The following is a 144,179-nucleotide window of genomic DNA, read 5'->3' on the forward strand; positions in this document are numbered from 1 at the left end:
TATACTCAACCGGTTGCATGACGGGCACCAGGGCATCACCAAGTGCAGGGAACGGGCACGCATGAGTGTGTGGTGGCCCGGGCTGGAGAGAGAGGTCCAGGAACTGGTGACAAAATGTCCCGAGTGCATGCAGGTCAGACCTACACAGAGGAAGGAGCCTCTGATTACAACGCCACTACCACAGAGGCCCTGGCAGGCGATCGGGGCGGACATCTGTGAGTACGAGAAAGAAAACTACTTGGTAGTTGTTGACTATTATTCTCGCTACATAGAAATAGCTCATCTACCAAACATGAAGAGTGAGACCACAATTGCTCGTCTGAAAAATATCTTCGCCAGGTGGGGTTGTCCAGATGAGCTTCACACTGATAATGCTAAACAGTTCACGAGCAAGATGTTTGAGAGTTTCACTGTGACATATGACTTTAAACTCATCACCTCTAGTCCTCACTATCCTCAGGCCAACGGTGGGGCTGAGAGAGCAGTGCAGACTGCGAAGAGGATCCTACGGCAGGATGACCCGTTTCTGGCTCTCATGAGTTACAGAGCTACACCAATACAAGCCACGGGTGCCAGTCCTGCACAACTGATGATGGGCCGCCAGATCAAGACGACGGTGCCTACACCGTCTTCGCAATTATGCATCGAATTTTTTACATTGAATTTTATTATGCATTCGAATTTTTTAATTAACACTGCATTTTTATTTCGCATAGGTAAATTCGGAGCAAAAAAATTCAGATACATGATTTTCAAAGTAATTATTTGCAATGCTACTGTATAAATTCGGTGTCGGAAAAAATTCAGATACCATGTTTTCAAAGTATTTATTTTCAATGCTATAAATTCGGTGTCTGATCAAATTAAAATACTTCTGGCACTCATTTGCTTCCATATCCCCGACTGTCATTTGCTTCCATATCCCTGACTGTCAACTATTAGTCGACTATGAAAAAAAAAGTAGGAAAAAAAAGTATAATATATATATTTTGTATCATTCCATTTGGGCTGTGGGGGTGCTTAACACTTTCAGAGCCGGCCGTGTTTTCCTTTTTACCCCCTTGAATGCCCATCATCCACTTCAATGTTAGCGTTAATATCGCCTAATCTATGTTTTAAATTATGTGTCTAATCGGCAGGTCGCTTATCAATGACTCATTTTCCAGTCAACATTGTCGAAACGGATTGTTTTTTTATCGGTTCATTTCCGTTTTATAGCATCTCGAAAAGCCCTCGTTTTCAAGGAAAATAAAAATATTCCATAATAAACAGGATATTCTAGAATACACAAACATTTTCAAATTTTTCGGCCTATTTATGAATAGTTTTCAAATAAACGCTAGATTATCGATAGTATATGTGTACGTATGCACGCTATATAGGCGATCTGATATCTGATCTGATATATTTCCTGATCGCTCGCACAGCCAAATCACACATAGGGGGAAAGCTTATATCTCCGTGAAAACAGGTCTGATTATCCTAAGACTGGTAAAATAGATTCCTTACCTGAGATCAGATGGTATCCAAAAATTAGGAGGGGGTGGGTGGGTGGGAGAGAAATATACATAAGGTGGGGAGGAGACTGTCTATTAGGAGGGGGTGGGAGGGTTTGGACATTTACGGTGACCAGTTTCAAATTGCAGCCTCCCGTAGGTGCTCTTTAACACTATGGCGTCCGGAACCCCACGGCGATTTAGGCCTCAAGAGGACAGAGGATTGTAAACAAACCGATGTACTTTCTAAGAGCTTTATATATCATTTATAGTATTGCTATCTGTCCATTCTCATTGTCACTTGAGTGCATAAACCGTGCCTTCATAATGGCTTAAAGAAAATAAAAATCCATCGGTTGGTTGTCATTTTATAGCGTCGTGAAAATATAAGCTTTATCGCAGTTTTCGTCTCGTCTTTTTTCTGGGAAGCTAGATATGAGGCTAAAGGCTAGTCACGTTATATCAAACGCCATTTCTGCTGTATATATACGAATGAAATAAAACAAACTGCGTAGCATCCGGACTATTACAGAGCATCTATGGATGAAATGGGGGCGGCGGGGAACGCCGATTACTATTATTGATTAGCAATACAGTGTGCGTTCAATATACCATTTTCACTGATCGATCACGTTACGTTTTAAAACAATGTCCAATCCGGCTGTAATTTGGGGGAATAGTATCCTACCGTCAGGCCATGTGATCGCCGGCAGCATTTCGTCATTAGTCATCGGAATCTGGTAGATCGATATGTCCATTGGCTAATCATAAATCCCATTATTCCAAGCTGAAATATGCGTTCGGTAACGGGATCAAAGATGGAGGGTGTTCGTTTGGAACCGAGGCTCATATGAAACGCCCACAGACAGTGAAAAGAATAATTTTTTCAATCGCCCTCAATGATACTGCAGTGGAGCGATGGCGCCCCTAAGCGGATCTGGCCGGTATTGCATGTTTCGAAAATCAAATATGTGGGTAGGTCATGCAAGTCGATCGCGGACGTTAATAGCGTTATTAATATGGAATAAAACAATAACAACTCGCCAGGAAGTTAACTCGTGGCTCTGGTCCTCAACGGGTGGAATCGAAACACGTACTTATACGTGGACGGTCCACATAGTGTTAACAAACTAGATGCTTCACATGGATTTTGGCAGCTGAAGCTGGACCCAGAAAGCAGCAAGTACACCACCTTCAATACACCATTTGGGCGTTAGTGTTTCTTAAGGCTCCTGTTTGGCATCAAATCGGCCCCTGAGATCTTCCATAGGGCGATGGAGTCAATAATAGAGGGTCTGGAAGGCACCAGAGTATACATCGACGATTTGGTGGTCTGGGGAAGTACGCGCCGACAACATGATGAAAGACTCGAGAATCTCTTACAAAGAGTAAGAAAGAATGGACTCAAATTAAATAGAGAGAAATGCCTTTTTGGTGTTACAGAGATGACCTTCTTGGGAGACAAACTCTCAGGAGAGGGGGTGTGGCCTGACCAGTCAAAAGTGCAGGCCATACTGGACATGCCACCTCCCACGGACAAAAAAGGTGTCTTGCGAGCCATGGGAATGATCAACTTTTTGGGTAAATTCATTCCTAATCTTACCTCCAAGACAGCATGCCTCAGAGAGTTGTTGCAGCACAACACTGTTTGAGTGGACTGCTCGGCATGACAAAGAATGGAAAAAGATGAAGGAGACTATGACTACTGAGCCAGTCCTCACATTCTTTGATCCTGCAAAACCAACAAAACTCTCCACCGATGCCTCAAAAGACGGCTTGGGAGCTGTGCTGTTGCAATTGAATGGAGGCAAATGGCAACCTGTAGCATATGTGTCAAGGTAAATGACAGAGACGGAGCAACGCTATGCACAAATTGAAAAAGAGACTTTAGGCTTAGTGTTTGGGTGTGGGAAGTTTCACACTTATGTGTATGGATTGCCAACCTTTACAGTAGAGACTGACCACAAACCACTCATATCGATTAGAAAAAAGAACCTCAATGATATGTCCCCCAGAATTCAGCGCATGATGTTGGCGTTACAGCGCTATGATTTTGATCTTATTTACACACCAGGGAAATACATTGTGCTAGCGGATGCGTTGTCAAGGGCACCGGCTCCAAGTGGTGATACACCAGTCAGCGCTATAACCGCTGAGGTTGAAATGCACGTCAACATGGTGACTGCATTGCTCCCCGCCTCGGATGTCATGTTACAGCACATTGAGGAGGAGACTGCAACGGACCCGCTGCTGCAGAAAGTGGTCCACCTCATCCAAAATGGTTGGTCAAAGGGAGTCTGTCCACAGTTCTATCCAGTGCATACAGATCTGTGTGTAGCTGATGGACTGGTACTGAGACTAAATAGAATCGTCATTCCTCAGTCCATGCGCCAGGACATGCTTCGTCGTATTCATGAGGGACATCTAGGCATGGAGAAATGCAGAAGGAGAGCAAGAGAAGCAGTGTATTGGCCAGGCATCAATAGGGACATTGAGGAAAGGTTACAGAAGTGTGGAACATGTCTCAAACATCACTACAAACAAACCAAAGAGCCAATGCTGGTAGCAGATCTTCCCACTGTACCGTGGCAAAAGGTGGGCACTGATTTGTTTCATCTACAAGGCAAGGACTTTATTCTGGTGATTGATTATTTTTCGAATTACCCAGAAGTAGTCAGCACAGTCTGTTATCACACACATGAAAGGGTTTTTCGCCAGGCATGGAATCCCACAATGTGTAGTCAGCGACAATGGTCCTGGACAAAGGCGAGCTGCTGGCGCAACAGACCAAGAACAGCGACTGCACATCGCTAGTGTCTGTGCTGCTGGAAGGTCCTCCTCACAGTGGGAAGACGGCCCTGGCAGCTAAAATCTCTAAAGACTCTGAGATCCCCTTCATCAAAATATGCTCTCCGGACAAGATGATCGGACACTCTGAGATCTCCAAGTGCCAGGCCATCAAGGTGTTTGACGACGCCTACAAGCCTGAGTTGAGCTGCGTGGTGGTGGACGACATCGAGCATCTCCTGGACTATGTTCCCATCGGGCCTCGCTTCTCCAACCTGGTGCTCCAGGCTCTGCTGGTGCTGCTGAAGAAGCCCCCTCCCAAGGGCCACAAGCTGCTGATCATCGGCACCACCAGTTGCAAGGACGTCCTGCAGGAGATGAAGATGTTAGACGCCTTCAGCACCACCATCCACGTCCCCAACATCTCCACCGGGGAGCAGCTGGTCGACGCCCTGGAGCTGCTGGGGAGCTTCACGGAGAAGGAGCGAGCCAGCGTCGCACACCAGCTGAAAGGCAAGAGAGTCTGGATCGGCATCAAGAAGCTCCTGATACTCATTGAGATGTCCCTCCAGATGGACGCGGAGTATAGAGTGTCCAAGTTCCTGTCTCTGCTGAGAGACGAGGGGGCTGACCGTGGCAACTTATACGAATAGGACGGAGGGGGACGCTGTCGGGCCGGTGCGCGACAAAAACAGGACGAAGGAAGGCATTATGTGGCTCATTTCTGTCAAAGCATGTTCTACTATAACATCATCACACACGTGCCAGAATGAAAATGCCTAGGGGTCATTTGAAAATCACACTCTTGGAGCAGCAGAAACACTGTGATGTGTACCCCTTGGCTGCGTACAGTGTTGGAGGAAAACGCTTTGTTACACTGAAACGTCACATTTGCTGTGCATTTTAGGTAATTGGAATACATTATGTTAACACTTTTTTTGTGCAATTTCATGACTATCATAATGATAACATCTATAAAATACTTATGATGCTATTGTACTTTTGTCTATTTACATTATTAACAGGCTGGGAAAGATGGAGGCGAAGCTCCGAGTAGTGATGGATGATCGGATCGAGAAGTTGGTCCTTCCATTGGGAATCAGTGCATTGCACATCACCTCAGGTGCATTGCACATCACCTCAGGAACACCAAAGCCTCTGAGCTTGGTGCGATAATTTGCCATCTTGTATTTGATGCTTTGTTGCCAGCCATAGTAACCTGAGAAGGGGTTCTCCTTGAGACAAGGATATTTCGTGACAAGCGATTCAGCAACATCACTTATCTGTGCACTTGATGGATAGGCTGTATATGTATATATGGTCCAGATCCTGACAATCCACACCAACAAGATGAAAGGCTCCGGCCGGTTGGCTGGCAACGTCGACATCCTAGAGCTGGCAACCGAGACCAAAAACTTCAGTGGTGCCGAGCTGGAAGGGCTGGTCCGAGCGGCCCAGTCCACCGCCATGAACCGCCACATCAAGGCTACATCGACATGGAGAGAGCCGAGAAGCTACAGGTCACCAGAGCCGACTTCTTTGGATCGCTGAACAATGACATCAAACCGGCGTTTGGCATCAACCAGGAGGACTACGCCAGTTATATCATGAAAGGCATCATCAAGTGGGGCGACCCAGTGACCCATGTCCTGGACAAAGGCGAGCTGCTGGCGCAACAGACCAAGAACAGCGACTGCACGTCGCTAGTGTCTGTGCTGCTGGAAGGTCCTCCTCACAGTGGGAAGACGGCCCTGGCAGCTAAAATCTCTAAAGACTCTGAGTTCCCCTTCATCAAAATCTGCTCTCCGGACAAGATGATCGGACACTCTGAGATCTCCAAGTGCCAGGCCATCAAGGTGTTTGACGACGCCTACAAGTCTGAGTTGAGCTGCGTGGTGGTGGATCGGCATCAAGAAGCTCCTGATACTCATTGAGACGTCCCTCCAGATGGACGCGGAGTATAGAGTGTCCAAGTTCCTGTCTCTGCTGAGAGACGAGGGGGCTGACCGTGGCAACTTATACGAATAGGACGGAGGGGGACGCTGTCGGGCCGGTGCGCGACAAAAACAGGACGAAGGAAGGCATTATGTGGCTCATTTCTGTCAAAGCATGTTCTACTATAACATCATCACACACGTGCCAGAATGAAAATGCCTAGGGGTCATTTGAAAATCACACTCTTGGAGCAGCAGAAACACTGTGATGTGTACCCCTTGGCTGCGTACAGTGTTGGAGGAAAACTCTTTGTTACACTGAAACGTCACATTTGCTGTGCATTTTAGGTAATTGGAATACATTATGTTAGCACTTTTTTTTTGCAATTTCACGACTATCATAATGATAACATCTATAAAATACTTATGATGCTATTGTACTTTTGTCTATTTACATTATTAACAGGCTGGGAAAGATGGAGGCGAAGCTCCGAGTAGTGATGGATGATCGGATCGAGAAGTTGGTCCTTCCATTGGGAATCAGTGCATTGCACATCACCTCAGGAACACCAAAGCCTCTGAGCTTGGTGCGATAATTTGCCATCTTGTATTTGATGCTTTGTTGCCAGCCATAGTAACCTGAGAAGGGGTTCTCCTTGAGACAAGGATATTTCGTGACAAGCGCTTCAGCAACATCACTTATCTGTGCACTTGATGGATAGGCTGTATATGTATATATGGTCCAGATCCTGACAATCCACACCAACAAGATGAAAGGCTCCGGCCGGTTGGCTGGCGACGTCGACATCCCAGAGCTGGCAACCGAGACCAAGAACTTCAGTGGTGCCGAGCTGGAAGGGCTGGTCCGAGCGGCCCAGTCCACCGCCATGAACCGCCACATCAAGGCTACATCGACATGGAGAGAGCCGAGAAGCTACAGGTCACCAGAGCCGACTTCTTTGGATCGCTGAACAATGACATCAAACCGGCGTTTGGCATCAACCAGGAGGACTACGCCAGTTATATCATGAAAGGCATCATCAAGTGGGGCGACCCAGTGAACCATGTCCTGGACAAAGACGAGCTGCTGGCGCAACAGACCAGGAACAGCGACTGCACGTCGCTAGTGTCTGTGCTGCTGGAAGGTCCTCCTCACAGTGGGAAGACGGCCCTGGCAGCTAAAATCTCTAAAGACTCTGAGTTCCCCTTCATCAAATTCTGCTCTCCGGACAAGTTGATCGGACACTCTGAGATCTCCAAGTGCCAGGCCATCAAGGTGTTTGACGACGCCTACAAGTCTGAGTTGAGCTGCGTGGTGGTGGATCGGCATCAAGAAGCTCCTGATACTCATTGAGATGTCCCTCCAGATGGACGCGGAGTATAGAGTGTCCAAGTTCCTGTCTCTGCTGAGAGACGAGGGGGCTGACCGTGGCAACTTATACGAATAGGACGGAGGGGGACGCTGTCGGGCCGGTGCGCGACAAAAACAGGACGAAGGAAGGCATTATGTGGCTCATTTCTGTCAAAGCATGTTCTACTATAACATCATCACACACGTGCCAGAATGAAAATGCCTAGGGGTCATTTGAAAATCACACTCTTGGAGCAGCAGAAACACTGTGATGTGTACCCCTTGGCTGCGTACAGTGTTGGAGGAAAACGCTTTGTTACACTGAAACGTCACATTTGCTGTGCATTTTAGGTAATTGGAATACATTATGTTAACACTTTTTTTTTGCAATTTCATGACTATCATAATGATAACATCTATACAATACTTATGATGCTATTGTACTTTTGTCTATTTACATTATTAACAGGCTGGGAAAGATGGAGGCGAAGCTCCGAGTAGTGATGGATGATCGGATCGAGAAGTTGGTCCTTCCATTGGGAATCAGTGCATTGCACATCACCTCAGGAACACCAAAGCCTCTGAGCTTGGTGCGATAATTTGCCATCTTGTATTTGATGCTTTGTTGCCAGCCATAGTAACCTGAGAAGGGGTTCTCCTTGAGACAAGGATATTTCGTGACAAGCGATTCAGCAACATCACTTATCTGTGCACTTGATGGATAGGCTGTATATGTATATATGGTCCAGATCCTGACAATCCACACCAACAAGATGAAAGGCTCCGGCCGGTTGGCTGGCAACGTCGACATCCTAGAGCTGGCAACCGAGACCAAAAACTTCAGTGGTGCCGAGCTGGAAGGGCTGGTCCGAGCGGCCCAGTCCACCGCCATGAACCGCCACATCAAGGCTACATCGACATGGAGAGAGCCGAGAAGCTACAGGTCACCAGAGCCGACTTCTTTGGATCGCTGAACAATGACATCAAACCGGCGTTTGGCATCAACCAGGAGGACTACGCCAGTTATATCATGAAAGGCATCATCAAGTGGGGCGACCCAGTGACCCATGTCCTGGACAAAGGCGAGCTGCTGGCGCAACAGACCAAGAACAGCGACTGCACGTCGCTAGTGTCTGTGCTGCTGGAAGGTCCTCCTCACAGTGGGAAGACGGCCCTGGCAGCTAAAATCTCTAAAGACTCTGAGTTCCCCTTCATCAAAATCTGCTCTCCGGACAAGATGATCGGACACTCTGAGATCTCCAAGTGCCAGGCCATCAAGGTGTTTGACGACGCCTACAAGTCTGAGTTGAGCTGCGTGGTGGTGGACGACATCGAGCATCTCCTGGACTATGTTCCCATCGGGCCTCGCTTCTCCAACCTGGTGCTCCAGGCTCTGCTGGTGCTGCTGAAGAAGCCCCCTCCCAAGGGCCACAAGCTGCTGATCATCGGCACCACCAGTTGCAAGGACGTCCTGCAGGAGATGAAGATGTTAGACGCCTTCAGCACCACCATGAACGTCCCCAACATCTCCACCGGGGAGCAGCTGGTCGACGCCCTGGAGCTGCTGGGGAGCTTCACGGAGAAGGAGCGAGCCAGCGTCGCACACCAGCTGAAAGGCAAGAGAGTCTGGGGAGCTTCACGGAGAAGGAGCGAGCGAGCCAGCGTCGCACACCAGCTGAAAGGCAAGAGAGTCTGGATCGGCATCAATAAGCTCCTGATACTCATTGAGATGTCCCTCCAGATGGACGCGGAGTATAGAGTGTCCAAGTTCCTGTCTCTGCTGAGAGACGAGGGGGCTGACCGTGGCAACTTATACGAATAGGATGGAGGGGGACGCTGTCGGGCCGGTGCACGATGAAAACAGGACGAAGGAAGGCATTATGTGGCTCATTTCTGTCAAAGCATGTTCTACTATAACATCATCACACACGTGCCAGAATGAAAATGCCTAGGGGTCATTTGAAAATCACACTCTTGGAGCAGCAGAAACTCTGTGATGTGTACCCCTTGGCTGCGTACAGTGTTGGAGGAAAACGCTATGTTACACTGAAACGTCACATTTGCTGTGCATTTTAGGTAATTGGAATACATTATGTTAACACTTCTTTTTTTGCAATTTCATGACTATCATAATGATAACATCTATAAAATACTTATGATGCTATTGTACTTTTGTCTATTTACATTCTTAACAGGCTGGGAAAGATGGAGGCGAAGCTCCGAGTAGTGATGGATGATCAGATCGAGAAGTTGGTCCTTCCATTGGGAATCAGTGCATTGCACATCACCTCAGGAACACCAAATCCTCTGAGCTTGGTGCGATAATTTGCCATCTTGTATTTGCTGCTTCGTTGCCAGCCATAGTAACCCGAGAAGGGGTTCCTTGAGACAAGGATATTTCGTGACAAGCGAACATCAGCAACATCAGCAACATCACTTATCTGTGCACTTGATGGATAGGCTGTATGTATATATGGTTTCAGTACGTCTGCCTTGACCTTTGAGGGAGTTAGAAGCGTTCCATTCATTTTGTAGTCTTCAGTGGCTTTTTCAAGACACATCCGAGTTTCGAATGCAAACTGTGGAATGGAGAACTGCTTTGGCCATGGCTGACTTTGTTCTGTGGTACTTCGCTTAGGCAGAATAATAGTGTTGTGGGAGGTATACGATCCAGCAGACTCTGCATTTGCTGCAGTACAGTCTGAACAACATGCAGACTCAAGAGTCACAGTCAGTTGAATGTTGACCAGAGGAACTGGGATCAATATTTCATTTTTTCGCCATGGCATTCATAATTCATCCAGCCAACCTCCGGACTCCAGCGGGACCCTGTATGAGATTGCAACGCCTCAATACCGCCGCCTGGTGGATGGTCGGGCGAGTAACCGATTAAAAAACAATCCGTTTCGACAATGTTGACTGCAAACAAGTCATTGATAAGCGACAGCCAGATTAGACACATAGGCCATAATTTAAGATGTAGTTTATGCGTTCGCAAATATGAGAGCTCTATCATTGAAGTGGATGGTGGCACGCAACAAGGTTTTGAGACGGGGAGGCGTGGCATCCAAAGTGTTAAGAACGAAAATAGAACACTTTATACGCATTGTTGATAAATGAGGGCCCAGGACTTTACATGCTGTTCACATTCATTCATTCAGAAATCCCATTTGTATGGTACATTTGATACAGAGTGACTTTGTTGACTTGCTCAGTTCAAAACTCAAGCCTCCCTGCACTTTACATGCCAAATGCATCCATTCACTCGTTTCCAATCTCCCTGCCGGGCATTTCCTATTACTATGCCAACCCTCCCTCGTGACCCACACCGTTGAACCCCCCCAATGCATTACCATATTTACTGTATTAACTTTTATTTGTCTCCAGATCGTCTGCGATGCGCCCACTCGCTCCAGAACGTATGTCCTGTCAGCACGAGGGGTAATCAAGTTTCAACGTTATGATTTCAAGCCACAAACTAAAGCTGATTTATTAGCTGCGGCGAAAGGAGCTTCACTTCACTTTCTTCTTTTTGCTTAGTCACACTTTCCCAACATCCATCACTCGCTAACTCGCCCGTCACGCAGTTATGATGTTGCCGTGACGACCACATTTCTGGGGAAACATCCTGTGGCTGTTCTTATAGAGCATTTCTGTTTTATTAACTCCTGCTTTAACACCATTCAGGGGTAGTCTAATTAGAATTTCTAAGAAGTGAACTTTGTAACGATGATTTCACAATAGTCACTGAGCTACTGACTTCTAGAATTCCAAGACAGAGCTATGAGGAAACGTAAAGGAAATGTGTGTTGTGTGTCACACTGTTGTGTTGTGTTACAACTGAAAGGGTTAAGTTCAACTAATCCATCAATTCAATTATGATGGAACAATATGCAGCAATTATACGTTATAATTGTTAACACAAATTTCAAAACCATATGACATTGTATAGTAGGCTACTTACAGAGAACCCGTTTTCTATAGTCTTATAAGTGGGACTCATCATTGTTGCCATAACTACAAAGGATTGTAATGCTGTTGGCTAACTGTATTGTATTACCATACGTAATGTATTAGCGTTTATTGATTTTCAGCCTCTCAGCAGTAATCTCAAATGACCAGAGTGTACAGATGTGTGAGAGGTAATCGGATGTAGTCGTGGTTTCATGAGCAGTAATCAAGTTTAGACGTTACACTTCAGGGCCTACTGAAACCAATTTATTTATTGCAGGGATGGAAAGTACCTTTTTCTTTTTGCTTCTCACACTTTCCCATCATGCATCACTTGCTGACTGTCATGTTGTCCGTCCTGGTGGGACAGCCGATACCAGGTTTCAGACGGAACCTTCTGCACTTCTATTGGAACAACTTATTCCGTTGACTTTCTGATGAAATTTGTTGTATTTGTTGTATTTGTAAGTTGTATATGTGTTTTATTACATGTATATATATACTGTGGCAGATATCATCCCTCGTCACATGGTTACGTGGAGGAAGGGAGATACTATTGCCACGGGCAGAGATACTATTTCCACGGGCAGAGGAGAGAATTGAGGAGTTGATTGGGACTGATGGAATACACCTGTGCACCACGTGATCAAAGTTGGTTTTTCCTCGCAAACCGTGACGTCAACAGTGGGCGTGTCATATTCTAGGCTGTGTTAAGACGAGTGAACGGGGGAAAGTAGCGAGTCGGCATTGCACTCAACCGATTCATTCAACAGGAAGCGATTTGCAAGTACAATACACCATCCAACCAGAGTGGATAAAGAAATGCTCCAGAAATTAATATGCGTAGGGAAAGGCTTAACGAGTCAGCGCGAGAGCGCACACACAAAAGCACACATGCTGTATACGTTTGAAATGAATCGTTCCAGCAAAGTATGCTTCTATTATTCGAATAACTTGTTTTAATGGGTATCATAAGTCCTACTGTAGAACATGACATAATAGCATGATATCTGATCTATTAATGCCAATAATACACGACGACCGCAATTGACACTTGAAAAGTGTAAATTATGGATTAGTAAGTAGCAATAAAATAAAGCAGAAAGCAGAAAATAATGAACTGATTTTGAGTGGTTTTTAACGTGTATCTGCTCTGTCCCTTGTTGATTGTTTGTGGGATAGGGGACTAACTTACTGATTCAGTTTATGAGTAACAAGTTAGGGACATCCATATAGAGATAACTAGGATAATATGCAGAAGTTTTACACATTGTTCTCTCTCTCTCTCTCTCTCTCTCTCTGTATATAAAAAAAACATCTGAAGCATAGACAGACAGTGACAGAAATAAGTCCAGAGACAGTCAGGGACAGCACAGCAGACAAGGTAGGTTTGTATGTGCTTGTTTGTTTGTTTCTCTACAGGTGAATGGAAGTGTGTGTGTGTGTGTGTGTGTGGAAGTGTGTGTGTGTGTGTGTGTGTGTGTGTGTGTGTGTGTGTGTGAGGCTGCCATGCTGAACTGGGTGAAGGTAAGGTCGTGTGTGTGTTTGCATGTCTGGTAATATTTCGGCATAATCATTTTGGTTTCATGCTCATTCATATTCAAGTTCATTAACAATAGGCAAGATCTTCTTGATACCTTCCATAGTTTCTTCATCTTTTCATCAGAATTTCACTCATATCCAACAAACCATAGCAATAAACTCCTTACCTTTCTGTCGGACAACTAGCCATCAATTCAACATTAGCTTTAGGGGTCCTAAACTCTGGAACACTCTAAATTCATCATTGAGGTCAACAACCTCCGTATCCATATTAAAAAAAACAATTCAAATCTAATTTAATTTCATCATAAATCACTCACATAAGTTCCCTCCTAGCACTGTTTTTTTTAAATAATGTGCTAAATAAATAAAATAAAATAAACTAAGTCGTCAGTCGTACAATAATAATAAAGTTCATATTATTTTACTTTCTTGTTTAAAATATTTGTGTGTGTTTGCAGAGCATGCCTAATATCCGCCAAATGCGGAAGAGGAAGAGGAAGGTGCGTCTATGGGCCCAGGAGGCCATGGATCAGGCCATCGCAGAGGTCAGAGCAGGCAGGTGTAGTGCGAGGCGGGCAGCCACGGTGTTCGGGGTCCCTAAGTTCAGCCTGATCGACCGACTCAGCGGAAAGGTGTCTCTGGCCTGCAACATCGGCCGGGGCACCTATCTTACCCCTGAAGATTAGAGTTCCCTGGTGGAGTACTGCTTCTACTCTGCCAGTTATGGGTCTCCGCTGACGAGGTCGCAGGTCCTGGCCATCTATAACCTCCGCCACCCAGGGAACCTAAAAACACCCCTTGGCCAGGGGTGGTGGATCAATTTCAGGGAGAGGCAACACCATCGTCTCATGATCCGGATCCCGGACACCATTGACCGTGGGAGGGCAGCCTGCGCCAAGAGGTGGGCCATAGAAGAATACTTTAAGCTCCTCACCAGCACCATGGAGGAGCACGGGCTGAGGGAGAAACCCTGTCATATATATAAATGTGACGAGACAGGGTTTCAGATGGACTCCAACCGGAGGAAGGTCGTCGTGCCCCGTGCCCCGTCCGGGCTGAAACATCACGGACTCCCACAACCTCCTCCCGTACCCTGCGTGGCGGCTCTCTCCCCAGCCGCAGAAGAGGAGTGTCCCCCGGGGCCGCTCCCACCACCAGCTCTGGTCTTGCCATCACCAGTCCCTCAGCCTCAGCCACCATGCCCCCCTCTTCTGCCTCCCACAGTCTGCTGCCCGCCTGTAGCCTCCACACCAGCACTCGCCTGCCTGCTTTGAGAGGGGAAGATCATCACCCCTCCACCTCTTCCTCTGCAACAGCCATAATGGATGGTATTTTTTTTGTTGTTTTCTTTTAACAGTTATTTGGGAGACAACATTCTCAGTTAGCAAAAAAGTATACATTTTCATATGAATAAATAATCATGTTTTATTGTTTCTTAACCATTTTCTCAGAGCCGGCAGTCCCACCACAGTGCAACGACCGAGTGTCCCAGCCATCGACTTCCTCCTCCTCCCACGCCAGACCCACGACACCCATCGGTACGTTACTTATGTTTTTGAGTTAAATTTCTTTTTGTCAAAAATGTGCTGATTTTATCCGAATTGCTGTGGGGCACTTTGAACTGTGGTCCATGTGTGAAAAGTACTATATAGATAGTTATTCATATTTATTATTGGTATATTGTATTCAAGCAGTGTCATAATAATACTTTTCTTTTTAACTGCAAGGTCACACCACCAAGAGGCAGAAGCTGGGGACATATTTATTATTGGTATATTGTATTCAAGCAGTGTCATAATAATACTTTTCTTTTTAACTGCAAGGTCACACCACCAAGAGGCAGAAGCTGGGGATCTGGCGGTGTGGCCGGTGTAAAAAGGCGGACCCCCCTGTGGACTCTGAGGGTTTGGTGGCGTGGGTCCAGTGTGACAACTGTCACAAATGCAAATGGTTCCACACCATTTGTGTACAGTGGGAGGAGGACGACGAATATGGGTCAATATCGCTGTAGGGTGCCTTTTGGTGTCCTGTACATAAATAATAAATTTGTCATGGGCTATGTCTTTATATTAATAAAAAAGCATTACCTGGCTCTTTAAATACATTTTCCAGATTTTTTTTCAGTTTTGTATAAGAGGATGCATGCTGTTTTGCTATGTCCCATGCACTGCTCATCAATTTCAATGTGCGTAAAATATAGTCAAATCCAAAAAGAAAATGTATTTTGTTTTCATAATATTATTTAGTTAAATAAGATATTACTCAACTTAAGTGTATTATCTTATTTAACAAAATAAATATTTGTATACTAAAAAAAGAAGAGTTTGTGTGTGTCCATGATTTTCCACCCTGTCATATCGGTGAATCCGCCCCTTTAAGAAAAGGCCATCCACTCTAGTGACATCACAACGACAGTTTTTTCCTCTCTTCAGTGGCGGGAAATTCAATGGCTGAGGTGAATGAGTAGCTGACTTTCCTATTGACACATTTTCTTTCTATAAGTTTGCTTACTTGCTCTGACCAAGCTTAACATGTCCACCCTGTCAGCATAAAATATGCTGGAAGTGATTAGAATACAATATTTTCAAAATATGTAAGTTTAACTATACCAAATTATCTTCAACAACCAGACTATCACAGTTTGTTGTAAGCTAATATGCTAACTGAAGCTAAAAATGTCCACCCTGTCGGCCACTTAGACCCGACAGGGTGGACATACACATGACAGGGTGGACATATAGTTCATTTGTAATTTGTAGATGGATGTTAATTTATCATCCCTTTGATAATGGACTCAACCACACACACACACACACACTAGGTCATATTAGTCTATATTATTGCTTATTCCTTGTTGGGTCAAGTTGTATATTAAGTGTAGCATCATTATGCATTAATAAAGCCTTAATAAACATGAAATAACTATTTTCCTCTTCCCTGTCTCTCTAACGCTCTAACTAATGTTATTAAGCATACTGTCATATACAGAAGTATATAAGATATGCGTGGGTAGTTCTAAGGCCTGCGCATTGATCTGGAGTTATATTGTTACACTGAACGTGAAGGAGTCAGTGGGTTATTGCATACGGAAGTTGTCAATAAATGAGCAGAGCTCGCACCAAGTCAAAGCCTCCAGACGATTAATCTACATGGTGTCAGAAGTAAAGTAGACAGAAATGGCAAAATTTCACCCGCCGGCGAGTTTTCCTTTCGACAAACCAGGAGAATGGCCCGATTGGAAGCAACGTTTAGTGAGATTCAGAACGGCTACCAAGTTGGATAAGGAAGATGGTGCCGTGCAGGTTAGCAGTCTGATATATGCTATGGGAAGCGAGTCGGAGAATATATTCCATTTGTTTGTATTTGAAGAAGTAGCACATGGTGTGCTGTAAATAGTTGATATCGTATAGTTGATATTGTTTTAAGTTATATGTTTATTATATTGTTATGTGATTAGTATTTGTTTGTTAGACAAATAAAATGACAGTACTGTTGTTGTTGTAGTACATAATTCCGTGTTAGCAGTGATGAAGCTAAAACCATATACATTTGGGTTTTGAACAGAAAATTACCTGTGGGGGCCTATCTACAAATCAACTCAACGTTACAATACCTTCCTGTTGACAGTAGATGGCAGCATTGATTTGAAGGCTGAAAACAGGTTAAAACAAAAGGACTCCAAATTCCAAGACCTTTTTTCGCAGTTCACAGGTCAGTAAAGGTGATGAAAACGTGATCTGAACCCGGGAGCGTTAAACTATTAATGCGACCTCAGTACAGTGACCGCAAATGGTAAACTAATTATCTTAATAAAAGTGCATCATTAGCATTGTTTGTTGTCTAAAGGGAAACAAAATGGTACAATTTAAGATTTTAAATGTTATCCGCATATATAGGACAAATAAAACATTGTTAATTTGTAAGAAACCTCAATGAAAACGGTGCAGGGTAAGTAATATTCGCTATTGTTATGAAAATGTGATAGAATCCTATAAAAATGTGGACGCATTTGGTCACCGTGACGTTACATCACGCGACGGAGTGTTATAGGAATTAGATCACGCCTAGGATTGTTAGGCCAGACGCGCAGCGGAGGGTTGTTAGCCCCCCCTAGGTGTGATCTAATTCCTATAACACATGACTTCAAGTGATGTAATGTCTTTTATACAATGACCCAATTCACCCAACCTTATTATTATTATTATAAACACACAGTAATTGAAGCATAATGGAGATTAATTCAAAAACAGAAAAAGTAGATCCCAAAACAAAAAACGTAGATCCAATGGAAGTCATGCTTGATTTATTGATTGATTGAACATTTTATTAACAATGACATACAGATAGACAGTACTGCTACATCTATACATTTATGACATACCAAATTTACAAATACAGTACTGTTTTTGTAGGGTGATTATGGTTTATTTACATTGATGGTAACATTCCCGGTTATAGTGCAGTTTGTCGTTATTTTGCCTCTTAGCTGGAACAGAATTCTCAGAACCTTCTGCACCTTTATTTACATTGAGGTTCTGGGGTCACGTGGAGTGTGTTATACGAAATAACAACCGGTAACTTCACTGTGCAATGATTGGTGTAAATGGTGTCGGTGCCCGCGACTTCACATATTCCGGGTAACATCATACATGTACATAGATCAAAATGTACAATGATAAGTTATTTTTCGTCAATGTCAGCATGTCTTTTTTCATTCTCCGGCTTCTCGTGCTGTATAAGTTTACAGACTTATATTATTCAATAAGACTGCCAGCCAACTTTTGCGCGACGGAGAAATACAATTTCAATTGTGACGAGAGAAGATCATCTCCCGATTCAGATACAATTTAACACACACGGTTCCAAAGATATGAATGTTTTGCGGCAAATGTTCACCCTGCAATGGATTTAGGTGTGTCTTGTTTCATTAACTCATTCAGCGCCAATCACGAGTATAGTCGGGTTAACTTGCCATCGCTTGAGCGCCAATCACGAGTATAGTCGGGTTTTGGTCGTTATTTCTTTTATTAGCGATATCCATTCATTTTCATCCATCCAGCCTGATGTTATCGTTGGGAATTGGTCTGAGCTTGCAAAAGGGCAAATATCGCCCCCCCTACGCCTTCCGGCTGGTATTGCACTCCACTGGGAGTGGTATAGTTTTTTTTCTGGGACGATCCAAGCCGTGCGGGCGTGGTTTAAATAATCAGGTATACATCTGCGACGCAATGCTGTTGAACGTGGCACGGACCTCCGCGCCCAGTACTTCAAATGGCGATCAGATAATTGGATTATTTTAGTGGTTACGTTTTTCGTGTTCCACCCTCTGTTCCAACGCAATGTATTTCCCCATTGCCCATTTCTAAATCGTCTCGTTTAAAACAAATAAAGCATTAACATTGGCATGGTGTACCGTTCTGTGCTTATTCATCCACAATCTATAGCTCAACATGAAAATATTTGCAATTAATAATAAAAAATCGGCAAATTTTATTTCAACCAAAAATGCTTAAACAATTATGTTAGTGATAGAAGGGAACTCATTTTGTGCAAAAATGGAAAAGCTTCCATGCGGCAGAATTGTTACAATAGCCGATAATCCATTTTCCCAATGATACATCCCTATACGGGTGGAACAACCAGTGACGTCAGACTACACCTCCCTATAGATAAAAAAAAATTACTAATTAATCTCACAATTTTCTGTAATTAATCTAGATTAAAAATCGCATTTTTCTACTTAAGACCGAAGTTTGTAACAGATATTTACTTGAGTAAAATCATGGAATTAATGTAAAATCAACACAAAGAAAGTATATTTAGATTCAAATACTATTTTAATAGCTTTCTTTGACTACAAATGTTCAACAAAACCATCAACATTATAATAATAATAACTTTATTTGTATAGCACTTTTCATACAGAGGTTGCAGTTCAAAGTGCTTCACAACAGTAAAAAATACAGGCATAAGCGGGCATAAAAAAGATAGACAGGTAGCAAGGTATGGCAAATCACAGTGTTTCACATTAGGATCTAGTATCCCAATAGGCTCTCCGCTTACAGTTTTCAGTAACACAAATAATAAAAATTGTTTAAAATGATTCAGTTTAAAAATAGTCTAAAGATTATAAAATAGAACAGACATAAAAAATACAGGCATGAGCGAGCATAGCAAGGTATGGTAAATCACAGTGTTTCACATTAGGATCTAGCATCCTAATAGGCTCTCTATTCAGTAATACAAATAATCACAGTGTTTCACATTTGGATCTAGCAAATAATAAAAATAGTTTAAAATGATTGTTTAAAAATAGTCATCAGTAAGAAGTAAAAAGTGCAATAACCGACACATGAATTTGATAGGCAGTGTATAAGAGTAGGCAGGGTAAGAATAGTGCAGGTAAATACAAGTTGTGTCAGGATATCCCTGATGTTTCCTCTTGCCACTAGGTGGTAGCAGATATCTATCAGTGAAATGCCTGAGCAAAGAGATAGGTTTTAAGCTGTCTTTTAACACTTCCGTTCGGCGCCGTCTAATATGGTGCTAGAGGACCAAGGTTTGTCAACAAACCTATGTACTTTCAAAGAGCTTTATATATCATTTATAGTATTGCTATATGTCCATTCTCATTGTCACTTGAGTGCATAAACCGTGCCTTCATAATGGCTTAAAGAAAATAAAAATCCATCGGTTGGTTGTCATTTTATAGCGTCGTGAATATAAGGTATAACACACTTTTCGTCTAGGCTTTTTTCCCGGGAGCTAGATAATAGGCTAAACGTTGGTGCCGTTATATCAAACGCCATTTCTGCTGTATATATACTAATGAAATAAACCAAACTGCGTAGCATCCGGACTATTACAGAGCATCTATGGATGAAATGGGGGCGGCGGGGAACGCCGATTACTATTATTGATCTGCAATACAGTGCGTTCAATATAGCATTTTCATTGACCAATCACGTTACGTTATAAAACAATGTCCAATCCAGCTGTAATTTGGGGTAATATTATCCTACCGTCAGGCCATGTGATCGCCGGCAGCATTTCCTCACCACTCATCGGATTCTGGTAGATCGATATGCACATTGGCTAATCATAAATCCCATTATTCCACGCTGAAAAAAACGCTCGCCTGGGATCAGGGAACTATGATCCGCCCACAGAATTGTACTTTTAAAAAAAATATTAAATTCACAATGATACTGCAGTGGAGCGATGGCGCCCCTAAGCGGGTTTGGCCGGTACTGCATGTTTCGAAAATATCTGAAAAGATGCTGGTAGTGGATCGGGTACCTAAGAAGCGCTATAAATATGGAATAAAACAATAACAACTCGTCACGTATACTCGTGGCTCTGGTCCACATCGCACTTTTTCAAAACATGTATATACTCGTGGACGGTCGCCATAGTGTTAAAGATGTCTAGTGAGTTGGCTTCCCTGATGTTTTGGGGTAGTTTGTTCCATAGTTTTGGGGCATAGTTGATAAAGGCTGCATTACCGATCATCTTTTGACTGCTTCTGGGAGCCTCTAGTAGTCCAGCAGCTGATGATCGCAGTGTTCTTGCTGGTGTGTAATTTATTAGTGTTGGCGATGTAGCTAGGTCCCTGTCCATTTAGAGCTTTGTATGTAAGGAGAAGGACCTTAACACTTTAATCGCCGGAAACGCCGAAACTCGTCATTGCCCGCCATGCTCATTCTGCCGAAGACGCCGTAACACGTCTTTGATATCAATATTTCAAAAATCTGTGATCGAAATCATATTTCTCCTCCGGGGACCTGAGATATGACCTGAGCTCCACTCAACTGTCTAACGGTTCAAGAGCGCCATCTGGTGGCCAATTGGTAGATCGCCCAACAGGAAGTGACGCGCCAAACAGGAAGTGCTCACCCATATTTCGTCCGGGCACTCGCGATCGTTAGCCGGACTCCATCTCGACACACTGGATAATCAATCGCTCGCCCTAACTCAATAAACAACGTTATTTGGACGTATATAGTATTATACAACCTGGAAATGGTTCATCTAGATCAACATCCCATAATAGAAAACTCTACTCCAAGCGTGTTCTTTACTAACTGCTCTGATGACCATATCACCCACACTACATGAATCATCTAATGTTGGCCACGGAATTATAAACGACCCCCCGCCCATCCGGTCAACATCAGATGATACGTAGTAACTTCTAGAAGTACCTCCAGTTGAAATTTTTTATCTGGCACCGATCGCTATCAAACTGTATTTCATCATCAATATAATGCATTTGGGGCTATAAATCAAGTTCTGGAGAAAGCTGCAGAAAACGATAAAAACATACTTATACTTTAGACCGTATTTTAGTATGAATATGTGAATGAAAAAGTATAACGTTGCTACACCCTGAACAATAGATATAGGACATTGAATGGGCCATAATAATGTCAATTTAGCAATACAATTTAAAAAGTTATAGCCCTGCAAAGAAGGGGAACTTCTCCATAGACAAATAGAGATGGCGAGGGATGGTACATTATGAATTTAACCATGGCGATCAAAGTGTTAAAGTCAATTCTAAATGTTACAGGAAGCCAGTGTAAAGCAGCTAAGACTGGACTAATGTGCTCTCTCCTTTTGGTTCTAGTTAGCAGTCGGGCTGCAGAGTTTTGGATTAGCTGAAGCCTCTCTGTGGTTTTCTTAGGGAGACCTGTGAAAAGTGCATTACAGTAGTCTAACCGGCTAGATATGAATGCATGAATTAGCTTCTCAGCATCGTTCTGATTAATAAATGATCGTACTTTTGCTATATTTCTGAGATGGAAGAACGATGTTTTCGTCACTTTGCTAATATGAGAATTGAAGTTCAGTTCTGAATCTATGATAACCCCAAGACTAGTGACCTCAGATTTGATCCAAGGGGTTAGTCCCCCCAGGTTCTTTATTAATGTTTCTTTTTTAGTTTGAGCCGATTATTCGAATTTCAGTTTTGTTCTCGTTTAGTTTCAGGAAGTTCTTACTCATCCATTTATTCATTGCCAGTAAGCAGTCTGTAATGGAGCTAATCGCTGTATCATTTGGTTCAGCAGATATGTACAGTTGTGTATCATCCGCATAGCTATGGAAATCTACATTATGTTCTCTGATGATATCACCCAGCGGTAACATGTAAAGGGAGAAGAGTAAAGGACCTAAGCAACTCCCTTGTGCAACTCCATAGTTGTTGTCGTATATATCAGACATGTGATCTCCTAGTTTAACATAGAATTTCCTCCCTCTGATGTATGTTTTAAACCAGCCCAGCACATGTTCTGAGAAACCGACATGGTTTTCAAGACGATCGATTAGAATATCGTGATCGATTGTATTAAATGCTGCACTGAGATCTAACAGGATAAGGATGGAGATCTTATTATCATCAGAGTTTAGTCTGAGGTCACTGATTATTTTGGTGAGGGCAGTTTCAGTGCTATGATATTTTCTGAATCCTGACTGAAATTCTTCTAAGATGTTGTTTTCTTCAAGAAAGGAATTTATTTGAACTGAAACTATCTTTTCAAGTACTTTACTAATGAATGGTAGGTTGGATATTGGACGATAATTTGCCATTTCATTACTATCCAAGTTAGTTTTTTTTTAGTAATGGCTTTACAACTGCTGTTTTAAAGGCATCTGGGAAAATACCAGTCCTAAGGGAAGTGTTTATGATATCTAGCACAGGGCTTGAAACACTATTAAACACACGTTTGAAGAAAGCTGTAGGTATAGGGTCAATGTCTGAGGTGGAGGAGTTACATTCTGAGACAGTTTTGCAGAGTACATCTAATGTGATGCATGTGAAACTTCTCATGGTTACATTAAACGGTTTGCCGCAATCAGCTTTATTTACACCATGAGTAATGCTGGCCCTGATCAAGGTTATTTTGTTGTTAAAGAATAGTGCAAGTTCTTCACACTTAGCCGTTGATGACTGAGGAGGTGTAGGGGCAGTGTTGAGTAGTACATTAATAGTGGAAAAAAGGATTCTGGAGTTTCCAGCATTTTCTGTAATGATTTTAGAGAAGTAATCTTTCCTTGCTAAGCGGATGGTTTTATTATAAGCAGTTAAAGCATCTTTGTATATATATATCACAGCATATGGTGGTTTTTGTTTTTCTCCATTTTCGCTCCGCTGCACGACATTTCCTTTTTTCTTCGTTGACCGTATTATAGTTTAACCAGGGCGAGGCTCTAGTTTTCTTCTTTTTCGTTTTTAATGGGGCGACAGAATTTAATATAGATGACATTGCATCATTGAGATTTTCTACCATTTAATTTAGAGAGCTGTCATGATTGTGTGGTTCATGTAGTCTGATAAGATCAATGAACTTTGATTCAGCCTTGTCGTTTAGGAGCCTCTTTTTAACTATGATTTATTTTTTTTGTTTTAGTAAGGGTTATTTGAGTATCAAAAAATATACAGTGATGGTCGGAGAGAGGTAATTCAGTTGAGATATTTGTTATGCTTAGCCCAGTTGTTGTTATAACTAAGTCTAGTGTATTCCCAAGCCTGTGAGTTGCATTTGTTATATGCTGTATTAGGTCAAAGCTATCCAGTAGATTTTTTAGTTGACCTTGATGGCCCTGAGGTTAATAGCAGGTAAACGCATTGATGGCGTATATTTTTCACCATGCCATTGGCTGGTTATGATTACCGGTATGTTTTGAGAGATGGCATGGCAATTGTGCTATACTGCACCGTACTGACTGTACTGTGCTTTCGGGGACATTTGATCAGACGAGATGGCCTTGTGTGATATGGGGGGGGGGGACACGCCTTGTGCTGCTGCTGCACCTCGTGGTGAGATTGTGTCCTTCGTGATTATGTCTCGTGCTGGTATGAGTTTGATATTCTTGGAGGCCATTAAGGCATGACGCATGTTTGCTGCTAGAAGCCTTGAACCTAAGCGATTTGGGAAGAAGCCATTTCTTTGAAAACGTTCTGGGTTATTCCAGAAAACATTGAAGTTGTCAATGAATTTCAGGCCGTGTACAAGACATGCAGACCCTAACCATGAATTAAAATTTAGGAGTCGACTGAAGGCTTCTTGTCCTCTGCGAAAGCATGCAATTGGTCCACTGATGGATACATCAGTGTCTATGTACACAGACTGATGTTTGTCTAGTGTGTTCATTAACACTTTCCGTGCCACTCACGAGATTTCTCTGGTTTTTTTATAGGTGGTTGCGTGCCACTCACGAGATTTCTCTGATTTTTTTTTTTTGTGCGATCTGAAAAATTATTGCATCACCCGAGCCTACCCGAGTATAGCCGAGCTGCGCCGGTGATCACTGTGGAAAAAAGCGCCCCCTGTCGTCTCCCAGATGACATAAGTGATTTTGGAATGGACTCAATGAAAATGAATGGGGAAAAAAATCCGGTACTCCACATTTTCCAGTTCACTGATCCAGCCGGGGTTACCACAGTTCATTCTGGAGCCTCAGATCCCCGCGGATCATGGAGATCTACAGTCTCGCGTTGGATCCATACACTTATCGATTTTTTCGAATGGTGATCAGGAATTGGAATATACCAGTTGGATACCATCTGATGTCAGGTAAGGACTCTATGTTATCAGTGGTAGGATAATCAGAGTAAGTTTGATGAAGTTATAAGCTGTTTTGTGAAATGTCTTCTTTCGGTTTCACTGTAAAAGTCTGTGAGGAAATCAACGGAGCGATTATCAGTGCGCGGCCGTAATGTGCTTGCGTGCACGTATAATATTGATCATCTAGCGTTTATTTGAAAACGATTCATAAAAAGGCCGACGAATATCAACGTTGTGGAATATTCCACTAAAAGATGATTTTCATAGAATGCTCCAGAATGAGCTGTTTTTTATATCAAAACGGGGGCTTTTCTAACTGCTCTGAAATGGAAACGACGCGATAAAAAAACAATCTGCCTTCACAGCACTGACTGGAAAATAGTCTGATAATGCGATGGGCAGATTAGACACATAGCCATAATTTAAAACATAGATTAGGCGATATTAACGTTAACATTGGCGCCGATGGTGGCATTCAAGCGGTAAAACGGAAAACCAGGCGTGGCGCTCAAAGGGTTCGTGTGAAATCGTCTTTCAAAGTCTCTGTGCCAGTCTTCTTTCGCATGATGTCAAACGATCCAGAGTGAATGACAATTTTTGTTATGCCCGGTCTGATCAGTGTTGGAAGTATTTCGGCCAGCTCTTTCACAGATGTATTGTCTAGACAGATATTTTCTGTGTTTGCCATCTCCACATACCTTGTTGTGGAATCTCCAATCAGTATGCGGTCTGTTTTCTGTGTGAGGTTAGCATTTTTCTTTCCAACAGTTTTGGGGCCGTTTGTTTTTGGGCTAGGCCTAGTCTGCCGGTTCTTACCACAGTCCTGTGGCCTTGGTGAAGCCTCGTAAGCCTTCTCAATAGCCGGCATGTTAACGCTGGTCCCGTACCTTTGGCGTTGGCTACCGTGACGTTCTCCTCTGCGCATGGTAGTCTCTTCGCTGTTAGCCGTTAGCTCGGTCTGGGTCGTGTTTGCTAGCCGTGTCGCTCGTGGCTCTGTTTTCCTCGTCGTCTCGTCGTTAGCGTGTTCCGATGTGCCGGCTGTTAGCTTCGCTAGCATTAGCGTGAGCTCCGGCATGCAAGCTATTTGCTTCGCTAGTGTTAGCGTGAGCTCCGGTATTCCTGCTATTAGCGTCGTTAGCGTGAGCTCCGTTCCGCTCGCTGTTTGCTTCGCTAGCGTCGTTAGCCACGCTTCTATGTCTCTTTGCTTTTGGTGTTGATATGTGTGTTTCCGAGAGTAGGTTGAAACTATTTCCTGGCGGTACCGGGGGCGAGGTAATAGTCGTGTTCCTGGTTCATTTATTTCTCCTTTTATCCTTGACGGTGGTCCACTGCTTTGGTCTAGCTCCTTGCTTGTGCCAGGGACCATCCTTTGGGTGGTGCTGTACTGTAGCTAGTCTAGGCCAGGTCTCAATCATGGTATCGTTGGCTATATTTGTAGTAGCTTCAAAAATAGAGTCAATGAGTCGCTCATCCTGTTGGATTTGGTGCAGGATAGTAACTCGAGGCTCCAGCTCTATAATCCTCTTACTCATCCTCATGCAGCTAGTACATTCTGTGGGTGGGAGAGCCGAGTCCCGGCATCTTCCCTTATTAATTGTCTTTTTAGGTTAAGCTAAACTGAAGCTAAGCTAGGTACTTAGCTGGTGATGGTGGGTCTTGTTTTCTTTCAGCCGGGGTCTTTATGAAGTATTCTCGCCTTTCATAAATATCCTCGCCTTCAGCAGTGCCCGATATAGTCCTTTGTGTGTAGCTGATAAGACGGAGATTTCTTCATCTCACTGGTCCTCCCACGGAGAGATCTCGTTACTCTCCTTTCGGTACTGCAGTCATAAATCTAAATGAATAAATTCACAGTTCTGGAGAAGTACCATAGGAACTGGGAGTTAACATACAGAGTATTTAGAGTTGAAAGGGCTATAATAAATCATTAAGGTAGCGATAGGTAGAAAAACACGGAGCGACAGTGAAAAGCAGCTTGCATAGCAGAAGCATGCAATTGACTCAGCTAGATCGCTTTCTTATATTAAAATGTTTCACTCCATAGATTAAAAAAAATTACGCTTTAAATAATTTAAATTAAACTCCAGAGTTAAAGCATACATTTTGGGGGGAGCTCCCGTAGCTCACCGCGTATCTCGGCGCTATTTCGGCGTCGGGGACAACCGTGCTCGTCACGGATCTGGGGTACACGAGTTCGACTCCCGGACTTGCCGTATTTTCTCAGAGTGTCTTCCCCTGATCTATATCCCATTCAACCTGTTTCTGTCGGTCATGCTTGACCAGAAAAAAGCGATAAACGCTAAAAAAAGAAAGAAAAAAAAAGCATACATTTTGACAGCCCTAATATAAATTTGATCGTTGATCTGATATGTATTTCTACCCGATCAACACTGTATCTGTGTGTATGTGTGGCTGTTTTCCGTTGGGTGCAGGAGTTAGAAATAACCAAAACTATACTCGTATTCAAAACGGTATAAAACGGAAATGTACCGATGAAAAAACAATCCGTTTTGTACATGTTGACTGCAAGCAACTCACTGATAATCGACGAGTGTATTAGACCCATAGCCATAATTTAAGATATATTTTAAGCACTCGCAAATCTCCCACTCCTCCCATTGATTAAAGCGGTGACGCTCTAGCACCCTCTGGCGCACTTAAGCGTGGCAGTCAATGAGTTAATGGAGGAGTCGTTGGTCAGTGTAATTGACTATTCATGTTAACAGCAAGCAGCGCAACGGTACAGTGGTTAACATCAACGTAACATCCACATAGTACATACATTAATGAACGTAAGTTGACTTCCGTATGTTTGTCATGTCCCTACTCCCTTTATTATTTTAATATTTGTAATGGAATATCAATCAATCATAGGCTATATATCGGGTCTTATATGATTTATTATTTTTTCTATAGGTGCACCCACAGTTGTGTCCCGCCTCGTCGAGTGCAGCGGCCTCGCAGTTATCTCAGAAGAAACTGGATTTTAGGCCACCACTCTCAGAGAAAAGAAGAAGCGAAATTACAAACTAAATTGCAAATTTCGTAGCTCTTGACATGAGACCTATTAACACTTTGAGTGCCAAGGACGAGAAATCTCGTTATTTAATCGTTATTGCTTTTATCAGCGATATCTAGGGCTGTCCCCGACTAAGGATTTGGGTGGTCGACTATGATAGGACGAAAAATTTGCCATTAGTCGACAATTAAAATAACAAAATAAGTAGGCCTAGAACAGCTTAGTCTCTTTTTCTTTTCTTTTTTACTGATATTGTGTCCGCTTGTTGAGTCTTTTCAAGGTGTGTGCGAGAAAAATCAACTTGTCAGCGTTTCCCGGGAGAAGTTTTGCTGATAATAAAACCTGCCTTAGAGAAGATCCTCTCTGACGGCGCTTGACAGCTTCGGGTATCTGTCCTCGTTCTTTTGCCACCATTCCAGTGGTCCTGTATTGCTTTTTGTGTAGTCCTTTATGTAATAAGCCATCCTCGTACTGTTATCTTCGGCTGGCTGTTCCTCCTCCTCTTCATCATCATTGTCCATCAGCATTGACACCACCAGGTCCTTCTCTTTCTGTTTTGGGGGGGCTGTGGTGGTGGGCTCACGCTGCTCCTGCAGCTCATCGAGGTCACTGTCATGGCTTTCCTCTCGGACAGGCCTGCCTGCTAGACTCTCCGCTAGATTTTCCACTGCTGAATAAGCCTCTTCCTTTTGCTCATCAGTGAAAAAAGAAAGCTTCTTAAAACGGGGATCAAGAACGGCAGCTTGGATATAAATGCTGCTCGTCAGGAGTGGCTCTTTGAGATCCCATCATCTGTCAATCTCCTGGGTCAGTGTTGTCTTAAAGGTTTTAATGACCCTGCTGTCATCATCGCGCACGACCAGGTGCCGTTTCTGAATGTTTATGAGCATCGGAACAGTGGCGGACAGTGATGCGTTCTTATCCTGCGACAAAAGCTCTGTCAGGGTGATCATTGGCTTGAGAACATTGACTATGTCCTCTGCTGTTCTCCACTGGGCTGTTGTGAGGTCAAGTTCACCATCTGACTTTTTGCTGACACTTAAATCTGACAGCACAGCAGCAACGGGCACTCTCTGCTCTATCAGGCGCTCCAGCATCATATAGGCACAATTCCAGCAAGTCGCAACGTCTTGCTGCTGCAGTCCCAGTATTGTCTTTCTGTTTTTCTGCAAGTGCTGTGGTCGCCTTTGCACTTTTTTTGAAGTGAGAAACAAGTCGTCTTGCAACAGCTATAGTGCGAGTCACAGTGTCTTGTTGCTTGAGCGCAGTGTTGATGCACAGCTGCAATGTGTGACCAGCGCAACGCACTCCCCCCCAGCACAGGTCTTCATTCAACTGATCAGTGCATTTAACAATATTTGTTGCATTGTCATGGACGATAGAAACAACCTTATTGCGTGGAATGGCCCAATCAGAAAGTATCGCTGCCAGTGTTTCTCCAATAGGTATGCTGTGTGACTTTCTTCCATTTTCTTCATTTCTAACACAAAGCATTCCAATCGCCAATCCTCCGTAATGAAGTGCACGGTCACTGTCATATATGCATCCTCCGTAATGAAGTGCACAGTCACTGTCATATATGCCTCCATTATATATGCCTCCATTGTCAGTGAAGTCCAAATATCTGTGGTCAAGCTGACTGCTTCACATGCGTTTATCAATTCGGAAATATTTTCCCTTGTGGAAGTGTATTTCGCATTCACTGCATGCATGACTGTCTCTCTTTTGGGACACGTGTATCCTGGCTCCAGTGTGCGAATTAAGTCTCTGAAACCTTCTCCTTCAACAACGTTAACACTTTCAGTGCCAGCAGGGGGAGCACGATTTAGTGCTTGAATGCCCACCATCCACTTCAATGTTAGCGTTAATAACGCCTAATCTATGTCTAATCTGCCCGTCGCTTATCAATGACTCGTTTTCCAGTCAACATTGTCGAAGCGGATTGTTTTTTTATCGGTTCATTTCCGTTTTATAGCATCTTGAAAAGCCCTCGTTTTCAAGGAAAATAAAGATTCCATAATAAACGCCCTGTACTGGAATATTATAGAATACACAAAAACGTTGTAATTTTTCTGCCTATTTATGAATCGTTTTCAAATAAACGCTAGATTATCGATAGTATATGTGTACGTATGCACGCTATATAGGCGATCTGAAAAATCAATTCTCTGATTTCCTCAAAGCCATTGCCCACACACACACACAGGGCGAATGCTGAGAGCTCAGCAAATACAACTCTGATTATCCCAAGACTTGTAAAATAGATTCCTTACCTCAGATCAGAAAAAAGATCATTCCAATTCCTGATCGCCATTCCAAAAATCGATAGATTTTATTGATCCAACGCTGGGTACTGTAAACACATATTGGACCTTATGGTGTTCTTGTTCTGTTCTTGACTTATTGTTGTTTTCTTCTTGACTTGTTTAAATAAGACTTGTACGGCCCATGGGGACATTAACGTGTGTTGTCGGGCCTTATAAATAAATTTGATTTGATATTCCACGCTGTTCTGAGGGACCAGAATGACTGCAATCGGCTCGGGTTACATGCCTGAGAAGTAAAATGTGGATTCCGGATTTTTCTTTTCTCATCCATTTTCATTGAGTCCATTCCAAAAGGGTGCATTGCCATCTGGGAGACGATAGGGGGCGCTTTTTTCCACATCTGAGCTCCTGATGGGGCTGGTTTCCCAATGAGAGACTCGGTTGATGAAATATGAATTCAGATCGCTAATAAAAAAATAACACGCTAATTGTCGTGGTGGGCATTCAGGGGGCGGACTGATAACACGTGTTATGTCGTGGTGGGCACTGAAAGTGTTAAGTGGTATGCCATGTTACTTGTTGACGTGTGGTATGACAATGTGTGTTCGCAGATCTTGCATCTTACTTTTGTTTTATCCTCTAATTGTTTGTCAAAGTATTTCCACACTTGTGAAGTCTTTTTCAGAGGCATTGTGAGCGACTGTGAGACATTTATTTATGTATGTAGCTAAATTTGTTTGTCAAAGTATTTCCACACTTGTGAAGTCTTTTTCAGAGGCATTGTGAGCGACTGTGAGACATTTATTTATGTATGTAGCTAAATAGATTCACGACACGACACAAGCCATTAGACTCTTGCGCCCAGTGAGGATCTGCTCCACGCGGATATTTGGAGTCTACCACTGGCAGCTACCACCATGGTGATTTATTCACTGACGGCACGGGCACACACGTGCATATTGGAGACTGATTGAAAGCAGTCAGGAAGCATGTTCAAATGTGAATAACTAGTAGTTTGCCAAAAATAGAATATATATAATTTATTGGGAGAAACCAAGCAAGTATGTTAAATCAGACATTAAGCACCCCACAGCCAAAATGGAATGATCGACTCCGACTAATCGACTAATAGAGGTCAGCCCTAGCTTCTCTAGCGTGCATAAGTACACATATACTATCGATAATCTAGCGTTTATTTGAAAATGATTCATAAATCAGCCAGAAAATGACAAACGTGTTGTGTGTATTCCAGTAAATGGCTATTTCCACGGAATCTTTTTATTTTTCTAGACATTTCCAAAAACTTCAGTTTTTCAAAACGGTATAAAACGGAAATGTACTGATGAAAAAACAATCCGTTTCGTACATGTTGACTGCAAGCAAGTCATTGATAAGCGATGGGCGTATTAGACACATAGCCATAATATAGAATATAGAAATAGCTCCGCGAAAATCATGAAATATCGGAAAATCAGTCCCAAAAGGCTGGCATTCAAGCGATAAATTGTGCGCCCCCTGCTGGCACTCAATGTGTTAAGCTTGCTGTCAACATGAATAGTCAATTACACCCGACCAACGTCTCCTCCATTAATGAAACATCCACATAGTACATACATAGGCTACCACTAAGTGGCAGTGAGATCCTGTAACATGTCTCATCTCTCATGTTGTGCTTCTCTCCTCTCCGGCACCCCGAGACAGAGAGCACTGTCAGCCAGTGGCCACTTCCCTCAGAACCCCCCACCCCGCGATTTATATTTTGTTTTACAATGGGTCATGACAAACCAATTACATAATCCAACATTGTGTAAACAACTAACATATTCCAGGTGATTGTATCTTTTTTGAATGAGTTGTTATGACGAAATCAATACATCCATTCATAAAGATTATTGTCCGCCATCTTGGTTTCATTCACAAAAGAATGAACGGCGGATTCATTAGAAAAAAAAGTTATTCGGTTGTGGGCGGGTTCTGAGGTCCTGTGGAGTTTGTTATACGAAATAACAACGCCTGTCAGAATCAAGACATTTGCATGCCATTGTTTAATCAAGCTTGTTCACTCTCAACAAACTGTTTAGAGTTGTTGGATGTGTGTGAGATTATGTGCAAAATAAATCTGCATTGTTTTAGGTAAAGTGCCCCTTTAACCCCTTAACTATTTGGGCGCCAAAAACGAGTATGCTCGTGTTTCGTCGCCAACGCTTGAGCGCCAAAAAGGGGTATACTCGTTTTTGGATCCTTTGATCTTTTTCCTTTGATCCCCGTTCTAAACACTTGCTCGGAGCTGCCTGGGTCTCCCTGGCACAGCTGCCTATGTTGGAATTGCAATGGCGATCGAATTACGCCAGGTGGCAGTATCGCCTACCTTTTGAACTGGGGATATCAGTTGTCTTCCAGTACTGGGTTACCTCCAGCTGCTTCCGCCTCGGAGTGGATCAGGACATAGCAATCGGCCAGAGATTTGGTGCCTCGGACCTATTCTGTCCCGTATGGTAGCCATGCCCAATATACATGAGTAATCACGATCGCCATGGGATGACTGGGATTTATTCATTTTGGAGTACCTTCTGACTGAGGTAAGGTCTATCTTAGGTAACCTGCTGGTATTTTTTTAACCTAAAACATGCTTCTGTACCGATCAGTGTCGTATTTTACCGGACCTAAAACATGCTTTTGGTAACGATCGCAGTTTCAAGTTAAAACGACCCCCCCCCCCCCCCCCCCCCTTGGTGATTTTGTGAAGACACGTATATGGTATATACCTTTTACTTGGAAGTTTCAGGCAAGCAACCCGAACGATTTGGGCATAATGCATATAACGCGTCATATCTCGCGATATATGAAAAAAGACTGGATTATTTTGGAAAGGGGTGATGTTTAGCATGAAATAGTGCACAAACTACAGTATGAAGAAATGAACTGGTTAGTCAATGCTGGACTATTGTAAGGGGATTCATTAATATTCCACAAGGAGATTCATTAATATTCCACTGAAGGATTAGATCCTTCCTTCGTCTCCCCCACTTTGGCATGTGGCTGTGGGGTCCGGTGACCAATCCAGGCACCCAGGCCATGCACCCAGAAATACTTTGACCTGATGACCTGTGGGACCTGATGACCAGTGCATGCATGGCTGTATCGGGCCTCCGGCAACAGGCCAGTGAGAGGAGCAAACCAGATTCATCGACTACCTTATATGCCAAGCCTGTCGGATCATCCATTATTAACCAGTGGCTCCCTAAATTTGGAACTCCCACATAGTATAAAAGCCAAGGTTGTGTCATCATTATGTAGCCTCTCAGCCCTGTGGAGGGCTGGTCGTCTCCAGGACTGTTCCTCGTTCTCCGTGTGTTCCTGTCAATAAATACCATCTATTGAATCCACCTTTGTCTCATGAATCTCTGTCCAGCTGGCTCATACATATCAATCCAACAAATTCAGTTTTTGATACTTCAACTATGAACAATGCCTGTCAAATGAGCCATACTATTGTCTCCATAGCTATAATACAGAACACAGAATGGGTCCGCAAACATCGCTAAAATGGTCAATAATGCTGGCGCCATTGAGTAGAGATGGGAAAACAGCATAGCGGTCAATGAGTTAAGCTTACTCCACATTTAGTATAAAAAGCCTGACGATTGCATACCCAAAGTAATTAGTGATTTATTATACTTTATAGCACATGCATGAGTCTGGTCTCTTTTGAAAGGTAACATTCTGAAGGTTCTTACACAATAAAGATAAATCACTTTGAATGCTAATGTATTAGAGAAACAGGTTTGAACACGGTTCCATAGCCTTAATTCTTATGTAGTACAGGTCCAAAGTTTATAAAAAACCCACTGAAGATTTGTGTTTAACAGGTTTTTGTGGGCGGCTAGGTGGTGTAGTGGGCAAGGCGCTCGCCATAAATTCTGGAGACGCTGGGTTCGAATCCAGCTCTCGGCGTTGCTGTCGTTCATACTAACACAATTGGCAGTGTTAGGGGTGGGAAAGCTGATGGGTGGGTCCTGGGCGTTGTGGACAGCGACCCCTACAGTTCGGTCGGGGCGCCTGCACAGCGAGGGTAGGATCTGGAGGGAGGTAGTGTGACCTTCCACACGTTACACTCTCCCGGTGACAATCTGCGCTGCCAGGCTGGCTGCCGGCTGGCTGCACATGCGTCGGAGGAAAGCATGTGACAGTCTCCGGCCTCCCGGACCAACAGTAGGGGGGGGGGGGGGGGGGGGGGGGGGGCGCAACAACCAGGAAGGGGGTTGGGAATTGGCATAACGACTAAACAGTGGGATGGGAGAAAAATCGTAAAAAGGAGGGGGGGAAAGATCATTAAAAAAATAAAGGTTTTTGTAATGAGTGTACCGCAATAATTCAGCGTGATTAGCCAAAATGGCCATCCACTTCCATTCATTCAGACGTGCGAGTCAAAACAAAGAACTTGTTCGTCTTCTTCTGCCCCCTTCTCGTTGCAATCAGCACTCGTCTTTCGGAGCAGACGCTCCTTGGCTACATGGTCGTCAATCATTTTCGCCATCAACGGTGACTGGTCAGTTCAGGACCATTTACAAGCCGATGTGGTCACTCGTCGGAACGGCTTGTCAAATGACGCTTTGGAGCGGTAACCGGAGACCCGCAGCACGCAATAGAGTGGTGACGATCGAAAGGCGTCAAATTCAACTTTAAAACAATGTATTGGTTGATCGGCGAAAAATGCAGCCGGCAGACGAGCACAAAGTGCCGCGATGTATACGGTACACCGAACGTTAACTCATTGAATGCCAAAAACGAGTATTCTCGTTTTTCAAAGCCAACTGTTGGCCGCCAAAAACGTAAATACTCGGCAATCGCGATCGCCTAAATGAGCGAACTATTGGAGATTATTATGAAGAGGACAAACGGTGATGATCCATCCATAGCATAAGGTGTGTTTTCACCAGACTATGTTGGATTCTAGTATTTTCAAACAGGCTGTTTGGATGTAACGATAACGTTATCAGTTGGGCTCTGCCAGGGCCAACTAATGTTATTTATTGTTCTGACCCAAGACACTTCGGAGCAAGAGTGGACTGGGTTTTGGTGGACCTGCTGACAAAGGTAACGTCTATTTTACCGAACCCCATCATAAAACATGCCTTTGTAATGATCCCAGAAAACGATTATTTTGAAACAGGGCGATTTTTAGCATGGGATAACGCAGGAAAGAAGGTATGTAGAACTAAACGTTTTTTTCCCTGTTTGAGTATCCATATTTCCTTTCAAATGAGCCATACTATTGTCTCCATAGCTATAATATAGAATATACGATGGGTCTGCAAACATCGTGAAATGGTCAAAAAAACACTGCCGCCAGGGAGTAAAGATGGAAAAACAGCTTCACTATATTCTCTCCAAAAGTTTACTACTCTGTATACTTTTTTTCCTTACCTCTGTGTTTATGAGTGGGCCTGGCGTACCGTATGCCAGGAAAATGTAGCCCTCAGCTTTGAACAAAGCAGCCAGAACCCTCGCTGGAACATTCAGTTCCACTCCTCTTCAGTTTGTCTTGTTTTCTTTCAGGGGCTTCCATCATCTTGGCAGTTACCTGTACCTTCTGTTCTGTAAACAAGAGTCATAACTATCAACTTTATTGCTTCGATTCATCAACATCTGTATGACTGATTAACACATGAATTGCGTTGAGTGCCAACTCGTTGTTATGATCGTTATTTCTTTTATTCACTATTGGCATTTATAATTCATCCAGGAAGCCTCCGGGAGCCAGCTGGACCCTGTCTGATATTACAACGCCTCAATACCGCCGCCTGGTGGATTTCGGGCGAGTTACACTCCACTCTAAACCGGAAGTGACGCTCGGTGCATCGGGGAAAAGGCTCCGCCAGAGATATCTTGTAGCGTGGATCAATATACACATCTCGAGTGCATTGGATCACTTTCGAGACGCAAGAATCAATATGCTTTCGGTGTTTATTGCGTCATACAAACGGAAAATGGATCTAGCAGATCTACGTCAAATAATTGGAATCTTTTTCCTCCAGTCTCATCGGGCACCGGTAAGAGAAACCTAACGTTATTTCCAGCTCGATTGTCCATGTATTTCATTGTAATCTGTCCGATCAACGTATGGTGTCTTACTAAAGAAAGCCGTTACTGACAATCAAGGAATCATAAACGACCCCCCCCCCCCTTTCCTTCACGCATGATGGAGCATAATGTATAGCGATCATATGCATTTGAAATTTTTATATAGCGTGTATAGGGACGAAACGCCAATCGATAATGTATAATACGCATCGGGGCCTATAGCACGCGTTCTAGGAATGACTGCTATACAGTCTAAAAACATACTTATATTCTCGACGGTACTAACACGACAATGTATGAATGGACAAATATAAAGTTCCCACATCCTGAACGATAGATACCCGATGTTGAATGGGCCATAGTAATGTCGATATAGCTATAATATTAAAAAAGTTATAGCCCTGCAAAGAAGGTGAGCCACTCCATAGGGTTACAGCGCTGGCAGAGATGGGCATAATGCATGGCACCCAATGTGTTAATATTGAAATCGAATTGCTTCTCAATAACAAATTGTCAGACGTAAAATACTTTTACGTCCATCAGGCACAGGGAACCTGGGCCCTCATTTATCAACAATTCTTAGAAAGTGTTCTATTTTCGTACTTAACACTTTCAGTGCCCAGCAGGGGGCGCACGATTTAGTGCTTGAATGCCCAGCATCCACTTCAATGTTAGCGTTAATATCGCCTAATCTATGTTTTAAATGATGTGTCTAATCTGCCCGTCGCTTGTCAATGACTCATTTTCCAGTGAACATTGTCGAAGCGGATTGTTTTTTTATCGGTTCATTTCCGTTTTATAGCATCTTGAAAAGCCCTCGTTTTCAAGGAAAATAAAAATATTCCATAATAAACAGAACACACACAAACACTCAGATGTAGAAATCAACACTGAGAGAACCTTTTTTTTATCCACTTTTTCTCCCATTTTCTATATTTTCTCCCATCCCAATTTCGTATCATCCAATTCAACCCTCCCGTCACGAACGCTGTTTCTTGCCTCCCACAAGCCACCTGCAATGTGGACTAAGTCATACATAGCACAAGTCCCCTCCGATACTCGAGGTAACAGCAGTCGCATCTTTTCACCTGCGCAGCTCGATCTCTCAGTGGCGAGGAGTAACGCGTGGGAGGCTCACGCTGCCCCCGACACTTCCTGATTCTACTGCGCAGGCGCACCAACCAACCTGTAGGAGTCGCTGTCCACAACGCCCGATCCCCACCCATCAGTTTCCCACCCCCTAATACGGCCAATGTGTATTAGTATGAACGACCAGCTAAACTGAAAGCAAATGTGGAGCGCTGGGCTCGAACAGGCAAGCCCAGCGTCTCCAGATTTCATGGTGAGCGCCTTGCCCACTACGCCACGTAGCCGCCCCAAAATAACATTTATTTTAACATTTTAATTGTTTTTAACATTTGAACATAGAATAACAATAAAATAACATTTAAATTGTTTAACATTTGAACACAGGATAACAATAAATAACATTTAAATAGTTTTGAACATTTATTAACAAGTCAATGTGTTATGGTTTGTAACCGACCCCAATCGCACAACACAAGACAGGTATGATGGTTTGCCAAGAAACAGATATTTATTTAGAACAGGGAAAAAGGGCACTGTCCCTTTAAGGGAGAAAACACAGAACACTGGAATAACACAAGAGGGGAAGGTAAAGTGCCTTTAAGAGGCGGGCAGGAAAGGGAACACTAAGGGAAGGTAAGGGAACGCCTAAGGGAAGGTTAAGGGAACGCCTTGGGAACAGAGGAACTAGAGACTAGGTAAACTAGGGACAAGGAGAGCTAGGGATAGAGGACTAGGGACAGAGGGGACTGAGGCCCGCGGAGGCGGGCTGGGGAACAGGGAGGAACTGGGGACAGAGAGGACTGAGGCCCGCGGAGGCGGGCTGGGGAACAGGGAGGAACTGGGGACAGAGAGGACTGAGGCCCGCGGAGGCGGGCTGGGGAACAGGGAGGAACTGGGGACAGAGAACCGCGGAGGCGGGCTGGGGACAGGGAGGAACTGGGGACTGGTGGGAAAACATCTGGGCCGCTCTGCAGAACAGAGGAGAGGGTTAATATTCAAAGGGAACAAAACAGAGCAGATGCAGAACAGTCCAAATAACAAAGTAACAAAGTAAATACTATCTTCGTGTGAACAAACACACAGTGGGAGATGAAATGTCCAAAATAATATCCACGAGAGAACAAAACAGAGTGGGAGATGAAATGTCCAAACAAATAACTAAGTGAGAACTAAAGGAGGCAATACGCTGGGAGAGTGACATCACAATCTAAACTCACCCAGGCGTATGCGTAATGGTACAGGAAACGCAGCGGGAAGGGGGCAAGGGGCATTACGCTGAGTGAGTGACATCACAATCAAAACTCACCCAGGCGTATGCGTAAAGGTACAGGGACAGCAGCGGGAACGGGGGCAAGGGCACTACGCTGAGTGAGTGACATCACAATCAAAACTCACCCAGGCGTATGCGTAAAGGTACAGGGACAGCAGCGGGAACGGGGGCAAGGGCACTACGCTGAGTGAGTGACATCACAATCAAAACTCACCCAGGCGTATGCGTAATGGTACGGGGACAGCAGCGGGGCGAGGGCATCGCCACCGGGTGGCTGGCTGTCGGAGCCGAGGAACAGAGTGCTGGAACAGCGGCGGTGGCGAGGATGTCGTCCACCGGGTAGCCGCTGTCGGAGCCGAGGAACAGGGTGCTGGAACAGCGGCGGTGACGAGGATGTCGTCCACCGGGTAGCCGCTGTCGGAGCCGAGGAACAGGGTGCGCGCCACACCTTGGTGTGCGCGTCGGAACAGTGGCGGTGGCGAGGATGTCGTCCACCGGGTAGCCGCTGTCGGAGCCGAGGAACAGAGTGCGCGCCACACCTTGGTGTGCGCGTCGGAACAGTGGCGGTGGCGAGGATGTCGTCCACCGGGTAGCCGCTGTCGGAGCCGAGGAACAGAGTGCGCGCCACACCTTGGTGTGCGCGTCGGAACAGTGGCGGTGGCGAGGATGTCGTCCACCGGGTAGCCGCTGTCGGAGCCGAGGAACAGAGTGCGCGCCACACCTTGGTGTGCGCGTCGGAACAGAGAGACGCCTCGGGGTGCGTCTGCGAGGAGGAGTGTGCCAAGCACGAAGGTCTGGAAGATGCGCGTCGGCGCGCTGAGGTCTGGAGAGCGTGCCAAGCTCGAAGGTCTGGAAGATGCGCGTCTGTGCGCTGGTACGGAGGAGCGTGCCAAGCTCGAAGGTCTGGAAGATGCGCGTCAGTGCGCTGGTACGGAGGAGCGTGCCAAGCTCGAAGGTCTGGAAGATGCGCGTCTGTGCGCTGGTACGGAGGAGCGTGCCAAGCTCGAAGGTCTGAAGTGGAACACTGGAATACCTCCCGTAGAGGATTAGAGAGCGCAGTACAGTGTCTCCCTCCAGGCAAACGGCGGCAGGTGGCGAAGGCTTGAGCGCATCTGGCGCGCTGGTCTGGAGTGGAACACTGGAATACCTCCCGTAGAGAATTAGAGAGCGCAGTACAATGTCTCCCTCCAGGCAAACGGCGACAGGTGGCCAAGGCCCTTGAAGATGCGCGTTGCGCGCTGGTGACTGGAGAGCGTGCCAAGCTCGAGGGTCCGGGAGATGCGCGTTGGTCTAGATGTGCGTCAGGACGAACAGCTGCGCTGGGGTCTGCAGTGGAGCGCTGGGGTGCCTCCCGTGGAAGTTACAGGGAGCGCAGAACAGTCTCCTCCACAGGCTACGGCGACAGCAGACGAAGGCTGGAGCAAACATCTCAAGGCTGGAGAGATCCATCTTACAGCATTGGTAGACCAGAGGATCTCCCGAAAGAGTCTAGATGTTAGAGAATATGACTCAGCATGAATACAACACGACCCCACGCCGAAACGAGGGGAAGAGCCCTCGTATTTAAAGCCCACAGGGGAACTAATTAGCCTGCCACCACAGGTGCGAGAGGTAATTGATAATAGTCCAGGTGTGGCCACTGAGAGTAAACGAGAGTAAAGAACGAGAGGGTGGGGGCTAGAGAGAGTGAGTGAGAAGGGAATTTCTAACAGTAGGCTTAAAGAAAACAGAGAGAAGGTGGTGAGCAGCGGGCAAAACCTCACACAATGGGTCCTGTTGTTCAGCCTCATAACAAAATAAACACTGGGCTGGAGTGAACTGGGCTGGACTGGGCTGAGAGCAGGCTGTCAAGGCTAGCACTCACTCATTTTCTCTCTCTACCCATGTCTGTCTCACACACACTCTCTCTCTTTCCCTCCACACATGAAAATATAACAATTTACAATAGTCTACCACACAATAACAGTATCGCTGCTGGCGGGACAAAACCTCATAACTCCAAAAACCCAACTTTTCAGCAGATGATTTTTTTTTAAAAACAATTAAAATGTTAAAATAAACATTTACAGATTTTTCTTTTACATGGCTAAAAGTGATTTTATAATTTTGCAACCGTGGGTCTCACAGGGTACTTTGAACCCTGTGAGGCCCAAATAAAAAATACATTAGCAACTTCAGAGGCCAGAGGGTGGGGCCTATAAATGCATGAAGGGTGTCGTGACAAAAAAAAAGTTGAGAAACGCTGGTATATATATGGTGTGGTTCTTTGTGGTACCACAGTCATTTTTTGTGGCTCTTAGTCTCTGACTGGTTCAGGCGATCGATTTTTTTAGCGAGCCGACAGACAGAATTGTATCGCCTTCATTGTTATGAATGAGAGAACACACACGGCAGGAGATTTTGAAGCGACGGTCGCGCAGCTATTTCTGTCGCCTCGCTAAATATCGCCTCGATCCTATTTTTGGAGGCGACGGCACACGGACAATGAGGAAATAACATGACGTCTACAGTAGAAGTGCAGAAGTTCTACTGGTGTATCATTTGTACACCTTTAATGTATCAATACATTCATTGATCAATCTACGTATTATTACCATGCTACTTATGTTCATTATTATTAACGGGAACAATTTAAATAAATAACGTTAGTTTGAGAAGCTATAGTCATTGTCATTAACTAATAAATGAACAATGTGCCACGATGCACCTACTAAATAAGTTGTGGGTGTTGACAGAGTTTAATGTCCAGGCTGCGTGAATATTTTAGGCAACCAACTTGCGTCTAGCCACGCCCCCGCGGCGACGTGGCATAGCTCCGCTCTGCCGCGGAGCCCTGCTGCGGCAGCATTATGCAGCCGTAATTCCCCCTGTTTTAACATCGACGACTAGCTCAACTGGTTCGCCGCCTTGCTGTGGATCCTGCGGTGCGTTGGTAACAAGTTCGAATCCCTTAATTTTTTTTTAACATGCATTCTTTCGCCGGTTAAGTTTAGGCATTGTTTCGGAGTTGGTTAAGGTTAGGCGCTGTTTCGGAGTTGGTTAAGGTTAGAGTTTGTCTTAGAGCATGGCAATATTCTTTCAGAGTGGGTTAAGGTTATGGTTAAGTTTAGGCATTGTTTCGGAGTTGGTTAGGGTTAAGGTTAGGCATTGTTTCGGAGTTGGTTAAGGTTAGAAGGGTTAAGTTTAGGCGCTGTTTCGGAGTTGGTTAAGGTTAGAGTTTGTCGCAGAGAATGGCAATAGAATGCAGCCTATTTCCGCACTGCAGCTCTCTCGCGCTGCCGCGGTCACATGGGCGTAGTGGCCAATCAGAGAAATGCTGAACACAAGTTGGTTGCCTAAAATATTCACGCGTCCAGGCTGCAGCTGATGTAGTTTATACGGTTTATTGTCCAAAGAAAATGATGGTTGAGAACAGAAGTTTGCGTCAGTGAACAAACATTCTCTCTCAGCAGGTGCATACTACTTGAAACAATAACCACACCCACCCCCAGCTAGACAGAGCGAAAGTTGGGGCACGTGCCCGTGCCCCCCTTGAGGAAGATGACGATGGGGAAGAGGAGGATGCAGCAGCTGTCCCGGCCACCCCTGCAAAGGTTCGGACACCAGCCCCTCTGACTGGCTGGGGCAAGAGGAAGAAGGCCGGGGAGAATTTGGACAACGCCCTGATGAGCTTCATCACAGCTCCATCGACGCCTGCAGCTGCCCCAACACAGAAGACGGCGATGGAGCTCTTTCTCCTCAGCCAAGTGCCTGTGATGGATGCTCTAACCCCTCCATTGCAGGCAAAGGCACAAATGGCCATAATCAAAATTCTGGAGGAACTTCGTGCTCTCCAGGAGCAGGGCAATGTAGCTTCAGCTGGCCCATCAGCCATGAGAGCAGTAGTGGGAGCACGGGCAGAGGTACCTTACACCTTTTAATTACTGGGAGCAAAATAGATACATTGCACCTAACCCCTCCATGTACTGTCAGGATCCCGCCACCGATCTAGAGGTTTAATGTCTCAGCCAGTCTCTCTCTCCTCTGGTCCTCTGCCCTCTGGTCCGTCACCCATGTTGGCCCAGGTCTTCACCCATGTTGGCCCATGCAAAATATACAATGTTTTTTAAAGTGTAATTATTTAACCACATACTATGCCCTGGGTATAGGGGAGAAGAAAGGCCATGATCTCTTTTTTTGCTCTTTTTCTAACATACGTTGTTCTCAGATTACATTGCATTCATCAACTGCAAACTAAAATGTTATGATAATGATTGGTTAAATGTATGTTAAATGTCTTGTTCTTTTTAAATAAATGTGTTCCAAAGTCTGAAAATCATTTACTATGTGAAAATGTTCATTTCTAGTTTATATACACAAACATTTATTTATTTGTATTACTTTTCAAGATTACTAGATCCTGAATATCAGTGCTTTAATCCAACCAATCCAAAAAAAACGAATACAAGGAAGACAATGGACCACAATGCAGTGACATTTTGTGTAATTACTTAAAGGACAAACATAAATACTCCCACTAGGGTAACAACAAAGAAACATTCATTCAAAGGCAGCTTGATCATAAAAAAATAAAAAAAACTATACAAAATACACACTAATATACAAAACTATAGTAAATGGTCACTTCCTGCTGCAGCGAGGTCATCTACCTGTGTGCACGCAGTGGACAATGAGATGCAGACTTCTTCCTCAGTCAGCTGATAACCAAGGTAAGGTGTTGGTATCGTGACAACACTACAACATACACAAGTAGCTTGACAACCGATATCCTTTGTGTCTAGTAGGCATGGGCCAATGTGTGATTTTGGTGGTAAGTCCTATTTGCACAGATGTTAGTCCCTTAGTATGCACAATATAATATGCATATAATAAATAGTTTGTTAATAAACTCTTACTTGAAAAATGTTCACTGTGCTCCTAAATTTATTTAATTTAGGAGCACATGTACTCCCTGGGAAAAAGGTTAGCGTATAGCCCTGTATATAGTAATAATAACACATAACGATATACTAAAAAGCTATTTAAAAATGTTTGGCTGCAGTGGTGGCCTGGATGGTAAAGGATATGGAAACCGGTTGGGTCTCTATTGAGCAAAACTCCATACCAGGAATATCAATATCCACCCTCCCATTTATGAGTAAAAAATCGCAGGGAAAAATTAGAATAACTAATATATGGATCAAACATACACTGAAAATCTGGAACACAGTTCAAAAACACATAAAAGGTACCGTAGCTTTGTCAAGGGCTATGCTGCCCATAGTAACACATACAAAAGGTGGGCTGATAAGGAATTAATTATAATTGGCCGACTATTTGATGGGAATACATTTAAATCTCTCACAACTACAAAACAGATTTTCTCTACCATCAAGTGACTTATACAGATATTTACAAATGAGAAATGATGTCACTAAACACACACAGATTGGGATACTATTAAGAAAGAAATACAATAGTGGAGGATGAGGACTGGAGATGGTCGGCCTACACCATTCTTTCTTGCCATGCCACACTACCCTCTGGTGAGCAGAAATACTCCTGGTACTTCTCTCGCACAGTGTAGGCTTCCCGGGAGCACCTATTTCCACCGATGTTCCTGACTGAGACCATGTTGTCCTCACCGGCTCTTCTCTCATCCAGCCAAACCTGGCTTTCACTGGGCCTCTGCAAGTAGTTGTGCAGGATACAGAGGGTCAACACCAGGGTGCTCACCTTACCGGGAAGCAGATGTATCCTGCTGTAGAGAACCCTCCAGCGGGAGGCAAGAATGCCGAAGGCATTTTCAACCACATTTCTTGCCCTTGAGAGACGGTAGTTGAAAATCCGCTTCTCGTGGGTGAGGTTTTTCCCGGGGTAAGGCCTCATGAGGTAGGTCTTCAGTGGAAATGATGCATCTCCCACCATCGTAAACGGCACCTTGTCGAGGTGTGCAGCATTTGGGAGTATGTCATCCTCTGGCACGTGGAGGGATTTTTCCTCCATCCAAGTGCTGAGGTGGCATAAACTCCTCCATCGCTGACCCTTCCAAACTCTCCCACGTGGACAACTCGGAAGCGATAGTCGGCATCTACAAGAGCAAGCAGGACGAGGGAGAAGGTCTTCTTGTAGTTAAAATACAGACTCCCAGACTTCGGGGGTGCCTGAATGACGATGTGTTTGCCGTCTATCGCGCCGAGGCAGTTGGGGAGTTCCACCTCTGCCCAAACCTTAGAGCAATGGCTCTCCAATCCTCCCCAGTCGGAGGAGGCATCTGGCTCCCCATTAGCCGCCTGTTGATGGCCTCACAGGTGTCCTCCACACAGGCTGCCACAGTCGACTGTCCCATGCGGTAGCAAAATGCCAGACTCACAAAAGAGTCACCTGTTCCAAGGAACCTGTACAATAAAATGTGTCAGCAGGGAATGTGTTCTTTTTCATATATGATGTGATTCTTGTGTTCTTTTTTATATATGATGTGATTCTGTTCCTTTTTATATTTTGTGCACAATAAAATATGTGTTTGTTGAACCCCACTATCGCCCAATGAGCCTCTGTACCTGGTACATGTAGTATGACTCACCTCAATGTTACAGCCAGCCTTTGCTTTGCCTCAATAGGCTGCCTGTAATTTGTGGTCTTCTTTTGGATATCGGGTCCAACCACACTCAGGAGAAGATCCATCTGCTCCGCAGACATCCGGAAGTATTTCCGGTGCCGCTCCTCGTCCAATTGCAACTCTGCCACCAAATTGTGGAAATCACCCTGTTGCTGCCTTCTCAGGTTTAAAAAGTGCACCCAGACTCGCCTCCTACGACGTCTCCGATGCAAATATAAAAGAAGGGCTGCAGCCTTCTTCTTATCACCTAAAATTGCATCTGTGGAAAACAAACAATATCATTATTTAACTCAATTTAAGCGAACATTTTAAGTTATAACAATATTTGAATGTTAGTGAATTTAAATGCCCATACCTAGCTAGTTAAATATCACAACTTCATTGTACATGAGAATAATATAGTCCCCTTCGGATGTATATATCTTTTATTATCTCTTTTTCTTACAAAGTACTGTATATCTGTATGTCATAAATGTCATAAACTGCATCCTTAGTACTTGTGTGTATTTAGCCGTACTGTATTGTATACATTCTGCAATCTGTTAATAACGTTTTCAATCAATCACATCATGGGGGGAAATTAGCTAAGGTTTGATTTATTTATTTAAGATTGCAGAATAAATACAGTAACCTACACACAACTGCTAATTGGGGTTGCATAACAGAGAGATAGAAAGTCTTGTTTACATCAGGGCCCCGTTCCCCGTACCTGGTTCAACTAAGTCGATCAAGATGTCAAAAAAAAAAAACTACAAAAAGGCACTCTCACTTGCCAAAACCTCTTATTTTTCCAGGCTCATAAATGAAAACAAAAACAACTCAAAGTTTCTGTTTGACACAGTTGCAAAACTTACGCAGAAACAACCAAGTGCCCTAAACCATGCGTTCTCGGCTAACGAATTCATGACATTTTTTACCAAGAAAATTGACCTCATTAGAGATGAAATTGTTGCTTTACTCAACAATCAGAGTCCCTCCCAACCTTTGACGGGCATTCCCCCTGACTTTGATTCCAGTCATACGCTATGCTGCCTTGAAAACGTCTCACTTAGTGCCCTCTCTAAACTGGTTGGCGCGGCTAAACCTTCAACCTGTCTGTTTGACCCTCTCCCAGCAACTCTCATCAAAAAACTCTTCCCAACTCTAGGCCCTGCCCTACTCAATATCTTCAACACCTCTTTGTCTACTGGCGTGGTGCCCCTGGCCTTTAAATCAGCCGTCATTAAACCATTACTTAAAAAACCGAACCTCGACCCTCTAATCTTGAAAAATTACAGACCTATCTCCAATCTCCCATTCCTATCCAAAGTGTTAGAACGGATCGTCGCAACGCAATTTACTGACCATTTATCAAACAATAATCTTAATGAATCATTTCAATCTGGCTTTAGAGCCTTACACTCCACCGAAACGGCGGTTACCAAAGTCACAAATGACTTACTGCTCTCTCTTGACTCAAACCTCACCTCTGTGCTCTTATTACTTGATCTCAGTGCAGCCTTTGACACTATCGATCACTCGATTCTTCTAGGTCGGCTTGAGAACCATGTTGGCATTCGGGGTCTCGCACTAGCTTGGTTTAAATCCTATTTAACTGATAGAACACACTGCGTGGTCTATAATGATTTAACATCTGAGACCCTCCCAGTGCAATGTGGTGTCCCACAAGGCTCTGTCCTGGGCCCTTTGCTATTTTCGATTTACATGCTACCCCTCGGCGATATCATACGCAAATTTGGCATAAACTTTCATTTTTACGCTGATGACACCCAATTATATATACCTATTAAGCCAAATGATTCCTCCCAACTACAAAACCTTGAGGCCTGCTTGCTTGCCGTCAAAAAATGGATGTCGCAAAACTTTCTACTCCTTAATGCAGATAAAACTGAGATGTTAATTGTTGGCCCCCCAAACCACAGAGGCCTGTTTCAGGACATCTCCCTCAACTTTGATACCTGTCATGTATCCCAGAGCTCCACCATAAAAAACCTCGGAGTCATTTTTGATTCCTCCCTCTCATTTAATGCACATATAAAAAACGTCACCAAAATTGCATTCTTCCATCTTCGTAATATCGCAAAAATACGCCCCATTTTAACTCTGGCTGATGCTGAAACCCTGATTCATGCTTTTGTCTCATCACGTCTGGACTACTGTAATGCACTTTTTTCAGGCTTACCTAATTCAAGCATCAAAAATCTTCAACTCGTGCAAAATGCGGCTGCACGGATACTAACTAGAACTAGAAAATTTGATCACATCACACCAGTTTTGTCCGCCCTACATTGGCTTCCTATCCAAGCCCGCTCTGACTTTAAAGTGCTACTCCTCACCTACAAAATTTTAAATGGGCTTGCACCGCTCTATCTATCTGATCTCATCTCCCGATACTCGCCCGCTCGTGCTCTGCGCTCACAAAATGCGGGGCTTCTATCGACCCCTAGGGTTAAAAAGAAATCCGCCGGCCACAGAGCCTTTGTCTACCGCGCTCCCTACCTGTGGAACAAATTACCTGCCGTCATCAGGGGCGCCTGCTCTGTCGAAGCTTTTAAATCCCTGCTTAAGACTCATCTTTTCTCTCTCTCCTTCAACCTACCTTGATCTCACCTGGTCGGGGACTGACCTTTAGATTAATCTGTGTAGTTTAGTTATGGTACAGGGTACTACATGGTACCACTGGGTAGTTTACTATAGGGTAGTTTAGTTAGGGTACAGGGTACTACATGGTACCACAGAGTACTACTTGGTACTGCATGGCATTACAGGGTACTACATGGCTTACACAGCTCTACATGGCACTACAGGGTACTACATGGCACCACAGGGTACTACATGGCACTACAGGGTACTACAGGATACTACGGGGTACTACATGGCACTATGGGGTACTATAGGGTACTACATGGCACTACGGGGTACTACATGGCACTACAGGGTACTACATGTCTGCTCCTTTGCAGCACCACAAACATGGGAACTCTCTAACTCTTCCCCCCCCCCCCCCTCTCCCCCCCCCCCCTCTCCCTCCCCCTTCTCTCTGAGTACCCGTCTCCTGGCGCTGACCAAGGTGATGGATGCCTCGGGGTCTTGGCCAAGCTTGTAGTGACTGCTCTACATGCACCTCCGAGGCATTGGATCAGTTATTCACCGCCGTCTGTCCGTGGTCCTGTCAACTGATTAACAGACTGTTAACAGATTAACAGTCAACGCGGTTTCATTGCTGGGTTAAGTACTTCTATTCTATTCACATAATACGCTTACTTCATATATCTACTCCATTCACATATATGCCTACCACTTGTATCTATTGCTATGTCCGCCTACTACAATCTCATGAGCTGTCTAACGCCTGTCCCGTCTCCCTGTCTTCCTATGACTTGCTGTCCTGGAGTGTTGACCGGAGTGTTGGACGTCCCGTGACGAAGGCCGGGAGATTGCGACCCCCTCTGCGTGCCCCCCTGTCTTCGGAGGTTTCGTAGTGGTGACCGGAGTGCCGGATGTCCCGCGATGATGTCGGGGAGTTCGCGACCCTCTCTGTGTCACCCCCCCTTCCCCCTGTCTCCGGCTGTCCCTGAGCAACGACCGGAGTGCTGAATGTCCCGTGACTAAGACGGGGAGGACGTGACCCTCTTGCGCCGCCCCTGTGCTTCAAATAGATCCGCTATCAACTCTATCTTTAATTTTTCAAAATGTACAGTTGCTATTGCATGCACTCATCTGTGTTTCACTACACACATGAGTGCATGCTTACCAACTGTCCGTCTGCAACACTACTATCACCGACATCTAAGAAGGGAGATCCCCCCTTGAACGGCCCTTCTAAGGTTTCTCTCCTCCACATTGCCTGTGGAGCTTTTTTCCCTATTGTTAGGTTTTAGTGAGTTTTTCCTTACCTTCGCGTGGGGTATGTCTGGGAGTGCTTGCATTCTTTCATTTATTTGCATTCATCTAAAAAATGTTTGGACCCTATGGTGTTCTTGTTCTGTTCTTGACTTATTGTTATGTTGTCTTCTTGACTTGTTTAAAGAAGACCTGTACGGCCCATGGGGACATTAACGTGTGTTGTCGGGCCCTATAAATAAATTTGATTTGATTTGATTATGTCATTATCCAGATTCAGTTAACCGGATGTTTGAAGCCGGGATTTTCCTGTTCCTCGAAGGTGGATTCAGTCTCGTTAACTCAAGCCAGACTTGAGACCCAGGATAAGTGCGCGTGCCCGCCTCAGCCGAGAAGGCAGCAAGTGTCGAGAGCAGAGATCCTGATTCTCTAGCGGCATTGATTGATTAATTGATTTAAAACTTTAGTAACATATTGCAGTACGGCTCAATCGCCTCGCCGACAAGTTAAATGCGTTATCTATAGGCTAATTTTAAGTCCCTCATTACCTCAATCAATCAGATTATATTTCTTTAAACTTGCCTGCTGGATTGAATAATCAAATGAGATCTTGCTAGCGAAAATAATTAGTTAAACTGTTATACAAAATAACGATACGGCTCTCTTCCCATTGATTGATGTATAGTCGATCTTTTACTTATCTCCACTGTGGTGTAACGGGTTCTTCTTTTGACTTTCACGCAGACGACCGGGGTTCGAAACCTAGTCTCCCCCTTCTTTTTGCGATGTAGGAATAATTCAATTTGGTGCACGTTGAGAGCTATATAAAGAATGACATCCTCAATGCATGTAGATTTATAATATTTTAACTTGAAACTAGGCTACTTTGGCGTATAATCATTAATATTATATTCCAAACAATTATATTGGAAACAGGGTTTTGAACACCGGTCGCTGGGTTGACAGGATTGAGCACTACCGCTGAGCCACTGTGCCAGATGGGATAAATTCATTGTTTATACATTAATGAACGAGACAAGATCCACAATCCACGCATAGACACTTCAATTTTATGCTTGAATGAAACACAATCCAGGCGCTCCATTAAACATCCACAGCGGAGAATATGAAAGGAATCAGAGCCAAACGAGCGATAGGTTTCAATCATTAAAAATATCCCCGCGGGATTCACATTTGCAATGCTGCGCGTTGTTAGAATAACCACATAATGTGTACATCGCACCGAGCGGGCGCCACGGTATATATAACGTGCATTATTTAGGACAAAGTGAATTTAGTATCAGCATTTTGGGTCTATTTTACATTTCAAAAGCCCCCTCTGGAAGAATGGAGCACAAAAACGTAATTCAGAATGGTATAAAGCAGATCCTAGACTGTGGGAATAATTTCAGGAAACGCGCTGTCACTTTCTTTGCGGGGGCGTGGCTGTGCTTCATCCGGCTAACTTGAACTTAAACCCTGCTTTCGACCAGGCTCAAACTTTTGGATCTGTTGTCATGGTGATTTGGACAATCCAGGTACGGGGAGCCGGAAAGTCCGGCTTAAGTCAGACTTAACTGAAAGTTATCCGGCTAACTCAGTTATCCAGGTACGGGGAACGGGGCTCAGGTCCCATTTTCAATTCATCATGACATACAGATATACAGTACTGTTACATCCGGACATTTACTGTAGTTAGAGTATGGATAAATAGCTAACGTTAAATTAGGCTATCGATATACTAACGTTTAGGTAACGTTAGCTAGCTAGCAAGCTATGAACAACCAGTACAGCTAACACGAACGTGTTTACCTACTCTACTTTCGTTAACGTTAGCTGACGTTATGAAAGCTATGATCTGTAATGTCAACTGGATAACGTTAGCTATTTATTCATCTATGCTAATATTGTCAGCTTATTTACTCACCCATTTTTATGTGTGTTTCTCCCGATGATTCAATACAGTGTTGACAGTAGAATTTGCCACCTCTAGAGTTCTAAACGCAATATCCGGCGAGAGATGTTTGAGAAGCCGTGACCACTTCCGGTAAAACGATCGCCTCTGGTGTGGGGGGCCAAGTGATTGCCGTTGAGCGACAGACAATTCCATCGCCAGGCGATGTCTGTCGTCCTCCGTGTGCAGACCACTTTAGTCTCTGACTGGTTCATCATCATCATCAAACCTTTATTTGAATAGGCAGGTTAATTAACACTTTGATCGCCATGGTTAAATTCATAATTTACCATCCCTAGCCAGCTCTATTTGTCTATGGAGAAGTTCCCCTTCTTTGCAGGGCTATAACTTTTTAAATTCTATTGCTAAATTGACATTATTATGGCCCATTCAATGTCCTATATCTATTGTTCAGGGTGTAGCAACGTTATACTTTTTCATTCACATATTCATACTAAAATATGGTCTAAAGTATAAGTATGTTTTTATCGTTTTCTGCAGCTTTCTCCAGAACTTGATTTATAGCCCCAAATGCATTATATTGATGATCAAATACAGTTTGGTAGCGATCGGTGCCAGATAAAAAATTTCAACTGGAGGTACTTCTAGAAGTTACTACGTATCATCTGATGTTGACCGGATGGGCGGGGGGTCGTTTATAATTCCGTGGGCAATGTTATATCATTCATCTAGTGTGGGTCATATGATCATCAGAGCAGTTTATATGGAACACGTTAGAAAATAACGCTGAAACTCACCGTGGCTTCCTCGCGCCGTTGGGGGATGAGCGTGGAACAGAATTTTTTCTATTATGGGATGGAGAAATACCGGATCCATTTCCAGGTTGTATAATAGTATATACGTCCAAATCATGTTGTTTATTGAGTTAGGGTGAGCGATCGATTATCCAGTGTGTCAAGATGGAGTCCCGGGAGCTATAGCGAGTGGTCGGACCGAATTTGGATGAGCACCTGTTTCCGGTTTGCTGTTTGGGCGATCTGCCGATCGGCCACCAGATGGCGCTCTTGAACCGTTAGAGTTGAGTGGAGATCAGCAGTATATCTCAGGTCCCCGGAGGAGAAATATGATTTCGATCACAGATTTTTGAAATATTGATATCAAAGACGAGTTACGGCAAACACCCCCCATGGGATGTGAAATAATGGACTGACCCGAGCAAACTATGAGAAACTTCACGAGCGATTGTTCACGGAGCGGAGGCGCTGCCGAACCAAGAAGACACAACCCGTGTTATGGGATAAATAAAAGGCTGACTTGTACACAGTGATGTCAGATATCAACGGCTCCCTAAGACCATTGCTGCAATTCTGCCTGGACAGCTCAAAATACTAATAAAGACCGTTCGTTGACCACTGTTTGGCGTTGGTGTGTGACGTGTGTCATTATAACCATGCTGGGAATATGAATGCCTTTATTAGTTGTGTTCGATTGGCTATAATATGATTTGTAGAGGCATATGATACAATCTATTTTGTTGTCGGTATTAGGTAGCCTAGCAGCCATAGCCTACATTATGCAACAGTAACTTGCGCATAAATAATAGCATGCATGGCACAGCCCTGCGAACCCTGCACAGTAAACTAACGTGATCATTAATCTAGCTGTTGTATCTTTACGCTTATGAAAACATTAAATAATATGTATAGGCCATAGGTGTCAAACTCATGGCCCGCGGGCCCGTCATTTGATGTGGCCCCCCAAGAGCTCTGAAAAAAAAACTTTAATTTCTTATTTTTTTAAACATTAATCTTGGGTTAAAAAATAGCGGCGTTAAAATAATTGTGGGTTAATGCATTAATAAAGCTTTAACTTTGACAGCCTTAGTTATTACACATTCTTACACATACATGTATGTTGAACATCTGAGGTATTGATGAAGTAACAAAGGAAAAAAGCCAAAAGCACTTACTCCTCAGACATTCTTTGACAATTTTACAGCCCAAAATACAAAAAAGATCCAGGCGGAATAGGTAACAAAGGGTTGAAGAAATATTGTCTGCATCCCCTTAAAAATTGTGTGTATTGAGCTGTACTGTACTGTACCCATTCTGCAATCTGTTAATTAAAGTTAATTAAACTATCTTCCATTAGTTGGATGTATGGCCTCTGCAAGGTTGTGTGCAGCCATTTGTTTTTGTAACATCTGCTACATCTGTCCCACGTGTTCTTTGCAGCTCAGTTGTTAGTTCTGCCCCTCTTGACTGTGACAAAAAGGTTTTGAACAAACTTAATGTCATAGCTTGTATTTGATGATCTTCTTTGTTATTTACTTGAATGGTTTGATCATTGATTAATGGAGTAATATGGGGTTCTGATAAACTAAAATAATTTGTTAAAATAACATAAGCTAACATATTTTTACATCTATGCAAATGCGTGTGCAATATGTATAACTTGAATAAGTAATAAATACAGAAACAACATGTTTAACAATATGTAAATGAGTAGCTACATTTATTTTACATTACATTAACATTTATACGGTCTTTGGCCCTTTGAGGGCAACCATAATGCTGATGTGGCCCTCTGTGAAAATGAGTTTGACACCCCTGCTATAGGCCGTCGCTTTGCATTTGTCATGGTTTTTGCCTTATTTCACCTTTCTGTGAGGGACAGCTGTCTATTTTTGCTTTATTTCACCTCTCTGTGAGGGATAGCTGTTAATCCCTGTTCCCTGTGGTTAATTGCCTCATGGGTCGGCAGGTGTGTGGGCTTGATTGCACCTGATGCAGTGCAGCTGTGCCTATGGCCATGTGGAGTATATTTAAGTTTGGAGATTGCAGTGTCAACTGCTTTTTCATTTTCCTTGTGCTGGCTATACTTTTGGTCAGGCTTCTTATATTTAAGTGTAGTGCTGCCCTATTCAGCATTTAGCCTTCTTTTGTAGCTATACTCATTTTCATCTACTGGATTAGTTTACACTTTATTTTATAAAGGGTCCTTTATGGTAGTGTTTTCTTTTGTTCTTTTGTAACTGCCCTTTGCACATAAACTCCCTTGGTGGAGGTTTATTGTTTTATGTTTGCAATATAAACTCTGTTTTTAGGAGTTGCCTTTGTGGTCTATTTATTTTCTCTACAATACCTCTTTAATGAGTGTCGTCCTGTTTTTTTGGACATTACTTATTTTCTTGAACACTCACTTTGAGGCTTCCACCTGTAAAGGTTGTTTTGTGTTGTTTATTTTTCCCCTTCTCCTAAAACGTCTGCGTAAGCAGTTAGTGGTTATCCGTTTTACGTATAACTTTAAGAATCCCTATTATCTGCTCATGACCCACACCCACAGCATTAATAGCCTATATTCTCAAATGGCATTTAATGGATATCCGACTCCTCGCTATCCTCACGGAAGGACGGGACCAGTATACCTTATATCATATCATATTCCTATTCATATCATATCATAGTTTACTCTATCAGCCTACCCAGCATGTAATACGTTCTTTGTTAGAACTCAACTCGTTATTATTTTGCACATAGATTGCAGAAATACGGGAACGTTTTGATTTATATTAACACTTTAATCGCCGATGACGTGTTTAGACGTCATTCCTAGCCATGCTCATTCTGCCGAAGACGCCGTAACTCGTCTTTGATATCAATAATTCAAAAATCTGTGATCGAAATCATATTTCTCCTCCGGAGACATGAGATGTACTGGTGAGCTCCACTCAACTGTCTAACGGTTCGAGAGCGCCATCTGGTGGCCGATCGGCCAAGAGGGAGGGGCGCGCCAAACAGGAAGTGCTCATCCATATGTCGTCCGGGCACTCGCGATCGGTAGCCGGACTCCATCTCAACACACTGGATGATCAATCGCTCGCCCTAACTCAATAAACAACGTTATTTGGACGTATATAGTATTATACAACCTGGAAATGGTTCATCAGGATCAACATCCCATAATCGAAAACGGTCTACTCCACGCTGATCGTCCAACGGCGCGAGGAACATACGGTAAGATCCAGCGTTATTTTCTAACGTATTCCATATAAACTGCTCTGATGACCTTATGACCCACACTAGACGAATGGTATAACGTTGCCCACGGAATTATAAACGCCCCCTCGCCCATCCGGTCAATATCAGATGATACGTAGTAACTTCTAGAACCACGTCCAGTTGAAATTTTTTATCTCGCGCCGATTGCTATCAAACTATTTCATCATCAATATAATGCATTTGGAGCTATAAATCAAGTTCTGGAGAAAGCTGCAGAAAACGATAAAAACTTTAGACCATATTTTAGTATGAATATGTGAATGAAAAAGTATATCGTTGCTACACCCTGAACAATGGATATAGGACATTGAATGGGCCATAATAATGGCAATCTAGCAATAGAATTTAAAAAGTTATAGCCCTGCAAAGAAGGGGAACTTCTGCATAGACAAATAGAGCTGGCTAGGGATGGTAAATTATGAATTTAACCCATGGCGATCAAAGTGTTAAAAGGCTTTGACATTGTAAAACTATTCTGTAAGCAGAATACAAGTCATATCACCCACACGATATATGCTCTGTATCCAGAGCATGTATGCTTTTCATTCATTTAAGACACATTTATTGCAAGGGTTTTGTAATACACATAAACTCAACAAATAACCTCTGTTCTCGTTGCAATGTGTTTTTTATTCTTTCTTATACAGTAGGAAGTGGGATGGGTGTCCATATGACTTGTATTCTGCTTACAAAGCCTTTTAAATATAATAAACGTTCCTGTGTTTCTGCGGTCTGTGCGCAAAATAATAACGAATTGAGTTACGCGGAGCGCAGTCAGTCAGTACACCCCGTATATTCCGATAACGCTATATAAACCATGCTGCATTCATTCGGAGAGAAAGACCTATTATTCCAAATGCTATTTATAGGGGTTTGACCATAATCACACATGTTAATATAAGTGTTTTTAAGCTTTTCTGCTGTAATTCCAAAAACGCTAGTTATAGGCCCTGAAGCATATGATAGATTATCGATTGGCGTTTCTTTCCTATACACGCTATATTAAAAAATTCAAATGTATATGATCGGTATACATTATGCTTCATCATGCGTGAAGGAAAGGGGGGGGGTCGTTTATAATTCCTTGATCGTCAGTAACAGCTTTATTTAGTATGGGTTGATATATTGATCAGACTGATTGCAAACAAAGAAATGGACTATCAAGCTGAAAGTAACGTTAGTGTCCTCTTACCGTTCGCCGATGAGACTGGAGGAAAAATATCCCAATTATTTGACGTTGATCTGCTAGATCCATTTCCGGTTTGTATGACGCAATAAACGCCGAAATCATATCGATTATTGCGTTTCGAAAGTGATCCAAATGCACTCGAGTGTGTATATTGATCCACGCCACAATATATCTCTGGCGGAGGAATTTCCTCGATGCACCGATCGCCACTTCCGGTTTGGCGGGAGTGTAACTCACCCGACCATCCACCAGGCGGCGGTATTGAGGCGTTGCAATATCAGAACAGGGTGCTGCTGCAGTCCGGAGGGAGGCTGGATGAATTCTGAATGCCATGACGAAAAAATTAAATATTGATCCCAAACACGTGATACGCCGTTGTTGGCGTTCAACGCATGGCGGGCACGCCATTCTTGGCGCACAATGTGTTAAAGGGCCAACCACGTGGGGAGCTCCAGTAGCGCGCCGTGGACAACCGCGCTCGCGCGGATCTGGGGCTGAGCGCGTTCGAATCCCGGACGGCAGCCGTGCCTTTCCCAGAGTGTCTACCCCCCCATCTGAACCCTTTCAGCCTGCTTCTGTCGGTCGAACTTGACCAAGTATGAATGCGAAGAAAAAGCGATAAACGCTAAAAGAACCAGGTGACTGGTCAAAGTAAAAAAAAAAAAAAAAAGGGCCAACCACGTATATATGCGTGGCAAGGTTGTTTTGGCTTTTATTCCATTGTAATATCCTACTCAATGTCACCGAGCGGCACTGCAGATTTACCCTACTCTTGGAATTCGGAAAAGTGCATTACCGGCCAGATCCTCGTAGGGGCGCTGTCTCGATAATGCAGTGTTCCCTGTTACAGACCGGTGTTTTTTTTTTATTATGAATGGACTTTTCTGTTAGCCTAAAGCTATGCGTGTAGCCGATCGCCTAGAATAGTTTTTGGGACGCTGAATTCAGTGTGCAGTAAAGGAATATAGCATCAGCCAATGGACATATGGATCTACCATATGGCGATCGATAACTGGGAAATCCTTTTTGCAGTCCAACCGGCCACAGGTAAGAGCGATTTGACGTCAATTTCAGCTTGGTCGGGCCTTGCTTTGATAGCCATCCACCCGGTCAGCGAATGAGGCTACTGAGGCTAATGCCGTTATTGGTAATCAATCATCAGAAACGACGTCCCCGCCCCCCCCCCCCCCTTCATGCATTCATGGTGGACCATGATACCGACAATATGCATTTTGAGTTTTAACTCTAGCTTGTCTATAACCGAAACGCCATTCGATTTACTGTTATTAGCTTAGCAGTGCACCCTATATCTCGCGTTCCAGGAAATACCCCAGAACATTCTGCTATAACGTTCATATTCAAGACGCTATAAAATGGGAACGTATTGATGAAAAAATTATTTATTTAAGGCATATTGAAGGGACGGTTTATAGTGTCAATTGACAATGAGAATGGACAGATAGCAATAATATAAAGTATAGATTTAGCTCTACAAACAGCCTCACGCACAATGAAAGGTTGTTATGAATAGCTGGCCGTATAGAGTGGGCCCTGTCTAATCCCAATGGCCCCGAATGTGTTAATGTAGACCTTTTTTAAAAATTTTATGTCAGCTCTTTGACTGTCAGAGTGGAGTGAGAACTAGAAGTGGAGGAGTGGACTCAACCTTGATGACTTGGACTCGGAATAGGGTAATGGGGACTTGACTCAGGCTCTTCTTTGGTGACTCAGACACGGACTCTGGCTCGAACACTGGGGACTCGAGATTTAGTGACTCAACTACAACACTGGCTGCCAATGTCAGCTTCATCCTACTCACTCGTTTGTGTTGAATTCAGTTCACCTGGATATGTTCCAGGGTAAAATAGTCTTTCTTTCCATTCCAGATGGAAGGCTCTCTTGCTTAAGATGACAGCGACTGAGGTAGGGACCTTGGGCTCCAGCTCCCAGGCTGTTCACTTCAGTGTCAGAAAGCGAAAGAGACAGAGACAACATTTCTGTCAGCTCATTCTTTCAGGAGGCGTTTGAGAAAGGTTGACTCATCGCAGGTCGTGTGGCCAACCCACTGGATTGATTATACATTACGACTTGTTTTGAATGTAGAATGTTTTAAAATTGTGAGGATTAAAATCACTTGTAGCAAAGCTTCTATTACAATGCTGTGACTACATAAATATAAAATATGCATACCTCACCTACTTAACACTTTCCGTGCCAGTCCTAGATACCCTGTTGAGTGCCAACGCTCTATTCAATGACAGAGCGCTCACATTTGTGAACGCATAAACTATATCTTAAATTATGGCTATGTGTCTAATACGACCGTCGCTTATCAATGACTTGTTTGCAGTCAACATTGTCAAAACTGATTGTTTTTTAATCGGTTCATTTCCGTTTTATACCATTTTGAAAAACGCTATTTTTTTTTAAACTTTCAGGGGGGGGGGGGGGGGGATTCTGCAGGAATCGCGCTTTACTGTAATACACAAAACACGTTGTAATTTTTCTGCCTATTTATGAATAGTTTTCAAATAAACGCTAGATTATCGATAGTATATGTGTACTTATGCACGCTATAGAAGCAGGCTGAAAAATCTTATCTTATTTCCTGATCAGCACGCACACACATATGGGACACGTTGATATATAGGTGAAAACAGCTCTGATTATCCCAAGACTGGTAAAATAGATTCCTTACCTCAGATCAGATGTTCTCCAAAAAGATTATTCCAATTCCTGATCGCCATTCCAAATATCGATCGTGTTTATTGATCCAACACAGGGTGGTCGAAAGACATATTCCACGCTGTTCTGATGGTGGCCGATGACTGCAATAGGCTCGGATTACATGCCTGACAAGTAAAATGTGGAATCCAGACTCTTTTTTCCCCATCCATTTCATTCAGTCCAATCCAATGGGGTGCAATACCATCCGGAGAGACGATAGGGGGCGGTATTTTCCCTGTTCGAGCTCAGACAGATCCCCACTGGTAACGTGAGGCTAGATTGATGAAAAATGTATGGAAATCGATAATTAAAAAAATAACGATTAAAAACGAGATTTCTCGTCGGTTGGCACTCAACGGTTGGCATGAACTAACGAGAATTCTCGTCGCTGGCACTCAAAAGTGTTAAGGGACGAACACCAAAATAAATACCCTATACATTTAAAGGGGAACTATCTTATAAATGGCCTTTTTGAGTGTTTAGCATTGTTTCCTAGCTATGTGAACTTATATTAATATGATCTATGTCTCAAAATTCTCATATTGGCGCATTCTTCCAATTCTCCTCTCACAATATTCACCCTCACTGAACTGAGTCATTTGAAAATGTGCGCGATATGTGATGTCAGAGAGACACCGCTGCATGTTAATGTTCAGGCGAACCAGGTGCAACCATTGTGGTTGGAGCCCAGGCTCAAAACGGCTTAAGATCTTGAGGTAGAAAAATGCTGTTTTTGAGGACTTGATTAGAAATACAAAACAATGAATAAAAAATATATATATATTACAGAGGTGTTCCATAGACTCACAGGAATTGTGTAAAAGTGCCCAAATAGTGAAAGAAATAGTAAAATAGTTCCCCTTTAAGATTTTGAACTGTTCCCTCCAATGTGCGGGTACTTAAGTTAAATTAAGTTGAACCCTTATTAATCATCCTCTGCATTTGACCCATCCTCACTATTTAGGAGCAGTGGGGCAGCCGCACTATGTGGGTTTGCAGCCAGCCAAGGGACCAACTCCAGTTTTAATGCCAGTACCTTGGTCAAAGGACCAACTCCAGTTGTAAAGCCAGTACCTTGGTCAAGGGACCAACTCCAGTTGTAATGCCAGTACCTTGGTCAAAGGACCAACTCCAGTTGTAAAGCCAGTACCTTGGTCAAGGGAAACCCAACACACATGTATTTTGATGTGGGAGGAAACGCATGAAAACATGGGGAGAACATGCAAACTCCACACCTTCTTGCTTTGAGGCAACAGTGCTAGCCACTGAACCACCCAATTTAGGCTGTCAATCAAATCGACCTCCCACCGCCCACCCCAGAGGTCTATTGTGTTCATAAATACTTCTAATTCCAAGTGCCGTTTTTCGTGGGTCTTTAATACAAATTTGCAGTAAACGCAGCATGTACAGCTTCAGAGTACTGGTAAATGGCTGCATTTATATAGCGCTTTCATCTAAAGTGCTTTGTTCCTCACATTTTACCCATTCACTCACAAATTCACACACCAATGGCAGAGGCAACCATGCAAGGTGCCAACCTGCTCATCGGGAGCAGTTAGGGGTTAAGTGTCTTGCTCAAGGACACTTTGACACGCTGCCTGGGAGGAGCGGGAATTGAACTGGGAACCTCTGGATTACCAGACGACTGCTCTACCTACTGAGCCACTGTCGCCCCCCAAAAACATGGCTACTGGTAGTAGGTCAGTAGCCAAGTTCAGTCAATTCACTTGAGAATGAAAAAGGCTTCAATCCCAATGAGTGCCAATGCGTTACATAAACCAAGGCAAGAGTTGACACATTTCAGAACATCAGACATATATATATATTTTTTTTTATGTTTTCTCTGAATTCTATGTTGGAATTCAAGAATTCCATAGCGTTCAGTGACACCTGCTCGTTGTGTCATCATTATTAGAGCGTTCAGTTTTGAGAATTCTATTTTCAGTGTAAGAAGGTACACCTTGGCTTAAACGGTCGAGACAGAGCATTCTCCCATCTCTTTCTGTAGACACGAAGGTTCATTCTTCTGACGCCATGGCAACCAAACGATTGACATTTTTCATTGTGTTTAAAGGTCAAGGATTCTGAAGTGTCGAGCGTTAGTCAATGGACAGGTTTTTATTAAATTTTTTACATTTTACATTCTCACTTTTTTGTTTTGCTGAGGTATTTTGACGTGTGTGGGTTCTGTTGTGTACAATACAGGTCCATTTCGCTTGTTGTCAACACAAATGTACATTTATCAAAGCCTTTACAGCTCCAGCGTGCATTTAAATATTATGTACCTCTCATATACCCTCAGTCCTCATACCAGCACATCAGTCAACTCATTTACATTTACATTTGGTCATTTAGCTGATGCTTTTATCCAAAGCAACTTACACATTCTGTACAACAAGTTAGCAGGAAGGGTACAACTCTGGCAGCTATGTAAGGGATAATGTATAGCTATACTCGGTCATTGTCACAAAATAATTGACCGACACAGTGTTCTAAACGCAGTGAAGGTAAATTATTTTGCGACAATGACCGAGTATAGCTATACATTATCCCGCTTATTACATGGCTAACTTACTAACAATATACCTAATTCATTTTACACCATCGACAAGACAAGATCAAATGCAGACGCAGTTGTTCTGCTGTTCCTCTGTCATCGGCAGGTGTGGACTTGATTGCACCTGAATGACCTGATGTAGTGCAGCTGTGCGAGATAAAGCTGGGAACGAGGTTATAGCTTTCGTGACTGCGATCAAAATGCTTGATTGTGATTGGTCAATAGCGCTCTGTTGCCCCTAACAGCGGTCCAGCGGTGAATTATCGAGAAATAATTGACCGCTGCTAGGGGTAACGGAGCGCTATTGACCAATCACAATCAAGCATTTTGGCGAATGTTAAAACGCCATGTAATAAGGGTAAGTAACATTATTCATCGAACAGTGTCAAACTTGAGTGCAAGTCAGACATATTAGCATAGTAGGTAGTAATTGTTGTAATCACAGCAAGAGCCTTCCTCACTCCTCCTCAACCTCTTCTCCACTCAACACAGCTGTCACTCATCCCCTCATCAACACAGCTGTCACTCATCCCCTCATCAGCCAGAAGATACTTCAGCTGGCGGATCCTGTTCCCTCGTCGTGGGAGTGTTAAACTACCTTCCAAGTAAGAAGACTGAACCTAAGCCTTGCTACCTGTACTCATTGATATTCCCTAACCTAACCTTTGTTCTCCGTGTGCCCAGGACCTCCGCTCCAGTGTCCCTCCTACCCGGACATCCCGTGCTGATACTGCACAAGGAGTGCTCCTGCTCTCACCCCCGACACAGCCCTGTGTCTACATTCTCCCGTACTGCACAAGGAGTGCACCTGTCCTAACCCCAAGAACATTCTCCCGTACTGCACAAGGAGTGCTCCTGCTCTCACCCCCGACACAGCCCTGTCTACATTCTCCCGTACTGCACAAGGAGTGCACCTGTCCTAACCCCAAGAACATTCTCCCGTACTGCACAAGGAGTGCACCTGTACTAACCCCCAAGAACATTTCTATACCTGTCTGTCGCACATTCCATCTTTCAAACTGTCTGCTTGGGGAGAACTACATTAAAATACCCTAAAACGCTCCATGCTCTCCTCTATGGGGGTAGATTTCTATCAAAAATAAACAAACGCAAAAGTAGAATCCACAATCATAAAAACGCATTTGTGTTTCATAAATCATAAAAACACGCTTGATCTGCTTAGATTTACGTAAGGCATTCTAAAACACGCTTGATCTGCTTAGATTTACGTATGGAATTCTAAGGACACGCTTGATCGCTTGGAGTTACGTACAGGATTTTGAGACAAATATTTCGCTGTTTTCCCTGTGTGGATTCGTGTGTGAAGCTTCTTCTTCGGCGCTACCGAACACGGCCCGAGATTTTTTTGTATTTCGGGGGCACAACATTTTTATAATGAAAATTAACAAAGATTATAAAACATTGAAACTTTTTTTTACAGTCTTCGTCCCTATGTTTGATAACGTAATGTTAATGTCTCCATATATAGGGCTCTACGCTAACCTTTTTCCCAAGGAGCACATGTGCTCCTAAATAAAATGTTAATAAGGAGCAGAGTGACAATTGTTCACGTAACACACACACACACACGATGTGTGACATGGCTTGGTTTCATGTTTTGAGGTACCTTCAATTATCTGTAAATAATACATACATACTCTATCTAAATAGATTAAATATGATTGTCCCTGAGGGCAAGTTGTGTTGTTGTCAGATCGATCAATGAAATACGTTGCGCGCTCAGCGCTGTGGAATGAAGGAAATGCGCATCGGGATCATTTGGATGTTATTCTTTGGAGTTGTGTTACAAATGGAACGGTCTTTCCCCGCCGAACACAAGTTACTTAACGTTACACAGGTCTCTGTCTTCGCACCTCTCAAGCACCCTGTAACACGCAGCGGGCCCCGCCTCCCTCCCACCTTGCATTCCACCCAAAAACTGAATTTCAGTCCAGTTTCTTAACTATTAACAGCGGAGCTGTTTTGTAATCTTCACTCTGCAAGTAAATGATTTTTCCGGTTCGCACACACACATATTATTAGGGGCAAATACGGGGGAAATGCTCGCACTGTAGAGCATATATATAATTATATATATAATTAGTAAACTGTCGGGGGCTTTTATTGCCCCCCTTAACTGATTTAGTAGAATCCACAATCGTAAAAACGATACACACACACACCTCTCAATTTGTGTTTCATAAATCATAAAAACACGCTTGATCTGCTTAGATTTACGTACGGAATTCTAAGGACACGCTTGATCAGCTTGGAGTTACATACAGAATTTTGAGACAAATATTTCACTGTTTTCCCCGTGTGGATTCGTGTGTGAAGCTTCTTCTTCTTTGGCGCTGGCTCATGAGCGCTTCCAGTGGCCAAAATCGCACATTATCTGTAATGGATATGAATGGATAATCCACACTGTAATGGAGCACAGTGCCAGGAACCAGCAAACTGGATGGGTAAGTACAGTAAATATATGATGGGCAAAGTAACTGAAATTATTTCTAAGTATTTGCTCCATAAGCAATAAGTTAAAGCTAATTACCTTAGCATATTTGACATGTACAGTGTCATGTACAGTAACTGACTTAATCAATACAAATATAACAAATAAACGATGGGATTAGAAAACTACAAGGCTAAATTAATTCAGAATGCAGTTGCGAGATACAGGGCTAATATCTACTAACGTTAAATCCAATGGCATTTCGGATATACAGAAGATACAGTTAAAACTCAAACTGCATATGATCGGTATGATGGTCCACCATGAATGCATGAAGGGGGGGGCGGGGGACGTCGTTTCTGATTATTGATTACCAATAACCGTGTTAGCCTCATTCGCTGATCGGGTGGTTGGCTATGATAACAAGCCCGCCGGTGGGATCCCCCAAAGCATTTCCCAGTTATCGATCGGCATCTGGTAGATCCATATGTCCATTGGCTGATGATATATTCCTTTACTGCATAGTGAATTCGGCGTCGCAAAAAGGTATTCCAAGCTACAGGCCGCACATCCAGAATCCAGCTAACTGGAAACTCCATTGAAAGTCAAAAAAATAGTGCACCGTTCTGCCACAGGGCACACTGCATTATCGAGACAGCGCCCCTAAGAGGATCTGGCCGGTAATGCACTTTTCAGAATTCGAAGAGGAGGGTAGATCTGCAGTGCAGCTCTGTGACATCGAGTAGGTTAATACAATGGAATAAAAGCCAAAACAACCTTGCCACGGACATGGGTCCTCAACCGTTGGATTCGAAACACGGATTTATACGTGGCCGGCCCCGAATGTGTTAAGGGGGTGGCTGTACCTTTGTTCAGGTTGAATTGTTTTGAAGTAAAGCGCAGAGACTCCATACTCTGTCTGCTTGTCTCATTTATTAACTTCCACAATCTATTCAATTTTTTTATTGTATTTTTGCACAATCGAAGGCAGGTATGGCCACCTTCATTTCACTATTATGTCTTGTGTATGTATGTGACGATTAAACCTCTTGAAGTGCAGGTAAACATGGCATCTTAAGACATTCACAAATCTAGGCTCATCCACCTGATATTTAATACACTTGAATCACAAAGTTTCTTCACACAATTTAAAATGTTGTGGCAGACTGTCACAAACAAAGGTCTATAATAACACATACCTGGACCGGGCTGTTGTGACGCCAGCCCGCCCGCGTCTATGCCAAATACAACGCAGTTCCGGGTTCCTCTGATTGGCCACTAAGCCCACGTGACCGCACGCTAGCACGCCCCCCTTATCGCCCGCTGTGAAGCGGAAGAGCCAGCGAGGTGACGCGAGGCGGTGGTTTCAGCAGCAGCGACCGTCTTCTTCCGAGGCGGCTCGTTCTTATTCTTACTAATCCCTAATGTCATAATCCCTAATGTCATGTATGTTGTGTATGTCATAAATGTCGATATGAATTGAAAATGGGGGACCCTGATGTAAACAAGACAAACGTCTTTCTCTGGTCTGCATCCCCTTAACAATTGTGTATTGCGCCAAAGGGAACACAGTTTCTTGAGTCTGGCGTTGTTGTACTTTATCTATTTAGTGTTACTTTTGGGAGTAGTGGGGGAGAAATGAATGAATGAATGACAACTTTATTTAACAGATTGCAGAATGGGTACAATACAGTATGTAATACACTAAAATGGACTCCAATCTTACATTTAAAAAACAAATTAAATCGGTAGTAAACAATGCAAAGTTTCACTTATCAAACTTCCGTCACATCAGAAACTCTCTGTCAACAAAAGCAGCAGCACTGTATTTTAATGCCATTATTATGTCACACTTAACATACTGTCTGACTAGCTGGACACAAGCCTCCTGTACAACATTACGATCTGTACAGGTAGTTTACCATCAGGCTGTGAAAGTTCTGGACAGGAAAACAAACAGCCACCACCATTGTTATAGCATAGCAAACCAGAACCTACTGAGCTGGGACAATCTTGTCAAATTCAAAGATGCCTGCCTTACCTATAAAATCCTACATGGCTTGGCTCCTCCCCCCCTCTGTACTTTCATAAAACAGAAAGCATCTGCTGATAGATATACCAGGTCTGTAGTCAGAGGGGACTGTGTAGTCCCAAACAGGAGGTCTGCTTTTAGTCAGACAGCCTTTTCCGTGAGAGCAGCCCACACCTGGAACAGTCTGCCAACACGGCTCAGGGAGTATCAAAGTTACATCTCATTTAAAACTAACTTAAAATCATGGTTGAGAGATGGTCAAGTGTGCGACCATTTTAACTGAGGGGTTGTATTTTAATGTATTTATTTGTATGTATTTTAGTTGTTTTAAATCTTTTTATTTTTCATGAGGTTTCACATTCAATCGACAGATCTACAGAATGTTCAGTGTCACTCTCATGAACAATTTTTAACAATTTTCCTTGTGCTCCCCACTCAATCCATTCTCCCATCTCTCACTCACACTCACACACTGGGACATACACACACGTACACGCGCACACACGCGCATACAGGCATACACACACACACTCACACACAGACACACATACACTTGCCCACATACACACAAATAAACAATTAGACAACAAAAAAAAGAAAATAATAATAATAAAAATAAAGTAAAATAAAATAAAATAAAGGGACAGTAGGTAAATCATAAGTAAATAAGGAATAAAAGTGCAAATGTCGGTATTGTAAACAGTGACATTTTATAGCACCCAGTTGCTCACACCTGCTTATCGATATCTACTCCGACAGAGAAGGGTCCGGGCCGCTGCGTGTTCAGCTCCCTTTCCCAGACCCGACCCCGTGGGGGCAGGGTTTGACAGCCATGCGCAGGCAACCAGGCACTTATACGCAGACAAAGAGCCTCAACAGATCAGCTAATCTAATCTGCTAAAACTCCACGTCTGTTATTTAGATATGACACATTTATAGGACTACATTATGAGTTTCCAGTTGTGTATAGAGTGGATTCCAGAGTTCTTGAAATAAGTGACCCTGGTTGTGCTTTTCAAGCGTTATCTTTTCTAAGGGAAGAAACTGAGATATTTGTTCTATGAACATATTGAATGTTGGTGCGATTTCATTTTTCCATAGAAGAAGTATACATTTCTTTGCAAAATATGTTATGTATACCAACAGTCTGCATTTCTTTTGGTCTAAGTGGAAGTTTGTTATATTATTTAATAGATAGACACATGGTGATAACTCAAATTCCAACTCCATGACAGATTTAGTAAATAAGTGGATCTTGTTCCAGAAATGCTTCAATTTGCTACATTGCCAGAACATATGCAGAAATGTTCCTTCTTTAATTTTACATCTTGGGCAATTTGGTGAGTTTTCTTTCGAGATTTTGTGCATTTTTACAGGAGTAAGGTAGAATTTATGAATAAATTTGAAATTACTTTCTTTGATCTTATTGCTTGTAAAGGGAAATAAAGTTCGATCACAGATATCTTGCCAATTGTTTTCTTCAAATTTCGTTGCCAGGTCCGTCTCCCAGCATCTTAATAGAGCTGGGAAGACTGTTTGGCATTCATTAGTTAGAATTTCATATAGTTCACTGATTTTACCTTTAATTGTGGATGAGGTAGTTAGTTTTTCTTCCAATTCTGTCATTTCAAAGCTTAACTTGTTTTCTTTAGTAAGTGAACTTAAAGTGCTTTGAATTTGCATATATTTTAAGAAGTCTGAGTTAGGAATGTTGTATTCTTCTCTTAGCTCCTGAAATGCTTTTAATTTCCTGTTTTTATTAAAAAGGTCTTTAAGTTGAGTTACCCCCAAGTGTCTCCACTTGTTTATATCAGTTGAATGAAAATATTTTTTTAGGTCAGGGTTTTGATGAATAGGTGAATAAACAGAGATGCATTTAGTTATGCCAAACTTTTTCGAGCAATCTTTCCATGCAGATAGGGTATTCACAACCGTGAAATATTGCTTTATATTTTCTATTTTGTATGTATTTTAGGGTATTGTAACCTATACTGATTCCTACTGTGTTTTAATTATTGTACTATGTTTTTTAACTGAGGGGTTGTATTTTAATGTATGTATTTTAGTGTATTGTAACCTATAATGATTCCTACTGTGTTTTAATTATTGTACTATGTTTTAATTATTGTTGTGCTCGAGGGGAGCTCCAGTAGCTCACCACGTACCGCGAGTGCTATTTCAGCGCCGTGGACAACCGCGCTCGCGCGGATCTGGGGCTGAGCGAGTTCGAATCCCGGACTGCAGCCGTGCCTTTCCCAGAGTGTCTTCCCCCCCATCTGAACCCTTTCAGCCTGCTTCTGTCGGTCGAACTTGACCAAGTATAAATGCGATAAACGTATAAAAGAGCCAGGGAAATGGCCAAAGTTTAAAAAAAAAAAAATTATTGTTGTGCTCATGTCACCTGCCCCAGAGACTACAGTTGAAAATTAGCCAACTTGGCTAAACTGGCATATTTACAGTCAAATGTTCCTTAATATGCACTGTCTCTGTATTTTAAACCAATAAATACAAATACAAAAAAATAGTGCGCGGTCACTTGGGCTTAGTGGCCAATCAGAGGAACCCGGAAACCGAACTGCGTTGTATTTGGCATAGACGCAGCCCGCCCAGTGAGTGCTTTAAGCACAGGTCCCGGCAGAAATAAACAACGTTTTCCAAAAGTAAATGATATTTATTATATGAAGGGGAATGAAACCTGTAAACACACACACAACAGGGAGAACAGCTGTGATCGCCTTGTCCGAGGTACTTCCTAGGTCACTGGTGAAGGTTATAACTCCATTGGGAGCCACACCGATCAGAGCAGTAAGTGTGGTGCGTCCTTTGTAATGACTGTACAGATGGGGTAAAGTCATCATGCCTGCAAAAAGAAAATAAATTGTAAACTGAAGCACAATCTCAGGAGGCTCATACAGAACCAAGTGTTTCACTAATGTACATGTACCTTATATGTGACAAATAAAACAAAACCTTAATTCATTATATTGTTTAAAATATATAAATCAGTACTACTGAGTAATAATGCTAATCAGATCATATGTATGTACAGAGTTGTAGTATTATTATGTACATTGATACAGGTATAAAGACACTATGGTAGTCATACTAGTCAGCAGCGTAACTAGTAAGAGTAGGTAAGGGATTTGTACAGATAGATATAGTAGTATCTAGATATGTAAAAGGTTATATGCAGTTATGTACAGACACATGTGGATATATATACAGTACATTAAGAATAAATACATAGGGTATACACAGCATTATTGTACGATGCCATCATACACTTGTCATCCTTCTTCTTATTACTGTGTTGTGTCATCCAAAAATACTTTAATTTAGAGGTAATTCACACCACGACCATGTTACTATCACAAGATAGCGACTTAACAATGACAGGTAATGTTTTGTATTCTGGAAGACACTCTGACGTCACGAGACTGCCGGCCATCTTCGTATAGGGGACAACAAACGGGTTTCTAGAACAAATGTATGCGTTGAGCTGCGTTTTTATTACATATTTTATCACATTCTTGTTCATTTCATAACCTTATATAAGACTTTCGATTTGGATTCTTGATTTTCGATTTGGATTCTAGCTAACGTTACCTAACTAGTAGTACCATTGAGATCAAACTTACTATATCAACTTCAGGCTTCAGCCACCTTCTCTTCTCTTTGTCGTCGGGAGGAAAGCGGTAATAAGATACCGTTTTGTTGACATATTTGTTGAACGTTTATTGCAACACGGAACACAGAACTAACTGACTAATTACCGGAGCCCGGCTTCCTGGGTTGTTGTGATCACATGACTGACAAAGCCGTGCAGTGATAGGCCAGAAGTCAGTTCGATTCCATTCAGGCTCGATTGCTTATCCTGTCTGGGTAGCCCGGATGAAGCTGCATCGCAAGTTTTGACATCGAATTTTGAACAGCGGAATTATGCATTAGAATTTTTTACATCGAATTTTAAACACAGCATTTTTATTTCACAGGCAAATTCGTAGCAAAAAAATTCAGATACATGATTTTCAAAGTAATTATTTGCAATGCTATAAATTCGGTGTCTGATTAAATTCAAATACTTCTGTGACTCCTTTGCTTCCATATTAACACTTTAATCGCCGTTGACGCTGAAACACGTCTTTTCCCCGCCATGCTCATTCTGCCGAAGACGCTGGACAGCGTCTTTGATATCAATATTTCAAAAATCTGTGATCGAAATCATATTTCTCCCCCGGAGACATGAGATGTACTGTTGAGCCCCTCTCAACTCTACAACGGTTCAAGAGCGCCATCTGGTGGCGGATCGGCGGATCGCCCAGGGCATAAACAGGAAGTGGAAGCTGGTGCTCATTTCAATTCGGGGTCCGATCACTCGCTAATAGTCCCAGGACTCAAGCTGATCACAACGGATAGTGATCCGTTACCAATAACTCGATAAACAACATGATTTGGACGTATATACTATTATACAACCTGGAAATGGATCGGATATTTCGACATCCCATAATAGAAAAAATTCTGTTCCACGCTCATCTCCCAACGGCGAGAGGAAGCTACGGTGAGTTTCAGCGTTATTTTTTAATGTCTTCGATACTAACTGCTCTAATGATCATATCACCCACACTAGATGAATGATATAACGTTGCCCACGGAATTATAAACGACCCCCCCCCCCCCCCCATCCAGTCATCATCAGATCATACGTATTAACTTATAGAAGTACGTCCATTTGAAATTTTTTATCTCGCACAGATTCCTACCAAACTGTATTTGATCATCAATATAATGCATTTAGGGCTATAAATCAAGTTCTGGAGAAAGCTGCAGAAAACGATAAAAACACTTTAGACCGTATTTTAGTATGAATATGTGAATGAAAAAGTATAACGTTGCTACACCCTGAACAATAGATATAGGACGTTGAATGGGCCATAGTAATGTCAATTTAGCAATACAATTTAAAAAGTTATAGCCCTGCAAATAACTTTTCACAAACGCACCACACTTTGGCTTCCACTGGGATATTCTTGTTGGAGCAATGACCCAGTGTTGGTCAGGCTCTATACCCCGGACAGACGACATACAGAACTTTTTTTTTTGTCGTTACAATTCCCTGTCATTAGCTGTCTCCCCACATTCGTCCCTTTTCCTACCCCACTCCCAGTTGATTGTGTTTTTGGTTAGCTTCATACTCATCTACTGCATCTGCGTGTGGTTCCTCAGCTGCACAGCCGCAAAGAGGAGAGGCTCTAGAGGGTCGTCAACTCAGAACAAAAGATAATTGGATGCCCTCTCCCCTCCCTGGAAGAACTGTACAGCTCCCACTGCCTTAACACATTGGTGACCACGGTTTGCAGTGTAATATGGTTCTGGACGACCAGGGTTTGTCAACAAACCGATGTACTTTCTAACAGCTATATATATATACTTTATAGTATTGCTATCGGTCCATTCTCAGTCACTTGAGTGCATAAACCGTGCCTTCATAATGGCTTAAAGAAAATAAAAATCCATCAGTTGGTTGTCATTTTATAGCATCGTGAATATAAGCTTTATCGCAGTTTTCGTCTCGTCTTTTTTCTGGGAAGCTAGATACGAGGCTAGTCACGTTATATCAAACGCCATTTCTGTTGTATATATACAAATGAAATAAAACAAACTGCTTAGCATCCGGACTATTACAGAGCATCTATGGATGAAATGGGGGCGGCGGGGGATGCCGATTAATATGATTGATTAGCAATACAGTGTGCGTTCAAGTAGCCACATTCAACTGATCGATCGCTTGCGTGTTACAACAATGTCCAATCCGGCTGTAATTTGGGTGAATAGTATCCTACCGTCAGGCCATGTGATCGCCGGCAGCATTTCGTCATTATTCATCGCAATCTGGTAGATCGATATGTCCATTGGCTGATCATAAATCCCATTATTCCAGGCTGAAATCTGCGTTCGGTAACGTGATCAAAGATGGAGGATGTTCGGCTGGGATCCAGGCTCAAATGAAACGCCCCTAGACAATAAAAAAAAGTATTTTCCCATTCGGCCTCAATGATACTGCAGTGGAGCGATGGCGCTCCTAAGAGGATCTGGCTGGTATTGCATGTTTCGGAAATCAAATATGCGGGTAGATCCTGCAAGTGATCGGGGACGTTAATACCGTTATTAATATGGAATAAAACAATAACTCGTGGCGTCCTCAACGGGTGGAATCGAAACATGAGTTAACTCGTGGTTGGGCGGCAAAGTGTTAAGCAGGCAGTCAAGATCCTCAAGGACCCGTCTCACCCCGGCAACAAACACTCTGTACGGCTGCGCTCTGGGCAGACGTTTCAGCACTGTTTACCCAGACTAACAGACGTTTCAGCACTATGTTTACCTGGACTAACAGACGTTTCAGCACTATGTTTACCAAGGCTAACAGACGTTTCAGCACTATGCTTACCCAGACTAACAGACGTTTCAGCACTATGTTTACCCAGACTAACAGACGCTTCAGCACTATGCTTATCCAGACTAACAGACGTTTCAGCACTATGTTTACCCAGACTAACAGACGCTTCAGCACTATGCTTATCCAGACTAACAGACGTTTCAGCACTATGTTTACCCAGACTAACAGACGCTTCAGCACTATGCTTATCCAGACTAACAGACGTTTCAGCACTATGTTTACCCAGACTAACAGACGCTTCAGCACTATGCTTACCCAGACTAACAGACGTTTCAGGAAAGGGGAGAAGGTGATCAGGGACCCTTCTCACCCTGCTTACGACCTCTTTAACCCCCTTCCCTCTGGCAGAAGACTCCAAAGTCTCAGGTGCAGGACATCCCGTTTTAAAAACAGTACATATCCCGAGGCTGTCCGTCACCTGAACTCATGTACAAATGTACAGGCACTTTGCACAACAAGGGCTAGCACCAGCCGACATGCACTTTAAGGCAATATGCACTTTAAACTGGAACACTGAGCAATTTATTTTAGGTACTGTAGCATTTTTTCTTTTTAATTGTTTGTGTAAAACTTTTTTTGTGGGGATTGTATTGCATGTATTCCTGTGTTTTTTATTGTATGTTTTTATAATGTCTGTACTGTATGTGGCACCAAGACAAATCCCAATCAACCATGTGTTGAAATGGCAATAAAGTTTTCTATTCTATTCAGCACTATGTTTACCCAGACTAAAGTTCAGTTTCTTTCCCAGGGCCATAAATGCACTAAACGCAGGGCAGATTTAAATACCTCTGTAATCACAACCTCCCGTGCAATATCCAATTCAAACTCTCTCTCTGTGCTGGTCTGCAGCCATGCTTTCAGCTCCACATCAAGGAGGCAGGCTTTTGAATAGCCTCACACCACCAGGATTTTCATTGCTAAACTCACATTATAAAACGAGATGCCAGGGAAGTGAAATGATATGTTGTGGCCTTTGTCTAACCGACTTTTATTGGACGTGTTAAGTTGGACTGAAAGACTTTGACATGCTGTAGGTAGGGTTCCGTCACTGGCAACAAGGTTCACTTTATAATACAACTCCATGACCATTAATGTCAATAAATACCATAATGATATATGTGGTTTCATGCATAGTTCACCCTAGCAAAGCTCTGGGTATTAACACATTGGGCGCCAGAGGTTGCTGTGGGCGTATGGCCGTGTGTGCCAGCGCTGTAATGAGCGGGGGTACATGCCGGTGTTTGCAGTGCTAAAACTATATTAAATATTATAGCTATGGATCTAATAATATAGATTGTCATTAACACTTTGATTGCCTAAGGCTAAATTCATGATATACCATCCGTTGCCAGCTCTATTTAATATGGAGAAGGGTTATCATTTGTCCCGGTACGGAGGGTGGACTCTTTTACTACCAAGGTAGAGCTTTTTAAGTTTTTTCGCAATATTAAATTGAAAGCCTTTTATGCCAGAGGGATAGTTAACAGAACCCAATATGTTACTAACATAAACGTGCCTGAAAATGTGGTTGTGGATGCAGAAACAGAGCCTGATACCCACTCTTTGCCTACTAGTAAAGTATTTAAGCCACGTAGCTTGTTTGTACCCCATCTTAACCCACCTTCAGTGGATACTTTTTGTAGACTGTTACAGAATGAGGTCATGAATTTATGTGATACCAGCCACAAGGCCCAGCTTTACCCTAATTTACTGGTATCAGAGTCGAGAGCGCTCAAGGAACTCATGGAAAAAGACGATTTAATTTTTAGAAAAGCTGACAAAGGTGCAGGAATTGTACGTGACTGAGATTATGAGACAATTGAACGACATTGAGGTGTATACCCAGTTAAATTCAGATCCAGTGTTCCGATTTTCTACGGAAATTAAAACAGTCATAAAAAGCCTCAGATTAGCTGAAGTAATCACTGAAAATGAATTTAAATTTATGTTTGTAGAGCACCCAATTACGCCTATCATTTACACCTTACACAAGATCCACAAGGATCTAGTTAACCCTCCAGGTCGACCGATAGTCTCCGGCATAGGCTCTGCCACAGAGAAAATTTCGCAATATATAGACGCACATATTAAGGATCTGGCCTCTTCACAACGCGGGTATTTAAAAGACACTACTTCCTTCCTGAGTGGGCTTCTGGCCTGTAATATTAGTCCCACAGACTTTCTTGTTACCATGGATGTAGTCAGCCTGTACCCTAGCATTCCACATGCTGATGCGTTAGACGCACTGAGTTTTTATTTAAACTCGAGAGCAGAATCACTCCCCTCCACAGACGCGCTAGTTAGACTAGCCGATCTAGTGCTTACGAGGAATTACTTTAGATTTCAAGATACATATTATTTGCAGAACAGAGGACTCAGCATGGGCTCGCCAGCCGCAGTGAACCTAGCTAATCTTTTTATGTCCAAATTTGAACTAGAACATGTTTTTAAAAATAACCCGTTTGAGAAACACGTCAAATCCTACATGCGCTATATAGATGGTACATCGTCTGAGCTTCTTGACTTCCTTGAATATCTCAACTCTTGTAGATTAACGATAAAAATTTACTTTGAAGTTCGATTTGCAATCGCTACCCTTTTTGGACGTCTTAATCAACAAAGCCCCAAGTGGGACTTCATTACATACAGAGGTCTTCAAAAAAGAGACAGACAGAAATTTGTTTCTCCATTTTTCTAGCTACCATACCCCGGCTTTAAAAAATAGTCTACCTTTCAGCCAAATACTCCGTTACAAGAGAATCTGCGACACGGAGGTCAGATTCAAGGCCCAAGCCGAAACCTTACGGGAGAATTTTCACGACAGAGGATACCAGTGATATTTTAACATCTAAGGCCCTGCACAAAACTCAGCAGATTGACAGATCCTCGTTACTGGCCCCTAAGAAGAATAAGGTACACTCTGATAAAGTAGCCTTTGTGTCTACTTACAGCCCGATTACGAGAGACATACGTACCATTGTTAATAAATACTGGCATATTTTACAGTCTGATCCTCTAATCGGAACGGCGTTTCAACATTCTCCCAATTACTACTACAAAAGACAAGCGAATCTCTCAAATCTGCTTGTGAAAACGGATTTTCCCATAATAAAACCGACTCACTTTATGTCTAACATCCCAGATGGGAATTTTCCCTGTCAATCTTGTGTACATTGCCATGGGATGATCAAAGACAAAAGTTATACACACCAAAAAACGGGCAAACGGATACCGGTTAAAGGACGTATTACCTGCAATTCCTCCAACATAGTATACCTGCTGAAATGTCCTTGTGATTTTTCATATGTAGGCAAAACAACGAGACCATTCAAATTAAGAATCAGTGAACATAAGTGTTCAATCAGAAATTCAGACGTCAAATCTGCGGTAGCTAGACACTTCATGACTTGCAAGCATGCTGTCAAAGATCTCCGTTATATGGGTCTAGAGTTAGTTCATAGGACCGCCAGGGGAGGTGACAGGCATAAGCTACTATTGCAAAGGGAGTGTTATTATATTCACCTCTTTAACTGTATAGAACCAAGAGGGATGAATGAAGAGAACGTTTTGACCTGCTTCCTTTAAATACCTTTCCCATTAAGGCCGATTATTAGTTCATGTTTTAGTATCTTTAGAATGATGTATGGAGGGTGAGCCTGGTTCAGTAAATATGAGTAAGATCCTAAAACACACCGAACAGGTGTAGTTTTTTCCTCTTTATTATGAGGCTCAAAAAAAGAGTTTGACTTTACGCCAAAGGGCGGACTTATTTACCCAAGGGTTTCTTGTTTAATAATTTTATTTTTTTATATTTTATATTTACACGAAGGAAAAAAAGTGTTTACCCGTTTTTATTTTAGGACCTTCCCCATTTTGAATATTTCAAGTCCAAATACAATTGTCTGATGTAATGATGCAAGGCTGTCAACAGAGGCACTCAAGGGACATTTTTTAATTTAGTAAGTCAGTAAATATCTATTTTTAGCCCATAAAAAATAGGGGTAAGAGATATGCAATTTAGTTTCGGGTATACTTATGTAATAAGTTTGAATGTACTTTGTATATATTTAATTTTGTTGGACATTCACACAGAGATATTCTCGAACAGACGTCAGGTATATTTAAAGGTCTGTTTAGAGGTGAGTTGACCAACAACCTGTTTAGAGGTGAGTTGACCAACAACCTCAAGTACACCGAAGTGGTGATGTTTTTTCCTGTTTGTTCCCCTTTAAAATGAAGGCATTAGAGTGCATCTATCTAGCCATACATACTAGATGTTATTTTTGTTTTATTTGTGCTTCTAGTATAACAACAATTTTATGTTTATATATTTTATATCTACATTTATTATTTCTATATTGTGGTAATTTTGACTTAAGAATGGACTCTTGGTATCAAAGTACTTCCTGGGTCAAATTCGACCTTATAGCAACTCTCAACACACCTGTGGATGATGTCACTTCCTGCTTTGCTTGGTATATAAACATTATTGTCGGTGAGAACATTTGCTAGCCATCAACACTGAGGAAGGAACATAAATTGTTCCGAAACATGTTTGTTTCAGGCTGCCATTAAATAATCAAAATATGTGAGTGCTGGTCCAAGCGTATTGCTTTCTTTTTCTAACATGGAGAAGTTCCCCTTCTTTGCAGGGCTATAACTTTTTAAATTCTATTGCTAGATTGCCATTATTAGGGCCCATTCAAGGTCCTATATGTATTGTTCATGGTGTAGCAACGTTAAACTTTTTCATTCACATATTCATACTAAAATATGGTCTAAGGTATAAGTATGTTTTCATCTCTTTCTGCAGCTTTCTCCAGAATGTGATTTATAGCCCCAAATGCATTATATTGATGATGAAATACAGTTTGATAGCAATCGGCGCGATATAAAAAATTCCAACTGGACGGACTTCTGGAAGCTACTACACGTCATCTGATGTTGACCGGATGGGCGAGGGGGCGTTTATAATTCCGTGGGCAGCGTTATACCAGTCATCTAATGTGGGTCATATGTTCATCAGATCAGTTAGTATCGAACACGGTAATATTACACACTAAAACTCACCCCAGTCTCCTCGGGCCGTTGGGCGATCAGCGTGGGGTAGACAGTTTTCCATTATGGGATGTCGAAATACCCGGTCCATTTCCAGGTTGTATAATAGTATATACGTCCAAATCATGTTGTTTATCGAGTTATTGGCAACGGATCGCTATGTATTATGTCGAGATCGAGTCCCGGGACCTATAGCGAGTGCCCGGAAGTAATATGGGTGATCACCACTTCATCCACATGACTTCCTGTTTGGCGCTTCTGCCGATCGGCCACCAGATGGCGCTCTTGAACCGCTAGAGGATTGAGAGGAGCTCAGAACTGTGTGTGAAGGCTGCAGAGGGGAAATATGATTCCGATCACAGATTTTTGAAATATTGATATTAAAGATGAGTTAGGGCGTCCTCTGCAACTTTAGCATGGCTAGGAAAGATGCCTAAACACGTTTTCGGCACTTAAAGTGTTAAGTTTCTTCTGGTCAAGATGCAAAAAACAGATAATTTTTTCATCAATACATTCCCGTTTTATACCGTGGTGAATATGAGTAGTTTTAATAGAGTAATTCTGTGTAATCCCAGGAAACGCAGCTAAACAGCGTTTTATTGCATTTCACTAGGAAGCGTGCCATTCCTCGCTTGGATTAACAATCAATCTGAAATCAACGCTAGATTATCTGTATTATGTTTCATCATGCATGCATGAAAGGGGGGGGGGTTATGCTACGATCGTCACCAACGGCATATGTTGTGGAGTAACGTTACAGGACACACGGATCACAATGATCGTGTTGCCAAGATAATCCACGAAAGTACATGAATCCACGGTGCTTGATTCTCCCCAATCCATGTGTTATAAACGTTACTACTGCCAGAGTAGGGAAACCCGAACCGGACTTGTTAGATCAACATACAGGCTGAGCCAGAGAGAATCCAAGGATGTGCAATAGCGGCCACAAGGCGGTAGGCGGCGGTATGGGACGTCTGCGATCTCAGACCCATTCAGGACAGCCTTCACAGGCTGCCCGATGGATTATCAATGGAAATAGCGAATAAAAGAAATAACGATCCAGAAATGTGTTAACACGTGAATGGCACTGAAAGTGTTAATGGCTCTATGTCCATATAGCTATGGAACTACCATAAACCAATGGATAGAGCAGGTATTCCCACCCGAATAAACATTTTTGAATGGTCATTTGACTGGGATACCTGAGCTGGCTGCCATACATGTTTGCCATACATGTTGTCCTGGTATTAGTTTTATTTATAACCTTGATTCAAGACTGACAGCTAAACTTGTTACCCCTTTAACCCTTTCTCCGCCAATGATGTGTTAACACGTCATTCTCCGCCATGCGTTGTCTGCCGATGACGTTTTACAACGTCTTTGAAATCAATATTTCAAAAATCTGTCATGGTATTCATATTTCACCGACGGATCATTGACGGGTGCTGCAGAGCTCCACTCAACTCTCCAACGGTTCAATATCGCCACCTGGTGGCCGATCGTCAAACCGGACGTGTGGATCGTCAAACCGGAAGTGCTTGGTGTCCCCCCTATTCCGTCCGGCGATCGCTGCCGGGACTCCATCTTGACACACTGGATAATCGATCGGTTGCCATAACTCACTAAACAACATTATTTGGACGTATATATTATTATACAACCCGGAAATGGTTAATCTAGATCAACATCCCATAATAGCGAACTTTTTGCTCCTGCATCATCCCCCATCGCTACGAGGAAGCTGTGGTGAGTTTCAGTGTTTTGGATTATTATTATCCATACAAACTGCTATGATCAATATATCACCCATACTACATGATTAATTTAACGTCGGTCATTGCATTATAAACGACCCCCCCCCCCCCCCCCCCCCCCCTCCGGTCACCAGCAGATGAGTAGCAGATGAGTCATGACGTTTAGGACCTTGTACAATTTAAATTTTGTATCTGACGTCAATCGCTAGCAAACTGCATTTGATGATGTAATATGCATAAATGGCTATATCTCACGTTCTAGGAATTACTGCAGAAAACGATAAAAACATATTTATACTCTAGATAGTATTTTTATATGAATGTGCGAATGAAAAAGTAAAACGTTCCTACACCCTGAACAATAGCCAATCGATGTTGAATGGGCCATAGTAATGTCAATTTAGCAATACAATTTAAAAAGTTATAGCCCTGGAAAGTAGGTGAACATCTCCATAGACGAATAGAGCTGGCAGTGATCAAACATTGATGGATATAAGCATGGCAGAGAAAGGGTTAAATGGGACATATTATTGAACATGGTTTTGCCTAATCTTATAGTCAAGTGTTATTTAAACGCTGGAGAAAGTTGCATATGTACTCCTTGACGTTTGGCCAGGGTTTGGATTCTTTAACGAGCCTAAACTATCTGTTTCAGAAGTATTTCCCTTGATGACATCACAAGCAATGAATTAGCTTTGACTGATCAATGATCTGTGCTTTTTGGAGCCAGGAACACTGCTTACCTGATGTACTGCCCAGTTTGTAAAAAGGTTTTTACTCTTGGGTGTAGGGTAGCTAGGCAGGGATGGAAATAATTAATAAAAAATGTGGTGTGTTGCTACAACCACCAAAAACGGTATGTTAAATACAATGGAAGAGCGAGGTACTGGAAAATACATTAAAAAAAGGAACAAACATGTTCCACAGATTCAAGAAAGTTGTTAAAGTGTTGAAAATAGACATAAAATATCCCCTTTTATAAACGCATACTAGTACTCTTGTTAGCCAATACTGAAAGCTGATGTGTCACCATATTAAAAGTATAATATTTCACAGAACATTCCAGTGGATTCCAGTCATTGTGAACATTCCGTCCTTGGATGGGTGCTACACCAGAATGATGCGTGTGGTGCTCAACATCAACAGGGATGATGAGCATGTCACTAATGCAAACTTGTATGGGGGGGTGCTAAGGGTGAGCGAGAAAGTGGCAGTCAGGAGAATGAGGCTGTCAGGTCACTGCCAGAGACATCATGAGATGCCAACCAGGGAACCAACACACAGGCATCGATCACGAGGACGTCCCACATTAACCTACGTGGATGTACTCAGGAGAGATGCGGGAACAGAATGCACCAGCGAGCTAGCCAGATGCATGGAGGATCGGGATGACTGGAAGCACCGATGGAGGGCCCGTCCGAGGACGACCTAGATAGATATGTTACCATTATTCAATAAAGAGTGAGGCCAGAGCTACGCCTGTATGTCATGCAGCCTGTGAACCGGCTCTGTACCAAGTTCCTTATTACTGTAAAAAAATAAAAATAAAATCCGTAACCAAAAACGTTAAAAAAGAGAGAAATAACATTTAAAGCCCAACATCCAGGTTAAACCCTACTGATCAATTATGGGTAGTTTACATCATTGGTATATAATTTCATTATTTATTTTTTTCCATTTGACACCGGAAATGCCACTCCGAAAGAGTTAAAAAGGTCCATGCACGAATAACATGCACGCGCGAATCAAAAAAGCTTATCAAACGCCGACGTCACTACAGGTGCATATTAATGAGCCGAATCTAAAAGCTTATCAGACGCTAGCACGGCCGTGACGTCACTTCAGGAAACGTATGCCTTGGCCGTCCGGGTCGCGTGTACCTGTTCCGCAACAGTAAGTGACTTCCGGGGTAGGCCTGATTGGCCCCGACAGGCACGTGACGCGGCAAACTCAGGACGCGCAACGAGGCTGCTGAGAGCTGTCGCGCGGAAATAGGCTGTCTATTGCCATTCTCTAACACAAACTCTAACCTTAACCAGCTCCTTAACAGCGCCTAAACTTAACCGTTCTAACCTTAACCAACTCCGAAACAATGCCTAACCTTAACCTTAACCTTAACCATTCCTAACCTTAACCATAGAAAGAATATTGCCATTCTCTAAGACAAACTCTAACCTTAACCAGCTCCTTAACAGCGCCTAAACTTAACCGTTCTAACCTTAACCAACTCCGAAACAATGCCTAACCTTAACCTTAACCATGCCTAACCTTAACCGGCGAAAGAATACACGTTAAAAAAAAAATCACGTTAAAAAAAAAAGATTTGATGGGATTCGAACTCACCAACAACGGACCGCAGGATCGCAGGACCGCTTCTGTGCCAGGTGAGCTATAGCGCCGAATGAGAGTCATGGCGTATTTGGACGGTTACGTAATTCCGTAAGCTCTGCCACTCGGCTCCGCGGAGCGTGCCGCGCGGCAGAGAAAGTTGCGCGTCACGTGCCTGTCGGGGCCAATCAGGCCTACCCCGGAAGTCACTTACTGTTGCGGAACAGTTACACGCGTCCGGGTCATAGTACTACTCGATATATGGCGCTGGCTAACGTTAGCATTATGTCTACTGTCGTGAACCATTTGAGATCGGGGCATGTAGAGGAGTTTGGGGAACGAGTAAAATCATGTGCAGGTCCTCTTCTCAGACCTGTGTGGCAAAGCACTGCACACGCATCATGCAAGCTACACGTCGCTGCATGTTGATCAATGGTGGCCCACTCGGTGCATCACAGTTAGCCTATAGCTCCGCCGTCCCTTCTACAGTCGGGACCAGTACACTAATGTTAGCCTATTAGCTCCGCAGTCCTCCCGGCTACAGTCGGGACCAGTACACTAATGTTAGCCTATTAGCTATGCCGTCCTCCCGGCTACAGTCGGGACCAGTACACTAATGTTAGCCTATTAGCTACGCCGTCCTCCCGGCTACAGTCGGGACCACTACACTGACGTTAGCCTATAGCTCCGCAGGTTCTCATGGACCGCGGAACGCATTTGGAATAGGTATGGCCAATTAATTCATTCATTCATTCATTAATTAATTTAAAATAAAATGTAATTCTTTTTTTTTTTACACTCCAAAAGTTGGTAGGGCGTTGGTAGGAAACGTGTACCTGGTGGTAGTCCATGGCCTCTCTGTGGTATTTGCTACTCTCGTGTTTTTTAAAGGCATGTACAGCGTTTTTCCAATTTTGAAATCCAAGCACTGAAAATGCATTCTCGTTGGTTTTGCTTAAACCAGAACCGAGTCCTTTCATTGTCCAAAAGATGACATTGTGTACAGAACAGTTTCGCTCTTGTTTGGCAAAACGTTAGCCATCTGTGGTCATTGAACCACTTGGAATGAACAGACCGATTTCTCTGAGATGTACCTTCTCCCTGTATCCGTTTTGTACCTGCAAGAACAGTGGGGTCATCTGGTTGATTGGACTTTGATAGATCCCTGCAGCACTCACACTGCACACTGCGCGGACGTAAATGTATTTGCTGATATACATTTGACTGTTAACACTTTGAGTGCCGGGACACGTCTTTTCACATCTTTGCTGGCCATGCTAAAGTTGCCGGGGGACGCTGTACAGCGTCCTTATATCAATATTTCAAAAATCTGCGATCGGATTCATAATGTCCCTCCGCTGGCCTGAGATCCACCAGCAGGACCCACTGAGCTCTCTGGCGGTTCAGGAGCGCCATCTGGTGGCCGATCGGCGCAATCGCCAAAACAGGATGTTGAATAGAGGTTGTCATGACGACTGTAGTACTTCCGGGCGCTCGCTATGGTTCATGTGACTCTGGCTCGTCACGCTACACGGTGATCGATTGCCAATAACTCGATAAACAACATGATTTGGACGTATATACCATTATACAAGCTGGAGATGGACCGGGTAAAAATATATCCCATAATGATAAGATTTCTACTCGACGATGATCGCCCAACGGCGCGCGGAGACTGGGGTGAGTTTCAGCGTGTAACGTTACCTTCTTCGATAATAACTGATATTATCAACATTTGACCCACATTAGATGATTGGTATAACGCTGCCCACGGAATTATAAACGCCCCCTCGCCCATCCGGTCAACATCAGATGACGTGTAGTAACTTCTAGAAGTACGTCGCGCTGATTGCCATCAAACTGTATTTCATCATCAATATAATGCATTTGGGGCTATATATCACGTTCTGGAGAAAGCTGCAGAAAGAGATGAAAACATACTTATACATTAGGCCATACTTTACTATGAATATGTGAATGAAAAAGTTTAACGTTGCTACACAATGAACAATACATATAGGACTTTGAATGGGCCCTAATAATGGCAATGTAGCAATAGAATTTAAAAAGTTATAGCCCTGCAAAGAAGGGGACTTTCTCCATAGACAAATAGCGCTGGCAATCTATGGTATATCATTAATTTAACCTTAGGCAACCAAAGTGTTAATGTTAATTAATGTTATTATTTTATTATTATTATTAAAGTTATTAATGTTTACATAATGTTTGAGTTTGATACACCCAGGGGCGGACCTAGCACATTTGGCGCTCTAGGCGAGGTTCACCACTGCGCCCCCCCCCCCCAAAATCAAATCATCGCCGCGCTACCAACCGGTTAACTCTTTTCACTGCGACAATACACAGAAGGTTAACCCTTTCACGACCGTCGGTTGTGTGATAATAAAGGGTTAACCCTCCGTCGTGTGGCAGTGAAAGGGTTAACACACCTTTATTTTTTACAAGCAAGAACAAGAGCTAAGAATAAATGTAAAGTGCACACTAAAGAATTAAAACAAATAAACAACTTAGCTAACACACAATAATAATAATAACAATAACAAACAATAAAAGAATGTGCAAATTTGCTTTCCAAGAAAATTAAGAAGAAAGAAAGACTGAACACCTAAAGCTGAGGCTCAGATCGACCGACCGTTTTAGATTTTTGGCTCATTTTCCCTCATGTTAGAATATTTTTTATGTAAAAATAATGGTTGCAGATATAGAGGGCGCCAAAACTGCGCAGAGCAAAACAAATAAAAATATAAAAATAAAAAAGCTTTTTTTTTTTTACATCCCAAAAGTTGGTAGGGCCACGGCGGTTCTCTCCTCTTTGTGTGCCCCCGTTCTCGCGTGTGTCCTGCCGGGGAGCTTGTGGACGCGACAACAGCGGCGGCCGTAGCGTTAGTTAGCTCATAGCTATCGTGTACCACTAGCGTTACGGCAGGCTCGAGCACCCTACGGCTGCCGCCGTTGTCGCGTCCATGGGCTCCCCAGCAGGGTACCCGTGGGGACGGGGGTGTACAGAGAGGAGAGAACCATTTTGTGTCGGGCGTTCATGCCGGCCAGCGAGCCGGACATCGGGATATGTTGTTAGCACAATAGCTACCAAGCTAAGCTATGTTAGCTTATAACGGTGTACACAATATGTACAACGACACAATGATTTACATTATTACAAATATGGTAACGTGGTTGTGGCTTTTACAAATAGTGGTTAGCTTTAGAGATGGATGGCTATGATCACGGAGCAATAGTGTTGTTAGGTGAAACAGATACATTTTCATTCGGCTAGTAGTAGCAAGGCTCTCAGTGCCTGCCACTAGCTGTGTGTGACTCTCAGCGCCCCCTGGTGAGCCCCCTGGTGCCCTGCACCTGTTGTGACGACATCATTTCGATTACACACACACGCACGTTATGAACCATTGATTAAAATATCCACGTGCGTGGTGATTGTGTTGGGCAGACAAAATGTTTGATAAAAACGCTAAAACTGGGTCAATTTCAATACTTTTTTTTCCTTCTTCATGAAAGTCACCGTTGGCCTAGTCCACATTGTTTATTGAACAAAAATACAACATGAAGGTTGGCCTTTAATTGCATGTATACATAGTATCACAAATAACCAAATATTAAGCGTGTTGGAACATTTAGTAGTTATGCAGTGGTGTAGTCATAACCATACCATTATGGCTGTGTTCATCAATAGACCACTGCACAGGCGCCGTGAAGTGAAATAATTTAACTTTTTTCAACAAATGTTCTGTTCTTATTTGTAAGGTAGATAGGGGGAAGAATTAATATAATATTATTTATTCAATGTTAACTCATTCACTGCCAGCTATTCAAGTTTCAAGTTTCTTTAATAGTTGTCATACAGAAGTACAGAATACTTTTGTACAAAATGCTTCTTACTGTTACGCTCCAGAGACTGTGCTAGACAAGATAAGTATCAAATAACATAGTATAGCATGTAAATTAGAAGTAGAAAATGAGGTCACAATGTTCAGTATAGACATATGTACAATGTTCGATGCGGAATAGACGTAACTGAGTTACCATATAATATACAATATACTATGCAGTGTACTAATATACAATACTATATAGTGCAAAGCAGAAATGGGATGAGGTACAATTTAGGTACAATTTACAGTAAGGTGTACGAGTTGTAGTGCAAATCCTTTATCAATAAATATAAAGTGTGGGGAGTGGGTGCTACAGTGTGTTTGTTTAAAGTGAGTGTGTGCGTGTGATGGTTGTTATGTAGTGTTCATTGTTCGTTGAGCAGCCTGATGGCCTGGGGAAGCTTCTTCTGAGTCTTTCTGTGCTCGCCTTGAGACTCCGGTATCGCTTGCCTGACCGCAGCAGTTCAAAGAGGCAGTTGTTCGGGTGGCTGGAGTCCTTAATGATTCTCTTAGCCTTGCCCCTGCACCGCTTGTTGTAAATGTTCTGGAGGGTGGGGAGACCCCTCCAATTGTGCGTTCGGCTGAACGTGTCACTCTTTGTAGTCTGCTTCGGTCTTGTGCAGTGCTATTCCCAAACCAGGAGGTGATGTTGCCAGTATTGCTATTATCCTTATCCCGTTCTCACTGGGCCACGCTAAAAGATAGGCATTTTCACTGTGCATCGTGGTTTTTGCAGGGCTATATCCAGGCCCGGACTGGCCATCTGGACGTTCTGGACGAATCCCGATGGGCCGGAAGTAAAGTGGGCTGGTCCAAAAAAATATTTAATTAAAATTTAAAAAAAAAATTGATGGGGGGGGGGGGGGGGTTCGACTGGCCCATTTAGTCCACTCCGATCGGCCCACTTTGGTAGGGTAGGGCTGAAAGATGCTTAAAAATAGCCTACTAGCTCTTGCAGTGATTTCAGTCATCTCCCAGGCTACATGGTCTGTACGGCGGGCCGGTGTGGGCCAGTGTGAGTCGGTGTGTGGGCCACTAATGTGGGCCAGTGTGTGGGCCACTAATGTGGGGCGGTATGTGGGCCGGTGTGTGTGGGCCAGTGTGTGAGTCGGTGTGTGGGCCGGTGTGTGGGCCAGTGTGTGAGTCGGTGTGTGGGCCACTAATGTGGGCCGGTGTGTGGGCCGCCAGGCAGGAACGAGAGAAATTCAATGCCATTTGGAGCATATCGTAGCGTAGCCTAATTCTCCGACACCGTAGCCTATTCTCTGACAATATAAGCCTTCAGAAACGTTTTTTGTTGTCCTTTTAATGAAGGAATACTCACCAAATCAGATAACATGGACGATTGCTTCTACTGTGCGAGCTGCCTGCCATTGCTGTTTGAATGAAGATTTGCTTCTGTGTCGTCTAAGGCTGACCCCTATTAGTCGAATAGTCGACTAATCGATCGAAAGGAGCCGTAGTCGACTGCCAACCTCTTAGTCCAGGGGTCCCCAAACTTTTTCCTGTGAGGGCCACATAACTTTTCCTTCTCTGGTGGGGGCCGGGGTCAGTTTGTAACAGAAAAAGTGTGACGATCGCAGGGGTGCCTAAACGTAAACATTTATTGTTTTCCAGAAAGCCACACATAACCAAATGTTAATAACCCTTTCCGGGATATTCACAGGAAAAAAAATTCAGGAAATAAATAATAACTATATATTTTTTTTGATCTACTTTTTCTCCCCATTTTCAATTTTTCTCCCATCCCAATTTCGTATTGTCCAATTCTACCCTCCCCTGTCTCGAACGTTGCTAGACCATGCCGCCCACTGGTCGGCTGCAATGTGGACGAAGCCTTGCATCACGTGTCCCCTCCGGTACACGAGGAGGCAGCCGTCGCATCTTTTCACCTGCACAGCGCGATCTCTCAGCGGCGAGGAGTAACGCGTGGGAGGCTCACGCTGCCCCCGTTGCTTCCTGATTCTGCTGTACAGGCGCACAAACCGACCTGTAGGAGTCGCTGTCCACAACGTCCGATCCCCACCCACCGGCTTTCCCACCCCCTAATACTGCCAATTGTATTAGTATGAACGACCAGCCAAGTCGGAAGCAACGCCGAGAGCTGGGCTCAAACCCAGCATCTCCTGCGTTAGTGGCGAGCGCCTTGCCCACTGCGCCACTTAGCCGCCGCCAAATAATAACAATATTTATGAAATAAATATACAGTACCTACAGACCACCTAGCTCTAGCTCTGTACTATTTAAAAGCACAGTGCAGGACACACTCAAAAGGTTATCGCACCTCAGAGATGGCATTGGACATGTATGACAGGACAAAGGCCCTATGTAAAGGCCTTGGGATTGAGGAACATACTACCAGCCAAAGGAGGACGCAGAAAAGGATGGTTGAGTATGTAGTTGAGTCATCTTGTGGCACAAGCTCAGACCTCAGCTCAGGAGATCAGCTGAGACAGAGACTGTTCTATCCAGTCCTCGACAGAATGCTGCAAGAGCTTGAGAGCAGGTTCTCATGAGTTGGAGACATACAGGCATGTTATTCAGCCTCAGACCAGTTTCTCTCAGTGGAATTGCTGCAACCCCTCGCCACACATTACAATATCCAACTACTGCCAGAGGAGATCACAGTTGCAAAGTGTTTCCTGGCCAGAACAGGCAGAGATGTAGTCCCTACTATCCAAAGTGTCTTTCCCTCCTGGATGATAATAATAATAATGCATTTTATTTATAAGGCGCATTTCACACAAAAACACAAAAAAAGGCCACAAATCGGTGAATGAAAAAATTATAGGATCAAATGAAAACTACTACTTACTAAACATGGATGTTTAAAAGTACTAAAAACCAAGAAAAAATATCAAACACTAACAAACATTCAGCACAGGCAATTGGGATGCTGCCATCTTTAAAAAAAGAAATATATATATATATTTTTTTAAAGCTCTGGGGCACTAGGTGGCCGGGCCGCGTGTACCTGTTCCGCAACAGTAAGTGACTTCCGGGGTAGGCCTGATTGGCCCCGACAGGCACGTGACGCGGCAAACTCAGGACGCGCAACGAGGCTGCTGAGAGCTGTCGCGCGGAAATAGGCTGTCTATTGCCATTCTCTAACACAAACTCTAACCTTAACCAGCTCCTTAACAGCGCCTAAACTTAACCGTTCTAACCTTAACCAACTCCGAAACAATGCCTAACCTTAACCTTAACCATGCCTAACCTTAACCATAGAAAGAATATTGCCATTCTCTAAGACAAACTCTAACCTTAACCAGCTCCTTAACAGCGCCTAAACTTAACCGTTCTAACCTTAACCAACTCCGAAACAATGCCTAACCTTAACCTTAACCGGCGAAAGAATACACGTTAAAAAAAAAATCACGTTAAAAAAAAAGATTTGATGGGATTCGAACTCACCAACAACGGACCGCAGGATCGCAGGACCGCTGCTCTGCCAGGTGAGCTATAGCGCCGAATGAGAGTCATGGCGTATTTGGACGGTTACGTAATTCCGTAAGCTCTGCCGCTCGGCTCCGCGGAGCGTGCCGCGCGGCAGAGAAAGTTGCGCGTCACGTGCCTGTCGGGGCCAATCAGGCCTACCCCGGAAGTCACTTACTGTTGCGGAACAGTTACACGCGGCCGGGCCAAATAGTTTGGGGACCACTGTCTTAGTCGAATGCAAAAAAAATATATATATATTGAATTTATTTATTTATTTAAAAAAAAATTATCATTCTTTCCAAAAGAAAAGAGGCCTAGAAGCGTGGCTAACACTAATGGCACGCATACCAGAGGCTAACTGCCTAAGAAAACTGGCACAGAGGCACTGAAAGAGGATTTCACCCATCTAATGAACACACTAGACAAATATCAAGATGTATCCATCAGTGGACCAATTGCATGCTTTTGCAGAGGACAAGAAGCCTTTTGTCGAACTCCTTCAGACATTAACACTTTGGATGCCACGGACGACTTAACGTGTTATCAGCCCGCCCCCTGAATGCCCACGACGACAAATATCGTTTTATTTTTTTATTAACGATCTGAATTCATATTTCATCAACCAAGTCTACCGTTGGGAAACCAGCCCCATCAGGAGCTCAGATGTGAAAAAAGCGCCCCCTATCGTCTCCCAGATGGTAATGCACCCTTTTGGAATGGACTCAATGAAAATGGATGAGAGAGAAAAAAATCCGGAATCCACATTTGACTTCTCACGCATGTAACCGGAGATTATCCCAGTCATTGTGGACCATCAGAACAGCGTGTAACATGTGTTTACAGTATGTAGCATTGGATCAATAAAAGGATTGATTTTTGGAATGGCGATCAGGAATTGGAATAATCTTTTTGGATACCATCTGATCTCAGGTAAGGAATCTATTTTACCAGTCTTAGGATAATCAGACCTGTTTTCACGGAGATATAAGCTTTCCCCCTATGTGTGATTTGGCTGTGCGAGCGATCAGGAAATATATCAGATCAGATATCAGATCGCCTATATAGCGTGCATACGTACACATATACTATCGATAATCTAGCGTTTATTTGAAAACTATTCATAAATAGGCCGAAAAATTTGAAAATGTTTGTGTATTCTAGAATATCCTGTTTATTATGGAATATTTTTATTTTCCTTGAAAACGAGGGCTTTTCGAGATGCTATAAAACGGAAATGAACCGATAAAAAAACAATCCGTTTCGACAATGTTGACTGGAAAATGAGTCATTGATAAGCGACCTGCCGATTAGACACATAATTTAAAACATAGATTAGGCGATATTAACGCTAACATTGAAGTGGATGATGGGCATTCAAGGGGGTAAAAAGGAAAACACGGCCGGCTCTGAAAGTGTTAAGCACCCCCACAGCCCAAATGGAATGATACAAAATATATATATTATACTTTTTTTTCCTACTTTTTTTTTCATAGTCGACTAATAGTCGACAGTCAGGGATATGGAAGCAAATGACAGTCGGGGATATGGAAGCAAATGAGTGCCAGAAGTATTTTAATTTGATCAGACACCGAATTTATAGCATTGAAAATAAATACTTTGAAAACATGGTATCTGAATTTTTTCCGACACCGAATTTATACAGTAGCATTGCAAATAATTACTTTGAAAATCATGTATCTGAATTTTTTTGCTTTGAATTTACCTATGCGAAATAAAAATGCAGTGTTAATTAAAAAATTCGAATGCATAATAAAATTCAATGTAAAAAAATTCGATGCATAATTGCGAAGACGGTGTAGGCACCGTCGTCTTGATCTGGCGGCCCATCATCAGTTGTGCAGGACTGGCACCCGTGGCTTGTATTGGTGTAGCTCTGTAACTCATGAGAGCCAGAAACGGGTCATCCTGCCGTAGGATCCTCTTCGCAGTCTGCACTGCTCTCTCAGCCCCACCGTTGGCCTGAGGATAGTGAGGACTAGAGGTGATGAGTTTAAAGTCATATGTCACCGTGAAACTCTCAAACATCTTGCTCGTGAACTGTTTAGCATTATCAGTGTGAAGCTCATCTGGACAACCCCACCTGGCGAAGATATTTTTCAGACGAGCAATTGTGGTCTCACTCTTCATGTTTGGTAGATGAGCTATTTCTATGTAGCGAGAATAATAGTCAACAACTACCAAGTAGTTTTCTTTCTCGTACTCACAGATGTCCGCCCCGATCGCCTGCCAGGGCCTCTGTGGTAGTGGCGTTGTAATCAGAGGCTCCTTCCTCTGTGTAGGTCTGACCTGCATGCACTCGGGACATTTTGTCACCAGTTCCTGGACCTCTCTCTCCAGCCCGGGCCACCACACACTCATGCATGCCCGTTCCCTGCACTTGGTGATGCCCTGGTGCCCGTCATGCAACCGGTTGAGTATATCTTTCCTCATACTGTGAGGAATAACGATGCGGTCTCCGTACAGCACAAGACCCTTTGATAATGACAGGCTGTTACAGCAGTGGTGATATGCTTTGCCTTGTGCTGGTACACTGCCATCCATCTGTGATCAGTCTGCTCACCACCAGAAGGTCGTAGTCTACGCTCGTCTCCTGCTTGACTCCTGCTTGATCCGGTCCAGTTTGGATGGCGACACTGGCCACGCTGCATGAGCTGCGTCCTCGAACGCTGAAACATCAGAGGTTAGTTCTGACACTTCACTCAGAATTACAGACAATGGCTGCCTGGAAAGTGTGTCAGCTACTGTCAGTGTTTTCCCAGGCACGTACTCTGCAATGGGGTTGTACTTCATCAGACGCATCAGCAATCGTTGGCACCGCAGGGGAACTCTATCGAGGTCCTTGTTGTTGATCAAAGGGACCAGCGGTTTATGGTCTGTATGGACTATGAAGCTGTCTAGGCCATAGAGGTAAGTGGAAAATCGTTCACAGGCCCAAACAGCAGCTAGACACTCCTAGACACATCTATTTGCGCGTAGCGCTTCTCAGCATCAGTTAGTGTCCTTGAACAGAATGCAATGGGTTTCAGTCCATCTGAGTGTCTCTGTAGCAGTACACTGCCCAGCCCGTAGCTGCTTGCATCTGAACTCACTATGGTAGGTTTGTTTACATCATAGAATGCCAGTGTAGGTGCGGTGGAGAGGAGTTGCTTTACATTGTGGAATGCGTTGTCTTGTGCTGCGTCCCACATCCACACAGCCTCGCACTTCAGCAGGTCGTTGAGTGGCTTTATCACTTCCGATAAGTTAGGCAAGAAGCGCCCGAGATAATGGACCATGCCTAGGAACCTTCTTAAGCCTGGCACGTCACTTGGTGGCTGTAGCTCTGTGATGGCGCTTACTTTTGAGGGGTCAGGCTGGATGCCCTCACTGTCAATTCGATGCCCCAAGTAGCTCAGCTGCCTTTGGCGCAGAACGCACTTCTTGTCGTTGAGCTTTAGACCTGCACTCTCCAGGATACGCAGAACATTCTGGAGTCTCCCCTCGTGCTCCTTATCATCTGTACCATGGACAAGGATGTCGTCCATGTACACCTCCACCCCCTCTTGGCCTCTGAACAGCCGAGACATTTCTCTCTGAAAGATCTCCGGTGCACTGGAGATCCCGAAAGGAAGCTGCTTAAAAAAAAAATCTACCCACTGGGGTGATGAATGTGGTCAGTTTAGCTGTTTCTCTCTCTAGTGGAATTTGCCAGAAACCACTTCCCGCGTCGAGTAGGGAGAACACTCGAGACTCCGCCAGCTTTGGTGGGCAGAACATATCTCTCCCTCTTCACAGCCATGTTCAGTCGTTTTAGATCAACACAGATCCTCACATCATCAGTTTTCTTGGGGACTGGAACCATGGGAGCACACCACTCTGTTGGCTCACTGATCTCCTCTATGACGCCGCACTTGAGCATCCTCTCCAGCTCCTTCTTGACTTTGGGAAGCAGAGGAGCAGACACTCTCCTCGCTGTGTTAATGCTGTATGGGACAGCATCGTCCCGCAGGCATATTCTCACAGGTTTTATTTTCAAGAGGCCCAGATCCGCCCCGAATGTGCCCTGTACCTCCTCCACTCTCTTCACCAGTCCCATTGCCACCGCAACATCACGGCCTAACAGGTTGCTGCCATTTGCTGTCTTAATCACATGGATGTTGAACTTATATTGCCGGCCCTTGTACTTAGATGTGGTAGTGAACAGTCCTAGACATTCAAGTCTACCTCCGGGGCTGTCGAAAGCTGTGAAGTCACTGGATAACTGGTGCAGGTGTTTGAGCTGATGGTAGGTGTCATCTGAAATCACACTGGCGTCTGCACCAGTGTCAATTTTGAAAGTGAGGAGTGTCACAGACGTTCAGTTCAACAGTCCATGGCCTATTGGAATCTGTCACGTAGAGGTATTTTGGTTTTATCTCACCAAGGAAGTGTCCTTCACTGTAACTGTCATCCTGCTGCTCCATTGTCGTCAGCTCATTCACTCTTGCAGAGCGGCACACGGCGGCAAAATGTCCAATCTTCTGGCAGTGTCTGCATTTTGCCTGCCTGGCTGGACACTGCACGTTGTTCGGGTGGTCCCTTCCACACCTAAAACACTTCATTCCTGTAGCACCACCATCGCGATGCCCTGCTGCTTGGAAGCCGCCACTGCCCCGCGCTCTTCCCCGCCCTCTGATTTGTTGGAAAGGCGCAGTGCGCGCATTGTGTCTGACCTCACTCAGGAATGTAGCATCTCCGCAGTTACAACAGCTGTGTGTGACCTCACTGAGGAATGCTGCATCTGCCGAGCCCGCTCTAGACTGTTGGCTAATTTGCCCCTTTATCTGCTCAGACTGTCTCACCATCTCGATGGCTTTCTCCAGCGTCAGATCTGCCATTAATTGTAGCTTTTCTGACATCTCTTTATCCAGGATTCCTATCACCAGTTTATCCCGAATATTTTCTATCTTCACCGGACCAAACTGACAGGTCTCGGCCAGCTCGTAGAGCGTCCAGATGTATTCCTCCGCAGACTCGCCCCTCTTTTGCGAGCGGAGGTAAAAACGAGCACGTTCCTGGATAATGTTTACTTTCGGAGTGAAATAACGATTCAACTTGTCCAACACAATCACATAGTTGTCCTTGTCATCAAGGTCCTCCCGCACCTCGAAATGCAATGTGTTAAAAACTCGCTCAGCCTCCTTGCCGAGCGCATATAGCAACGTGCTAACCTGCACAGGTCCATCCTCCCTGTCTAGCTTTGTGGCTAGCCGGTAGCGCTGGAACCGTTGCCTCCACTCCGGCCTCAGTGAAATCAAAGTTGTCGGGAGGGTTAAACTTGGCCATCTTCACTGGTTTACTTCTGACACCATGTTCAAGTTATGACCGATATAATAAACACTCTTGACGACCTGCTTTAACTCCATAGGTTGTTGTGTTTATTATCCTTCTCGTAGACACCTCCACACAGCGTTGTTTCGGTAGCATACATGGAATTCCCTACTTCCGGCGCATGAGCGCCATATGCGCCTAATATGGTCTGGTGTTAGAGACACACACACAATTGTACTTCCAGTACATTCATTCACATGACAGCGGTGTATATAATTCGATGTAAAAAATTCAATGCATAATTGCGGTGTATGGAATTCGATGTAAAAAACCATCATCCGGGTTACCCAGACAGGATAAGCAATCGAGCTGACTTCTGGCCTATCACTGCACGGCTTTGTCAGTCATGTGATCACACCATACCGGGAGAAAGATGGCGGACGGAACAGGTGCTCCAGTAGGTAATGAGAAGTGCTGTTTATTGTACAAGCAATGAGGGCTCGACAGCATTTGTATCTTACATTAGCTAGCTAAATGAGTGATGTAGCCTTGTGTGCCTTGTGTAAGCTCCGTAGTTATCATTAAATGTCTCAAAGTAAATGATCTGAAATGACTTCTGAATAAATGAATGAATGATGAATGAATGAATGAATGAAAACTTTATTTAACAGATTGCAGAATGGGTACAATACAGTACGGCTCAATACACAATTGTTAAGGGGATGCAGACCAGAGAAAGACTTTCGTCTTGTTTACATCAGGGTCCCCCATTTTCAATTCATCATAACATATATGACATACAGATAAGACAGTACTGCTACATCTATACATTTATGACATACCAGATTTACAAATACAGTACTGTTTGTGATACAAAAAAGAGTCTAAAAAAGAGAGTATATACATTTGACGTAGAAACTGTACATTGGTGATTTAGTGATGTAAATGCAAGATATTGTAGTGGCAAGAAATTGGCATGAAATTGGCATGAAAAGACAAATGTAGAGTCCTGAAACTGCATTTAAAATCTTGGCAAAATTAAGCGTTTAAATCTTCAATGATGTTCGACACTAATGCACCTGATTTCCTTCCTTCTAATTTTCCTCTCACAGGAACTACTACTTGATCATATTTTGGGATGTCTCTACTCTCGTTTAGAGCATATAGTTGGACAATTGCCTCTGGATTTGGACTACTTAGAATTTAAAGAATTGGTCTTCTTAAATGCTATGTCCAGTCAGGTAGCTGTTTCTCTGCCTGTGTTAGATGCCATGAGAGAGCTCCATAGACTTATAAATGTGGAAAAAGAAAAAAGTAAGCGATACATTAAAACTGTGCAATTTGAGCAAGGACCAGTTGGACGACCGATAAGTCATTTCTCCGGAGTACATTCACAGCCTTTTGGAGCTCAATCTGTCCATCCCATGCATAGCTGCACTTTTGGGGGTTTCAAGACGCACATTGCACCGACGCATGGCTGAGTCTGATTTCTCAGTCAGGGAACTGTACAGCACCCTTACAGATGAGGAATTGGACCAGTGTGTTAGAGACATCCAGGCAGCCTCACTCTGGATATCGAATGATGAAAGCACTTCTCCAAGCTCAAGGACTGCGCCTTGCACCGTGTTGACACCATCGGAGTTATATCCCGTATGAACAATTTAGGATGCATTGTTCGAAGAACCTACTCAGTTCCATGCCCCCAGTCTTTGATGCACATTGACACAAATCATAAACTAATCCGGTAAGTTATTTTACAGAGTCCGGACAGATTTATTCATAAAAGTATTATAATTTACTAATATAAATATATTTTACTATAGGCCTATTCATCATAAAAAATTTATTTAATAGTGCTTCTTTCATGTTACTGCACATGTGAACACACATGTCCTCAATTGAAGATGATAGACGCTGTCGAAGTTTGGTTTCCCTCTTAGGTAAATATTTCCTGAGGCAGTGGGGGGCCGTTGAAACCAACACATAGTGTGGTCTTTGTTGTAATTGTTGGTATATTTTAGGGTACGAGCTGATCAGGGGGTGGAAAATGTGGACGTTGCACGTCTCATGTTTACAGTCCGTGGCACTGGAAGCGGCAGCTTTATATCTGGCAAGAGTGTTCACAACCAACGGTAAGCCCAAAAGATCAGAGATTGCTAGTTGAAAAACACCATCTCACTGCTGCCATGCCAGAACTGTACTGTTTGCTACACATACCTACTAGAAGCAGTACTGTTATTTGCAATAGTGTGAGGTAAAATTCCTCTCTACGGTGGGAGTTGATGTCAGTCAAAGGGTACTTAACTGTGACCTATTCATCATGCAAATTAAACAATCTCTTCCTTGCTGCAAAAATAAAAATGTACAGTTTTTGCTGGTCAGTGTGTGTCGAATTACATTTGTATGTCACACCTATTGTCTTAGTATGTAAATAACACGAGATAATGTTTTAGAAACATGTTACAAAAACATACTCTCTTGTTTTGGACTGACAATAATGACTCATGAAAGGGTAGATAAAGAAATACACACATTGAACATCAGATCATTGGATTGCATTAAAAGAAAATCCATCTGTGCATTTGTTGTTGATGGAAACCTTTTCTCAACAAAAGAAACTGCTGAGATTTTACATACATAATAATTCCATGTCAAATCTGCCACAAATGCAAATATTGCCATTCCCTGTCCTTTAACTTTAAAATGTTCTGGTAAACTCGCAATTTTCCAGGATAGAGAGGCTATGGAGCAGTGTTAATTTTGTTGACTAAATTGATGACGAAAGATGTTCGTCAACGAAGGTTTTTTTCATGACGACAACGAGACGTGACGTCACGTTATTGAATACCATGTGACGCTAACGAGACTAAATAGTTTATTAAATATCGTTGACCACAACTGAGCACACAAATGTTATTTACAAAAACCAGGACGAAATTTCTCTTCATGTATGTTGATATTGTTGACTAAAACAAGACGAGACAAACTAATTATAACTTTTCTTAATGCCATCGTCCCGACAGAACAGTGTGACGGCTGACGGGAGCTCTGTGTTATTAGCATTAGCTGGAGCTATTTGAAAAGCTAGTTTTAGCTGAACGTTACCGTGGCTAAAGTTGGGACTATTCATAATCCAGCTGCAGACCTGCAAGCAAAGTACAGCAAGTTGGCAAAGGAGTATTCCAAGGTAAATCACTTATTCACCACATTGTTTGTATTTCCATCTAGCTCGCGTTAGCTAGTGGCTAACCTAGCTCACGCTAACGTGGCTAACTGATCGAACTCTCGCACACAATTAACTCTTTCCGTGCCACTCACGAGATCTCGTGTTTTTTTATAGGTGGTTGAAAGCCACTCACGAGATTTCTCGGATTTTATTTTTTTTAGCGATCTGAAATCATATTGCATCACCCGAGCCTACCCGAGTATAGCCGAGCGGCGCCGGCGATCATTGTGGAAAAAAGCGCCCCCTGTCGTCTCCCAGATGACATAAGTGATTTTGGAATGGACTCAATGAAAATGAATGGGGGAAAAAATCCGGTACTCCACATTTTCCAGTCCACTGATCCAGCCGGGGTTACCACAGTTCATTCTGGAACCTCAGATCCCCGCTGATCATGGAGTTCTACTGTATTGCGTTGGATCCATACACGTATCGATTTTTTCGAATGGTGATCAGGAATTGGAATATACCAGTTGGATACCATCTGATGTCAGGTAATGACTCTATGTTATCAGTGTTAGGATAATCAGAGTAAGTTTGATGAAGTTATAAGCTGTTTTGTGAAATGTCTTCTTTCGGTTTCACTGTAAAAGTCCATGAGGAAATCAACGGGGCGATTATCCGTGCGCGGCTCGAATGTGCTTGCGTGCACGTATAATATTGATCTAGCGTTTATTTGAAAACGATTCATAAAAAGGCAGACGAATATCAACGTTGTGGAATATTCCAGTAAAAGGCGATTTTCATAGAATGCTCCAGAATGGGCTGTTTTTTATCTGAAAACGGGTGCTTTTCTAAATGCTCTGAAACGGAAATGCCGCGATAAAAAAACAATCTGCCTTGACAGCACTGACTGGAAAATAGTCTTTGATAATGCGATGGGCAGATTAGACACATAGCCATAATTTAAAACATAGATTAGGCGATATTAGGGCGGCTAGGTGGTGTAGTGGTCAAAGACACTCGCCACCAGTGTGGAGACGCTAGGATTCGCGTGTTCGAATCCAGCTCTCCACATTGTTTTTCAGTTTGGCTGGTCGTCCGCAGTAATACACATTGGCCGTATTACGGGGAGGGAAAACTGAAGGGTGGGGATCGAACGTTGTGAACAAGCGACTCCTACAAGTCGGTTGGTGCGCCTGCGCAGTAGAATCAGGAAGTGTCGGGGGCAGCGTGAGCCTCCCACGCGTTACTCCTCGACACTGAGAGGTCGAGCTGCGCAGGTGAAAAGATGCGACTGCTGTTACCTCAAGTACCGGAGGGGACTTGTGCTATGTATGACTTAGTCCACATTGCAGCCGGCTTGTGGGAGGCAAGAAACAGCGTTCGTGACAGGGGAGGGTTGAATTGGATGATACGAAATTGGGATGGGAGAAAATATAGAAAAATGGGAGAAAAAGTGGATCAAAAAAAAAAAGATTAGGCGATATTAAAGTTAACATTGGTGCCGATGGTGGCATTCAGCCGGTAAAAAGGAAAACCCGGCGTGGCGCTCAAAGTGTTAATGACATAATGCGACAGCCATACCGGTGACAATGTTTTTTTTTTTTATCCACTTTTTCTCTTATTTTCTATATTTTCTCCCATCCCAATTTCGTATCATCCAATTCAACCCTCCCCTGTCACGAACGCTGTTTCTTGCCTCCCACAAGCCGGCTGCAATGTGGACTAAGTCATACATAGCACAAGTCCCCTACAGTACTTGAGGTAACAGCAGTCGCATCTTTTCACCTTTGCAGCTCGATCTCTCAGTGGCGAGGAGTAACGCGTGGGAGGCTCACGCTGCCCCCGACACTTCCTGATTCTACTGCGCAGGCGCACCAACCGACCTGTAGGAGTCGCTGTCCACAACGCCCGATCCCCACCCATCAGTTTCCCACCCTCTAATACGGCCAATGTGTATTAGTATGAACGACCAGCTAAACTGAAAGCAATGTGGAGCGCTGGGCTCGAACAGGCGAGCCCAGCGTCTCCGCATTTGTGGCGAGCGCCTTGCCCACTACGCCACGTAGCCGCCCACCGGTGACAATGTTTAGCTTTTAGTGCCAAATGATAAGAGTCTGAGGCGGAGTCTCAAAAGAGAATGTTGAATATTTATTTTGCATTAAAAATCACAACAGATCCTCTGCTAGGAGCTAACTGAACCAGAGCCCTCTGGATAGGAAGTGCGCAACAACGTTTAACGTCCGTGTGGAACCAATGTACCAACAACCATTCCGTGGGTGAACTCATTGAGCTTAGTTGTCAATTAATGATACTAATACTAATCTATACAATCACCTGTTGTTGAATAAATACCATTACTTTCTAGTTATTACTAAAAAACAGTATATATAAAACGGTAGCTGTAAAAATGAAAAGAAAATAGGTTTTATAATTTATATAATATAATTTCCTTTATTTGTTTATGTATGCACTGGTATCGGATCAGTATAACCAGACCTAGATCACCCCTAACCAGACCTAGACCACCTCTAACTCTAACCCCTAAGTTAGGGTTGTGACTTAGAGGTGGTCTAGGTCCGGATAGGGGTTAAGAGTTGGTCTAGCCCTTTACATCCATCTAAATAATAATAATAAATTATAATTAATGCTTAACTACCCCTAAGTTACCCTAACCAGACCTAGACCACCTCTAACCACTAACCAGACCTCTTCCATGTGGCACTTTAACACTGACCTCAGAATGTGATTTTATATAATGTTTTTATGAAAAAAGTAGTAGAACGCGCTCACCTCACTAGACTTGACACTGGGTGCTGTAACCTCTGATATCATACATAAAAATAGGGAAACAATGTCCAGGCACGCACTCCAGGTTTTTCCAAATGTATTGGCAGCCTGTAATCATGACGTTTCGGTGTGAACACACCTTCTTCAGAATGGCTTGCATGAAAGCATTGCAAGCCATTGCAAGCCATTCTGAAGAAGGTGTGTTCACACCGAAACGTCATGATTACAGGCTGCCAATAAATTAAATAAATAAGGGACATTGTTTCCCTATTTTTATATAATGTTTTTATGCGAGCAGATTGCAATCAGTGTGTACTACTACTAGTACTACTGTGTGTTCTGTTTACTTAGTTTACAGTATCCCGTTATAGAATAAACCGCTGCCAGACACAGCAGAGAGAGGACAGACATGGCAGAGAGAAAGGAAAGACACAGCAAACAGAAGACAGACAGAGTTCAGCGTCGTCTCTCTGGTCAGAAACAACGTCACCACATCCGTAATGCTCTCTTTGATGCATACATTGGACCATGTCTACACCAACATATACTGTAGGAGCAACAATACATTGGACCATGTCTACACTCTACACCAACATATACTGTAGGAGCAACAATACATTGGACCATGTCTACACCAACATATACTGTAGGAGCAACAATACATTGGACCATGTCTACACCAACATATACTTCCTGTGTATCACTTGTGCCGCCGACTCAGATTCCCCTAGGTTAAAAAATAAATACGCAATTGAAATAAAAAAACTTTCCATGTTGACTATTTCTGACTTCCTGAAGTTTTTTTCCATTAACTAAAAATAGACAAAAATGTCATCCGTTTTCGTCAACTAAATCTAGACTAAAACAAAAAATACAAAATTGAGACAAAAACTGACTAAGACTAAAATGCTCAGACATTTAGTTGACTAAAAATTACTAAATATGATGAAAACGAAAAAGGAGCACTTGACACATGACTAAGACTAAAACTAAAATGAAAATAGCTGCCAAAATTAACACTGGTGACAGAGCTGGAGCTCGACCGAGTGACGAGGATACATTTATTGAAAATGCCTAGGGGTCATTTGACCCCTTGTCGGCTGTGCTAGTGTTAAAAGACAGTTGAATTGGTGGTTGCCCCTGTTCACACAGATTATTCAGATAGCCATTTTGGACAACTATGTACATTTCATTGTGAAGTTACTCGCTGCATGGTATGAAGAGCATCTGAGATCTTTTCAACTGGTGGACACGGGAAAAATGACACTCTTGGAGCAGCAGAAACTCTGTGATGTGTACCCCTTGGCTGCGTACAGTGTTGGAGGAAAACGCTTTGTTACACTGAAACGTCACATTTGCTGTGCATTTTAGGTAATTGGAATACATTATGTTAACACTTTTTTTTTGTGCAATTTCATGACTATCATAATGATAACATCTATAAAATACTTATGATGCTATTGTACTTTTGTCTATTTACATTCTTAACAGGCTGGGAAAGATGGAGGCGAAGCTCCGAGTAGTGATGGATGATCGGATCGAGAAGTTGGTCCTTCCATTGGGAATCAGTGCATTGCACATCACCTCAGGTGCATTGCACATCACCTCAGGAACACCAAATCCTCTGAGCTTGGTGCGATAATTTGCCATCTTGTATTCGATGCTTCGTTGCCAGCCATAGTAACCCGAGAAGGGGTTCTCCTTGAGACAAGGATATTTCGTGACAAGCGCTTCAGTAACATCACTTATCTGTGCACTTGATGGATAGGCTGTATATGTATATATGGTCCAGATCCTGACAATCCACACCAACAAGATGAACCAACAAGATGAAAGGCTCCGGCCGGTTGGCTGGCGACGTCGACATCCCAGAGCTGGCAACCGAGACCAAGAACTTCAGTGGTGCCGAGCTGGAAGGGCTGGTCCGAGCGGCCCAGTCCACCACCATGAACCGCCACATCAAGGCTACATCGACAGTGGAGGTGGACATGGAGAGAGCCGAGAAGCTACAGGTCACCAGAGCCGACTTCTTTGGATCGCTGAACGACATCAAACCGGCATTTGGCATCAACCAGGAGGACTACGCCAGTTATATCATGAAAGGCATCATCAAGTGGGGCGACCCAGTGACCCACGTCCTGGACAAAGGCGAGCTGGCGCAACAGACCAAGAACAGCGACTGCACGTCGCTGGTGTCTGTGCTGCTGGAAGGTCCTCCTCACAGTGGGAAGACGGCCCTGGCAGCTAAAATCTCTAAAGACTCTGAGTTCCCCTTCATCAAGATCTGCTCTCCGGACAAGATGATCGGACACTCGGAGATCTCCAAGTGCCAGGCCATCAAGAAGGTGTTTGACGACACCTACAAGTCCCAGTTGAGCTGCGTGGTGGTGGACGACATCGAGCGTCTCCTGGACTATGTTCCCATCGGGCCTCGCTTCTCCAACCTGGTGCTCCAGGCTCTGCTGGTGCTGCTGAAGAAGCCCCCTCCCAAGGGCCACAAGCTGCTGATCATCGGCACCACCAGTTGCAAGGACGTCCTGCAGGAGATGAAGATGTTAGACGCCTTCAGCACCACCATCCACGTCCCCAACATCTCCACCGGGGAGCAGCTGGTCGACGCCCTGGAGCTGCTGGGGAGCTTCACGGAGAAGGAGCGAGCCAGCGTCGCACACCAGCTGAAAGGCAAGAGAGTCTGGGGAGCTTCACGGAGAAGGAGCGAGCCAGCGTCGCACACCAGCTGAAAGGCAAGAGAGTCTGGGGAGCTTCACGGAGAAGGAGCGAGCCAGCGTCGCACACCAGCTGAAAGGCAAGAGAGTCTGGATCGGCATCAAGAAGCGCTCCTGATGCTCATTGAGATGTCCCTCCAGATGGACGCGGAGTATAGAGTGTCTAAGTTCCTGTCTCTGCTGAGAGACGAGGGGGCTGACCGTGGCAACTTATACGAATAGGACGGAGGGGGACGATGACCTGGACACATTCCGCAGTGGCTGGACAAATCATCCTATAAGAACAGAAGGCCATATGACCCCAAATCAGCTGTTGGAGCTGGGACGAATCCATCACCCAATTCCAGATTCTGATAACATGGGAGGTAATTTTGTCCAATTTTTACAACTTCAATGCTTTCAATAGTATTGATCCCTCAGCCACTCAAAAAATGAAACCGCTATCCATGCTCTTGCAAACACCTACCAGACTCCATTGAACTTCCCCTGTATTTTCATCCCAGAGCACCCTTTTAAGAGAGCATAGGTGGCTATAAAGCCTGTTCCCCACCAGAAAGGGCTATCTGACAGCAAGGTAAATTGGTGAAAATATTTTAACTATAGCATAGTTATACTGTATGGCACACGTTGGGATGTGTCAAATGCATAAGAAAGGTTTCCTGATGAGAAAATGTAATTTCTCTTACATGTGGGAACAATTCATATGCTGAGTGAATTACAAAAGTGTAGGTCAGAATAAGAGCCATGAACATTTATTTGCTAAACAACATGGGCAGTGGTTTAGGGCTTATAGTCCTAGAAAATGAGTTACAGTATGTGAAAACAGAAAGATAAATGAGTAGGAGCATACAGATTTCAAAAGCCATAAGTGCCCACCTTACTGCTGCTGTCTATCAAGATAATTAATACTACAAATAAATAAGGCTTTCTATTTCTGTTGTTTTTAGGGTGTGGATATTCCTCAGATTGAGTGGGAGAACAGTGGATTTGCTCCTGATGGCCACTCTAGTATCATTGTCCCAAACACAGAGAGCCCACTGACTGATGGACAAATGGCTAAAGAGAAGCTGTTGACCCACGAGCTGCATCCCAGTCCTTTGGCTGTGATATCTACATTGCTGCTGTTCAATTTTGTGAGCATGTTCTATCTGATGACTGAGAAAGAGAGGTTAGGTCTTCATTTTAAGCAACTTTTAATTGATTTTAACAGTATGGTTAAGGATGCGAGAGCTGCCTATTTCACAAACTTAATCTCATCTAGCAAACTAAACCCCAAAGTCCTATTCGACACCATTAATATCATTGTCAGTCCACAAACCCCTGTCACACCTGTTTTATCTGATAAGGACTGTCATGATTTTCTCCTATTTTTTGTAAATAAGGTTGCAAATGTCAGGGCAGGTATTACACCCTCCACCTCAATCCAACCGTTATCTCCCAACAGTCAGTCTACTCTGAATTCCTTCTCACCCATTTCCCTCAACGACCTAACAGAGCTAGTGAGAAGCACAAAAACCTCCTCTAGCCCATTAGACACCATCCCAACCTCTCTACTAAAGGAAGTTTTCAGCACTATTGGTCCCAGTCTGCTTTCCATCATAAATCTCTCTTTGGTCTCTGGTCAGGTCCCCGCCTACTTCAAACAGGCAATCGTTCAGCCGCTTTTAAAAAAGCGAAGTCTGGACGCCTCGTTACCAAGTAACTATCGGCCCATCTCCAAATTATCATTTATGTCCAAGATTTTAGAAAAAATTGTTGCCAACCAGCTTATATCCAGTTTAACACTTTGGCTGCCATGGGTTAAATTCATTATCAACCGTAGGTTGCCGGCTCTATTTGTCTATAGAGAAAGTCCCCTTCTTTGCAGGGCTATAACTTTTTAAATTCTATTGCTACATTGCCATTATTAGGGCCCATTCAAAGTCCTATATGTATTGTTCATTGTGTAGCAACGTTAAACTTTTTCATTCACATATTCATAGTGAAGTATGGTCTAATGTATAAGTATGTTTTCATCTCTTTCTGCAGCTTTCTCCAGAACGTGATCTATAGCCCCAAATACATTATATTGATGATGCAATACAGTTTTATGGCAATCAGCGCGATATAAAAGGTACATAGAGGTTGTGCTGGACGGCCGTATTACTTCCGGGCACTCGCTATAGGTCCCGGCATTCTAGCTCGTCACGCTACACAGTGATCGATTGCCAATAACTCGATAAACAACATGATTTGGACGTATATACCATTATACAAGCTGGAGATGGACCGGGTAAATTTACATCCCATAATGATAAGATTTCAACTCTACGATGATCGCCCAACGGCGCGCGGAGACTGGGGTGAGTTTCAGCCTGTAACGTTACCGTCTTCGATACTAACTGCTATTATCAACATTTGACCCACATTAGATGATTGGTATAACGCTGCCCACGGAATTATAAACGGCCCCTAGCCCATCCGGTCAACATCAGATGACGTGTAGTAACTTCTAGAAGTACGTCTAGTTGTAATTTTTTATATCGCGCTGATTGCCATAAAACTGTGACCGTGCTGGAATATGACTGCCTTTTTCCGTTTTGTTTGATTAATACCCAGGGATTAAAGTTCTCCTCAATTTTATTCCAAATCGCGACGGATTTTCCGTCAATCTTCTACCTGCTGCATATGATTTCTAGAGGCATACAATCTATTTTGATGTCAGTATTGGGTAGCCTATATAAACAATAATACGAGAGCATATACAAGAACAATGAATCTCACGCCATGTGTAGCCTGCCTATATGTGATCAATACAAACTTGAACTTGAATTCCATCATGTCTGTGTGCGGGTCACTGCGGGAACTCACAATGTAAATAAGAACGTGCACTGAAAAGTTACAGTATATAGTTGGTTGATTATTTGTATGACAGTCAGTAAACCCTTGCAAAAAGTATCCGTTTTATTTAATGAATTGAAAACATGCAGCATGCCTTTCCTCCCGGCATGCAGCAACAACATGTATCAGGCAAATGCGCATCGCAACATTGACTGAGTGGAATCCCTTTCTATTCACATAACTGCATTTGTGATGGAGCTTTGACAGCTACAGTAACAGTCTATTGCTCGATCCATCTCCAATATCACGATGGACCGTGCCGGTGGCAAAGACCCGAGGGTGGAGAGGACTTGAATGAATTCCATCATCATATTTATATGTTGTGTCTGTCCACTATGTTTGTTACTTTGTTATCCCCCCCCCCCCCTATCTATGTAAAGCGACCTTGGGTCTCTTGAAAGGCGCTATATAAAATGAAGCTATTATCATTATTATTATCACATCTGTGCGGGAGCTCACAAATAGACTGTTAGTCTCAGTGAAGTTTCAACGGAGGTCATCTATTCTAACCAACAAATTGAAGTAGAAAGCATTTCGTGACCAATCTTATTTGGAAACATGACACAAAATAATTCACTTTTTATTTGAAACAATATTTAATCGCGTTTGGAGGTTGGTGTTCTGCGTCTGCCCCCCCGTGCCAAACAAGCAGGCCAACCTCTTGTTCGCGTGTGAGCCCGTTATAATTACACTACTGTCGCTATTTTACAATGAACTATAATGAATTACGGGGGTCATACAGAACACGCGCCAGTGTCTTTATTTCCGCGTTGAAACGAATGCATGTATCACAGATGCTCTTTTTCAGGAACGCCCTGCTTCACATTCACACAGTTCCATTCACACCTGGGAGCTGCCCAGTACAACCACAGTTGACACCATTGGCCACTGAGCAACTCCACTGGAGCAGTTGATTCAAGCCATGTCACATAGTTCAAGTTTGAAATGATTCTTTCTGTTTTGCTCCTGAGAGTGCTAGATACTGTACTGTACTGGTAATATTATTTATTTGTGTTAACTTCTGAATAAAACAACTTATTAAACACAAGTACATCTTATTGAACATTATTGTGATATTTCATTACCAATTATCATAGAAAAACAGCTTTTTCAAACAGTCTGTAATGCATTTTGGAAACGGGAGATGGGCTCATGGTGTAATGGGCCACCTGGCCTGAGAAACATAAGGAGGAAAGAAAAAGTAAGGACTTACTTCTGGTCATTATTTGGGTAGAACACACATGTTTTGAATGCCTTCGGCAGGTTTTTTTTTCTTTTTTGGGCCATTTTAATCTAGATTAAATCCAGGATTGCAGATAGATTAATCTAGATTAAAAAAATTAATCTATGCCCACCTCTATATATATATACACTATAAGGTGAGACACCCATCATCCCCACATTGTAAAAAGAAATTATGTTTTTTCACGGGAAATTCACTATTTTACAGATTACTTTGGTTTTTCTACTTTAAGTATAAATGCCATAAAAATACAGTAAATTAACGATAAACATTTATTAACACTTTAAGTGCCGAAAACGTGTTTAGGCGTCTTTCCTAGCCATGCTAAAGTTGCCGCGGACGCCCTAACTCGTCTTTAATATCAATATTTCAAAATTCTGTGATCGAAATCATATTTTTCCTCCGCAGCCCTGAGACACAGTGCTGGCCTCCTCTCAAACCTCTAGCGGTTCAAGAGCGCCATCTGGTGGCCGATCGGCAGAAGCGCCAAACAGGAAGTCATGTGGATGAAGTGGTGATCGTCCATATTACTTCCGGGCACTCTCTATAGGTCCCGGGACTCGATCTCGACACAATACATAGCGATCCGTTGCCAATAACTCGATAAACAACATGATTTGGACGTATATACTATTATACAACCTGGAAATAGATCCGGTATTTCGACATCCCATAATTGAAAACTGTCTTCTCCACGCTGATCGCCCAACGGCCCGCGGAGACTGGGGTGAGTTTTAGCATTTATTATTACCGTGTTCGATACTAACTGCTATGATGAACATTTGACCCACATTAGATGAATGGTATAACGTTGCCCACGGAATTATAAACGATCCCCCGCCCATCCGGTCATCATCAGATGATACGTAGAAACTCCTAGAAGCACGTCCATTTGAAATTTTTCATCTGGCACCGATCGCTATCAAACTGTATTTCATCATCAATATAATGCATTTGGGGCTATAAATCACGTTCTGGAGAAAGCTGCAGAAAGAGATGAAAACATACTTATACTTTAGACCATATTTTACTATGAATATGTGAATGAAAAAGTTTAACGTTGCTACACAATGAACAATACATATAGGACCTTGAATGGGCCCTAATAATGGCAATCTAGCAATAGAATTTAAAATGTTATAGCCCTGCAAAGAAGGGGAACTTCTCCATGTTAAATAGAGCTGGCAACGGATGGTATATCATGAATTTAGCCTTAGGCAATCAAAGTGTTAAACGTCAACACTCTGTTACTTTCAAAGTAACAAACAATATGGTCGAAAGACAACGATAAACATCAAGGTCAACACTCTTTTTACTTTACCAACAGGTAAAAGAACTCGATTTTTAAGTCACGGTTCGGTACGGGTTTTCGATACAGTGGGGGAAAGTTTGGCTTTCCATGTTCCACTCAGGGGTGATGTAGTGTGCAGTAACTAATTGTACTTGTGTGTACACATTACACAAGACCAAATCCTGTTTGGCAAGTGCCAATACAAGCCAGCTGCCGTTGATTACCTCAATGGACAGCTTATTCTTTGGCAGAATCTCCCACCCGATCTTTCACCAGATTCGTCATTACATCAGGTGATGCTGTGGATTAGCCAAAAGTTGTTTAAATGAATGGGTGCTACAATTAAAAATAGTAAGTTAGGAAATTCAAATAATTTGTAGTAGTCAATTAAAGCAACACATGTTATCTGTAATGTAGAAATAGTTGTAAAGTAGCTTTTTTTGTTTTACTTTAGTGTCTTTGCACACCTGCATGTGTGGGACAGTTGTGTCGGAGTGTAGTAGAAAGCATATCCAAACGTGGAGCGCACACAGGTTTGTAAGTTCAGGAATGTAACATATCAGGTCTTATACTTAATATCATTATAATTTACTTCAATAGCATGTTGGCATTATTTCCAACTGTAAACATACCATTTTCAATAAAGCGGCGAAGATATCCTGATACGCGGCATTTTGTGTCAACTGAACAGTCAGTCGTCATCAAATGACCTACATTGACAGACATAAAATAACATGGTGGTTACTGATACTGGATAAAGATATGAAACCTCTGCCATATAATAGCATTAAAGAAAGGCTTGGATAAAAAAATATTACATGACATGAATATATGTATATATATTGTATACAAAAAGATTAAATTGGAAACATGTATTGCAGGGCTATAATCAACTGCTCCCTCTTGTGGAAATAGCAGGGCCAGTGTCAGGAGGCCGGGAGCCAGGTCCACCCCTCAGGATGTTTTTTGCTACCTTTTTTTCATTATTATTTCCTGTTATCCCATACCTTGGGCCATCACAAGTTGATAATGACCACCCCCAAATCATCCCTGTTTGGCCTCAGGGGCCAAAAAACCCTCTTTTTGGGAAAAGCTTCTGGTGAAATTATGTAATTGCAAATATGAGGGTACTGCAACTGCATAAATGGTCAAATAAGTCTGAAACTTTGCAAGGTGTATCCTGACACATAGGGGGAAAGTATCAGAATAAGTATCAGAATAATACTCTGGGGCTTACTACCTTTCTATTGTCAAATATCACTCTCAGAATACCCCAAAAGACAAAAAAATACGTCTGTCCGCCTGACAAATTGTCATCAAAAGTGATAATTTTCAAGTATTTTATTATACATGTTGCTGCTTCACATGGATATAAAAGCTTCCCACATTTATAAGCTTCAATTTAAGTCCAAGATGACCTTTATATCTAGAATATTACACCTGCTATGACCAAGGTTCTCCGTTGTACCTCAAATCGAGAAAATAGAACATATTTCTTCTTTTTTTTTTTTATATCTAAAAAATATATTAAACAAGAGTTGAGACTTAAGTAATGTAATGCTATACTATCTGGAGTTAATTACATGAAAAGTGAACAATGTTACACCCCCTGGTGGACCGGGGTATCACAGTGCAACATAAAACAGATTGAGCAAAGGAGGGTTCAGTCACAGAAAACCCGGTAACCAAATATGAAATGTATTGAACAAAGTCCAGGCAACACAATGAACAAAATGACTAGTGTGCAGTCTGTTATCAAGAAGTAAATGGAATCAACATGACAAAACTGTAGATAGATATTCTATACAGCCAAATGGAGAAAATAAAATACAGCTCAAACTAAAAATAGAATACATTTCTTTGGTTCTTAGACCCCTTTTGCTGCTTACTCTATTTGCTGTGATCCATTCGCTGACTATAAAACTATGATGATAATTTTAATCATCATTTTCCTCCTCCTCCTCCTCCTCCTCATCCTCCTCATCATCATCCATATTTGTATGGATTTCATCTGCTAAGTCATCTTCATCTGTTTCTTCTTCTGCCAAGACATCGACGAGGGCTTTGGGGATGACGTCGTCACCCTCACACCACAGTGGTTCTAGCTTACCAGTCTCTGTGTTAATGTGAAATCCATGGTCGAGAGGGGATGGGATCTCCGGGTAGTGCTCATGAGCCCTCTTCCAGACACATGCCTGGAAGTTGACTCTTCTCATGTACTGTAAGAGGACCCTCTTGCAAGGTGGGAAGGTGGAGAGGTCAACAGAAGCACAAGGCTTGAGCCACAGATCTTGACTTTAATCTCTCTTGCCTCATCAACCTTCTTGATTCGACGACTGAAACCATAGAGGCGACAAGTGAACTCTTCAACATCACTGAGAATCCACTCATCAAGCTCCCAAGAGTTCCCCACTTCAGCAAAGATCTGGATAAACTTTTCTGATTCAGAATCTTCATCGGTCGCACCTTCCCTTTGCCTTTGAATGCTGATGTGCAGTCAGCACCAATGAATGCATGCAATCAATCAAATTGATTTATATAGCACATTTAAACATGACACTTGTCAACCAAAGTGCTTCACAAAGGATGCTTGGTTCATACACATACAGCTCATTATAGTAATATTCCACAATTATTACATTGATAGTAATAATGGCACACAGTCATAAATTCACCAACATGCGCATTTGTTATACATGCAGGACTCTTTGAGACAGACGTATGCGTATTACCGCTGCCATGTTTGGCGTGGAGCACCCGGGGGGGGGGGGGGGGGCTGGTTGACGAGACAGCCTTGGCTCCCCCCTCCAGCACGCATACGAGTTAGCTGCCATCACCAACGTGAGGCGCTGGGCCATACACGTAGGTGGGGGGGAGGGGGCTGGGGGTGCCGCATGCCACTCTTATCTCCAAGAGGGCCTTCGACTCCAGCAGCTCTCAGTTCGACCTTGGAGTCGTCCAGGAATTTGTCGTCCAGGAATTTGTTTTGGCTGACTGACTGGCAACATTTCCCCAGTCACATCGATTTAAATTTGATTTTGAGTAGAGTGAATTATAACTCTATTGGTTTGAGTGGAGTGAGTTTTAACAACTCCGTCCAAATGACTGAATGCATTAGTCCAAGTGTCCAAGTGTCTTAATCAGTTCATTTTGGTAGGTCCTGTGCGCGGTAAACAGATCCAAAATCTTCTTGTTGCAATCCCAAACGCTTCGATAATCCAAAAGTCCACGACTTCAAGTTGGTAGCCCGATTGAAGAGGATGTTGACAGTTGATGACTTGGCATAATACAGGAGGATAAAGAAAATGTCAGTATTTTGCTCTGACTGTTGTGATGTGAGGGCTTTTGGTTTGGATATACTGCATGTAAATGATTACCCTCACATCCGTTTCTTCATGTTTTGAACAGATCTCAGGTAGAAGCTCTTTAGACATCACTCCAGCAGTGCATGCTTGACCAGCCTCTACGAAAATAACAGGCCTTCAGAGGATGTCTTTCATCATATCTTCAGAGCTCCAGTGATCCAGAAGTAAATGAATGAGGGCCTTCTTGTTTCATCATTTGTGAGAAAACCATTCCAATCAGTGGGCCGATTAACATTTAGCCCCTTCACCATAAAACATTCACCACAACCTCTGTGATCCATCTCAGCTGATTTGTGAATGAAGACGGTCAAGGTAAGTGTCTGTACTGAATACTGTTTCAGCTGCAGCCGGTAGACTTTTGAAGGTGGGCTCTGATATATTCTTCATTGTTCGTGGCACATCACGCATGTAGAATGAGGAGTTTCCATCTTGAATGAGAGCACATTGGCTTGGGCATTCTCAGCATATTTGATCATGTAGTTCATTCCGTTTGCTTTGTTGGTTTTTGCGGAAAAAAACAATCGATTGTTGAGATGGAGTATGGCATCAGAGTCAAGGGATAGGTCATTAGGTCAGAGATGCTTATTTGTGACAAGATCTGAAAGATGAACCCACTTGTGGCCTTGTACTGGATCACTTTCTGGTTTGATGCCACAAGCTTCCTTTTAGGTGTGGTAGATGACATTGTCTTGAATCTGTTCCTCTTGATAGGTTCAAAGAAAAGGACTTTTTTTTTGTCTGAAGTCGATCACAGATGAACTTCTCTTTTTGAGTTTTGCCATTTTTCAGGGCATTCACATCATTGCGCACCTCTTCTGGCATAGCTGCTCCTGAAGTCAAACTTGTCAAGGGCTGAGAAGTATCAAGCTGAAATGGGTTGATAAAACTCTGAAATGCTTCAACTGTTTGCTGGACTTGCTTCTCAGACAGAGTGATTTCACGTGGTTTTAGATCACGTTGCTGCTTCTCTGTATGTTCACCTCTGTCGCTTGTCATTTTCCACATCTCTTCTACATACTCTCCTTTGGCATGGGCAGTCAGGATATGACGTTGGCTGGCTTCATAGTTACTGGTGATTCCACAGATCCCTGCAGAATATGTTCCAGACCCTGAGTTTGACTTAAGCCATTTCATAGCAGTGTCTTCTATTGTTTTGTCAGTGTGGCAGCGGTTGGCTGGGATATGTGATCTGGATACACTGATTGCTCCAGCACGCAAACGTTTCTCAGATCCTGGATGTGTTTCCTCAATGTGTTCAAGATAGTATCCCATGTATGTGAGGAATCTAGCATAGTTCTGCTGGTCTGAGCAGAAGAAAAGGTCTGGCATGTTGTTTAGGGTGGCTTTGTATCCTTCATAGTCATTGATTTTGATTGCCTTATTCATTGACAGGACGAGCCAGGTGCAGTCCATGTATTCCATCCAAAACTATCCAGTTTCTCCCAGCTCCCCATTTCTCACGGCTTCTCTGAATGCATGATATTCTGCCATGTGCTGAGATACATCTTCTGATGAGAGCACTTCAGCGAGTAGATTAATTAATTCAGAGTGAGATTTTCCAAAAATGCAGTCCATTCTGCAGAGAGTGGTTCATGAGTTTCCAGATACTTGTCATAGAGGAGTCTCTCTAGAGCTTCCAGCATGGATTTGTGTGTGTTCATCGCTCTGTGCTTGTGTGTGGAGAGATCAGTGTTCAGTGTTCTGATGGCCTGGGGGAAGAAGCTGACTCTAAGTCTCTCTGTTCTTGCTGTATGTATGCAGAGGTGCTTGCCTGACTGCAGCAGCTTGAACAGGCTTATGTGCCAATATACATTCATTTAGATCCAATGTTTCACATTTCATTGACATCTAACCTCAGACATGGACTAATATCCCAGACTGGGGGGGGTGGCTGATTCTTGGCAAGGTATCCAGGCATCTTGTCGTCTCTTTGACACCTTGACTATACCGTAGCATTGCAACCATCAGAAAGTCAGTATATTCATTACAACAGCAAAATATTGTACACACACAGACACCATAATTTATATCCCACTTCTGCTCTCACTAGTCTCCCACTCCCGCTCTCACTAGCTAGCTACATTGGGCTGGCAGCTAACAATCTCATTGGGCTGGCAGCTAACAATCTACAAGCTAACTAGCTAATGTTATCACTCTAGAAGTAGAGTTGCTAATAATTATAATTTATTTTCTTAATAATTACAATTTCATAATTTCTCCCCCACTTCTACTCTCACTAGCTAGCTACATTGGGCTGGCTATATTAGCTAACAATCTAAAAGCAGGCATTAAAGCGTTCCGTCTTGGGACGGATATCCGTCCATTTGATTTGGAGATTCCGTCATTTGATTCGGAGTCGTGACGGATTTTAACCTGAGCCAATCAGAGGCGTCAAATATCATTTTTTCCCCTACCGCGGCCGCACCAAACAGTCATTTGGCTCTGCGGCTCTGCAGATACCCCCTACTCCTTTAACCCGCCTCTGCTGTGCTCAGCACCAATGGGAAGCGGCCATTTTTCGTTTTGAGTTTCTGAAACTCCGCAATTGCTCTCTAGCTCTACTCGAGAGTAAACTTGACTCATCAACATGCGCCAACTTTTCCGAGACAGTAAGTTCATTTGACTTATTCTAGTCTAAAGAAACATATATATTACTATTGCTATTGATAAATCTAGTTAACGTGAATGCCACAAAACGAATGCCTTTTGTTAATCAGAACGTTATTTACGCGACAAGTTCAACCAGTGTGTTGTTGTTGGTGGTGGTGGTGGTGGTGGTGGTGTTGCGTGTGTGAGCTTGCGCCTCCGTGTATGATAAATGTGAATGTTGATAAATCTAGGTAACGTTAATGCCACAAAACGAATGCCTTTGTTAATCAGAACGTTATTTGCGTTATCAATTGTTTTTAAGCTCAATAAACGTCTTTCTACCATTTGTCCGGGAGATCTCTGGGTAACAGTACTGTATATTTGCATATCATATATGTCACAAATGTAACATTACTATCTATATACCTGTAGTATGTCATGTATGTCACTATGAATTGAAAATGGGGGACCCTGATGTAAACAAGACGAACGTCTTTCTCTGGTCTGCATCCCCTTAACAATTGTGTGTATTGAGCTGTACTGTATTGTACCCATTCTGCTATCTGTTAAATATTGATTGATTGTCATTAACAGATTGCAGAATGGGTACAATACAGTACAGCTCAATACACACAATTGTTAAGGGGATGCAGACCAGAGAGAGACTTTCGTCTTGTTTACATCAGGGTCCCCCATTTTCAATTCATCATAACATATATGACACACATGACATACAGATAGACAATACTGCTACATCTATACATTTATGACATACCAGATTTACAAATACAGTAGCCTATTGTTTGTGATACAAAAATAGTCTAAAAAGAGTATATACATTTGACGAAGAAACTGTACATTGGAGGTGGGATGGGGGGGTTGTAACTGTACATTGGATTATTGACAACCTTACTTGGTCCCAAGAAGAGGGTCTTGTGTATTAAATAAAGTTTTCATTCATTCATTCACTCTGGATCTTGTAAATCCAGTAGCAATACACACAATTGTTAAGGGGATGCAGGCCAGAGAAAGGCGTTTGTCTTGTTTACATCATCAGGGTCCCCCATTTTCAATTCATAGTGACACTTATGACATACACATCATACATAACATCATGACATTTATGACATTTATGACATGCATGCCTTACAGGTATATAGTAATAGTACTGTTACATTTGTCACATATACGATATGCAAATATACAGTACTGTTACCCAGAGATCCTAACAGTAAATATATACATATGATGAGGAGGAGACTGTACATTAGGAGGGGGTGGGTGGTAAAAAAGATATACAAACGGTGGGGAGGAGACTGTCCATTGTTGTTGTACCATAATTGTGAAACATGTTTAGTCCCTTGTTTGTATGATAACAAGCCGTTTAGTTCATGGTTCAAAGTAATGGGAAAAGGGTGCTATCTCGCCATCAATCAGAAGCTAGCCACAAGACTTGCATTCACGCTCTCCAGCACACAGCCTCCCTGCCTGGCACAACAACCACAACAGTAGGGTCTATAGTCACAGTCAGGACAGTAGGCTCTACAAGTAGGCTCCCTTAAAACGCTAACGCTATTAAAAAAAAAAAAAAAATACAGTGGAGGTTAAAATAAGAATATGACTTGGCCAGAAAAAAAGTTCAGTCAGGAGAATTTTTTTTGCTTTAATCCCTGTAAAAGCTAACGTTAATGTTATCACTCTAGAAGAAGAGTTGCCACCTTTCATGTAAAAATATATTGGACAGTCAATCTCTTCCCACAGCCAGAACAATAGATCAACTTACCCACAATTGTCTTTGCTGAATAACTGACATGAAACAGGGTAATGGTTTTGGTTGGTTGGTGTAACCCGGTCAGCACTGCTTTATGTTGCACTGTGATACCCCGGTCCAACAGGGGGTGTAACATTGTTCACTTTTCATATAATTAACTTCAGATAGTATAGCATTACATTACTTAAGTCTCAAATCTTGTTTAATATATTTTTTAGATATAAAAAAAGGGAGAAAAAAAAGAGAGAAGAAATATGTTCTATTTTCTCGATTTTAGGTACAATGGAGAACTTTGGTCATAGCAGGTGTACTATTCTAGATAGAAAGGTCATCTTGGACTTAAATTGAAGCTTATAAATGTGGGCAGTTTTTATATCCATGTGAGGCAGCAACATGTATAATAAAATGATCACTTTTGATGACAATTTGTCAGGCGGACAGAATGTTTTTTGTCTTTTGGGGTATTCTGGGGGGGATATTTGACAATAGAAAGGTAGTAAGGCCCAGAGTATTATTCTGATACTTTTCCCCTATGTGTCAGGATACACCATGCAAGGTTTCAGACTTATTTGACCATTTATGCAGTTGCAGTACCCTCATATTTGCAATTACATAATTTCGCCAGAAGCTTTTCCCAAAAATAGTTTTTTTTTGCCCCTGAGGCCAAACACGGGGCTGATTTGGGGGTGGTCATTATCAACTCGTGATGGCCCAAGGTATGTGATAACTGGAAATAATAATGAAAAAAAGGTAGCAAAAAACATCCTGAGGGGTGGACCTGGCTCCCGGCCTACAGGGCGTTGACTCAGCATGGCCCACATTGGCGTCTCTTTAAGACCACGTCTGAGCTGCTTAATTTGTCTTAAGACACGTCCAATGACCTGGTATTGACAATAACAGACAGAAGGTGGAACACATGACACTTTTTATCTCATCCACAGAAATTGCTTTGGGATGAAGTTCTGCATTGTCAATATATCATAAAATTTCACGCACAGCATGGATCAACATTTTCTCAAAAAGCCATCTGCGGTCATTTCCGGTAAGGCAAGGGAAGTCCCAGGCGAAGGCCAAGTCCCGGACACTTCTTTTAACCTCATCGGAGAGTTCGGATTCCCCCTCAAGCTTAAAGACACAGAGGGAAGTGAAAGAGGAAATACTGTTAATGCTTATGTCGATGCTGTTTTTGTTTTGTTCTTGATTTATTGTGATGTTTCTTCTTGACTTGTTTAACACTTTGATCGCCAGGCTTAAATTCATAATTTACCATCCTTCGCCAGCCCTATTTAATATGGAGAAGTTCCCCTTCTTTGCAGGGCTATAACTTTTTAAATTGTATTGCTAAATTGACATTACTATGGCCCATTCAACGTCCTATATCTATTGTTCAGGGTGTAGCAACGTTATACTTTTTCATTCACATATTCATACTAAAATACGGTCTAAAGTATAAGTATGTTTTTATCGTTTTCTGCAGCTTTCTCCAGAACGTGATTTATAGCCCCAAATGCATTATATTGATAATGAAATACAGTTTGATAGGAATCTGCGCGAGATAAAAAATGTCAAATGGACGTGCTTCTAGAAGTTACTAAGTATGATCTGATGTTGACCGGGGGGGGGGGGGGGGGGGGTCGTTTATAATTCCGTGGCCAACGTTATATGATTCATCTAGTGTGGGTGATATGATCATTAGAGCAGTTAGTATCGAACACGTTGAAAAATAACGCTGAATCTTACCGTAGCTTCCTCGGGCCGTTGGGCGATGAGCGTGGAACAGAAATGTTCCTATTATGGGATGTAGAAATATGCGATCCATTTCCAGGTTGTATAATAGTATATACGTCAAAATCATGTTGTTTATCGAGTTATTTGCAACCGATAGATGTCCAGTGTATCAAGATGGAGTCCCGCTAATGATAGCGAGTGCCCGGACGAAATATGGGCGAGCACCACTTCATCCGCATCACTTCCTGTTTGGGCGATCCGCCGATCTTGAACCGCTCTTGAACCGTTGGAGAGTTGAGAGGGGCTCAACAGTAGATCTCAGGTCTCCGGGGGAGAAATATGATTTCGATCACAGATTTTTGAAATATTGATATCAAAGACATGCTACAGCGTCTTTGGCAGAATGAGCATGGCGGGGAAAGACGTCCTACAGCGTTTTTGGCGATTAAAGTGTTAAAGAAGACGTGTCCGGCCCATGGGGACATTAACGTGTGTTGTTGGGCCTTACAAATGAATTTGATTTAGCTTTTTTTCACAATATAATACAGCACACACAAGGGGGGGAAAAAGGGTGGAAACTTTCTTGCTTCAGTGTATAAATAATGGGGTTAGATTGAAAACATACAAGCCTGATTGTTGCCCGGATTTCTAGGTATGGACAGTCCTCTAGTGTGACAGTGGCAGTTTCAGGACTTCCTCCAAGCAGGACATGAACAAAAGCAGGGCTGAGCCCCGACAGGCATGGTCCTCCATGCACGAAGGAATGTCCCAGCATTCTCCCGGCCATGCTGAACATGTCACTTTCAACTAGAAAGTGAGAGGCTGAGGGCACTAAATGGCCTGGCTCTCTGCTGTATAAGAAATGTTACATTGAAACAAAGTTAAATTAAGTACTACATGCAACACTACTATTGGGTAGTTGTATTTTTATTAAGATTACAATTGTTTTGCCGTTGTAGGCATAACATATTTATTATGACGTTTAGAGCTTTCAGGGTTAGGTGGGAAAAAAACTAATGTAGGTTATATTAAAGATAAATTAAAAAAAAATGTAAACACAAGACTTGCTCCTGCAATTGTAATTAGTTATTTACAATTCATCTTACACAAAGCTGTATTCTACATACCAAAGTTGATGCACAACCCAGATTTCAGCTTGTCCATGCAAGTTGAAAAGAAAAAGCGACTAACACCCTCTCCAATGGCTGCATCACCTGTAACACAATTCAGTGTTTGATATAGACCATTTAAACGGAATTGCATTGCTTGACAACAGCTTATGTCGATGTTTACCTCCTGTCAACTGATGACATTCACGGCAACCGAAAATAAAATGGGACACGTTTAGAGGGTTTACGTTTACAACTGAAATGGTCTATAGTAAAAGGCAAAAGCAATACCGGTATGTATGTGTTCTCCTAGACTACTATGACATGTAATTGAAGCTACCTTCAAGTCTGCATGTTAAGGGTCGTCCCCATTAAACGTTGGGCTTCTTATAGAAGCAGATTAGTGCAGCGTCCTGTTCCGCAGGGCTGCTTCTAAGATCCATGCCGAGACGTAAGGGATTCTCAGATTCGTGAATGCTTAGAATATCATCTCAAAACTTAGATATAGCCCTGGTAGGCTCCTGAACAGTGAGCCACTCTAGTAAGAGACAAAATAAAAAATGTTATCAGTTAAGCTTTCCCGTCAGACCTGCCTGTAAAGAAAGCCAGCTATAGTTCATCAGTTACAGCGCCCTATTTATCAGAATGTACCTTTTGATACAGGATACAATTTAAGCAAATGATTCAGTTTACATCAATAAGGTGTAGGCTATGCCATGTGGGATAATAATAATAATAATAATAATAATAATTCATTGTATTTGTAAAGCGCTTCTCAGGAACCCGAAGTCGCTGAAATATGCTACTGTATGCTACAATTTACCCTCCCTAACATTGTTGCCCCACAGCAGCTAACCCTGATTAGAACATACCTTCTGTAACTGCTGCAGCTGCACTACTTCCAGATGGTCCAGGCATTGCTGCTTGCTCTTCACTGAAGGTACTCATATCCAACATGTCATGTCCTGCACTGCCAACATTCACAACATACTTTTTATACACTTATATTCTATTTGTTAGGCTGATTTAATGTTTTACATATGTTGGTTATTGAAAAAAGTATATACAATAAATACCTTTCCCCACATGAAGCAGCATCCATGCACATAGGACAGGGCTGCAGTACTGGTGCTGTGAAATGTAAGTTAGCAAAGACGAACACAAATCAGGGGTCCTTACCGTGAATTGTGATTTTAGGGCATCAGCGTGTAATGATAATGGAAAAGAATTCATTTGTACATGTTATCTTACCCTGCTCACAACTATCCTCCACAACAGCCAGGTTTTCGTCACTGTCAAGGTCAAGATCAATGATGTTGCAGCAGGACTTGATGTGGTCCGTCAGGAGCTGCAGTGGAACGGCTGCTCCACACTTCTGGCACGTCTCTTTATGCATGAAATCGAATGTTTCATCCGTTAGTAGCAGTGGAGTTGTGTCAAGTTCCTCCTGCACTAGGGCTATGAAAAATGTACACATATTCCCCCGGTTTGCAGCCTTTAACATCTTCCCCGTGTAGCCAGTATCATCCGGTTCCACAAGGGAGAGTTTGCGTGTACCCCATCCACCTATAGAGAACATTTCAATGGAAAATAAATCCTTTAATGGCTTGATGGATAAATTAACTTGTTTATTACATTAATTCAGTTCATAACAGAGAATGGCATGCCACAATATATTAAACAAAAATGATGAGAGCAATTCACAGCTCTATTTGGGGAGCAACTAGTCAAAATAAAAGCTGACACTATTTAAAAGATTATCACAAAGTTATTGAGGTATCTTCTCAGTCTCAAACTGTTATGGGTTATGGAATATTGTTATGAGTCTTGATTTAAGGTACCCCAAGGTCGACCGCTACAGGGAGAATCTGATAAACTAAGATTTCAGTGCACACACTCTAGAAAGATTCACGCTGTTCTTAATATATATCTGCTCTGCTATTCCACCAAAGAGTATTTTAGACACATTTCTTATAGAAGTCACTTTGGAGGTTAAAATAGAGACTCTGGATTCAAGTGAGGCCTCACCTTTCCCTGGAGGGGGGAAGGTGGGGAATCACAAATGAAACCATCCTTAATTTACACAGGTCTGAGAAGAGTGATTTAATCACTCTCACGTCCTTTGCCCCTGCAATTGTAAATACTCTGGGAACAGATTTTAGGCCTTGGGACAAACTAATTTAGCATTTGAATAGTTCCCAGACTCCTACTAAAAGCTAGAAATAGCCTCTAAAGGCGGTTAGGTGGTCGAGCGGAGATTGCGTTCGTCACCAGCCCCGGAGCTGTGAGCTTGGTTCGCCTGTTCGAATCCAGCTCACAGCTCCGGGGTTGTCACCAGCTTGGCTGGCCGTCTGCACTGATACAATTGGCTGTATCAGAGGGTGGGAGAAGCTGGCGGGGTGGGTCCGGGTCGTTGTAAACAGCGACTCCTACAGTTCGGTCGGGGCGCCTGCTAAGCGCGGATTGGACGTGAGGGGGATAGTGTGGTCCTCCCACACGCTACGCCCTCTCAATGAGAATCCGCGCTGCCAGGTGAAAAGAAGCAGTGATTGGCTGGACGTGTGTCGGAGGAAGCACGTGGTAGCCTCCACTCTCCCAAAATGATCTGACTGTGGGGGGTAAAGCGCAGCGACCAGGAAGGGACTGGGAATTGGCATACGACTAACATTGGGATGGGAGAAAATCGGAGGAAAATGGAGGGGGAAAAAGACCAATAAAAAAAAGAAAAGAAATAGCCTCTGAATAGATAGGGTTGTTTACTAAAGCCAGACCCCCACAATAGGTTGTGAGTTGGGCTACTCAACTGCCGGCTGTAAAAGATAAGAACTGTTTGAGTAAGAGCCATTCAGGGGTTCTAGAACAAAGGAGCCACCTGGTCTCTTCATGGTGTGGGACAGGAAGGTTTTTAAATAAGCCCTAGTTACATTTAAACACAGAGGAACACCATTTGGTTTATAAATGTGTAACCACCACCAAAACCCTTTATTAATCCCGGAGGAAAACTAGTCTCAATAGTTATAAAATAGTGTATTGATTAACACTTTGATCGCCATGGTTCAAATTCATAATTTACCATCCCTAGCCAGCTCTATTTGTCTATGGAGAAGTTCCCCTTCTTTGCAGGGCTATAACTTTTTTAGTTAGTATAGAATACGTTAGAAAATAACGCTGGATCTTAACATATCTTCCTCGCGCCGTTGGACGATCAGCGTGGAGTAGACAGTTTTCGATTATGGGATGTTGATCCTGATGAACCATTTTCAGGTTGTATAATACTATATACGTCCAAATAATGTTGTTTATTGAGTTAGGGCGAGCGATTGATTATCCAGTGTGTTGAGATGGAGTCCGGCTACCGATCGCGAGTGCCCGGACGGATTATGGATGAGCACTTCCTGTTTGGCGCGCCCCTCCCCCCTGCCGATCGGCCACCAGATGGCGCTCTCGAACCGTTACAGTTGAGTGGAGCTCACCAGTACATCTCATGTCTCCGGAGGAGAAATATGATTCCGATCACAGATTTTTGAATTATTGATATCAAAGACGAGTTACGGCGTCTTCGGCAGAATGAGCATGGCGAGGAATGACGTCTAAACACGTCATCGGCGATTAAAGTGTTAAGATAAGACTAAACCAGACACTTATCTACCATTGCAAAGTCTAATTAAGCCAGTAATATAGGTAAAATAGAAGATTAAGGTGACAATATGTGTAATTTACTTAGAAAACTAAGATAACTTCCAAAATAAGACTATAGACTATTTATAATACAACAGTTTGTTATAAAACCAACAAATAGGTCTATTTGGTATCTGGAAAGCCATAGAATTCAGGAAAGGACTTGAATTAACTGTCTCAGTCAATTAATAACTAAACTCTAATTCTTCAGTTAGTAAAATCAAATATTGTACCTTTAAAACGTTAAACTTTAGAAATATAACTCTTTCCCTTAAAATAGACAGGACTGCCCCTTTAAGAATCAAGATGGCCGCCGACCCTAATTCAAAATGGCCGCTATGAGCTTTAGCCAATCAGGCCGCAGAGATCCGCCCCCTGACGAACTAGGTCGACGTTCTCTCAGGGGCGGGGTTTAGCCTTTAAGAGAGGCTGCACCGAAAGAGACGGAAGGAAGCTCTTGAATCTTTTTCATGCACAGCCAAACGGGAAGAGGACTGCCTGAGACGTTTTTGCCACGAGAACAAAGGATCCGTTGTCGCCCTGACAACAAAGACTCCACAACCGACGCTCCATTGAAGATTGTTACTTTTTAACTACTTTTGATTAGTCTGATATTAGTGACTGGCGGCATAGTGCTTTGTTACACTAATATCATTGCGTTTTTCATTGATTGAACCAGATCATTCTTGTACTTTGAATAAACCAGATCTGGGAAATAACCAACCTCTCATTTGATTCTTTTCTCCGTCGTGCTACAGAGTTTTGGTAACAGACTTAGAGCTATAGAAACACAACGCAGCAAAGTAGATTCTTACGATCAGAAAGCTCTAGTCATATTACGATATTATGCAAACCTGCTGGTTTGTAAAGCAGCCAGCCACCAGTTACTTTCTCCAGTTTTGGGAATACACCGTTGAGTGTATGACATAACTGTAAGAAAAACAGTAACACAAAACAGTTTGTTAAAAAAGCCAACTGTTCACAATTAATAATTCCTTCTGAAAGCTGCTGAGATGAAAGCTCATTGTACTAGCATGTCAGTCTTACTTTGATGCATTAAAGCTTAATGTTAATGTTAACCCTCATGTTGTGTTAGGAATTGGCACCACTGCCCGTTGTTAGCGGGTCAATGTTGACCCGGGGTCTAACTCAGTCCTGACCACTAAAAAGAAAGGAGTATCACTCGATATAGTTAATTATTATTAAGATGAAAATTATTTATAATTATTTTTATTTTATAATTTTTCTTATTTTTAAGATGAAAATGAGGTTGTTCAATCATAATATACTAAATGTGAAACCCATAGATAATGTTTTCTGACTATAATAGAACAATATTAGGATATAACTACTGAATTTTTTTTTAGTATATTTATTATTATTTTATTTATTTATATTTTGTATTTTTATAGTATAGTTTTACCTTGCCGGGTCAAGAATGACCCTAACACCACAGTCATACCTTTTTTTCTGCAGATACCTTCAGAATTTTCAAAATGGTGAAACTACATGGTAGTTATTACATATTATAACCTTGAAACAGGTCGCTGGAGACCCTAACACCACTTAAAGGGTTGGGCATAGGTCACCCAATATTTAAGATTCACTCATTATATTTTCATCGTCATGCCAGTTTAAACTCAGAGGAGATGGCTCACTGCCAGAGTAGGTTTTTTCCAGTCAATTGCACTAAATAGTTGTCAGTCTTAGTTGCCACATCTCAAATAGGAGTGGTGTAGGACTAATTAACAGAATTATTCATATGTTACGTACAACTACCCTAACTCATCCATAGCATGCTTACCTCATTGTGTGTTGTGCTCTCGTCTAAATTAGTAGTCCTGCGGCCTAGCCCCGCCTGCAAGTGAACTTGTTGCTCTGGCCCTGTTGGAGTTTTTTCATATGCCTTTGGCAACAGGTAGAACGTGACTTCCAGGGGTCTCTTGGCCGGAACAAGAGTCGCTGCAGGAAAACGCCTCTTCCCTTTTGCCTTGGTGAACATACCTGGAAAGGATCTGTGGAAAATAATAAATAAATAAAGAAGTATGTGTAGAGAACATCAAATATCACAATATTTTGTACCTAATACCTTCATAAAGATATTACGACGAGATTGTAGTGTAGACTATTGGTGCTTTCACAAAATATTTACACAATGAGATGTTTGATGAAAAATCATCAGTAATGTGGATATAATGCCTATGAGGGTAAAGGAAAATAATAGAACAGCTAGAACAGTCTGATGAGTTCAGAAATTAGATAATTTGGGCGGCTACGTGGTGCAGTGGGCAAGGCGCTCACCACGAAGACTGGAGACGCTGGGTTCGCCTGTTCGAGCCCAGCGCTCCACATTGCTTTCAGTTTAGCTGGTCGTCCGTACTAATACACATTGGCAGTATTAGGGGGTGGGAAACTGATGGGTGGGGATCGGGCATTGTGGACAGCGACTCCTACAGGTCGGTTGGTGCGCCTGCGCAGTAGAATCAGGAAGCGATGGGGGCGGCGCCCCTCCAAAGCGCAGACCCCTGACGCTGAAAGATTGCGCCGCGCAGGTGAAAAGATGCGACTGCTGTTACCTCGAGTATCGGAGGGGACTCGTGCTATGTATGACTTAGTCCACATTGCAGCCGGCTTGTGGGAGGCAAGAAACAGCGTTCGAGACAGGGGAGGGTTGAATTGGATGATATGAAATTGGGATGGGAGAAAAATAGAAAATGGGAGAAAAAGTGGATACAAAAAAAAAATTACATAATTTAACTGTAATGCAACCTTTAAAACTTGGAAAAGACACGTATTATTATTACTACAATATCTAGACTCAAATCAAGATGTCGATAAATAGATATATTGCCCAGCCTTAGATAAAATGTGATATACATAAATATATATAATTACTAATACTATATCAGTTTTTATCTGATCTGTGAGGGCTGTGTGTGTGGGTCATGAGCAGATAACAGGGACTCTTAGTTATCCATGAAATGGACAACCACTAGACTGCTTACGCAGATATTTTAGGAGGGGAAAAATTAAACAACAGAAAACAACCTTTACAGGTGTAAATCTCAAAGTGAGTAATTAAGAAAATAAATCAAGTCCCAAAAAACAGGACTACTCTCAATAAAGAGGTATAGCCACAAGGACACCTCCTAATAAAGGAGTTTATATTGGAAAAAGTAAAACAATAAACCTCCACTAAGGGAGTTTATGTGTAGAATCATGTGAGTAGCCTAAAATAAGAATGACTACCATAAAGCTCAATTCTGAATCAGAGATCAGACTACACTTCAATATAATGAGCGTGACCAAAAGGACAGCCAACACTAGGAAAATGAAAAAGCAGTTGACACTGCAATCTCCAAACTTAAATAGACTCCACATGGCCATAGGCACAGCTGCACTGCATCAGGTGCAATCAAGCCCACACACCTGCCGACCCATGAGGCAATTAACCACAGGGAACAGGAATTGACAGCTATCCCTCACAGAGGTGAAATAAAGCAAAAATAGACCGCTGTCCCTCACAGAAAGGTGAAATAAGGCAAAAACCATGACAGATCAAGTTACTGTACATAATCTAATTATGAAACTTGTCATTTCCATTGTTAGAGAACTTGAAGGTCTTGGTGGCTGATGGTCTGGCCTCTGTTCCCTGTAGGATTGTTTCCAAAAACAATCAGTAAACACAGCCTGTAATTGTTAAGTTAACAAAATAATCTATGTGCACATAATTATAAGTGTAGTTTTAACACTTAACCTTATTTCCTGACCGGGGCAAGGGACACTGCCACTAGCAGCACTAGCTGCACCCCCTCCTCTTTCAGATGGGCTTATTAAGGACATCAAACGCCTTACTGAGCGCAGAATCTCAGCATTACTATCCTGTTAACACAAATATGGCACAGAAAAACATCACACGCTGAATTGAAATATTACTGAACTATTATGAATTAACTGAATTACTTTACTGAACTAACATTAACACTTTCAGTGCCACCAGGGGGTGCACGACTTAGTGCTTGAATGCCACCATCGGCGCCAATGTTAATGTTAATATCGCCTAATCTATGTTTTAAATTATGGCTATGTGTCTAATCTGCCCGTCGCTTATCAAAGAATAATTTTCCAGTCAGTGTTGTCAAGGCAGATTGGTTTTTTATCGCTTCATTTCCATTTGAGAGCATTTTGAAAAGCACCCGTTTTTAGGTGAAAAACAGCCCATTCTGTGATAATCGCCTTTTACTGGAATATTCCAGAACGTTGATATTTGTCGGCCTATTTATGAATAGTTTTCAAATAAACGCTAGACTCCACTTGCACAACCTGAAAGTAGGCACTTCCGGCTGACTTCCGGTTGCGAATGGTACTTCCTGTCCCATCCAAATACATTGGTTTTAGCTACTTTTCTCCCGTTATTTAAACAACTTTGTCGTCACAGAGAGGCAATGAAACGTTTGTATTATTATAGTATAGAATGTATTTAATAAGCAAATGTTTGTCAGCAGGGTTTTTGGGCTGCATTTCATGTAAAAACATTCACTGTTAGTTTACTTGCTCACGCTAATTAAGGCTAATGCTGGCTAACAGAAGCTAGCGCAAGAAACGACGCCGCAAAGTATTGTTTATAGTGCATTTCTTGCCACCTTATAGCATTTGGACATTTGTATGACAGTCTATAATGCTCCCGTGAGGTTTTTCCGGACGTTTTGGTAATAATTTTCACTATAAAATCATAGTTCTAAATGACAGGAAGTTGATGAAAACTGGCCGGTATAGCTTTGAGCTAACGATCTTTTCCATTCTAAACGTAACGTTAGTTGTTCAAAACATTACCTGTCTATATAATTTGTTCCTCAACGTTATATAGACAGGTAATGTTTTGTAAACTAATTGCAGCCTGCTACAGTTAGAAGCTAACGTTAGCCAGCAAGCTGCAGCCTGCTACAGTTAGAAGCTAACGTTAGCCAGCAAGCTGCAGCCTGCTACAGTTAGAAGCTAACGTTAGCCAGCAAGCTTCTAAACGTAATGTTAGTTGTTAAAAACATTACCCGTCTATATAATTTGTTCCTCAACATTAGCTCCTAACTGTATCAGGCTGCAGCTTGCTGGCTAACGTTAGCTTCTTCCTGTCATTTAGAAATATGATTTTATAGTGAAAATCATTACCAAAACGTCCGGAAAAACCTTTACATTACATTAACATTTACACGGTCTTTGGCCCTTTGAGGGCAACCATAATGCTGATGTGGCCCTCTGTGAAAATGAGTTTGACACCCCTGCTTTATAGTATTGCTATCTGTCCATTCTCATTGTCAATTGAGTTCATAAACCGTCCCTTCAAAATGGCTTAAAGGGGAAAAAAATGCATCAATAGGTTCTCATTTTATAGCGCCGTGAATATAAGCTTTATAGCGGATTTGGTCTCGTATATTTTCTGGACAGCTAAATAAATGGCTAATAGCTGCTAACGTTATATCCAATGGCATTTCCGTTTTACAGATGCTAAAGAAATAACTCAAACTGCATATGATCGGGACTGTCCCAAAGTATGTATGCATGAAAGGGGGGGGACGGGGGACGTCGTTTATTATTATTGATTACCAATAACAGTGTTCGTCTAACTAGCCACATTCGCCTGGATGGCTATCAGAATGGTGTCCGATCGGGCTGTAATTTACGTGAAGGGGATCTTACCGTGGTCGGGGCTGACCCCCCGAGCATTTTCCCGTTATCGATCGCCATCTGGTAGATCGATATGTCCATTGGCTGATGATAAATCCCCTTATTGCATGGTGAAATCTGTGATCCGAAACGTATCCCGTGCAACAGACAATAGCTATCGCTTCAGATGAGTAGAAAACTACATTAGAGATCCAAAAAAAAAAAGACAACTTCTGCCACAGGGAACACTCTATTATCGCGATAGCGCCCCTAAGAGGATCTGGCCGGTATTGCACCTTCTCGAATTCACAGACTAGGGTAGATCTGCAGTGCCGGTCGGCGACCTTGAACAGGTTATTAAAATGGAATAAAAGCAATAACAACTTGCCACGTATTTATACGTGATTCTGTCCACAACGCATGGATTCGAAACACGTATAATTCGTGCTTCGTCCCCAATGTGTTAAGGATTGTACTAGTTTTATCCATTCTGATTGACAAGCTAAAAGCAATTGGTTTTGATAGTTTATCAGTGAGCTGGATGCAATCCTATCTGGAGGGGAGAGAACAGATGGTGGAGGTAAACAGTACTCTACCCCCCCCCCCCCCCCTCACAGTGTGCTGTGGTGTTCCACAAGGAAGCATACTAGGACCGCTACTGTTCCTAATTTATGCAAATGACATGCCGTCAGCTTGTGACTGCAACTTGTTCTTGTTCGCGGACGACTCAGCCCTGCTGGTCTCTGACAAGAACAAGTTTACAGGTTGAAAAAACCCTCAGCTCTGAACTCGGCAGAATCTGCACCTGGCTCGCTGATAACAAACTATCATTACACCTGGGTAAAACAGAGTCCATTCTCTTCGGATCAAATAACAAACTCAGCAATTCCGACGGCTTCTCAGTTACAGTGGGTGACAATATTGTCACAAGGAAAGAAGAAATTACATACCTAGGTTCCATGTCGTATATTTGGGTTAGCACTCTGCTCTTCTCTCGCTACGTGTCTGGTTAGACCACCGGTCTGGTGCGTGTGTATTGTGCAGAAGAATCGGAGTCCACACACGAGCAAGTTGGAGTGGTATTCTATTGAGCTTTTAAGATTTCCTGATGGTGGTCGTCTTAACGCTCTCTGAAATATCATAATACACACTCTTTCTCTGGATGGTTTCCAGTGTTACAAAATCATTATTTCAGCTGGTTGGTCTTTGTTGGCATTAGCATAGCAGTAGTCATCTTGGCATGGAGGAGCGGAGGGCCTTCATCACCATTCAATTCTGGTTCTCGTCTTCCTCTCGTTTCGTCTGCATTGTGTGTGTCCTGTCTCCTCCTCTCCTCCCGGGAGCAGGCATTTAACACTGTGGACCGTCCACGAGTTAACTTGTGATTCGATTCCACCCGTTGAGGACCGAGTTGTTATTGTTTTATTCCATATTTATAACGCTATTAACGTCCGCGATCGACATGCAGGACCTACCCACATATTTTATTTTCGAAACATGCAATACCGGCCAGATCCGCTTAGGGGCACCATCGCTCCACTGCAGTATCATTGAGGGCGATTGAAAAAAATATTCTTTTCACTGTCTGTGGGCGGATCATATGAGCCTCGGTTCCAACCGAACACCCACATGGCCTGACGGTAGGATACTATTCCCCCAAATTACAGCTGGATTGGACATTGTTTTAAAACCTAACGTGATCGATCACTGACATTGGCTACTTGAACGCACACTGTATTGCTAATCAATAATACTAATCGGCGTTCCCCGCCGCCCCCATTTCATCCATAGATGCTCTGTAATAGTCCGGATGCTACGCAGTTTGTTTTATTTCATTCGTATATATACAGCAGAAATGGCGTTTGATATAACGGCGCCAACGTTTAGCCTATTATCTAGCTCCCGGGAAAAAAGACGAGACGAAAAGTGCGATAAACCTTATATTCACGACGCTATAAAATGACAACCAACCGATGGATTTTTATTTTCTTTAAGCCATTATGAAGGCACGGTTTATGCACTCAAGTGACAATGAGAATGGACAGATAGCAATACTATAAATTATATATATAGCTGTTAGAAAGTACATCGGTTTGTAAACAAACCTGTCCTCTGGCCTATAAATCCTATTGATCGCCATGGTTCAAATTCATAATTTACCATCCCTAGCCAGCTCTATTTGTCTATGGAGAAGTTCCCCTTCTTTGCAGGGCTATAACTTTTAAAATTCTATTGCTAAATTGCCATTATTATGGCCCATTCAATGTCCTATATCCATTGTTCAGGGTGTAGCAACGATATACTTTTTCATTCACATATTCATACTAAAATATGGTCTAAAGTATAAGTATTATCGTTTTCTGCAGCTTTCTTCAGAACGTGATTTATAGACCCAAATGCATTATATGCATGATGAAATACAGTTTGATAGCGATCTGTGCCAGATAATAAATTTCAACTGGAGGTACTTCTAGAAGTTACTACGTATCATCTGATGATGACCGGATGGGCGGGGGGTCGTTTATAATTCCGTGGGCAGCGTTAGATGATTCATCCAGTTTGGGTCATATGATCATCATAGCAGTTTATATGGAACATGTTAGAATATAATGCTGCAACTCACCGTGGCTTCCTCGTGCCGCTGGCAGATGAGCGTGGAACAGAATTGTTTCTATTATGGGATGGAGAAATGCCCGATCCATTTCCAGGTTGTATAATAGTATATACGTCCAAATCATGTTGTTTTTTCGAGTTATTTGCACCGATCGATGTTCACTGTGTCAAGACGGAGTCTCTCTAACGATAGCGAGTGCCCGGACGACATATGGATGAGCACGTCCGGTTCGACGAGTCATTTCCTGTTGGCGATCTGCCGATCGGCCACCAGATGGCGCTCTTGAACCGCTAGAGAGTTGAGTGGAGCTTTGCAGTATATCTCAGGGCCCCGGAGGGGAAATATGATTTCGATCACAGATTTTTGAAATATTGATATCAAAGACGAGTTACGGTGTCTTCGGCAGAATGAGCATGGCTAGGAATGACGTCTAAACACGTCATCGGCGATTAAAGTGTTAATATTCTCATTCAGATCTTTGGGATCAAGGCAGACTCGTAAGGCATTTGTGGGTTTTTTTCTTAACACGTGTTATGGAATTCACCCAGTCTGTGGGCTCCTCCACTCGCTCAATCACACCCATTTGTGTCATTCTGTCCAGCTCTTTTTTCAAGCCAACTCTGAGAGGTGCTGGCACTCTTCGTGGGGCATGCACTACAGGCTTAGCATCATCTTTGAGCTTGATCTTGTAAGTGAAAGGTAATAGGCGAGTCAATATATGGTTTAACCCCAAAAAAATTGATACAAAAGGTTTTTCAATGGATTCTGGTAGTATTGGGCGTGCTAAATAACATACTAAAAGTCGACCCCTCCGAAAGCCGTCATTTCCAAGATGGCGTCCCAGATGGCGCCGGGGCGATTAAAATGGCTATATCTCAAATTAAGAAAATGGTGCAAAGGATTTCTCAACTGATTCTGGTACCTCTGGGCATGCTCACTAACATACTAAAGATCTAGGAAAATACACCTTCCAGAAAGGCTTCATTTTCAAGATGGAGTCCAAAATTGTGGCTGGCCAAGCTTAAAATGGCTATATATATGTCAATATAAAAATTATATAAATGATTTTGTCATTTGATTCTGGTACCCCAAGTACCCCTAGACATACTTAGGAACATACTAAAGTTTTAGGGAAATACACCTTCCGAAGAGGCTTAATTTTCAAAATGGTGTCCAAAATGACGACTGGGAGCTTAGAATGCCTGTATCTCAAATGGGAAAACATTTCTAAAGGATTTATAAACTGATTCTGGCACCTCTATACATTAATAATGAGCAAAATATCTAGCTAAATATATCTGCTAGGAATGCATCATTTGCATCATCAAAATGGCTGCCTGTAGCTTATTTTGGCTAAAATTAAAATTGGTTATTATATTCAACCTAGAAAGCTGGCTTTGGTGTTGAACACAAAATAAATGACCCACTTATTGTGGTCTTTAGGCCTACTCATCATCATCTTCAGGATCCTCTGGGAGAAACTTGTTATGTGGATTGTCACATTCATGAAGTTGACATGGTCCACAGACAGTAGTACAAGGTAGTCCATATTTTCTGCATGAGCAGCGAAGTGTCTTGCAGGCAGTGGTACAGTTACAATGAATGACCTTCAAGAGACTGTCTGGAGCAGCATTCATTGTTGACATGAGTGGGACAAATCTATTGTCCTGCAGGTTCCAGCCCCAGTCTAGAGCATCTATACCAGGGGTAGGCAACCCTAGGCACGCGTGCCTGCATAGGCACGCAGGGGCATTTTCATAGGCACAGGGGGCAGCATAAAAAAAGATATTATTATTTTTTTGCTTTGAAATATTATAGTGAAATATTTTGCACTGTTGTCGCATTTATCTTGTTGAAATCCTCCCACGGGTTCTTTTTACTACCACATATTTAATTGAGACCCTTTATTTGTTTATTATTTCAATTTAGCTGGAAATACATTGCTACATTTACATTTACATTTACATTTAGTCATTTAGCTGACGCTTTTATCCAAAGCGACTTACAAGTTCTGTACGACAAGCCATCAGGAAGAGCACAACTCTATCAGCTGAGTAACAATGTTCATCAAAGTGTTGAGTGCTACAGTGTACGTTAGTTTATTAGGACAAGTGCATGACAGTATGGTTAGTTAGGGTTAGATTTTTATTTTTATTTTTTTTAATTCAGATAATGGTTGAAGAAGTGAGTCTTTAGTCGACGGCGAAAGATTGGACGTGTTTCGGCTGTCCTAACTGGGGTGGGTAGTTCATTCCACCATTGTGGGGCAAGGACTGAGAATAGGCGACTTCTCTTTGATGACCCTCCCGGAGCTTGGATAGGAGTAGGTCTGAGGCGGCCAGAAGATGCAGAGCGTAGGGGTCTTGAGGGTGTGTAGTTAGAGACCATTGACCGGAGGTAGGCGGGAGCAGTTCCCTTTGCCGCACGGTATGCTAGGTCAAGGGCCTTGAAGCGGATTCGTGCAGCAATGGGGAGCCAGTGCAGGTCCCTAAGAAGTGGGGTGACATGGGCCGACTTCGGTAGGTTTGAGATCAGGCGGGCCGCTGCGTTCTGAATGAGTTGAAGAGGCTTAGTGGCAGTGGCCGGGAGGCCAGCGAGCAGTGCGTTGCAGTAGTCGAGGCGGGAGATGACTGTTGATTGGACGAGGAGTTGGGTGGCTTCTTTTGTCAGGAAGGGGCGTATCCTTCTGACGTTGCTCAGGAGGAATCGGCAGGTTCTGGTTGTCGCTGCGATGTGAGCAGAGAAGTTCAACTGGTCGTCGAGGACAACACCAAGGTTCTTGGCGGTCGGGGACGCGGTCACAGCTGCATTCTCGACTGTGATGGAAAGGTCGGTCAGGGGGGAGGATTTGGCCGGCAGGTGGAGCAATTCTGTTTTGCTTAGGTTCAGTTTGAGGTGGTTGGTCGTCATCCAGGCGGAGATGTCGGACAGACAGGCCGAGATCCGCTCAGAGACGTGGATATCTGAGGGAAGGAAGGAGAGGAAGAGTTGAGTATCGTCGGCATAACAGTGGTAGGAGAAGCCATGAGACGTGATAATGTTACCCAGTGATTTAGTGTAGAGGGAGAAGAGAAGGGGTCCTAAAACCGAGCCCTGGGGGACACCCGTCCGCAGGGGGCGGGTGGCCGACAGGGTCCCTCTCCATGACACTTGGTAGGAGCGGTCATTGAGGTATGATGACAACCATGTCAGCGCAGAGCCAGCCACTCCCATTCCTGCGAGGGCCGCGAGGAGGATCTGGTGGTTGACTGTGTCGAAGGCTGCAGATAGATCTAGGAGAATCAGGACAGAGGAGAGGCCTTTCGCTTTTGCTAAGTGAAGTGCCTCTGTGACCGCAATGAGGGCTGTCTCTGTGGAGTGTTACTGTCATTCAGTAACATTTGCAGAGCCTTATAACAAAAACATTATTACGGTCACCATTGTGACCAGTGGGATTAATCAACACATTTTATTATTTATTTTTCTATTTCATTGAACATTGCACATGTTAAAAGCCATATTTTTACTCAAAATGTGAGTATTATCAAGTCAACTTGTGTTCTTAAAACAATGACAATAAACATAGTTTTATTAGGTTGAAATAATGTGGTTGTGTACTTATTTTTCTGTTAACTTATTATGGATTGAAAACTGAAAACCTTAATGCACAGTAACTGAACTCAATATTTGTAAGTTCTGGTAACTTATTATTATTTATTTTTTTACAGTGTAGTCTTGCGATCAATCAAAACTTATTTACACGATATACCTCACATTCACCCTCCATTCACATCCTGGTGTTCTCCTGGTGTTCTCCATTAGGCCTGTAGGTGGAGCTATGACAGCACTCGTACAGTACACACACCGATGGTGTGTGATGTGTCCAAAAATGAATGGGCAAATGTGAGTGAAATGGTCGCACTGTATGCAGCTGTTTGTCTGCATTGCATCCCCCCCCCCAACTCAGATTTAGGGTTGATACAACCATCATAATAATATTGTTAATAATAACAATAACAATAATGATGTAATAATGTAAAAATTATCATTAAAAATACCTGATTATGAGAAAAAAAATTACGATGCATGGAATATTGTTGAGGCACACTAGTTACAACTATATTTCAAACAGGCACTCCATGTCAAAAAGGTTGCTGACCCCTGATCTATACCATCATCTGTTCCCATCCAGACCATGACCTGGTAGTATGCTCTACGACAGTGGAATTTGGTAGCAGATTCAGTTGGTGGTAGACGTTCAGGCGTTACCGTTGATGAAGCTGAGACAACCTTCTTGCTGAAAATGTTATATCTCATTTTTGCAAGCGAATCTGTGCACTTTCCACCAAAAAAGACAGCCATTGCTTGGCACCCAAGGTCATCGATCACATCTGTTGTCTGGTTTGGTACAGTGAATGCATTGGCACAAGCCTGAAGGACAGGATCCCCTTTTACAAGTTTTTGGAATGCTGTCTTTTTGCCAACTCCGAAGATCCGGGAAGTTGTGTCACAGCCAGTCACAGCATGGATGAACAGCAACTGAGAACACATATCCTGTCCGAGTACTTCTTTCAAATGGTTTATGGCGTACACTTTAAAACTGCCATCAGCTTTCGACTTGTCTGATCTGAAATAAAGGCCCTTGCTATCTCTCTGTGCATAGTAAAGAAGTAAGACGAGGAGATCAGTATCTTCTCCAATCAGCGTCGTGGTGTGAAGAAGAGATGATCCCACTGCGGCCCTTACTATGTCTACATCAGCATCTCCAAGTGAATTGACCACAGTGCAATCCCGTTCTTTCAGTTCATCACTTATCATGTGGATCAGTTTCTGTTTATTCAGATCTCTTGACAGGAACTCCTCCTTCTTACCTGAGAACACTGTCTCAGCAGTGAAGTTGACAATGGGATGAATATTGTTTCCTCTTCTTTGATGTGTGTTGTCTTTAATGGATGGCCCATCCTCATAGCCATCAAACACAATGGTTGTAGCTGAGCCATAATGTTGGATGGTGAAGTCTGCATATGACTATGCAATTTTACCATAGCTTTGTCCGTGCTTCCATTGTATTCGGTGAAGGAGTGAACCACCATCAAGAACATAATGCTCCGTTTCTGGTACAGAATCTAGGATTGCATCACTTGCATTATCACAGATTGCGTGCGCTAGTTGTGGTTTATCAGCTTTGCGGAAGACGTTTCCTGCTTCAAAGAGGGCAGGAGGGAAAGGACTGAGTTCGTAACGCATAACCTCCTCCAATGACAGCTCTCCAGTTTGGGAGACAATAAGGAAACGTTGAAAAAGAAGTGCAGAATCAATGATTCCATCAGGAGCAACCTTGATAGACGATTTTTGTCCAAGGGTTATGGCTTTATCCTTTCTACTAAATGAAAATGTGAATGCCGGCTGTCCGATCATTTTGTGCATGATGTTGCGTCCAACAGAGTCATAATCATGCACGTTCACTCCATCCTCAGCGACAACACCTGTAACAACATTCCTTAAAGAAGAGTCTGGAGAGAAAGGTGAACATATAGCAAGTTTTGAAGTGATCTTCTCCAGGTCAGCAGCATCCCTTTTCATCCTTGCCTCTGTTGAATCCTTGTGCTGTTCTGATGTTGTGTATGTCTGGTTTGAGAACTCCTGCATTGCGGTGTTATACTCTGATGTTATGCCCTTTGACATTGTCCAAAGGGATCTCTGATTGTCGGTCATTCCACTTCCATGTGTCATCCCTCCTGTAGTCTTCAATGACCTCATCAATGTTGTTTCGATTACAAGATCTGAGCTGAGGCCTGCCCATGATTGGCTGCTGCGACGGATAACATGAAAACCCTTTTCAAATTGTCTGAAGACATCTGGGTGGTTGATGTGAAGCTGACTCATCTCTTGGACATAAAAGTGTGCCGATTTCAAGTAATTGTAATGCCCAGCCGCAGCGAATATCGGCATGCATTCAGAAACAGCGCGTATGTGCAAAAGCCAGGAACCTGTGCGATCTGCTGTTATCAGTGACCTAGCAACTTTTAACATGTGTTGGTAATTTAGCCACAACTGACTAGTTTTGGATCTAGCACACAGTTCCATCTTCCTTTTTCCCAGCTCTTCATTTATTGTAATGAGGGTCTCTGTCTGATGTGAACACTGTTTCCAATGGCATTTCACCCTTAACTATTGAGGTATACATTGCTTCAGACTGTTCAACCATTGCTGCAAATTCATGACTATCATCTACCATTTCTGATATTATCATGCGGTTAAGACATTTGTCAACCAGAAGATGGCCACGGAATGCTCTCTGAACTGATTTGCCTGTCATCATATGGGCTACTGAGTTCTCCCCATAGACTACCCCTAGAATGTCCTTAAGTCCTGTACCGTCCATCAGTGTACCAATTGCTCCTAGCAAATTCATAAATGTGTGAAATCCTCCTAGGAGCAGGACAAAGGACTTGAGGTGACTGCACTGTGGTGAATCTAGGATTATCTCTGCCGCTTTCCAATATAGGGGTTGGTCAAATGTAACTACTGGGGCAAGGTGGTGTTTGGATGCCAGACCACAAATTAACTCCAGTGTTGACAGAATGCATGTTTTGTCTCCGGAGTACATGTCTATCATTGGTAAGTATCTCACTGAAGACTGCCCTGGATGTTCATCTCCCTTATGAATAATGTGCATCATCCCCTGCCAACCAGGTGCAGGCTGTTTGAAATTGAACGATAACTCCCAAAGCAGATCAACCATCTTGTTACATTCTGCGAGTCTTGGAAGTTCTTTAAATGTGGTGTCTCTGCAAAAGTGGGTTAGAGGTTTCCCGGGAGGGCGACGGACCCGACCGTGCGAAGAGGCACCCAAGCAACTCAACGCACAGGGTGAGCAGACCGTGGCCTGACCCCACTACTACACACACGCACAACCCGCATGCCACCCGGGAACGAACGGAGGGAACAACCTCGTTACTGCCCCCGAAACACGGGGTCAAGGGCAAACCCAACCCCGTGGCAAGGCCGTAGCAGCGGAGCGCGAAGGAAGGCCCAGACCCACCAAAGGGACTGGACCCCCTGGAACGGGGGCCCGGAGAAGTCCATGATGCCAGCATCAAGACCCCACCAGGTGGGCACTTAGTGGCCCCGCCCCCCACATCGCCAGCGTATTCGGACAAAGGCCCCTCAGCCGAGCGGGCCCTGTCCCCCCAATAGTCCACCGCCTGGCACACTGACCCTGCAGAACAGGCAATCAGCATGGCCGTAAGCACACAAAAAAGGTTAACCAACGGAAGCAGGCAGCGCACCGGGGAAAAACCAGGCAACAGGCTGTTAACCCGAGCCTGGAGACTGCGGACGAGACAGGCGCCAGAGGGGACAGCTGAACACAGCCGCCCCGGCGGAAGGGGCGTATGCTGGCGTTGTTGCATGACCGAGCCTCCATTTAAAAAAAACCCACCCAGAGGGGTTGAGGCAGAGAAGGCTGACACGATTGGCAGACGTCATGAATGTGCAGGGGCACCCTCAACCGGGTAACCCGGGAGTTGACACTGCTCCAACACACCAGGGAATCAACCACCTTGGTGTTACCCAATGCGGTGGTTGTTCCTATAACCCCTCAAGAAAAAACTCCAAAACACACCTGCGGGTATACACTGGCTATACCGCAGTACAAGTGTTTCAGTTTTCAAAAAAGGGTTATCCCAGGCCTACGGGTCGACGAAACATTACCTCGGACCGGGCCCGGCGATACGGGAAGCACAGGGTCACCAGAGGAGGTCAAAGACCACCCCAACAGGCCCCGCTTCGCCATGCGTGAGAGAGGAGCGAAAAGAATGGAGAACCAGCCCCAAGCACACCGTACTTGGTATTCCCAGGCGGTCTCCCAACCAAGTACTAACCAGGACCAACCTGCGTAGCGGCCGAGATCTGACGAGATCGAGCGTGTACAGGTTGGCAAGGCCGTAAGCCATTACGACAGTACTGAGTAAAAAATGTACCCAACCAGGGTCTCCATAGCGCTTAACCCTGTGACACCCGGACCGACCTGGCATTTTTCCCCTGAAAAAAGCCCAAGTCCCTCAGGGTACCAGAACAGCAGATCTGCATCCCCGGCGGACAACGGGTTCAACTGATCCGGACCAGCGTGACCAGAACCAGTCCCGTGCCCTAACCACGCCGACATGCCTACTCCAGGAGAAGGGGCAGATATGCGTGTTGATCTTAAACATGAAAAGAAGGCGCCACCCAGACGTTCGGGGCGAACCGCGGCCCACCCCCAGGGCGTGAGACCCCTCTACATATGTTCAGATCCATTCCGTCATCATCCCCCAGATATGAACGAGAATCCGTCGACAACCAAAACAGGTCGTCGGAAGAGGAAAAACCTCCATCCCAGTTGCTTTATAAAAACGCTGTTTTAACCCCAAGCAACCAAGGCGTGCCAGTCAGTCGCCTGATTACAGAACACCCCGAGCTAGCACTATGCGTGCGTCGGGACACAACCGCATCAATGAACAGGCTATTTAGACCTGTCATTGAATCCCCAAGGCGCCCAGGGGAACGACAAGAGGGGTGTGATACTTCCTAACTCCAACTCTTTTTAAAAGAAAAGAAGGAAGCACCAACAGTATGTATCCCAGTCTCCACAGCCGGGGGTAATTTTTTTTTACATTTTTACATCCCACCACCCTCCCATAGAGAGGAGACGGAAATCCCCAGAGAGACTTCCCACGCGAGCTGTACAGATTGAAAATAATATATTGCACCTTGAGCCATGTAAAAGTTTGGTTTTAGGGCTCTCCGGGGAGGAGGCACTGAACCCATACACACTCAATAATCGAATTGAATCGAATACACACACAATAGAGTAGGACTCCTTCTTGAGGTTCCACTCACCTTATCAATCTGAGGAGGAGGCTCTGTACTCTGAGGAGGCTCCCTCACATGGAAGGAGAGTCCCAACTCACAGAAGGCCCGAATAGGAGCTTCGTGAGGAGGAGCCCTGACCACCCCCCGAAACAGATCCACCATATGGACCTGAACAGCACATGGTGCACACGCCCAATATTCCAGGGCGTGGGACCAGGAAACTCCCCCCTCACCCTGTAACGTGCCGAACCGCAACGTGACAGGAACCTTGAAGGACAGGTGGGTTTACCCCTGACCAACAGAAAAAAGGGGGAGGAAAGGTTACCAGTTCACCCCTTTACGACCCCACACCCATGATACGATGTAATGACAAAAAGAGAGTATGACACAGTCATAGTCAGCTCCATGAAGCGTCTAACAGCTTCACACAGCGCATGTGCTAACCTGCTATCTGATTATTACTAAGGAAAAAACACAGAATAGAGAGGGCTCTCCAAGAGCCCCGGTACCAAACTTACACATGTGCTTCTGTGGCCAGCCCAACCCAGTTGTAGGTCACATGACACACACAACCCATCATCACCTACAAAAAATGGCAAAAACACTCTACAGCGGAACGCCGTTTTTCATAATGAGAGAATACATAATTCTCGATTAGTATCGGCCACAGGCCTTGCTAAGCACACACGAAAAGCGACCAAACAATCTTTTCCTTTAGGAAAATAAAGTTCCTCAAGCAGGTTTAGCACAACCTCAGCAATCAAGCTAAGGGTTACATCATATCCCTACCACACAGTGACACAATATAGTGTAACAACATGTCTGAGAGGAGGATGAAGAAGTCCCCAGGGAACCGGGGGGAAACACAACCCTCCTACTTTACCCTTAATACGGCCAGTTGAACAGGTAAACCTGTTAATATGTGAACACACTGTTCATTGTCATTACAGGCTGAGAAAAGAATCATTCTTTACTCATATGTCACTAAGCATAGCTTTATAGGTTAGTTTAACCCCCTTAGTTGTGAGTACACAGTACATAAACACACATGATGTTTCTCAACACAACAAACCAGATCATTTTCACATCTGTAACAAACAACCCGATTTGCATGGAGAAGCTAAATACCAGTGACAAAACAGTTCACACATAACTCGCGTCGTATCCTAAATGTAGTGCAGCAACACTCGTTTTGGAAAACATCGTTATTTACAAAACATTTAGAAGGGAAAGCAAAAAGAAGTGTTCAAGGCCTGGTCAGGACCTTGCCTACCTTGAGCGCAGATCAAGCGAAACTGCAGTCTCTAACATGGCACCGAAGTAAACACAGCCGTCCTGTGTTTGACGGCACGGGCAGCTCACTGCTCCAACCCGCCGCTACGGTGCTCCTTGTTGACGCAGCCCTCTCCGGCCTGGCTCAGGGCAGGTTCGACGAACATCCTCTGTCAAAGATGATGTCGTAGTCAAGAGTGTTAAAAACATGTTACCGTCACAGCAAGTTCAACAGTGTAGCATTAAGCTAACGGCCGCTCTCGGCCGAAAGCAGCAAGCTAACGTTTACCTAGCCTAGTGACACAACAGGCCTGGTAAACACAGCGAGCTAGCGCCGCAGCTAACAGCTGACTGGCTAACACAGTAGGCCACAACTAGCACGCAAGCTAAGCAGCCACCACCTGAACTCGTACACAACGATACAACAAGTCACACTCCGACAGGCCGCCGTTCTGAAACCCTCCTCACTTTTTAAGAGAAAAGAGAAACAAGATGTTAACACAGTTTTACAACGGTGATTTTACCAACACCCGACGGAGCCAGCACAATACCCAACTGGCCTGTAGCTGACTTGAACACAGATCTTCCGCTAACGAACATCCATGCCCATATTTCCTCATGAGGGAATACTCTCATTTGTATATGAAAGAAGGGGCCTCACGGTGACAGAGAACATCCACTCGTCCATAAAACACAGGGATCACCAGTGTTATTGGTCGTGGCCCACTAGTTAACTATAATGGGCTTCAGACCAAGGTCTTCCGTCGCCTAAGAGGCTGAACAAAGGACCCTAGTCTGGGGCCGGTTTTCATAAACATTGTCAGCTAGCCCCCATAGCACTAACAGACAAGTGGAGCTCGCCAGCAAAAACATTACTCACCAAACCTGGAACCCACCGCTTCTCACAACAGCGGCGCGTCCTACAGTCCAGCTGTGCCTTTACCGCAACCAGCACACAGCAAGGACTGCAGTTGGAAGGCATGTAGCGGCGCGAACTCTCAATACGAAAACCGGTGGAGGATTTTTAGAATGATCATCTTCCAGACACTCCAGTACGAAGACAATATCGCCGTATTTTCTCGAATATAGTGAGAGAGAAAATAAAGATATGATGTCAACGTAACTCTTGTTTTCCAACTCTTCTCCTACTATCACATTCACGTCAAGTGGGGATCTACCGAGGCACTTCCTTGTGGTGAAAGCGAGAAAGGAGGAGAGCAGGTGACCACACACCTGCTTATGTAGGTGAGCTGATAGGGGTGTGGTCAGACAAATATTGGGATATAAAGGTTCATTGTGGTCTTTATTCAGTGCGCGTGCACGTGTGCGAGGACAGTGCTAGAGTGATGCCGAGCGGATCCACTATGAAACAGAACAGTGAGGAAAGGGAGGGGGCGGGGGAGCCTCAGCCTCTCTCTGTCCCTCTCTCTACGTCAATGATTTTAAGTAGGTGAGGTCAAAGGAGTTTGATAGTATTTACTGAGGATGGCCAGATAATGTTGATATTTAAACATAACAAATATAATACATAATAAATGTATACATGATGAATGAATGAAAACGTTTATTTTTGAACATGTACTTCTCCATATTCCTCCAAACAAATCACGGTATCTTGTTCCGTCAAACCAAACAATCATAACAACAAATTAAAAAACATTAAAAAAAATAAATAAAGGGAATTATAAACAAAAGGTCAAGAGCAATGTGTTTGGTTAGCAGACATGTCCAAAAAAGGAGTAGAGGGAAGCTACGCTTATTGATCCCTACCCCCTTACATTTGTATTTGTTCTTCCATTAATTTGACTAGATATAACATAATTTAGTATATTACAATATAGAATATACTTTTACTTATATTAAAAAAATAAAAACTTGATTCACTTGACAGCAGTGAATATAGTGCAGCACTACATAACACAATATAACATAACTTTGTTTATCCTCATTACTCATTTCTGTATTTCTCTAATGTGTATTTTTTTAGCTGCTTTTTAAATTGTGCCACATGTTTACTCAGTTTGATGTATTCAGGTAAATTATTCCACAACTTCACTCCACACACCGATATGCACATGCTTTTCAGCGTAGTGTGTACCATTGGTTGTTTAAGATTCCCTCTCCCTCTTAACACTATAGGGACCAGCCACGAGTTAACTCGTGTTGCAGTGCCATGCGTTGTGGACCAGAGCCACGAGTTGTTATTGTTTTATTCCATATTAATAACGCTATTAACGTCCCCGATCGACTTGCAGGACCTACCAGCATATTTGATTTTCGAAACATGCAATACCGGCCAGATCCGCTTAGGGGCGCCATCGCTCCACTGCAGTATCATTGAGGGCGATTGAATATTTTTTTTTTACTGTCTGTGGGCGTTTCATATGAGCCTCGTCCCAGCCGAACATACTCCATCTTTGATCCCGTTACCGAACGCAGATTTCAGCCTGGAATAATGGGATTTATGATCAACCAATGGACATATCGATCTACCAGATTCCGATGACTAATGACGAAATGCTGCCGGCGATCACATGGGCTGACGGTAGGATACTATTCCCCCAAATTACAGCTGGATTGGACATTGTTTTAAAACGCAACGTGATCGATCAGTGAAAATGGCTACTAGAACGCACACTGTATTGCTAATCAATAATAGTAATCGGCATCCCCCGCCACCCCCATTTCATCCATAGATGCTCTGTAATAGTCCGGATGCTACGCAGTTTGTTTTATTTCATTCGTATATATACAACAGAAATGGCGTTTGATATAACGTGACTAGCCTTTAGCCTATTATCTAGCTCCCCAGAAAAAAGACTAGGCGAAAACTGCAATAAACCTTATATTCACGGCGCTATAAAATGACAACCAACCGATGGATTTTTATTTTCTTTAAGCCATTATGAAGGCACGGTTTATGCACTCAAGTGACAATGAGAATGGACAGATAGCAATACTATAAAGTATATATATAGCTGTTAGAAAGTACATTGGTTTGTTGACATATTACACTGCAAGCCGTGGTCGTCAATGTGTTAAGTTATATTCTCCTTCCCTGTCTCTGAACCATTTTTGAATGTTGCCTGGGATTAGTTTGTATCTGGCTTTGTATACAATGAGGGCAGTTTTGAAATCCACTAGGTCCATACATTTCAATGCTTGTAGCTTTATAAATAAGTTATTGGTGTGTTCATAATATCCTACATTGTTGATTATTCTTATTGCTTTTTTTTTGCATGGTGCATATTGGCTGTAGAGTGCTTTTGTAGGTATTACCCCACACCTCCGCACAGTATGAGTTAATTACATAAAATATTATTCAGCAGCAATTGAGTTATATGCGCTCTTTTATCTTTGCCACAGCTGCCAACCAGATTGCGATATTCGACTCATTAACCCCTATAACCCGAGCAGTGGATATCTCCAGATAAATCACATCAAGATAAGTGAGAATCCATACCTTCG

Source organism: Notolepis coatsorum (genome assembly GCF_963971535.1).
Source record: "Notolepis coatsorum genome assembly, chromosome: 16".
Classification (NCBI taxonomy): domain Eukaryota; kingdom Metazoa; phylum Chordata; class Actinopteri; order Aulopiformes; family Paralepididae; genus Notolepis; species Notolepis coatsorum.